The following is a 137960-nucleotide window of genomic DNA, read 5'->3' as shown; positions in this document are numbered from 1 at the left end:
AGACCCCTTCTCCCCATTCATACACATAGCACCTTAGTCAAAAATTGTCTTGATCTTATGGGGAAAAAACTCATTTAGCCGGTATCCTGACTTTTAGGTGAACCCTACTATATGCAGGGGATGAGTATAAACCTACTCTCTTGATATAAATCCATTCAGTTTCTTGAATACTTGCTATATGTTAAGCGTTAAATGGGAAGAGTCATGGGTCCTAACGTTTTGGAGTTAACAGCATAGTAGGATTTTATTTTTCTTGCTATAAACCTGTTTAAGTTTTTACATTTACATCTACGTTCCATCTGGACCTTTCCTCCTGACATCAACGTCCTGAGCTCCGAGCTGGGCCCCAGAAAAACGGGCAGGCTCCTCCAGGGCGGACTGCAGGTGGGGAGGGGACCCCCACAGGCCGCCTTTCCCTGCGCAGATTCGGGGGGCGGGGCAGCGTTTCAGTCTCACGTCCGGTTTCCGGGGGCGGCGGGGCAGGGTCAGGGGCCCGACGCGAGATGCGCGAGCAGGCCGGGGGCGGGGCTCCGCTCAAGCCCTGGGGGATGCCTAGTCAAACTGGAAGTGGCGTCATTGCCGCTGGAAATGATGTCAGACTGCCGTCAGGCTCGTCGGGGCGGCCCCGCTCCCTGGCTGCGGGCGGCGGGAGGGGCACTAGGGAGGCGCCCCTGCCGGGCGGAGACCCGCTCCCCCGGCCCAGCGATCAAAATGGCGGCTGCATGCCGGGCCGGAAGCTTGCGTCCCGGCGCGGGGGGGAGGGGAGGGGGAGGGGCCACCGCCCTCCCGCTCTTCACCCGGGGCCGGGCCGTCCGCAGCCCCGCCCCCGAGGGGGCGGGGCCTCGCTTCTCATTGGCCGGCCGGGCCGGCCCTTAGGTGATCGGGTGACGCACTGGGTAGATTTCTGGGCCCGGAATCCGAGAGACGCGAGTTCGAATTCCCCCTCGGACGCATTTGCTAGGTGGCTCCCTGAGCGCGCCTCTGTCCAGAAAGTCCGACCCGGTTTCGTGAAGGGCGCTAGGTTTAACCACAGGAAACGCGCCCCTTCCGCCCCGTCGGCTCCGCGGAGGTAAACGCCGCCCCCCCGCGCGTACTGCGGCCGGAGAGTCCCCGGGGGGGAGGAGCGAGCGGGAAGGACGGTGCGCAGCCGTCGGGCCCTCCGGGCATGTCCGAGCATGCGCCCTGCGGCCAAGGCCCCTGCTCAAGCGAGGGCTAAGACTGAGGGTCGGGGGAGACCCGGGCCGGCGGAGTGTGCAGATGCCGGGCGTCAGCAAGCCCTGCGACCCGCACCTTCGCGGGTCCCCCGGGGCAGTGCCGGGATGGGGCACAAGGCCGCCTTCTTCCCCGCCGCCCTTGTGCGTGCGCGTGCGCAGACCTCTCCTGAAGCGGGAAGCCGGGCCCCGGACCTCGGGGCCATAGCGTCTGCGCCCGGGGCCGTGGGGACGGAGAGAGCTGGCGTGCATGCCGGGCATCGTGCTGGTCGTTATCGGCAGTGCAGCGAGAAGGGCGACGCAAGCCCTCAAAGGACTAGAAAAATGCCACTTACTCCATTCTCTTTTCCATGTGTAACTTGTCTCTTTCACAGCATAACCTAAGGACGTGTGTTTTCCATGATTACACGCCTGTAGCCCATGTCCAATTGTTTGCCTTCTCAATAGGGGAGGGAGGGGAATCGATGTGCAGAGAAATTGCAACTCAGAATTTGAAAACAAAGTTTTAGTTGTCTTTACATGTAATGAAGGAGAATAAAATTTTAAATGAATGCGAAAAAATTTGAAAAATTGTATTAAAATGTACCTTCACCTATTCCCTTTGCTGATAGAGGCATCTAACCGGTGCTCCCTCAAATTCCCTTTTCCTTTGTTTTCTATCCACTCTGTTCAATCCGTCCAAAGATACTGAAGTGGTTTGCCATTCCTAATCCAGCTCATTTTACAAATGAGGAAACTGAAGTAAACGGGGTTAAAATGACTTGTCTAAGGTCACATAGTTATTGTCTGAGGTAGGATTTGAACTCAGATCTTCCTGCTCTAGACCCTGCACTCTATGTCCTAGCTTCCCCTGTCAGTCCTTAGATTCAGTTTTTTTCTCTGCCCTCAAAGAAATGGGTTACTGTCCTTTCTTCCAGCCATCTTTTTTTTTTTTTGCTTTTTGTGGGTTGAGTGACTTGCCTAAAGTCCCACAGCTAGTAAATAAGTAGCAAGTATCTGAGGCTGAATTTGAACTCAAGTTCTCCTGACTTCAGGACTGGTGCTCTATCCACTCACCGTACCACCTAGTGCTCCAGTGGTTTAACTCCTGAAACCACTTCAGTCATGCTCTCCCTGGTTTACATTGCTAATCTGTTCATTGACTCCATAATTTACCACAGAGCCTACTAACCTGTACAATATCTCCCAATTCCTCCTTAGTATTTTCACCAATCCAACTTCCTATTCCCTCTAGTCCTTTCTCACTCCAGTATATCTTATTCACTGTGTCTAGGTTAATCTTCCTAACATACAACTCTGATTTTGTAACTCCATTCTTAAAAAAAAAACCTTCAGGAGTGGCTAGGTGGCACAGTGTATAGAGCACCGACCCTGAAGTCAGGAGTACCTGAGTTCAAATCCAGCCTCAGACACTTAATAAATACCTAAGCTGTGTGGCCTTAGACAAGCCACTTAACCCTGTTTGCCTTGCAAAAACCTAAAAAAAAAAACCCTTTAATAACTCCCCATTTATTCATGAAGTAAAGTCTGGATGAGGTCAGTGAACTTCATCTTGCTCCCTAACAAGAATTAGGTAAATTCCTACCTCCAGCCCTAGGCAAGCCCCTATCAACAAAACAACAAATCCCTGCCCCAACCAGAAAGATTTAAATCGTTGATTTACCACCTTCTCCTAAGGCTTTGTTCAGGGCTACTAAAACTATTCATCTCCCCTACAGAAACTTTGAAGGCACTAATTTGTTCTCTTTTGTAGTACTCATTCCCTAACTCCTCCCTTACCCTTTCCCAGCACTTAACCCTATGTAAACCCTGACCTTAGCCCTGTTGGACGCTGTTATCAACCCTATTGCAACAACCTTGCAACTGTTTCTAATTTCTCTTTATACCGTCTTTCCCTTTTTGAGTTGATCACCTGGCTGCAATACTCTTACTTTTCTTCTTTACTTTGCTAAATTCCCATTTGCTACTTATAACCTTGCAACTGCCTTTACTTACTCTCTCTTAACTTTTGCTAAGATTTCCCTAAGAAATTTCTCCTGTATTACTGCTTAATTTATTTTAATCTTAAAAGTAATTCATGAATAAACTTTTTTTGTCCATAATACTTCTGGGTCAAGAGTTGGTTTTCCTTTGAATTCATTCACACATTCTCAAACCCTAAACCAGATTACTCAGGTATTTTTTTTATCATCAGTCTAAAGTACTTAATCTGGCATCCATAAACCTATCTAATCAGACTCCTAATCTTAGCTTTTCCACATGGTCTTTATTCCCCTTTTTATGTCCCTTGTTCCATCCAAAAATGGATGAATTACTATTATTCAAGCACATCCATTATTCTTTCATCCCTGTGACCTCATTTATACTGGTCCCTCTACAGGGAAGCCTTAAACCTTGAGACATATATCGGGGGGCAAGTAGGTTGTACAGTGAATAGAGCACTAACCCTGGAGTCAGAAGGACCTGAGTTCAAATTTGAATTTGGATTTTTGATATTACCTGTGTGACTATTATTTTGTTAATAAATCTGCTGGCCTTATTAATAGAATGATTGAATTACCCAGTAATTATGTCTCTTGAACCTTTTTAATTCCAATATTTGTTTCCTCAAGGACATGGAATACCTTATTTAACGTTCACTGGAATATTTGAAAAGCTCTATTAAAACCAAAATGTCAACATATTAAATTTTAATTCCTTTAGATTAATAATTTTTATCAGTTTCACTCTGGTTACCTAAATAAGATCATGAAGGAACCAAGTGTTATTTGAGTAGGATTCTAGAGTGGAGGCAAAAGAATTCAAAATTTTGAGAGAGATGAACAAAGGAAGATGACAAGTTGCCAATTCTTCAACCTCTTAACCATTTTTCTTAAGATCCACAGGAAGTATATATGAATAATTGGGGTGAGAATATGTCAATTATATATTAACATGGTGAAATTATGTTTCCTTTCTTAGATGTATTACTTGGTACATAATGCCTAGAATCTGCCTGAAGCTTTTTAGTACAATTTTAAAAACAGAATTTATCTCCTACTCATAGCTATGAGAGGTTTATGATTTGCTTCTCTATAATTTTTACTATTATATTTAGACTCTATTGTGGAAAGTGTTATAAGGAATTGGTCGTAAGCTTTCCATTTTTCCCAGTTTTTACTTTAAAAATTCTAAGTAATGTATATAACTGATTTATCAACAGTGAGTTGCATTGTTTCTGATTTTCCCTTTGTTAATCTCTCATTAATCTACTTCTCTATTTTTTCCAGTCATTTCCAAATTATTGCTTTATACTATAGCCTATAGTCTAAAACTGTGATTTTGCTCTCATTTCTGTCATTTTAGTTTTGTTTTGTTTTTTACAAGGCAGTGGAGTTAAGTGACTTGCCTAAGGTCACACAGCTAGGTAATTATTAAGTATCTGAGGTCATATTTGAGGTCAAATTTGAACTCAGGTCCTCCTGACTCCAGGGCCAGTGCTCAATCCACTGTGCCACCTAGCTGCCCCCATCTCTATCTTTTAAAAATTTTTCTTGAAGACTGAGTCAAATTTATAAAAAAAAAAGCCATTCCCCAATTGACAAATAGTCGAAGTATATGCAGAGGCAATTTACAGATGAGGAAATCAAAGTGATCCATAGTCATATGAAAAATAGCTCTAAATCATTACTTATTAGACAAATACAAATTAAAGCATCTCTGAGGTACCATCTCACGCCTCTCAGACTGGCCAATATGACCAGAAAGGACAATGATCAATGTTGGAAGGGCTGCGGGAAATCTGGGACATTAATACATTGTTGGTGGAGCTGTGAACTCATCCAGCCTTTCTGTAGGGCAATTTGGAATTATGCCCAAAGGGTAATAAAAATGTACACACCCTCTGACCCAGCAATTCCACTACTGGGTCTATACCATGAAGAGATCATGTAAAAGGGTAAAAACATAACTTGTACAAAAATATTCATAGCAGCTCTGTGGTGGCAAAGAATTGGAAAGTAAATGAATATCCTTCAATTGGGGAATGGCTGAACAAATTGTGGTATATGTACATTATGGAACACTATTGTTCTATTAGAAACCAGGAGAGATGGGAATTCAGAGAAGCCTGGAAAGATTTGCATGAAATGATGCTGAGCAAGATAAGCAGAACTAGAAGAATATTGTACACCATAACAGCAACATGGGTGTGATGATCAACCTTAATGGACTTGCTCATTCCATCAGTGCAACAACCAGGGAAAATTTGGGGCTATCTGTAGTGGAGAATGCCATCTGTATCCAGAGAAAGAATTGTGGAGTTTGAACAAAGATCAAAGACTATTTATTACCTTTAATTAAAAAAAACTATAATCTTACTGTTATTTTGCTATCTCTTATATTTTTTTTCCTTAAGGATATTATTTCTCTCTCATCACATTCAACTTAGATCAATGTATAGCATGGAAACAACATAAAGACTAACAGACTGCCTTTTGTGGGGGGGTGGGGAGAGGGAAGCAACATTAGGGGAAAAATTGTAAAATTCCAAAATAAATTCAAAAGAAAAAATTTTCTTGATATTCTAGTTCAAAATAACTTCCCTATTATGGTTGAGTTCTGTAAAATATCCCTTTGATAGATTGATTAATATAGCATTAAAACAATAAATTACTTCGTGGTATTATCACATATATTACATGACTTAACTTGGAGCACCAAATAGATAGTTAAGTTGCTCTTTGTTTCTTTAAGAATTTTTTTCACAATTGATAGTTTATGTTTCCAAATACATGTTATGAAAGTTTTTCAACATTCATCCACATGCATATGCAAATTTATAAGTTACATAATTTCCTTCCATCTTCCTGCTCCCCTCAACTGAAAATAGGCTAGTGAACATTGTATGTATGTATGCATTTGTGTTTAACATATTTATTTGCTGTATCAGGAATTAGGGCTAAGGGAAAAGAAAGAAAACCATGAGATAGGAAATAAAAATATAAGAGAAATTAAAAAAAAATAAATGTACTGCGCATTCACATTCTGTTGGTTTTTCTTTGTTTTGTTTTGTTTTTCTTCCTCTGAATGTAGATAACATTGTCCATAAAAGGTCTCTCAAGGTTGTCACAGTTCTCTGAACTGCTAAGAGGAACAAGGTTGATCAGCTCACAATTATTATTACAATTATTACACAATTATTACAGTTATTAATATTATTATTACAGTTATTAATGTGTACAGTATTCTCTTGGTTCTGCTCCCTTCCCTCAGCATCATTTCCTGTAATTCGTTCCATCCCTCTCTGGAGACCAACCATTCATGGTTTCTCTGTAACAGTCATATACCATAACTTGTTCAGCCATTTTCCAATTGATAGGCATCCCCTCAATTTTCAATTCTTTGCCATTACAAAAGGCCCTGCTATGAATATTTTGAAACATGTGGAACTTTTCCCATTTTTAATGATATTATATTTCCTTTGACCAACTTTCTGGATATAGGCCTAGAATTGGTATTGCAAGGTCAAAGGATGAGACCAGTTTTATTACTCTTTTTTTTTAGGTTTTTTGCAAGGCAAACGGCATTAAGTGGCTTGCCCAAGGCCACACAGCTAGGTATTTATTAAGTGTCTGAGACCAGATTTGAACCCAGGTACTCCTGACTCCAGGGCCGGTGCTTTATCCACTGCGCCACCTAGCCGCCCCATCAGTTTTATTACTCTTTGGGCATAGTTTCAGATTGCTTTCCAGAATGGTTGGATCAATTCACAACTCCACCAACAATGAACTAATGTCCCAGGCCTCCCACAACCTCTCCAACATTGATCTTCTCCATTTTCTTTTTTCATCTTAGCCAATCTGATAAGTGTGAGGTGGTACCTCATAGTTATTTTAATTTGCATTTCTTTAATCAGTAATGATTTGGAGCATTTTTTCATAAGATTACATAGAGCTTTAATTTCTTCATTTGAAAACTGCCTGTTCAAATTCTTTGACCATTTATCGATAAGTTGAGGAATGTTGATACAATGTTGATGCAATTCTCTATATATTTTAGAGATGAAATTTTTATCAGAACCCCTAACTGTGAAAATTGTTTCCCAACTTTGTTTCCCTTCTAATCCTGGCAGCATTAGTTTTATTAGTACAATTTTAATTTTATACAGTGAAATAATTTTTCATTTTAATATAGTCAAATTATCCATTTTGCAATATATATAGTATACTCTAATTATTGTTTGGTCATAAATTTCTCCCTTTTCCATAGATCTGACAGATGAGTATTTCTTGATCTATTAATTGGTCTGTATTATTGGCCCTTATGTCTAAATCCTGTACTCATTTTGACCTTATTTTGGTATAGGGTATGATATGTAAGTTTATGCCTAGTTTTTGACATACTATTTTTCCAGTTTTCCCAACAATTTTTATCAAATAATGAGTTCTTATCCCAGAGACTACAAGTTGGGTCTACTTGTTGGGTCTACAAGTTGATTACTGTAGTCATTTACTACTGCTTCTTTTGAACTTAAACTAACCCTCTGATCCATTTTTATATTTCTTAACCAGTATCAGGCAGTTTTGATGACCACTGCTTTATAGTAAAATTTTAGATCTGGTAGAGCAAGACCACCTTCCTTATATTTTTTTTTCATCAGTCCTGACTTTTTGTTACTCCATATGAATTTTGTTACTAGCACAGTAAAATAGTTATTTGATAGTTTGATTGGTATGGGACTGAATAAGTAATTTAATTTAAGTAGAATTGTCATTTTTATTATATTAGCTTGACCTAACCATGGGCAATTGACATTTTTCAAATTTAACTTTATTTTTTGTGAAAAGTGCTTCATAATTGTGTTCTTACAGTTTCTGGGTTTGTCTTGGGAGGTACAGTCCTAAATATTTAATGTTGTCTGTAGTTATTTTAAATGGAATTTTGCTCTCTATTATCTCTTGGTCTTGGGCTTTGTTGTTCATACATAAAAAGGCTGATGATTTATGTGGTTTATTTTATATCCTATTTTGCTGAATTTGTTAATTGTTTCAAGTAGGTTTTTGGATGATTTTCTTAGGTTCTCTAAGTATATTATCATATCATCTGCAAAGAGTAAAAGTTTTGCTTCCTCATTGCCAATTCTGATTCCTTCAATTTCTTTTTCATCTCTTCAACTCTACAAGGGAAGATAATACTTGTAACTCTTGAGAATTGTGTTTCTCTTAGGATAGTTAAAGGGCTAAATATAGTTGAAGAGATTGTAACTTGGAAAATATGGGTATGGTTGATTCTTGTCCTTCTATTGAAAAAGACTAAAATGACATCAATATGTTTGAGATAAATTACAGGGCATCCAACTCTGGCTGATCAGACCAATATAAGCTCAGAATGCTCTACCTCATGCATAAATAGTACAGGTGAAAGGCTGGGGTGTTTACTCTAAACTTATTTCATGTTTCCTTTGACCAACTTTAATTCTGTCTTGAGCACTTTCTCTGATGAGGGCATCTTATGCTGGGCAGTCCTATGCCAGTGTCTCCCATACCTCACAATCAATTGTATAGTTAAGGGAGACCTTTGGAGTGTCCCAGTTCTTAGAGACCTGAGTATCTTTATTGTTTAATTAAAGCAGAAGTGACTTTAAGTTAGTAGATATGAGTTGGTTTTATGGGAAAAAAATAAAAAGATAAATTTTTGGTTAATCTGACTAATAAAAAGAAAGAAGAAAACCAAATTACCAATATCAAAAATGAAAAAAGTGAGCTCACCACCAATGATGAGGAAATTAAAGAGCTAAAGAGATAATACCCCAATTGTATGCCAATAAATTTGATAACCTGAGTGAAATGGATGAATATTTACAAAAATGCAAACTTCCCATATTAAAAGAAGAAATAAAATACTTAAATAGACCTATTTCAAAAATAAAAGAAATCAAAGAAACCATCAATAAACTCCCTAAGGAAAAAGTCTCCAGATGGATTTACAAATGAATTCTACCAGCATTTAATTCTACAAAATTCTACAAAATTATTTTAAATCATAGAAGTAGTTCTGCCAAATGCCTTTCATGTCATCAATATGGATTTGATACCTAAATCAGGAAGAACCAAAACAGACAAAGAAAATTATAGACCAATCTCTCTAATGAGCATTGATGCAGAAATCTTAAATAAAATTTTATCAAAAAGATTACAGCAAACTTGGAATACCATGAATTAGGTAGGATATATACTGAGTGAGCAGGGTTGGTTCAATATTAGGAAAACACTTAACATAATTGAACATATCAATAACAAAACCAACAGAAATTTTGTGATTATCTCAGTAGATGCTGAAAAAAGCTTTTTTGTTTGCCCAAGGTCACACAGCTAGGTAATTATTAAGTGTCTGAGGCTGGCTTTGAACTCAGGTCCTGACTCCAGTGCTATCCACTACACCACCTAGTTGCCCCTGAAAAAGCTTTTGACAAGATACAACATTTTTTCCCTTTTAAAAACACTAGAGAGTATAGGAATGGCAGTTTTCCTTAAAATAATAATCAGTATCTATCTAAAACCATCAATAAATACATGTAATGGGGATGAACTACAAGCATTTCCAATAAGATAAGGGGTGAACCAAGGATGATACTGGGGTATCACCATTACTATACAATATAGTTTTAGAAATATAGCTTTAGCAATAACAGGAGAAAAATAATATTTTCTGATTGAATCTGTACAAGTAATTGAATGTGGTTTAGTAGAATGATCCAGTTGGTATTATTTTGAAATGCACGTCTCTTTTGAATATTGCCTTTTGAATTTTATTATTTTATAGAATGCTGTTGATTTGGGGGGGTTCATTTTTCAGCCTACATCTTTGCTAAATCTATTCACTATCTCAATTAATATCTTTGCTTATTCCTTAGGATTTTCTAAATAGATCTCATCATCAACAAATATAGTTTTATCTCCTCTTTGCCTATCATTATGCCTTTGATTTCTCTTTTAACTATTACTCTCATTTCTAAAACAATATCATATAATAGTGGAGAGACTGGACACTTGCCTTATTTTCCTATTTATTGGGAAGCTTTTAATGTATCCTCATTTTACATGATATTTGCTTTTGGTTTTATATTGATACTTTTTATGATATTTTTAAAAATCTCCATAAAAACCTTTATTTTTGTAACATTTTTAGCATAAATGAGTGTTATATATTGTCACAGACTTTTTTTTGCATTTACTGAAATAATGTAGTTTTCAATTCTTGTTGAACATGAGACTTATACCCTTTTGTCAATCTGCCCTCCAGTTTGTAATTCTTCAGAACCATCTTCTACTTCGAGCACCTTTGATTGGAGAATTTCCTCCACAGATTCTGGATCCAAAAATAATCAGGACTCCTCAAAAAATTAGTATTAAATCCATAAATCAAAATTTTGCATTTAGAGTCAGAATAAGGTATTAATCCTTCCCAAAGAGGCTATTTTTCTTTAATTGCTTTTATACTATATGCTTAAGGAATATCCCTAACCATGGTCATTAGCACAAGGACCTCATTCTCTTTCTTAATTTACCCTCCTTTTTCCTCATTGATACTATGGAGTTTTGTCCAACTCTTACTTTCTCTTCAAGAAACATGGCTACTGGCTACTAATCATCTAATTCAAATACTTGAGATCTTTAGTATATATGTGTGTATATATATATATATATATATATATATATATATATATATATATATATATACATCTTTGATCCTTACAATATCCCTAAAAGGACTGAGAGGCCTCATTTGGACCCTTCAGTGATTCCTATGGTATTGAGTATGAATCCCATGCTTTCTTCTCTGATATCTCTAGCCCTGCACTAGGGGTAACACTTTTTACAGGAGTACTTTCCTATAAACTGTGACCTAAAGAAAATTTCCATTTCCTCTTACTGTAGAGAAGTAGAAGAATGTAGTTCTCTCGAAAATTTAGAGTTAATACCTTCAACAACATAGGCAAGGAAGGAGGACATTCCCCTGTGAACACAGAGAGGAAAAAAAAACCTAAAGTCTCCTTCTACTCCCAGAGTAACATGCAGAATGAATGATAAAAACATTTATTAAGTAATTACTATATGCCAGGAAAACTTGCAAACTAGGAAGACATTTTCTGCCTTCAAGGAGCTTATATGTAACAGGGAAAGATAAAAGATAAAGATGAGATAGAGGTAAAAAGCAAGATGGTAGGAAAGGGTTAGGGCCCTACAGTATGGAGAGAAGTATGCAGTATTCAAGATAACTGGACAGAACAGTGGAAGTTCACCAATCTAAAAACAGGGGGGAAGGAGAAAGCAAATATACAGGTTTGGAACTAACCAAGAGATTCTGTGAGCTACAAGAAAAATTCTGGGAGATATTAACTGCCATGGACAGGGCATGTTTGGTACACTTTTATTAATTATATATCTGGTAGTGTCCTGATTTCCCACCCTGAAGTCCTAGTGCTATATTCCCTTTGCATTGTATTGCTATAAAATTTGCAATGTTTGTTTTCTACTGCCTATGACAAAATGGGAAGTAAATGTAAACATGTTCAGATTATCAGATACAATCCAGTGGAAGAGAGAAAACTTAATGGAGATGAAGAAATAGATCCTTTCTAAAATTCTTGATTAGATGATTTTAAATTATTAGTTCTATTGCTAGTCTTGGTTCTACTCATCCACCTATCACCTGAAATATTAAACAAAACATACACTAATATTTCCAGAAAAAAATTTTTGAAAAATAATTGGAGGTGGGACAGCTGGGTGGCATAGTGGATAGAGCACTGTCCCTGCAATCAGGACCTGAGTTCAAAAATAGCATCAGACACTTGATACTTACTAGCTGTGTACTCTTGGGCAAGTCACTTAACCCCATTGTCTTGAAAAAATAAAAAAAATCAGAAGATTGGTGAAACCAAGATGGCAGAGAGAAGCCAGGAACTTTCCTGAACTCTTCCCAATATCCCTCAGAAACAACATTAATGCAGCCTCCAAATGGATTATGGAGTGATAGAATCCACAAAAAGAGAGGAACATTTTCCAGCATATATTTTGGATGGACTTCAGAAATGGTTTGACTCACTTGAATGGAGGGGGAGCATTGCCCAGCACAGATGGGTGCAGAGGAAACCAGCAGGAAGCTCAGCCACAGCAAAGCTCAGCAACGGAGGCCCCTGGGTCAATGGCATAGCAGAATAGTTGTGAGGTCTCCACTACTGGTGCAGATGACATATTGAGAACCTGAGAACCCCTGTGCAACCAGTAGGACTAGGCTAGGCAACCGTAGTGCAGTGAATAAATGGCTAGTATTAATATGGAAAGTCTGTGAGTAGGCCCCTCTCCCAACACAAGCAGCTTGGGATGTTGCCCTCTGTGACACAAGAAAAGAGATCAGATTCAGAAAAGTTGCAGAAAAGTTACCACAGAGATAAGGAAGATCCCAGTACCATATCAGAAGAGGATGGCACAAAAAGCACTTCATGAAAAGCCCTATATTGGGAATATGAATTGATCTTAAGCCTAGAAAGAAGAGCTCAATTTTAAAATCAAGTAGAAAAACTGGAAAAAGAAACACAGGAGAGAGGGGAAAGATGTTTATTATCACACTATTATTCAACATTGTATTAGAAATATTAGCTTTGGGGCAGCTAGGTGGAGATGTAGATAGAGCACCAGCCCTGGAGTCAGGAGGACCTGAGTTAAATCCAGTCTCAAACATTTAAAATTACCTAGCTGTGTGACCTTGGGCAGGTCACTTAACCCTATTAGCTTACTTTAAAAAAAAAGAAATGTAGCTTAGCAATAAGAGAAGAAAAAGAAATTGAAGGAATCTGAATAGGCAGTGAAGAAATAAAACTCATTTTTTGAAGATGATATGATGGTATACTTAGAAAATCTTAGGAAATCAACTTAAAAACTTACTGAAACAATAGCTTTAGCAAAGTTGCAGGATATGAAATCAACTCACATAAATCATTAGCATTTTTAGATATTAACAATGAAGCCCAGCAGCAAGAACTAGAAAGAGAAATTTCATTTAAAATAACTGTAGACAACATAAAATACTTGAGAGTTTACCTGCCAAAAAAAAGAGTCTACCTGCCAAGACAAACCCAGAAACTATAAGAACACAATTATAAAATAGTTTTCACACAAATCAGACCTAAATAATTGTAAAAATGTCAATTGCTCATGAATGGGACAAACTAATATAATAAAAATGACAATTCAACCTAAAATAAAATACGTATTCAATGCCATACCAATCAAAATAGCAACAAAATTCATCTGTAGGGACAAAATGTCAAGAATATTGAGGGAAGTAATTTTTTTTTTTAACAAGGCAATGGGATTAAGTGCCTTGCCCAAGGCCACAGCTGGGTAATTATTGTCTGAGAGTAGATTTGAACTCAGGTACTCCTGACTCCAGGGCCAGTGCTCTATCCACTGCGCCACCTAGTGGCCCTGGAAAATAATTTTTAAAATGCAAAGAAAGGTGGCTTGGTTGAACCAGAACCAAATTTTAAATCAACACTGTCTGGTACTGGCTAAGAAATAGAGTGGTAGATCATAGGTACAAAAGAAACTCAGTAGTAAATGACTATAGTAATCTACTGTTTAATAAACCAAAAGACTCCAGCTTTGGGTTAAGAACTCACTATTTAAGGGGTGGCTAGGTGGCGTAGTGGATAAAGCATTGGCCCTGGAGTCAGGAGTACCTGGGTTCAAATCCGGTCTCAGACACTTAATAATTACCTAGCTGTGTGGCCTTGGGCAAGCCACTTAACCCCATTTGGCTTGCAAAAAAAAAAACCCTAAAAAAAAAAGAAAAGAACTCACTATTTGACAAAAACTTCTGGGAACCTGGAAAATAATATGGCAGAAAATAGGCATAGACCATTATCTCAAAATAAGGTTGAAATAGGTACATGATTTAGATATAAAATGTAATACCATAATCCAGTTAGGAGAACAAGGAATAGTTTATCTGTTAGATCTAGGGAAAGTGATAGAGAACATTATAAAAATGGGCATGGGTGAAATAGCAGCATCAAAGGGCATGTACCATTTTTTAACCAAATTGCTTGAATACTCATCCATAGGTTCATTAAAACAATACATCAATGTGCTTTCTTCCCATTGCCTCTCTAGCATTTATCATTTCCCATATTTATCATCTTTGCCATTTAAATGTGAGATGAACTCTCAGAATTACTTTGATTTGCATTTCCTTAATTAGTAGTGATTTGGAACATTTTTTCTCAAATAACTATTAACTAATCTAGGTTTCTTCCCTTGAGAATTATCTGTTCCTATTACTGAATTATTTAAGAATTGGGAATGGCTCTTTTTCTTATAAATGTGAATGTTTATTACATATCTTGAGAATCAAATATTTATCAGAGAAACTTGCTTCAAGGATTTTTTCTAATTTTTTTCCCTTCTATTCAAAACTTTTATTAGATTGGTTTGGGCAAAATCTTTAATTTCATGTACAGAATTATCCACTTTATCATTTGTGATCCTCTCTATTCATTGTTTGGTTATGAAATTTTCCTCCTATCCAATTTATACAATAACAACACTTGTAAAACAACTTTGAAAGCTGAAAGAACCATCAGCAAATACAGCTATCACTCGTGATTCCAGAAAACTAATGGCAAAACATGCTACCCATTAGAGGTTATATATAGTTTTCTAAATAGGAATCAAGGGAATTTGTTTTGCCAGACTATTTTTTACAAGAATTTTTAATAATTTTTCAATGTGATGGAAGCTTGGAGAGATCTTTTAATTTTTCTTTTTAATAGACTAGAGAGGTGGGAGAGTGCACCATGAAAAATGTTGCATGCACTTTCCGATGAGATCGTTGTGTTATTTTTATTTAACTGTTTTATTTGCTACACAGACCTCCCCAAAATGGCAGTGGTCTGTAAATTTTAGTAAATACAAAAACACCTCAATAAAAATGAGAAGCACAAGATTGCCCGGGGCCTCAAAGGGCTTACATAACGGAATGTGTCAGACATGGCCACAAACAAGACAAGTATATCAAAGTGTACAATCGATAACATTGGTGGGCGCGGAGACCCAAGAGTCCCCCTCCAAGTGTTTGGGTCCGGGGGTAGGGATCTCAGTCTACGCAGCCCCTCCTCCGCCCCCTCCCCCCACCGTGATCCTTTCTTTTATCCTTTTTCCTTAAAACCTAAACCGGGAGCAGAAAGCGAGATTGAAAGCAGTGTTCCAGTAACCAAGATCTCGGAGACATAACACTGGAAAACCCGGAGCCCCCAGACTACGAAAGGAAAGCGAGTTCCCTTAGGAATCCCTCCTTCATTGCCCAAAGCGGCAGGGACTACATCTCCCATAAGGCCCCGCGCTGCAGGCTCCCTTTCCCTCCTGGGCCAATAGTCTGAGACAACGTCTTTCCGTCCTCCAATCCAATCCGGAGAAATCGAAGGATTTCTTCATCTCTTCTGCATCCGAACCAATAAACTCGAAGAATTTCTCCCCGCCCCCGAGCCGAGATTGTCCAATAAGGAGAAGACCTTCTTATCTCGGCTGTGCTGTTGGCCCGCTGAGCTGACAGGATTCGCAGCTGGGCGGGACTGTAGCCTTCGTAGAGTCACAAATGCAGAGTTGCCAGGGCCTTCGGAGATCTGAGGCTCCAAGGTGGCGAGGTTTTAGGCCCTTATAGATGAGGACATTGAGGCAAAGATAAAGTGATTTTCCCAAGTTCCATGCAGTCAAGTGAAGAGGAAGGATTTAAAGCCAGGCAGCACTTGACAGCGCTATGAGCTAGGTGTATTATTTCCATTTTACAGATGAGAAAAACGGAAGCAAACAGTTTAAATGACCCTCCTCGGGTCCCGCTGGTGTGTCTGAACTCGTGTCTTCCTGACTTCGTGCCCACCTAAGTCACCCGATCTGACTCAGCCCTGAATTCAGAGCAGGAATCTGAGGCCCCGTCAAGAATGACTTGGCAAAAGGTTTCCCGGGACGCGGTCGGGCCGGGGTTCTAACTGGCTTCTGGCGCCAAGAGCAGCAACAGCACCCTCACTGGGAGGGCGAGGGCGAGGGCGGCTTCTGGGAAGAGGTGCCATCTGAGATGGGTTTTAAAGGACATTCTGGGCACAGCGCGCCCCAAGCGAGAGCAAAGAGGCTAGTTTGGAAAGTGGGGGGCAGGGCGTGAGGCTCCTCCTTCAAGGACCCCTGCTCCGGGAGGCAGGAGGAGGAAGAGGGGTTAAAGAGCGCGGGAGGTGGAGACCAGAGCCCAGGCAGGGGGTGTGGCTGATGTTAGTGGGAACAGAAAATAGGGGACAGATAGAGATGTGGAGGACTTGCTAATAGATTATATGTGATAGGTAATAGCTAATAACAATAACAGATTGTAAAGAAAGGTAAAGAACAGTCAAAAGTAACCCTATTTTTTAAAAAAGGTTATCTTATGTATTATGTTGCCATCTCTTATATTTTATTTTTTCCCTTAAGGATATGATATTTCTCTCAACTCATTTAATTTTGATCAATGTATAGCATGGAAACAACGTAAAGACTATCAGACTGTCTTCTGTGGGGGGTGGGGGGAGGGAGGCGAGGTTGGGCCAAAGTTATGAATATTAGAGATTGACCTGTAGGTGGTGCCATAAAATAAAATAATAAAGCCAGAAGGAGAAGGAGCATGTTAATTTTAGCTTGAGATATGTTGGCAAGATCCACACAGGGATAGTCTTTAGAAAACTGTAGATGTGGGTCTAGAACACTCGAGAAAGATCAGATTTGAAATTTAGATTTGGGGATCATCTCCGTCGAGATGGTGATAGAAGCCTTGGGAGGAAATGAAATTGTGGAGGCAAAGTGAAGAGAGATAGGAGGGCTTAACCAGGAGTAGGGACTGGACAGAGAACAAGTCCAGAGAAGCTGGAAGCTGCCAGGTGTCCCCCCAGGTGTCTAGCATTAGTGTATGGCTGGGTATGCATAGTTTAATGACTTTTTTGGGTAGAGCATAGCTCAGAATTACTTTCCAAAATGTTACACAGCTCCATCCACAGTGGTTTGGTGTGATGGATTTTCCTTCAGCCCCCTAGCATTGTCATTTTCCATTTTTATCTTTGACAGTCTGATGGGTGTGAGGTATGTGAGCAATGAATTTTTCCCTTTTAAAATACATCTTTTAAACTTATATTTCTGTAACATAACTGGTTGGAAATGCACCTTTTATATAATGTCTCCTTTTTAATCAGATCGAATTAGAGAACAGAGTGGTGGGCAAGGTCTAACTTTCATTTAGTTACCAAAGCAGGTCACTTTTATTCAATTCAATTTAGTTAGTGAAAAATACTTAGAGCTCCCCTCAATTGTGAACAGAACAAAACCTTGCCTTTTTAATCCCATCAAGAGGGCCCTCCAGCTATACTTTGCTCTGAAGGTCTTTTAGACTCTCCTTTTACTGGAATGTTCCCCCAGCCTCTTTCTACCTGGCACAGACCTTACCCCACCCCATCCTACAGTTGGTGGGGGTCATATCCTTATTTGATTAGGCAAGCTATACACGAAGATGGACAAGACTATTTAAGGATAACAGCAGGTCTCCACTTTGGGGGGATCTGGTTCTCTAGCTAGATCTCCCAATACATGTTGGCAAAGTCCTCCATTTAGAGAAATATATCAATAAATAGGCTAGTTAATCTAAAACTGTTTTGCTTTTTCTTAAGGTCAAAATTTCTGGTTGTCCCTGATTAGAACAAAGTCTGGAAAGTTTTCACAAATTTATTTCCAACAGGTCAAAACTCAGTGAAGACTTCTCATTTGGGGGAGATTTTCAAGTAGAAGGGCAGAATTGCTTTAATTTGTATGTCAATTTATGATTTGCAATTTTTCATGATTGTTGATATCTTTGGATATGAAACTATCATTTAAAAAAATAACTCCCCCCCAGGTAATCATTTCCTTTCTAATTTTAATGGAATTAGATGTTTGCACCAAAATTTTAAATGTTTTAAGTAATAAAAACTGTTTTGTCACCTATGACCTACCCCCTCAAAGTTTTTTGTTTGTTTTTGTTTATCATGAACATCCTTCTCCATCTATATCCCTGGTATTTGTTTTTTTTTCTAATTTTTTGTAACCAAGTGACCTCTTAATTCTAAATTATATATCCGTTTGAAACTAATCTTGTTATATGGTGTGCCTATATATACCTAATTTATGCCAGACAGTTCTCCAAGTTTCCCAGCAATTTTTGTTCATAAGATATGCCTTCGTATAGCCGACACGATTTGGGGTCATCAATTATAGAAACTGAGGGTTACTGAAAGACAAAAGAATTGGTGTGCTCCCTGGGGTTCCAAAACTGCTGAGAATTTAATTACTAATTATTACAAAGTAAACAGGTTAAAACTCCTAGAAAAACAGTAAAAAAAAAAACAACTGAGGATAGGCTAGGTGAATGAGAGAAAGAGAGACAGACCAAGAGACAGCCCAGGCCATGTGGCATGGGGGGCACCCAAGGTAAACCAGGGTCTAGCAGGGAAGCATATGGCCCAGGAAGGAGAGATACAAGCATCCTACAAAGTAGAAAACAGAGTCAAGAAACAAGAAGAGGCAGTGCTTCCTCTTAAATATACCTCTTTTCTTTTTTAAAGGTTTTTGCAAGGGAAATGGAGTTAAGCAGTTTGCCCAAGGCCACACAGCTAGGTTATTAAGTGTCTGAGACAGAATTTGAACCCAGGTATTCCTGACTCCAGGGCTGGTGCTTTATCCACTGCACCACCTAGCCATCCCTTAAATTGTACTTCTGTGGTAGGTTGGACAAGGGGTGGTGCTTGAGGAGTGGTTTAGCACCTGGGTCAGGTATTCTCCAATGGGAAACAACTTACTGGTTCTTCCTGTCCTAAAGTGAGTGACCTCTATATTCCACAAGCCAGCTTCTGTCAAGCTAGCATCAATGGGCAAGGTCAAGTAACTGGGAACCAGAAGCTGGGAGAAGGAGCAATAGGGAGACAGGATACAAACAAAAGGGGTCAAGGGGAGAACAGAATACAATCAACAGGGGTAAGTTTACATCTCTGGAGCAAACAGCCTTCCACCATTAACAAAATTTAACAGATAAATTTTCTACATTCATAATTCTCTGCATCATTAGGAGTTGGGGTCTTTGGCATCAAACATCATGTCACTGTATTTTTTTACTTCTGTAATATGGATCTCATTCTATTATGCCAGTTGATCTATTTTCACTAATACGAAAAGTTTTGATGATTACTGTTGTGTAGTACAGTTTGGGATCTGGTAATACTACCTTCCCTGATTTCCCATTTTAAATTTTTCCTAGAGATTCTTGATTTTTTACTCATTAAGGCATTGTAGACTGCATAAGTATCTCAACTCGGAGTAAGACTGCCTCTTGGAGTCACTTTGGGCTCTGACAAGCCTCCTTTGGGATCAGCACTTGGCCTCTACCACATCCTCAGGACATCTACAGCTAAAGCCAGAGAGTATAAATGCCTACATCCTATTCCAGTTGCCTTTTATGAACTGTTTTCCCTCATTAGGATGTAAGATCCTTGAAGGCAAGAACCAGCCTGTTTTTATTTATTTATATTCCAAGTACTTAAAACAGGGCCTGAAATATGGTTAAGTACTTAATAAATGCTTTTATTAAACCTATTTATGCTATGTGTGAATTTCATCATTTTCCCACCTATACAATATAATCTGTTGGGAGCTTGATTTGGTATGATTCAGAATGAATGGAATATAAAGATTTAATAGAGTGAACTAGGCAGTATTATAATTTTATTATACTAACGACATGGCCTACCCAAGAGATGTTACTATTTCTCTATTTAGGTCTATGTTTCTGGGAGTTTCTCTTCTATCTTTTCTGCTTTGGGGGGATGTTTGGCATTTTTTGCTTTTTTTTTTTACACTGTTCAGAAATTATAATTTATAGAAGATTTTATATCCTACAACTTTTTCAAATTAGCTTTAATTTTTATAGCTGACTCTTTTGGGTACTCTAAGAGAGATCATATCAACTGCAAAAATGAGCTTTCTCTTTTCTAATGCTTCATCTCTTAACTTCTTTTTCTTGTCTTAATTCTATAGTTTGCATTTCTAGGAATATATTCAATGACAGTGATGATAATGGAGAACTTTGTCTTGCCCCTGATTTTATTGGAATTGCTCTAGCTTTACTTCATTGTATATAATTTTAGCTTGTGGTTTCATATAGATACTACTCACTATATTGAGAAAAATTCCCTTTATTCCACTCCCATCTAGTATTTTTTTAACAGAAATATGTGTTAAATTTTGTCAAAAGCTTTTTCAGGATCTACTGAATTAATATGGTTTTTATTAATCTTGTGGTTAATATAAAATTTTGATTTGATCTTTTCAGTATTTTGTCTATAATCCTTGAAGACAATAAGTTCTGAGAGTATACTTTTTCCTCCTAGAAAGTAAATATCATCATTATGTAGTCCTTTCCATTTGAAGAAACACATATTTACCTTTCTAAAGATTCTCATTGTTTGCATTTCAAAGTTTCTATTCAATTCTTGAACTTTCGGGGCAATCTAGCTTCTGAACATGACCTAATAATCAGAAATCACTTTCTTCAATATTACCACTATCTCAATTGCTAAATCCGGTGGCCTTTCCTTAGTCCTCATTCTACTAGACTTTTGAAGCTTTTGATACTATCAACTACTGCTTCTGTCTTGGTAGTCTTTCTTTTTTTCCCCTTTTTTTGTTTATTTTTAATTAATTTTTATTAAAGATATTATTTGAGTTTTACAATTTTCCCCCCAATCTTACTTCCCTCTCCCCACCCCACCCCCATGGAAAGCAATCTGTCTTTACTTTCTTTCCATGTTGTACCTTGATCCAAATTGGGTGTGATGAGAGAGAAATCATATCCTTAGAGGAGAGACAAGAATTCTAAGAGGTAACACGATCAGACAATAAGATATCTGTTTTTTTCCTAAATTAAAGGGAATAGTCCTTGAACTTTGTTCAAACTCCACAGCTCCTTAACTGGATACAGATGGCACTCTCCTTTGCAGACAGCCCAGAATTGCTCCCGATTGTTGCACTGATGGAATGAGCAAGTCCTTCAAAGTTGATGGTAGTCTTTCCTTCATTTCCCTTCCATAGCAGTATTCTCTTTTTGGTTCTCCTATTTGTCTGCCTATCCCTTCTCAGTCTCCTTTGCTGCATAATCATCTTCCTACTACCCAATAGTGATGTCCCACAAGGTACTTTTCTCTTTTCTTACTTTCTCTTTTATATCTCTATGCAGATAACTCCCAAATCCACACCTAATCCTTCTCCAGAACTTTAGGCTCCCATTATCAACTACCTGCTAGCAGAATATCTTCATCTGCATGCCCAGTAGGCAAATTAAACAACATATCCAAAAGGGAATTGTTTTCAAAAGGGAATTTTTTATCCCAAAAAATACCTATCCCTAATCCAAATCTACTGATACTCCATGCTTCTAATCATCACTCTTCTTCAGCTTCTACCCGTATATTCAATTAGATTAGATTGCAAGCTTCTTATGGGTAGGAACTATTGCCTTTTTTTTTATTCTCAGTGCTTAGCACAATATCTGAAACATAGATGTTTCTGAAACATAGTAAATGTTCATTGCCTAGATATCTTTTCAAAAATGTATTCATGATATTTTGTATCTTTCCTCTTCTCCATACACCAGGACCCTGGTTCAGGGCTTCATTTCTTGCCTAGACTACTTACAGTAGGTTTTTTTTAATAGGTCTCTCTGTCTCTCCTCTCCTCTCCAACTCATCCTCCAAACAACTGCCAAATTGTTAATACACATATCAAGTAATGCTCTGCTGAAAAATCTTTAATAGCATAAAATAGAAACTCCTTAGCTTGGCATTTAAAGTCCTTTACAAATCTGGCTCCTATATCTCTTCCTAATTATTTTACTCACCTTCACACATTGTCTGTTCTTAGCAAAATGGCCCACTATCCATTCCCTCCTACACAACATTACGTATGTCTTCTGACCCCACATCTCTGTATAAGAGATTCTACTTATTTGGAATGTTCTCACTTCTGCCTCCTTAAATTCTTTCAAAGGACTACTCAAATTCCATCTCCAATATGAGGCCTTCCTGATTCTTTCCAATTATTAGCATTCTTGATTCCTGAAATTACTTAGTATTTATTATACCATCTTCTTCCCAACAGTATGCAAGCTGCTACAGGACCATTGGCAAGAAGGCATCCTTCTTAACCTCTCAGTGTCCTTAAGACAACTCTGTAAGAACATAAATTGCAGAGAAAATAACAAAGTACAGGTGGAAAGACTCCTCTTATTGGAAGCACCTTACACAGGTCCACTGCCCTGCTATTCTTTAAAGGGAAATGACAATGTCTATCCGAAAGTATTCATTGAAGCCTCAGCAACAGTTGCACTTAGCTCACAAATAATTTTTTTTTTTTTTAGTTTTCACTAGGCAATGGGGTTATGTGGCTTGCCCAAGGCCACACAGCTAGGTAATTATTAAGTGTCTGAGACCGGATTTGAACTCAGGGACTCCTGACTCCAGGGCCGGTGCTCTATCCACTGCACCACCTAGCCGCCCCTACCTCACAAATAATTAAAAAAAAACTATAAAGTACATTATGATGCTGAGAAAATTTAATAAGTATTTCAAACTATATTCTTGGTAAAAAGTCTGATTTCTTTCTGTTGAAAGAAATGGAATGGGGGACAGCAAGGTGGTACTAGGTGACCAGCCCTGGAGTCAGGAGGACCTGAGTCACATTTGGTCTCAGACACTTATTTAGCTGTGTGACCTTGGGCAAGTCACATAACCTCCTTGCCTTGCAAAACAAAAAGAAAAAAGAAGAAATGGAATGTTGTCTCCCCCTATTAGCAGGGGAAAAAATGATTAGAAAAGCTGGAAAACTTGTCCTGTCCTTATTTTATTCATCAGGTAGAGTAGTATAAGGATGATATTCTCTGAAGAGCAATGGTTAGAATTTAATATACTAATATTTGTCCTTCATTTTCAGGGAGGCTATGTCAAGACAAGCACAAATTGGTTTGAGTGACCGGGGTGCTGTGCCAAGTCACCAGCCTCACTTTCTCCTCCAGAGCCGTCTGGGTTCAGTGACCAGCTATGAACCAGGACTGGAGATGGGCCTGGATGTAAATGACATGCCCAAGGTCACACAGTAAGAATCATGGGTTCAAACTCCAGTCCTCCTGAATCCAAGACCTCTATGCACTGCACCTCCCGGCTGCCCCCGTAAAAATTTAATCTTGTGCAGGTCTGCAAGGAAGTGATGATCTCCCTTATCCTTCCTTTATGGATAAACGCGCTCTCTCTGTCGCTGTCCCTGGGGAGTGGCCATGATCACAACGGCCTCCACCTACGGGACTGTGATAAGTCTGAGAGAATACGACTTTATGTCAAACCTGTGTTTTCTCTCTTCACTCTAACCCTAAATTACGGTGGCTGTGGGGGACTCCGGGGAGTCTGTGTCTTCGCCCCGGGCCGCCCGCCCGCAGGCCAGCGGAGAGGGCCGCGTCTTTCCCCGGTGAGCGCAGGGCCTGGGTTCAGGATGGGCCGGGCTGCTTTCCTGCGCTGCGGCCCTGGCTGCCGGCGGCCGGCCCGCACCCATGCCCGGCCCAGACGCTGCCACCGCCTCCGGCCTCAGCCCTCTCCTCCCCGGGCCCATGGGCGGCCGGAATCCGGCGCTAGCCGTCTCCGAGCGGCCTCGGAACCCCGAGGCTCCCCAACATCTCCTCTGATTGGTCCGACCCAAGCCCGCCGCTCCCATTGGCCGCCGAAGCTGACCGTAGTCACGTGATTTAAAACGCGTCGACCCGGTCGCCGCCGGCGCCTTCGGGAAATGTAGTTCTGGACGCTGATCCGGAACATGCGCCGTTGGGAGCTGAGGCGCTGCTGAGTGTCTTGGCTGGATTTCCGGCCAGGGAGCTGAGTGGGAGTCCGGCCAACAGAGGGGCTTCTCGGACCCGGCCCGAGGAGGTGAGTCCCTAAGGGCTGGCGATGGCGCCCTTGCCTCCTGCGGATCGTGGGCCCGGAGGTGCAGGGGCACGGCGGGGCGGAGGACGTGGAGGCAGGCCCGGTCTCCTCCCCAGGGCCCCGGTGGAGAAGGGGAAAGGGAGGCTGGGGTGGGAGGGGCAGCTCCCTGCTGGAGGGGGGGTGCGGGGCGGGGAGGCACCCCGCATGGGGGGAGGCCGGGCAGCATGGGGGGCACGCGATGGGCATGAGGGGGTTATCACCGATGGGGACTGGGGAGGCCGGAGGGGGCACCACTGTGGGGGAGGGGCCGGGGGTTGGGGAGCCTGGAGAGTCCGGGTCACCACTAATGGGGGGAAGCCACTGAGGGCATACCTGAGTGGGGGTGGGAAGGCCACCACTGATGGGGCTGTTGGGGAGGCTAGAGAGGGCACCATTGATGGGGGAAGCTGGGGCGGGCATCACTGATGGAAGTGGGGAGGCCACCGCTGTTGAAGACAGGCCATACTGATTGGGGACAGGAAGGCCACCACTGAAGGGGGCTGGAGAGCCTACTCCACACGGGAGGTTGGGTGGGCTGGAGAAGCTGAGGAAGCCACCACTGTCGGAGGAAAGTCAGGGAGACATCACTGATGGGGGTGGGGAGGCCAGGTAGGCCCCCATCCACTTGGGGGGAGTATCTCTGGGACTGCTGTACGATGGGTTTCTTCAACCTGTCTCCCACACCCAGTGCCCCGAAGGAAACTTTTTTTTTTTTTTGCTGGGAGAGGAAGACCCTGTTAAAGCACTCTTTAATAACAATAGCAACCCATTTAAACTTCAGTCTTAGCAAGCTTTTTTTTTCTCTAAAGTTTCCCCAGTCCCAGCATAGGAGCACCGAGTTAAAAAAAACTTTTGGGAGAGCTGAAAGTAGAATAAGCACTGACCCTGGTCTGCAACCCTGAGCACTTGAGTTAAAGACTGGTGTCTTCTCCACAGTACAGGAAAGGATAACTTATTAAGGGGCTGGATTGACAGTCTACCCAGCTAGAGCTATGACTTGGAATTTGGTGACTGAGATGGGATAAAAGGAAATGGGGAGAGTTCTTACAGTTTTTAACTCTCTCTCTTTAAGGTGCCTGGGGAGAAGCAAAGCTTTGAACAGTTCTGTCCAGAAGCTGATCTGAAGAGAACAGGCAGGAAACTTTGAGTAGGGGCTGAATGATGACTTCAGCTGTGGGCTGCCAGGCTTCAGCTCCTCAGGAGCAGGAGGGCCTCCTGATAGTCAAACTAGAGGAAGACTGTGCTTGGGGGCAGGAAATCTCTGTACAAGAGCATGGAACAAGTCCTGAGACCTCCCACCAGTGCTTCAGGCATTTCCGATACCAACAGGCAGCTGGACCTCGACAGGCTTTTATCCAACTCCAGGAGCTTTGTCATAGTTGGCTCAGGCCAGAAATACACTCCAAGGAGCAGATCCTAGAGCTGCTGGTGCTGGAGCAGTTTCTAACTATCCTTCCTGGTGACATCCAGACCAGGGTCCGGGAGCAACATCCAGAGAGTGGGGAAGAGGCAGTGGCTCTTGTGGAGGAATTGCAAAGAGAACATGGAAGATGCAGGCAGGAGGTGAGTGAGCTCTTTTATGATATTTGATGGGGTATAAGAGATTGGGCCATAAGGTAGTTTTATTTCCCCAGTAAAGTCATAGTAGAGAGAACACTGTATAGTGGAATGAGCACTGGACTTGGGAGTCAGGAAACCTGGAGTCAGTTCCTAGTTCTGGGGCTCATTAGGTTGTGTCACAGTGGGCAAGTTGAAGATCTCTGAACTTTCTTCAGCTGTAAAATATGTTGTGAGTAGGGGGTGGGGAGATATTTTTGTTATCTTCCTTGTAGAGTGGTTGAATTTTAAAAAAGTATTATGTAAATGTGAGATTTTTATTAATTGCAGTTAGCGTTTGGGATGTTGGTAACTTTTAGCAGACAGACCTAGAAAAGCAAAAAAAATTACTATTCAGCAGTTACTGATATTTACATATGCTTGTTAGGGTTTCTTGGGAAGTAGCTGATTTTGTTTTTATAATTCCTGTTTAGAAGCACATCTGAAGAGAACAGTGGGAAATCATGAGTGGGGCTCCTCCTGGACTGAGGCTTAAGTCCTTAGCTGATGATGACATTAGTGGTGGGTGGGCTGCAAACCTTCCTCTGGAGCAAGGAGGGACTCCTGGGAGTCTCACGGGGGAAGTGCTTGGAATAGCAAATCTCTGTGCAAGACTTGGAGGTTTTAAAGCACCTTCCTTCCAACAGTCCTGGGGTGTAGATCCCATAAATAGTTCCATTTTACAAATGAGGAACTTGGAAGTTCAGAGAGGATTAACTGACTCTGGCTTGACCGTCATTGCTCAGCTAGCGTGTAGCAGAACTGGAACTCATACCTCATTCTTTTGACTTAAGATCATCACTCTTTCCACTATGTCAAGCATCAATACTCTGGTCTCTCTCTTTTGCAAAACTCATTCCTGGTTGGTCTGTTAACTTAGAAAGCAAGTTTGGAACTTCAAGCTCACTAGGTTGACTTACTGAGGATGATAGAATGGGAGCAGTCAGTAAAGTTGTAAAGGGTTTGAATGAGAATGGTGTAGAGGAACATGACACAATACCTCTTTGAACTGGACGAGGTCTATTTTAGTCTCAGCATTTCTTTCAGTATCTTCTGTGTGGTTTTCCACTATGCTTTGGAATCAGAAAAGCCTTCAATTCATCCTTCTTTCATTCATGGGATATGCCCTGTAGTTTACTCTTAAGGATTTTTCCTCAGAATCCAGTAGTGATACCACCTGCCATTGGGCCCTGTTGTGGTGATGAATGATCTGGGCTGGTTCCCAGGTCACAATCCATGGGCGGGGACAGGCAGTGCCTTTGGAGGAGACCTCACCCCTGGGAGCAGCACAGGAACCACCGAACTTCAAGCTGGAGCCGTCGGAGACTGAGCAGAGCCCTTGCCTTGGACTACAAGACCTGCTGGGCCCTAGCCCTAAAGGGGGGCCCCAACCCCTAAAGGAGAGGGGTGAGGAGCAGAGATTCATCTGGGGAGAGAACTCCCTTGAGGGGAGGGATGTTAGAAAAAGTAACTCCAAAGGGCTTATGGTTTCCTGTTGGAGGGGAGGACATTGATAATGTCTCTTTTGGATTAGGAGGGGGAATGGACTGTAGAAAAGAACAAATTCTTAATAGTCAGTATTATCTCAAGCAGGAGTTGAGAGTTTTCAGTCTCTACCTGAGTGACCTCAGCTGCAGTATTTTTGGGTTTTTATTTCTAGTGGCTTGGGAAGGCTTGGGAATTGCTCTAGGATCTATTTTTCTATGAAAAAAAGGGAAACTGTTTTAGGGAAAGTTGTAGGCTGAGTTAATGGAGAGAAAGGGAGTAACTGGACCTGTAGGAAATGCTGGAAATATTCTTCCACTTTTTGTAACCAATTGGAACACAATTTGGAACCAATACCACTACTTAAAACCAATTTATTATGTATATGCCTTTGTTTCTCTTCTTTGTCGAATGTCAGCTCAGCAGGAACTGAGCTGGGGGAGAAATCAGCTCTTTGTAGAGAATAGCATAGCATCAAAATAGGAACAAGAATGCTATTCTAATTCTTTTGATTTGTCTCCTTTAGCATCATCCACTCCCTGGGTTTCTCTCCTTCCTTCAAAGGCAGAAGGCACAGAAGATAAAGAGAAAACAGGGTCCCAGGTGATATGGCAGCTCCCATTGTTCTTCACTCCTACTACCTAAATGTTTTATCATTTCAGAATCTCCATTTCAAGTCATGTGCAGAAATTCTATGTTAGGGCATCACTTCTCTGTTTGATTTGTTGCCTCTACAGAATAATCATAGATCTTACATGATTCCTATTATGGATCCTGCCCTCAATGTCCTTAGTTTTTCTTTTACATATTAATATGTGCTCTTAGAGCAGTAGGTATTGAGAAGGAATCTTTGTGCTCTTTCAGTTGCCTGTGACCTTTGAGGATGTGGCAGTATACCTTTCCCAGGAGGAATGGGGGCATCAGGAATCCAGTAAGAAAGCCCTTTCCAGGGAAGCCTTGCAGGAGAACTATGAGAATGTGGTTGCATTAGGTAAGAATTTCTTACCCATTGATAAAAACCGTTGTATATCTCAGAGTAGTATTTGGAAAATCATTGAGAGAACTAAGGGAGAACTCTTGGAGAACCATGTGGTACAGGAGGGTTCAGATGGAGGAACCAGCCTCATGTGTGGAGTCACTTTGACTTAGGTCCTCAGTGCCATAGGTTCCAACACTAGACCGTTTTGTAGTCCTGGAATGTAGGGACTGTCTAATCCAAAGGATTATAAAACCAAATGGACTTGTAACTCTGGCTATTGTGGGATAGTGGAAAGAGTACCAACTTTAGGGATAGGACTGAGATTAGAATATTGGTTCTTCTACTTGCTATCTCTCTGACCTTAGACAAATATGATAATTATATTAGCTCCATTTATAGCGAATGTTTTAAGATTTTTAGAGTGCTTTACAAATATTTCATTTGTTCCTCCCAACAACAACAACCATTCTATAGATGAAGAAATTGAGTAATACAAGTTAAATGACATGCCCAGGCTCACACAGCTAGTAAAGTCTGAGGCCAGAATTAAACTTGAATCTACCATACAATTAGTATCAGAGATAGGATTTTGATTCAGATCTTATGATTTCAGAGCCATTGCTCTGGACCAGAATTATTGCCCTCATTTTTCAGCTGAAACCTGAATGGGTAAGAGGCAGTTAGCTAGTAAATGTCAAAATTTGTACCTAGGTTTTTCCTGATTCCAAATTCAGCTCTCTTCATTATGCCAGCCAACCTTTCAAAATTGTTTCTACATTCTTCTACATAATGCGTAATTGCTAGGGAAATCTTTCCTGACTTAAGACAGGAAACCAATGTTGTTCTTCAGAACTGGGGATAAAATCTGAGATTAGAAAAACTGTCATTGAGCAAAGTGTAGAGCAAAATGGAGTGGCAGTAGAGAAGACTTAGGTGCCTAGATTGTGAGACTGTCTTTGTTCATTCCAATTTTCATAACATCCCAGTTGGCTTTGGGGAAGAGTATCACAATTATATTCCTGCCCCTGTTGCAACAGAAGTTGTTGGGATGTTGTGGATTTCACCCCTGGTCTTTCCTTTACTATGTAAATGTGCTTATAGGGAACAAGGGAAGCTGAAATTGATTGAATAAATTATTTCATTAACTATCTAGATTTAAAGAAATAAAAATGTCTTCTCTGCATCTTTTCCCAGCCATTCCAGTCAGATTAAATGCAGGTGTACTTTATGTTATATATTACTAAGTTTCTATGGCTTATCTATACTTGAAGGTGCTGGTGGTGATTTTTTTTTAAGAAAGATTTTATTTATTTTGAGTTTTACAATTTTTCCCCCATTCTTGCTTCCCTCCCCCCACCCCCCAAAGAAGGCATTCTGTTAGTCTTTTACATTGTTTCCATGGTACACATTGATCCAGAGAAATCATATCCTTAAGGAAGAAAAATAAAGTATAAGAGATAACAAAATTACATAAGATAACTCTTTTTTTCCTCCCTAAATTGAAGGTAATAGTCTTTGGTCTTTGTTCAAAGTCCACAATTCTTTCTCTGGATACAGATGGTATTGGTGGTGAATTTTTTAAAAAGAATTTTATGATGACTTCTTTAGTAAAGAGAAGTATCACCCCTTAATTTATTTTAATGTATCAGATTTTTTACAAATGTGCTACATCTTTAGATGAATATTTCTTTGGAGTACCTGTTGTAAGCTTTTCTGATTGTTTTGCTTTGCACCTCCTTTATTTCAGTGTGGAGTTCAACACTGAACACAACAATCCAAAAAAAGGCCTGGAAAGTGATGAAAATTGAAGGGATTCATTCTATATTACTTTTTAGCAATATTTTTTGCAAGGCAGTGGGGTCAAGTGACTTGCCCAATGTCACACAGCTAAATGATTATTAAATGTCTGAGGGTGGATTTGAACTCAGGTCCTCCTGACTTCAGGACTGGTGCTCTATCCACTGTACTACCTAGCTGCCCCTATATTTTTTTTAAAGGAAAACTTTTAAATTTTTTTCCTCAGTTACATGTAAAAAATGAAAAAAAACAATTTTTTTAACTTTTTTTTTATTTAAGGCAGCGGGGTCAAATGACTTGCCCATAGTACACAGCTAGGCAATTATTAAGTGTCTGAGGCCAGATTTGAACTCAGATACTCCTGACTCCATGACTGGTGTTTTATCCATTATGCCACCTAGCTGCCCCAAAAACAATTTTTAACATTCATTTTTTAAAATTTTGAATTCCCAATTCTCTCCCTACCTTTTCCCCCTCTTTATGACAGGCAGTTTGATGTAGATTAAACATGTGTTGTCATACAAAACATTTCCATATTACCCATGTTACCATTAGAAAACGGATTCCCCCTCCTCCCCAAAAAAACCCTCGATAAAAATAGTTTAAAAAGTATGCTTCAGGGGCGGCTAGGTGGTGTAGTGGATAAAGCACTGGCCTTAGAGTCAGGAGTACCTGGGTTCAAATCCAGTCTCAGACACTTAATAATTACCTTAGCTGTGTGGTCTCGGGCAAGCCACTTAACCCCATTTGCCTTGCAAAAACCTAAAAAAATAAAAAAATAAAAAAACTAAAAAGTATGCTTCAATCTGCATTCAGACTCTATCAGTTCTTTGGAGATGGATGGCATTTTTCATCATAAATTCTTCAGTATTGGCTAGAGTCTTTGCACTGCTGAGAATAGCTAAATTATTCACAGTTTTGCATCAAACAATATTGCTGTTACAGTATTCTTCTGGCTCTCACTTCATTTTGCATCAGGTCATGTAAGTCTTTCCAGGGTTTTCTGAAAGTATCTTCCATGTCATTTCTTACAGTACAAATAGAATGCCACATTCTGTATTTCTGCCTATTATAATCCAATTTTTATGTGGCAGCTTAACTTCAAGTGTTCTTTTTTATTTATTTTTGGGATTAGTTTTTTTTTTTTTTTTTTGGGCAAGGCAATGGATTAACTTGCCCAAGGTCACACAGCTAGGTAATAATTGTCTGAGGCCGAATTTGAATTCAGGTCCTGCAGGGCCTGTGCTCTACCCACTGTGCCACTTAGCTACCCCATTTCATGTGATTTTTTAGTCATCATTCCTTTCATAATTCTATTTCACCTTGTCTGCTGTGAGCCCCAGATAATTTTGGGGGGTTCATCCTTGGGACAAAATCAATCTCCCCACATTTTTACAGGGAGTTTTTTCCTGAACTGTCTCCTTTGCATATTTATTCTACTTTTAATTTATGCTCCTATCAATGTTATTTTATATATTTTAATCTAGTTTTTAAAGATACTGGGTCATCATACTATTGTAATGAGTAAGTGAAAATATTCTAGTCTGTCAACTAAATGTCATATCATGGTAAGACTCTTCCTTTTTTGTCTCAATAACTGTTTCAACATTGTCTCCATGTGCTTTTATTGTCACTTCCTTTACTTTGTCATTTAATTTTACACATAGTGTTTTGAAAGCCTTGAAATTCAACAAAGAAGAGATTGTAGTATATATAATGGGGAATTTCAGTCAGTATTTTAGTCAACCAAATTTCTGCTTACCTTGTAGTAATTCTGAGTTTAGAGCAAAGAACTGATTTTGCATTTTGTTTCATTAGAATCTCAGATTTCCAATCAGGACCCAGTCACTCAAGTAGAGCAAGAAGAAAAGTCATGGGATCCCAATCTACAGAGTGCCAAGGAGCAAGGGAACTCCAGAGATCCTTATACAGGTGAGAAATCAAAAAGAATAGGTTTAAAAACAGAAGTTTTCTTGAGCATAATTCCTTGGACACTAAGATAGTAAGGCCATTCTGCTGCTACTAAAAAGAAGGTGTTACCTGACAGAACATAATTCTATTTACTTTGTCCACTTATCCAGAAGGGCAGAGGAACACAGATTAAGAGCCTGGCAAGGAGAATTTATCTCTTTAAAATTAAATGTGAGGCTGGCCTGGGAGCTAATTGGCTTAATGTCATTCTCCATATATGTTTGTTAGCACTTAATTTGTTCTTAGATATAGTGACTATCAAGAGTCTTTCTTTCCTGGATTTTTTTTAAGTTTTTGCAAGTCAAGTAGGGTTAAGTGGCTTGCCCAAGGCCACAGCTAGGTAATTATTAAGTGTCTGAGGCCAGATTTAAGCTCAGGTACTCCTGACTCCAGGGCTGGTGCTCTATCCACTGCACCACCTAGCCGCCCCTTTCCTGAAATTTTTAATGGGAACTCTTTATGAAAGTTGAAATAGAATTAGCCTCTTCTGGACATCTAATGGCTGATGTATATATTATTCAGGATATTTCCAATGGATACCATTCACTGACTTTCTTACTCTGTGGTCCAGAAATGAAACTCTATTTACTTTTTTCCCTTTATCATAGTAGAAGAGAAGAAAGAAAACAAGATATTTAGTTTTTTTCCTTTATCACAGTAGAAGAGAAGAAAGAAAACAAGGAAGTGAATTCTCCTCCTGAACACTTTGAGGAAGAGCAGACTCAAGAAATACCCTCTGGACATTCAGAAATAGAGGTTCCTTGGAGTCCTGAGCAGGGCAAATCAGGACAGTGGAATTCTTCTCCAGAGGAGAGATTGGGAAAACCTACAGCTTGGGTATTGGGTTGCAATGAATTGATAAGACCAAAGAAATCTCAGCCAGGAGAAAAACTATATAAATGTCCTGTGTGTGACAAAAATTTCTCCAACAACTCAAATCTTATCAGGCACCAGAGAACCCATACATCAGAGAGAGTCTGTATGGGTTTAGAGTGTGGGGAAATTTTCAGTGGGAACCCACATTTTATTCCACCTCATAGAGTTCATCTGGGAGAAGAAGCCCACAAGTGCCTTGAGTGTGGAAAAAGCTTCAGTCAGAACACACACTTGACTCGACATCAGCGTACTCATACAGGTGAGAAGCCCTATCAATGTAATGTTTGTGGGAAAAGCTTCTCTTGCAACTCAAACCTTCACAGGCATCAGAGAACCCATACTGGTGAGAAACCGTACAAGTGCCCTGAATGTGGAGAAATTTTTTCTCATAGTTCTAACCTCATTAGACACCAGAGAATTCACACAGGAGAGAGACCTTATAAATGTTCTGAATGTGGGAAAGGTTTTTCTCGAAGTTCACATCTTGTCATACATGAGAGAACCCACGAGAGAGAGAGATTTTTCCCTTTCTCAGAATGTGGGGGAACAGTAAGTAACAGTACAACATTTATCACAAATCATGGAACCCAGAGAGGAGAGAAGAAACTCTTTAAATGTTTGACATGTGGGAAAAGCTTCAGGCAGGGTATGCATCTCACCAGACACCAAAGGATACACACAGGAGAAAAACCTTATAAATGTCCTCTGTGTGGGGAAAACTTCTCTCACAGCTCCAATCTCATTAGGCACCAGAGAATCCACACAGGAGAGAAGCCCTATACCTGTCACGAATGTGGGGACAGTTTTTCTCACAGTTCTAATCGGATTCGACATCTGAGAACCCACACTGGAGAGAGGCCCTATAAATGTTCTCAATGCGGAGAAAGTTTTTCTCGAAGTTCTCGTCTTATGAGTCACCAGAGAACTCACACAGGCTAGAAATGGTTTGCAATTTTGAAATAGCCAGATTAGCAAAAGAGCTTTACTTTGAAGTGAAGCTGAGAAAGACCTCTACTTTGAAGAAATTGCTTCAGAGAATTACTTTGTGGGTAGGGAGAATTTTGTCCAGACAAGATGAGTTAGCCTCAAGCTGTGAAAAGACATTCCTCCATCTTCTCCAGAGTCTGGGGGCAACAGGGAAAACAGCAGGTGCACTCTGTAGTGACCCCTTCAGAGAAGAATTCTATGGTAAGTCTTCCCTGTTTTTAAGGTAAACAGTCCTAGGCATGTGTACCCAATTTTTGTTTTGTCTCCCTTGCTGTACCTATTATCTCTAGTCAAATAGGTTGAAGTGGGAGAAGTTTATATTCTATATTTGTCATCCTTCTCCGGAGGGATACAGCAGGAGTATTTAGGCCACTTGAGGTTCTGGAAACAAACCTGAAGCTTTTCTGGAAGGCATTGACTCTAATTTGAGATTGAAAAAAGCATGGACAACCCAAGATAATGATAACATCATTTCATCTAATAAGAGTGACCACTGGAAGGGGAATTTGGTGAACTGCTTCAAAAGAGAGAGCTTAGCAGTCCAGAAACCAAAGGGAAAAAAGCATCATGGAATTTTCAGGTCAGTGAGAGGAAAAGGAGAGGATGCAAAAGTCTGGATCAGCTTACTCCTTGCAAATTTTTAGGCTATTTTTGTTTTTGTTGTTGTGTTACAACATAATGGTAGAAGAAGAGCCATGCAGGAGATAAACCCTCGACTTTTTAAGAGTTCCTGAATTTATTTGGCAATTTTCCTGGATAGGATGATGGAAAGTTTGTAAGGGAAGATGAATGTAGGTTCACCAAGACAAGAAGATTTGAATAACCTGGGTATAGAGAGGGTTATGGTGGGATAAGGAACAGAAGTCATGGACTGACTCATTCCCACTTCTCTGAAGTCCAGATTAAGTCACAAAGCATTCTGTCCTCTATTGAAGGTGCATTAGAATAATCAACATGTCTTAACAATGAACCTACATGGCTTATCAGTAATACCCTAGTTTTGATCTGTTTCCTTTGCCTTGCCTTGTTTGGTTGATGGCCCACTCTCTGTATCCTCTTTCTGGACTGATCTGGAAAGTTCTGGTAAAAATCATAGCAATTGAATTAATTCTGTGTCCATGATTAGCATCTACTGAGGCTAGACCAATTATGAGGCTCCTTGTGTAAGCCCAATCCCTGTTTTGCTCACAATGGACTTATCACAAGCCTTTAAAAGGAATGTTTTTACCTTCTATAAACTTGGTGTAATAAAGTCAAATTTTTTCCTGTCTGACTCCTTCTTTTAAGTCTTAATTATATTAAATCTTTTGTGAGGAAACTGAGATAACTCTTATGTTTAAATGAGGCCATTTTGGTTGTCTTTAAATAATTTTCAAGAAGAAAATTTGAATATTCCTGACCATAAGCCATGAATTTGTTTAAATTCCCTAAAATCATGAAAATGAGAGTTTGGGTGAAGAGTGTTTGTCAATGTCCTGCGAGAGAACATGCCTTGGAAGGGATCAGGGATATATGTTCCTTTGATGGGGGTGGATGTTCCCATCTTTTCATGGAAGGGGTGGAATACATGTAGGATTTTTCCCCCAATCCAGGAATGTATCTCCTGAAGCTATCCTGAGGAATTAATCCCCAAGCAATTTATATTAGGAGCCTATTATGTTTGAAGTTATATACTAGGGACTTCAGGACCCAAAATGAAAATCCTTGCCCTTAAGGGAAGTATATTTAATCAGGGTAGATCTTGTGTAAAGGCCTTTCAGGGGAAGAAAGCAGTGTCAAATTCCTTGGTGATGGGCAATCCAAATATAGGAATTCTGATGTTAGACTTTTACTTGCCTTTGCTCATAAGTATTCTCATTGCTGCAGTTTTCTTGTCAGTCTTCTCTAGATTTCTATATTAGCCAGTTCCTCTTACTGTTTTCATATTTCTTTCCCTGCCCCTTCCTTCTTTCTTTTAGTTTTATCTTATTTCTTAATGGTTTATTTTTCTTCCCCCATTGATTTCAGTTTCAGTATGCATTTAAGTTCTTACTTTGTATAGGATGTTAGAGATACAAAGAAAAAAATCCTCCCAAGGAATTTGCATTCTATCTTTCTGTGGGCCTTGATTTCCCCATTAGGATTTTTCCCCGTCGATTTTTCTCCATAATTCCCTTTGATAAACTGAATTGACTGATTATCTCTTTCTGGCTGAATGTGGGCTCTTCTACTTGTTACACAATGATATCAAAAGTGGTTCCATGATGCTTACTAATAAATGGATCCCCAGAAATCCTGACAACTATGATAAAGTGTTTTATTCCACTTGGATATAATTTGTGCTTCAGACCTGACATGCAGTCAATGAAGGGATGGCATGGAACTTTAGTATTGTTTTTGTCTTATTCCAAGTTGCCTTTGAGTCCTCCTGTCTTTTATTTGCCTCCTAAAAACCATTTTCAGAAAATTGGACCTTGGCACATCCCATCCCAGGGATTTTGGAAACTCAAGAGGAACCACAATAAATGAAATGGGATTGATATGCATAAGAAAGTGAAACTGAGTTGATGTTTCCGTCAAAGTCATGTCTATATTCTAAACAAAGTCTGTTGTCCCACACATACTTTCCTCTTCTTTATGTATTGGTTAAATCAGTAAATATTTCATATATCCTTTGTCACACACCTTCATAGGCTGGTTGTGAGGAAAGTACTTGACAAACTTTAATAAATGTGACAGATTATGATGTGCTCAGCATGCAGTCATATCCTGGACTTTATAATCTAACCTAATTTGTAATGTAATCTAATCTAATTGTAATCTAACATGGAGCAGTTAGAGCAATAAAGGCTAAACAATAATGCTGAATGTACATCCCCCCCACCCCCCCACTTGAAGGCAGGATAAACCACATTGGGGTAGTTGGATCACATGGACATAGTAGAACTTAAAATCATAGATTTAGAGCTGGAAGAGCCCTGAGAAGTCTTGTAATCCAGCACCTTCATTTTTTTTAGACAGTCTTAATTACCTAGCCAGAAAAGTTAAGGACTTCGCTAAGTCTTCCAGGTGATAAGTGATATAGCTGTTGTTTATACCCATGTCCTCAGTCTCCAAATTGAATGCCAACTTTGAGAGAAGAATCTTTAAAGATGGGGATACAAATAGAAGGCAGAATAAAGGAAGCATGATTTGACTGATGAAGGATGAGTGTATGTCTTCCAGTTTGGCATTCGATCAAGTCTGACTCTTTGTGACCCAGTGAATTATGCTGTTCATGAGGTTTCCTTTTTTTTTTTATGTTGAAGCTGTCGTGTACTTTATTCTTTTTTATAAAGATTTTATTTATTTTGAGTTTTGCAATTTTCCCCCGATCTTACTTCCCTCCCCCCACCCCCCACAGAAGGCAATTTGCCAACCTTTTCATTGTTTCCATGGTATACATTGATCTAAATTGAATGTGGTGAGAGAGAAATCATATCCTTAAAGGAGAAACATAAAGTATAAGAGATAGCAAGATCAGACAATAAGATATCAGGTTTTTTTTCCTAAATTAAAGGTAATAGTCCTTGGTCTTTGTTCAAACTCCACAGTTGTTTCTCTGGATACAGATGGTATTCTCCATTGCAGACAGTCCCAAATTGTCCCTGGTTGTTGCCCTATTGCTATGAACAAGTCCATCAAGGTTGATCATCACCCCCATGTTGCTGTTAGAGTGTACACTGTTCTTCTGGTTTCTGCTTATCTCACTCAGCATCAGTTCATGCAAATCCTTCCAGGCTTCCCTGAATTCCCATCCCTCCTGGTTTCTAATTCATGAGGTTTTCTTGACAAAATAGAGTGGTTTAACATTTCCTTTTCCAGTGGAATAAAACAAACAGATTAAGTGACTTGCCCTGGATCACACAGCTAATATGTGTCTGAGGTCACATTTGAACTCGGGTCTTCTTACTCCAGGCCCAGTGCTGTCTCAGATAGTATGACAATGTTCATTATAGTTCAGGTGAAATCAGATTATGGAGACTCTTGAAAAATCAAGGTGGAGGATTTTTACTGATGGGTTAGGGAATTATTCACTTGTATATACTTCAGCAGAAGAGTAACATGATGAAAGTTAAGTTTAATGAAGTTTATTCTGATAGAAGGTGTGTAGGAAGGATACAAGCTGGGTGAAATAGGAATCTGGGAGACCAGAGGAAGGTAACATAGTAACTTGAGCATAGAGTAATGACATATTGAACAAAGATAGTGGCAGTAGGAATAGAGAGGAAGGAAGGTGTGGATATCAACATTTTGAAGGAAATCAAAGATAATAGGTTGAACCTGATGACTAACATAGATGAAAAAGGAGTATATGTATCATGACAATTTTAGGCATGGATGATTGGGAGAATCATGGTTCCCTTGACTTTCCAAAGTTGAAGAAGGCAATCTAGAGTTTTAGAGGTAGCCAAGAGGAAAGGGAAATGATGAGTTTGCTTTGGAACATTTTAAATTGACTGGAGGCATTGAAGTAGAAATCTCTGATAGATGATTGTAATTATGCTAAAGGACAGATCTGGAAGTTACAGATAACTGAGTCAATTATTCCACATGCATTTATTAAGCTTCTATTATCAAGCACTGTGTTAGGAGCTGTGCAACAACTACAAGAAACGAAACAATCCCTAGAGTGTATAAGTATAAAGGACTGTAAATCACACATAGAGAGATAGTAGAAAAAGAAAAAACTCAATTAAAGAAGCAAAAAAATTGGAAAGCCAGAGATGTAAACTAGTTATAGAAGCCAAGGGAGTAGGGAAATTTGAGGACACAATAAGTGAAGTAAGAACTGAGTGAGAAAAGGACTTGTTGACTAATCTAATTATCTCTTCTAGGTAAGCTACTCTCAACCTAAACATTAAATTCCTTGGGGGCAGGTAGGTGGCGCAGTGGACAGAGCACCTACCCTGGAGTCAGGAGGACCTGAGTTCAAATTTGACCTCAGACACTTAATCACCTCGTTATTCAACCTTGGGCAAGTCACTTAACGCCATTGCTTTGCAAAAACACACAAAGACATTAAATTCCGTGTCCTTTTGAGTGAGGGTCAGTTTCTAGGTTACTGGAGCATTTCTCTGATGGTTTGACTTTTAACTTTTTTTTTTTTTTTTTTTTTTAGGTTTTTGCAAGGCAAATGGGGTTAAGTGGCTTGCCCAAGGCCACACAGCTAGGTAATTATTAAATGTCTGAGACTGGATTTGAACCCAGGTACTCCTGACTCCAGGGCCGGTGCTTTATCCACTACACCACCTAGCCGCCCCTTGACTTTAACTTATCAGAAACAACTCTCAAGTTATATCATGCCTGGTACCCTTGGGCTTTTGTGTCCTCCAGTTTATTTGTGGTTAATAAAGTATCTACTGGATAATGACTTATGAAAAATTTAAAAATAATTATATGAAGAAATATGAGTTTCTTTTATTCTAGGGTAAAAGAACTTCTAGGGACACTCCTCAATTTTAACCTATAAATAGGACCTTGCAGAATATTGAGGCATTTCAAGACAAAGGATAAAATATAAATTTATTGTCCCAATGAGGTAGTGATGCACTTAGGTTTTGGTAATTTTAATAATCCCATTAAACTTTACCAGCTCAGTTGCTGTAGTGGGTTGTGACCTTGAGATGTTTAATTTGCTTCCACAAATACCCCATTCATTAGGACAGGAAATATGATCATTAAGATGGGAAATTTGAGATCTGTCTCCAGCAAAGATACAGATGATAAGATCTCTGAAGGGAAATCCAGTTGTAGAGGACTTTTATCAAAGTGTCATCTATTGAATAGTTCTTTTTTGAATTAATGGGAAGCAAAACTTATTGTTTATCCAAACCCCCACATACATATTTACATTATATAGCATATATATAGTTAAAAATGTTGGGAAAGACAGGAGATCTAAATTCTAGACCTGGGTTTTTATACATAGTTAAAGGAGATCTCATTTAATCTTTCTGGGGGGGGTCATCTTTTAAATGAGATGGGTGCACTAAATGATTTCTAAGGTCCCCTCCAGCTGTGAAATTTTATCATTCCCTTTGAACCAGGTAAGCAACCTTGCAAAATAGGGACAATGGATGCAGTGAGCTTTGACCTAGCACCTCCTCCCTTCTATCAGTAGTAAACACAAATGTGGATCTTTGGATAAATTTTCACCAAATCTTGGCCAGGAAAATGATGTTTAATAACCTTGACAATATTTTCTTACACCCAGGTATATGGCAATGGGGATATCATGGGCTGTTCAAAGCCTTGGTTGAAATTATAGACAATAGCTTCACCAGCTGTCCTCTTTATGATAACTATAGTCTAGAAATGAGTGTTTAGAGTCCTACAAACTGCTCCTTTAAGGTCCATGTTATGGTTGGTTTTTCTACTTCACTATTGAAGATCAAAATAACATCACTATGTTAGAGACATTGGATAATAGTTTCTTGACCATTTTCCTAATCAACTTCTAGTGACAGATATGCTCACCTTTACTGGAGCACTTATTCCTAGTTATGCTGTCCCTTCCATTTCATTGTCTACTTCTGCTTTGGGGTTGTCAAAGTCTTTCTTGAATAGCTAAGTATTTCTTGATGTTATAAGCTCTTCCTTTCCCCTGGTTACTGGTGTCAGATAATTTCTTCCTAAGTGATGAAGTTGAAGCCAGGATGGGATTCTACAGCCATGTTTTCCAGCCTCACCATTTTCATACCATTCAAATCTTCCCCCTAAGAGTTAAGTCTGTTTAATTAAAATTTAAATTCATAAACAAATGTTCAAAAGACACTCTGTCCTATAAAGCAAGGTATCTTCCCTACTATTTGGCCTACCATTAGATGATCCATATAGAACAATTGAGCCCAGATACACTGCTAAGACCTCTATTTCTTCTAATCTCCCAGAAGGGAGATACCTATTTCTCGTAATATCACACCCACTCCCATCTGTAGTTCTTAGACACTACTTTCTCTTCCTTCTCAGATATTAAGGTCTGAATTAAATGAAGACCTCAAATGGAGTGAAAGTCTGTGGTCTATTTTCAGATTAAATCAATATGGAATGGTTTAGGACCTTGGAAACTTTCTAACTAACTTAACATTTATGGCTATCCTATTTGAGTATTATGAAGTAATTGTTGAGTACCTATTATGTACCTAGCTCTTTACTAATTCATGACAGCCAAAATGATTCAGTGTCTCCTCCTCTCTCCTACCCTGTCCTTGAAGATGCCAGCTGGACTATAGTGATTTTTGTGCAGCTAGCTAATTTGCTTAGGAGTCTTAACAAAGGACATTAATCTGTATCCCGTATTTTCCATGATTGTTGTTTATCCTTCATTCTTGAAGAGGATCAATGACATCAGGAAAGTGATATCTTGACCTTCAAGTGAATTAGAATTAGGCACAGTTACGCAATCATCAGCCTTCTGCTCTCTCTTCCGAGTCATCTGAGACCAGTGGCAAGACTGCCAATGGCCTGGAATAATGCAGTAGGAGACTTTGGCCTTTTTAAATTAAGAGCTTTCCCAGGTCTGTTTGTCTTGAGGCAGCTACTTTTAAATGATCCTTATGGAGCAACTGAGCCCAGACACTACTTCTACTTCCATTTCTTATACTCTTTCAGAAGGGAGACATGTATCCTTTCAGCCTTATTCTCTCCTCTGGATCTACTGGATCAAAGTCCAGTAGCAAGACTGGTAAAGGCTAGGTAAAACTCAAGACAAAAGATGGCCTACTTTGATTTCACAGAAGGATCAATTTGAGAGGGGATGACCCTCAGAGTGTTGGCTGGAACAGAAACAATTGCTATTTCCACTCACTTTGAGCCATCAAGACCCCCAAAATGAGTAAGTGAACCTTGATTGGAACCTATTGTTGGATAATCATTGAGAGCCAGAATGATAGCATTTATTCTTCATTCTTGAAGACCATGACATCAAGGAGGTGATGCCATGTTAAGTGAATTGGATTGGAGGCGGAGGTGGGGGGGATGCTGTGCTTAGTCACCAATCTCACTTTCTTTTCCAGAGCTATCTGGGTTCAGTGGCCAGATATGAACCAGGATGACCGAAGATGACTCTGGATATGAGACAACCAGTTTTAAGTGATTGCCCAAGATCATACAGCTAGTTAGTGTCTAGATTTGAACTCAGGTGCTCTAGGACTGATGTTCTATCTACTATACCATCTAGTTGCCCCAGAGGATCAGGGTGATTGGGATTTAAATTTGAATTCCATTGGGCTGTATCAAACCTTGGTTTACCTGAACTTATTTTAAGAAATCATAAATGAGAAAACTACATGAGACAAAAACTTGTTTGTAAAAATATACAAAACTTCAGAAGCAGATTTTTTTTTAATAGAAAAGGGGATGTTGGAGAGTGGGGAGGATCAAATGACTTACTTGAAAAACGTTCTGCTCTTTTTTTTTCTGGTTTGGAGAAAAGCTCCAAGAACTTTTTCTGTTCCTCTGAAAATGGGCTTGGAATGAGTTCAAAGAAGTTCATACTCCAAGTCAATTGGGAGTTAAAATAAAAACACCACTTTTTCTCATTGATTCTTTCAAAGTCTTGGGAGGCCTTTGCTATTCCTGTTTAACCAGGAGTTTGAAGACCCCCAGCCCCCCAGCAAAAGTAGTATAGTAAGAGCCCTGAGGAAAAAATATTTCTCTATCCTTGTATTGGGTAGGTATGGAGCTTGCCATATGCTCAACATTTCTTTTTTTTTTTTCAACATTTCTTAAAACTAAATCCATCATCATGATCTCCATGAGTTTGGTTATTTGGTAGAGAATTAAACATGTCCCTTATCAGGGACAAATGTTAGCCTCTAGAGCTTAATCTCAAGAAAGAATAAACAGAATTAGATTAATTTTTTTCCTCAATTGCATGTAAAAACTATTCATTTTTAAAAATTTTGAGTTTCAAAGTCTTTTCCAAATTTCTCTAAGTTTGCTGACTATGTAGGTATACATGGGGGGCCCAATTAGAAAACGACCCCAAAAATGTAGTTTTGGAGAGGTTTTTTTTTGTTTTTTTTTTCAGGTTTTTGCAAGGCAAACAGGGTTAAGTGGCTTGCCCAAGGCCACACAGCTAGGTAATTATTAAGTGTCTGAGGCCGGATTTGAACTCAGGTACTCTGACTCCAGGGCTGGTGCTCTATCCACTACACCACCTAGCTGCCCCTGGAGAGAAATTCTTATACAATTCCACTATCAGGCAGGATCTGAAAAAACTGCCTCTAGGTGGTCTATAAAAAGAGCTGCCTTCAAATTAGGATGGAGTGAAAAGGCTCAATATCAGACATTTCTGTAAAAGTTGTGCCTTATCAGTTCTGTAAAAGTCCTTCACATAGCATGTGAATCTTCTTGGTGCCACTCAGTAACTGTTGAAACAATGGGGAGATTCATATTTGTTATTAAGAGGTCAACATTTCCCCCATTTAGTTAAGATGATACCATGATATCACCTGTAGACCAATAAAGGAAGGTGTGGGTATGTGAGACATAATAGACCTAAAGCATAGCTTGAAGTACAACACATCCAAACCTAGGGGCTACCAAGAGATATGGGCAGGCAGTATAGAGCCTATAAGGGGAAACAATGTAAGAGGGAAAGGGAAAGATGGAGAGTGCATTGACAAAAATCAATAGGGGATAGTTCCTTTTGATAAGTGGACTACACAAGAGGTGCAAAAAGGGGAGACAGTGAAGCATAATTCAGATTTATTCCCCTGGAAACATCCAGTGCAGTCTTGTGATTTAGGTGTAGTTTCAGAGCTGGTTTTCTCCAGCTTTGGTCGCTTGAAGAGATTTTCTTCTCTACTAAAAAGAACATCCTACAACATGGGTCTTTACTTTGCTAATACTTTGCTAATACTTTGCTAATAATAACCAGGTCAAACATTAGGTCCTTATAAGAAAAAAATCGGAACCTTTTAGACCAGGAAATTTACAATTTTAGGTAGGGCAATTTTTATGCTGTTATATAGAGAAAATAAATAGAAAATTAGTACCCAGTTTTTATACTTGGTATTAATTTTATACTTGGCATTATTCATTCCCCCATTAGGAGGGTGAGATTCCACTAAGAAAATAATATTTTTATAAGAATATGGATACTCGAGTAAAAAAAAATGAATTCATTGAAAAGTTGCCAGATAAACTTAAGTTGTAACAAAAGTTTCAGGGATGGTATATATAAATACATTGGATAATCAGTTTCATAATAGTGCATATCAAATTATTTGTAATAAAACATTTTCAATTTCTGGTCATGTTTAAATGAATAACCCTTTCTACAAGTAAAACTAGGGGCAGCTAGGTGGTGCAGTGGATAGAGCACCAGCCCTGGAGTCAGGAGGACCTGAGTTCAAATCTGACCTCAGACACTTAATAATTACCTAGCTGTGTGGCCTTGGACAAGCCACTTAACCCCATTGCCTTGCAAAAAATAAAGCAAACAAACAAAAACAAAACTCTAAGGCATTTACAAGATAAACCACAAGTCATTCCTCTTCTACTAATTTTGCTGGTATTCCTTTAAAACAGAACTGAAATACTTATGATATTCTCTAGATTACAGAATCATATTCTGGTTTCAGAAATCTTTGTATCATTTGCCCAATTATCCCTGTAGCATTGTGAGAAATGAAAAGGATCTTAACACAGGAATATCTAGCTGATAACAGATGCCAAAGTTAAGCACTTTGATTAGCTAATTGTTTTGAACATTGTAAACCAAATGGCTCAAATCTTATAACCTACATTTTATAATAATTCAGATGTGCTTCAATATTAGCCTATAAGAATTTAATATATTTTTACTGATTAACATGATTATAAAAATTTGTCATAAAATAGGGACATAAGGAAAAGTGTTCCTTCATTTTGATAATTCCAGGCAAAGTTTATGTAGCTGGCCAATTCCATTTTCATAGGCTTAACGTTAACCAGGTGGAATATCATTAGTGCCTTGTTAGGGGCAATTAAGTCAGGAGAATCCTACCTCAGCTCATGCTGATGGTCCTTCTCCCAGCCTGAGGATTCCACCTACATGTAAAAACCATCATGGATCATTGTTCCAATAGCATTCCTTGATGATCATACCTGAAGTCGGACTCAGAATAATCTCAGTTAAAAGTTCCATAAGGGGGGGGGGGGCAGCTAGGTGGTGCAGTGATAGAGCACTGATTCTGGAGTCAGGAGTACTTGAGTTCAAATCCGGCCTCAGAGACTTAATAATTGCCTAGCTGTGTCACCTTGGGCAAATCAATTAACCCCATTGCCTTAAATAATAATTTAAAAAAAGTTCCATAAGGTCTTAAAAAGCAAGTTACAATTAGAGCTTCAGGTGAGTTAGGCTCACCAAGAATCAGATATCCTAGGTAAAAATACCAGCAAGACATTCACAGATTTGCATGAAGTGATAGAGTGAAGTGGATAGAACTAGGAGAACAATTAAGATAAACTTGTAACTTTGACGGAATTAGGAACTCAGCTCAGCATAATGTCCAACCATGATTGCAGGTGAGTAATGACAAAACATAAACACTGGATCTTGTCTGCTGCCAAAGGATGGTGCCAAAATCCTGGAGAAAGATTCCCATGCTTTATGGAAGTCTTTAGCGTAACTGATAATGCACAAAAATCCTGAGTCAGGAAGGGATTGAAATTCCTGATAGTGCCTCTCCTCCCCAATATTACATGAAGCAACATCCTGAGTGGGGGGCACTACCTTGATGGATAAGTGTGGAGATAGCTTTATCCACACTGATCCCACCTTCTGATTTATGCAATTCTATGACTTTGTTTCTCTAAACTCCTCCTTGGGTCTGGTTTCCAGATCTCTGTGCATGTAAGACCACAAGTCTAGAGAACTAATAAACATGTATGTTAACCTAAATCTGTTTGTTCTTTCCCAAGACCAAACTGAAGGTTAACACATCTTAGCTTGTTTTAAGACCAAATTTTTTAAGGTAGGTAATTTTTTTTTTTATAAATTGAAGGTTTGTGGAAACAAATCTATCATTATTTTTCCATTTGCATGTGTTCACAGCAAGTCTCTGTGACACATTTTGGTAATTCTAGCAATATTTCAAACATCCGTTATGGTGATCCTTTGATATTACTATTGTAATTGTTTTGGGGTCTATGAACTATGCCCATATAAGATAACAAGCTTAATAAATATTCAGTGTTCTGACTGCTCCATCAACTGCCTTTCTCATGTCTGTCCCTCTTCTCAGACTTCTCTAGTCCCTGAGACACAACAATATTGGAGTTAGACCAGTTAATAACCCTACAATGGCTTCTGAGTATTCAAGTTAGAGTTAAGGAGGCAAACTTCATTGTCTAATTTTAAGAAATTGCCACAGCTCCCACCCACACACTTAAGCACCCATCACTCAAATCAGGTAGACAACATCAAGGCAAAAATAAGATTTGCTGAAGGCTGAGATGGTTAGTATTTTTTTAGCATTAAGTATTTTAAATTAAATTATGTTTTTTGTACATATTAGTATAAACCTAAGTTTTATATGCACTGGAAAACTTAAAAATTCATGTGGCTCATTTTGTGATAATCACTTTATTGGGGTGGTCTGAAACCAAATTACAATATTTCTGAGACATGCCTGTATAAGAAGGGGAAAAAAAAACAGGCTACCAGAAATTAATTTTACATAAGAACATATCTTTAAAGTCAAACATTGCAAGGCATTGAATGGAAAATTCATGGCACACCAGATGCTACTGTATAGCTTCTTTGTTGACAAAGCATTTGATTTAGTAGAGCAAGACAAAGCCTTGAAGACCCTCCTCTAATAAAGCACTTTCTGGTGTCTCTTAAGCTGGTAAAAAGTTTTGATGTTTGTTTGAAATGTATATAACAGAAGGCACAATCCTCTTATAATCAAGCAGGACACAAGAAAGATACATGCTTGCCAAAAATGTGCCCTACTATGTAGATTGTTCCCTTTAGAATGGAGGCTAAAAAGTAGAAAAATTCTCCATTAGATATTCTTCATCTTTTTTTTGTATAAATACATAGAAATCGTTATCAAAATATTTTAACATAATTTTTATTAAAATTGTTATATTGAAATATCAAAATATTTTTTAAAAACAAGCTCACAAGCCACACATTAAGAACAGTTGTTACAAATGGTGAGGTCTTCCAAATACTCCCATTTGTGGGTGACATTTTGTTGACTGCATCAATGTGAGTTCATTCAACTCTAAGGAAAAAACAAGATAAATGATTATCATCTGTACCATGATCTACAGTTGTGGGTAACTATCCATTAGCACATCTCTTGGGCAGCCACTGTTGAGTCTGCAGAATTTGGATACATAATTGAAGAGGAAGAAGACAGTGGACTGAACTGCATTTGGGAAAAATGCACCAGGCCAAGCACTTTCCTAAGACAAAACCCCATAATTTTAATACTGCTATTGCTTTAGAGCTGCTGAGGATCATAGTACATATTGTGGAGAAGTTAACTAGGGAGATAAAAGGATTGCCATATAGCCCTGAACCAATTTACATAACAAATTTATAACCCTGTTTATTATATAACTTCCTCAAACATTATTCCACAGGAGGGAGGAGCAAAAGACAGTTATGCATAAAATTTAAGAACCTGACCTTGCATGAGGGTGGATAGTGGGATTAACTTTATTTTAAATTTTTATTTTTTTCATTCATATGCATATGTATATTTTTAAGTTGAAAAATTTCCTTTCACCCTCCCTTCCCACCCTGCCCTCATATGTTGAGCAGTCAGGTTAACATTGTTTATACAGATTATTCATTTTCAGTATAAGGAATTAGGATTAAGGGAAAGAGATACAGTAGAGATTCTGAAGGGTTGTTCCTTTGTTTCATTTTGTTTATCTTCCTCTGGATTGGGATAACTTTGTCCTAAACTGCTCTCCCAGGGTTGTCCTATCTTTCTGGACTGCTAAGAGAAGCTGCCTCCATTAAGGTTGATTACCTCACAGTTTTGTTCATGTATGCATTGTTCTCTTGGTTCTGCCCCCTTTGCTGGGCATCAGATCCTGTAGGTATTCCATGCTTTTCTAGGGTCTGACATTTGATTTCTTAACAATAATGTTCCTTAGTATTCATATACCACAACTTGTTTAGCCATTCCCCAACCGATGGGCATCGGGTGAGGTTAACCTTCAAAGGCTTGAGCAGCTGTAAGTAATGGGTTTAAGAGAAGACAATATGTAGTTGAACTATGGCAGTGGTCTCTAAAATGATCCTTTGGGGTATGTAGAATCCCACTTCCTGGACTCTTTCAAATCTTCCCCAGGCAAACATTGGAGGGGGTGGAGACAAGTACCCCATCAAGATCTCCAAGACCTCTATTTACCAGAACAAAAGTGCCTAAATACCTTTCCAGTCTCTATCCACTCCCACTCCTGTGGTACTTAACCAAACAAGATTCTGATGCTCAAAGGCATCAGGTGATAATTCACAGTATTCCCAATACAGAATGGTTCCCAACATATCCCCCTTCTTGTTTTTGAAACAATTATTACATAATGAATGCCACATAAGTTGTAAACAAAAGTCCAAAAATAGTACAAATGTCAAACAATAGTAAAACCAACATCCCCAAATTCCTTGAAATACTTTTTATCCCCAATTTACAAAGATTATGAAGTTTTCTCTCTTGCCAACAAAAAAACCTTTCAAAATTCAAACTAAAAGGAGTAACATTTAACTTTACCTATTTCAGAGTTTAGACACTAATACACTCTCAACACAGAAAACAACTCTTTGGTATTCCAAACATCAAAGTGAGATTCTTGGACACCCTGACCGACAACAAAATCTCAAAACATAGAAACATTTTCCTACCTCTCCAAGCCAGTAGAGAGATGAAACAACATCCTATTGATGATTAGATATACATATAACCAATTAATACCAGTCAACAGAAATATAAATCATATGCACAGGCTCCAAAATTTCTCAATCCCAGGGAAAAAAGTCTTCTTCCTATTTTCTCTTTTCTTTAAGGTTTTTTTGGCAAGGCAATGGGGTTAAGTGGCTTGGCCAAGGCTACACAGCAAGGTAATCATTAAGTGTCTGAGACTGGATTTGAACCCAGGTACTCCTGACTCCAGGTCTGGTGCTCTATCCACTGTACCACCAAGCTGCCCCATTCCTTGATTTCTAAAATAAGTTTTTTGAGACATGGGTTCGAGTTTCAAAGTTCCAAAAAGAAAGATTTCCCTTCTCCCTCCCTCTGCAGAGAATGAGAGAAAGCCTTGGAAATTACTTGGAATGTTGACAGTACAATTTGGAGTTGTTGCATTTTTTTATTATTTTATTTATTTTGCATTTTACAATTTTTCCCCTAATCTTACTTCCCTCCCCCACCCCCCACCCCCACAGAAGGCAGTTTGTCAGTCTTTACATTGTTTCCATGGAAAACATTGTTCCAAATTGAGTGTGATGAGAAATGATATCCTTAAGGAAGAAACATAAAGTATAAGATATAGCAAGATCAGACAATAAGATATCAGGGTTTTTTTTTTCTAAATTTAAGGTAATAGTCCTTGGTCTTTGTTCAAACTCCACAGTCCTTTCTCTGGATACAGATAGTATTCTCCATTGCAGACAGCCCTAATTTTACCCTGATTGTTGCACTAATGGAATGAGTGAGTCCATCAAGGTTGATCATCACTCCCACAAAGCTGTTAGGGTGTACAATGTTTTTCTGGTTCTGCTCATCTCACTCAGCATCAGTTCATGCAAATCTCTCCAGGCTTCCCTGAATTCCCATCCCTCTTGGTTTCTAATAGAACAATAGTGTTCCACGACATACATATACCACAGTTTGCTAATCCATTCCCCAATTGAAGGACATTTACTTGATTTCCAATTCTTTGCCACCACAAACAGGGCTGCTATGAATATTTTTGTACAAGTGAGGTTTTTACCCTTTTTCATCATCTCTTCAGTATAGACCGAGGAATGGTATGCTGGATCAAAGGGTATGCACTTTTTTTTACAAATAATGTTTTTTATACATTTATAAAATATTCTTGTTTAAGAGTAAACAAAATACCCTCTCCCCCAAAAATATAGACTCACTTAAGTGATAAAGGGGAGAGAAAAAAATTAAAATTAAAAAAAATAATAGTAATAATTGTAGGTATGGCCAGGTGGTGCAATGGATGGAGTACCAGCCCTGGAGCCACGAGCACCGGAGCCCACATCTGGCCCCATACACCCAACAATCACCCAGCCATGTAACATGCAAGCCACCCCAACCTCACTGCCCTGCAAAAACCAAAAGAAAAAAGAAAAAAAAGACCCCAAATAAAATAGTAATAGTAGGGGTGGCTGGGTGGCAGACAGAGCATTGGCCCTTGAGTCAGTAGCACCCAGGTCCAAATCCAGCCTCAGACACCCAATGATCACCCTGCTATGCAACCCTAGGCAGACCACCCAGCCCCATTTGCCCTGCATCCCCCCCAAATAATAAGAATAAAAATTGTGCTTAAGTCTTTGTTCCAACACCAACAACTCTGTTGCAGGTGGATAACATTCTTTATGATAAGTCCATCACAAAAGTTACTTCCATATTTTTCCACAGTTACCATTGTTGATCGCAACTCCCTCCTTTCTTATTTCTCCACTACCATGTACTATATTTTCTCTCTCCTTTCACTCTGACTCTGCTGTAGGGCCGCTGAGTGGTGCAGCAGACAGACCCCTGGTCCTGGGGCCAAGAGGCCCCGAGCCCCCCTACCACCCCTTAGGCCCAGCATTCACCTGGCCCTATGGTCCTGGACAGGCCTTCCAGTCCCAGCCCCTTGCAAGAAGTAAAGAAGAAAATGTGTTATATCTGACCACTCTCCCCCCATAGTCCATCCGCTCCTTCATCACTCACATCCCCCCCTTCCCCTGTCCCCCCTCTCTCCTTCTTACTCTAGATGTTTATACCCCATTGAGTATATATATATATATGTATGTTGTTTCCTCTCTTAGCTACCTCTGATGAGAGCAAAGATTTCCTCATTCCCGCTTGTCTTCCTCCTTCCATATCTTTGCAATAGCTCTTTGTAATAAAGAAAAATCTTATTATATGAAATATCTTGGCCTATTCCCCCTCTCCTTTTTCTTTCTCCCATTACATTTCCCTTTTTTCTATTGACTCCATTTTTACACCATATTTTATCTTCAAATTCAGCTTTCTCCTGTGCTTCAACTATAAAAGCTCCTTCTACCTGATCAATTAACTGAGAAGGTTCATATGAGTATTATCAGTGTCATTTTTCTATGCAATGCTCACTCTGGCAGAGGTCCCCCATCTGTTGCCCCAATTTGTTCCCGGTCCCTGGGCAGTAGCTCAGGAAACTCCCCCGTTGCTGTGAGCCGTGGCTCCCAGTGCCCTGGGGCTGCCTCTGGAGGCTGAAGTTCTTTCACTCTGGTGGGCCACCCCTCTGGTGGGCTGCCCCTCCAACCCGGGGGAGCAGAGCCTTTCTGCTCTTTTCCAGGTTACCTTGAGTAGGAGAACTGCCTCATTGGGTCCCTCTGTGGGTCCTGTCTCTCGAAAATTTAGAGTCCTTAGTTTCGAAGATTTCTGAGAGAGCGCCTAAGACTCAATCCGCTCTTGTTGCCATCTTGGCTCCTCCCTGAGTTGTTGCATTTTGTAAATAGTAGTCAACACCATTATGGAGAGTGAAATTCTTGTCAGTGTCAAGGTCTGCATCAGAGTCCGCTTCGAGGTCTGTCTTGGGGTCTGTCTCAGCATCTAGAGGTCCCTGCAGCCCATCCCAGGTTCAGGGGCCTGGGTCAGGCCCAGAGTGTGCAGTGGGGTCAGGTAGGCAGCCAAGGCCAAAAAGAACAGCAAGAAGGTTCTCTGCATACAGTTCCTGGTGCTTACCGACTCCTGCGGAACAAGAAGCTTCAAAACCTGGGGCACTGCCTTGGAGACTCTTCCCACTGATTCCTTAAGTTAACTACTTGTTTTCTCACTTTTACTGACTGCGGCTAGGTGGCTAGTGGATAAAGCACCGGCCTCGGAGTCAGGAGTACCTGGGTTCAAATCCAGTCTCAGACACTTACTGATTTCCTAGCTGTGTGTCCTTGGGCAAGCCACTTAACCACATTTGCCTTGCGAAAAAAAAAAACCCTAAAAAAATAAAATCAGCCCCTTAAGTAACAAATCAACTTGTTATTTTCTCCAGAGTCCTCCACTCTGGGATGCTGCCCAGGTTCTCTTGCTTATATCTGCTACCTCCTTCTTCCAGACTTTATCAGATAGCAGGCATATGCTTATGCTTAGTCCCACTTCCTGGACTCTTTCAATCCTCCCCAGGCAGGAGACAAGTACTCCAACAACAACTCCAAGTGCTTCATTTATTTTCTAGAACAAAAGTGCTTAAATACCTTTCTAGTCTCTAATCCACTCCCACTCCCATGGTACTTAACCAAACAAGGTCCTGGTGATCAAATGCATCCAGTGACAATAATTTACAGTACTCCCAAAAGACAAAGGTTCTCAACAGGGGTATAGGAAGAAAATATTTTTATTTTTATGTTTAAAAAATGAAGCTTTACAGGAAATCAGTTAAGAAGCATTTATTAAGAATACCCTATAGGAGTAGGGGATAAGAGGCAACATGAAAGTCCTTGACCCCAAGTATATATCCTATCAATTTTATTCTAATAGATACAATATTTGTATACACTATGCAAACTAAATACTTAATTTTGAGAGGAAGAGTTCTTGGAGCTAGGGGATCAGGGACAAATTCATGTAATAAGTGGTCGACAGAGGGCTTAAAAGAGTCATCAGATATCAACTGTGTTACCCATTATTTTTTGTTTTGTTTTTAGGGTTTTTTTGCAAGGCAATGGGGTAAAGTGACTTGCCCCCAGGTCACACAGCTAGGTAATTATTAAATGTCCAAGGCTGGATTTGAACTCAGGTCCTCCTGACTCCAGCACCGGTGCTCCATTCACTGCCACCTAGCTTCCCTCTACCCATTATTCTTTTACAGAAAGACTAATGTTCCATATTTACCTCCATTTTCTGTGATAATAAGCAGCTGCCAGTAGTATATTACCTAGTAGAGACTTTTTAAAAAACAACACACATTTGTACTATCCCTTCAAAGTAAGGGTAATGGTTTAACAATGAGAAAGAACTGCTCTTTGTTTTTTGTTTTTTAAGAAAGATTTTATTTATTTTGAGTTTTACAATTTTTTCCCCTAATCTTGCTTCCCTTCCCCCCACCCCCACAGAAGGCAGTCTATTAGTCTTTACATTGTTTCCATGGTATACATTGATCTAAATCGAATGTGAGGAGAGAGAAATCATATCCTTAAGGAAAAAAAATGTAAGAGATAGCAGAATTACATAATAAGATAATGGTTTTTTTTTAAATTAAAGGGTCAAATTCCACAATTCTTTCTCTGGATGCAGATGGTATTCTCCATTGCAGATATTCCAAAATTGTGACTGATTGTTGCACTGATGAAATGAGCAAGTCCATTAAGGTTGATCATCAATCATCCCCATGTTGTTGTTAGGGTGTACAATGTTTTTCTGGTTTTGCTCATCTCACTCAGCATCAAAGAACTGCTCTTTGAAAGAAATTTAGGATGATGTTTGAAAAATTTCCATTGCTTTGTGATTTGTACTGCCAAAATATGTTTCATGCCTGTACGTGTGAAAAAAGCTGAAAAAAAAAAGGATATTCCAATTTGCTTTAAAATTTTTGAATTAGATATTTTAGGTTTTGAATCTATTTGTTAAAAATACCAATTTTTAGTTCCTTCCAATTAATTCATATGAAAAACTAATTATCATCAGAAAACATAGAAATTTATTAACTGAATTTAAGCAAAAATTTTTATATGACCAGTGTATGGATTAAAGAATGAGTATCATGATTTTGGAATCACAGTCAGTGATACACTTGTTGCATTTGAATTTGAAGTATATTTTTCAGCTGTGACAGCCATTAAAACCAAATATTAAACTGAACTTAGAATCAGACTTTTGAATCTCCATATCATGAAAAGTTAAACTAAGATTTTTTCAAAAATATTGAGGTACATTTAATCATATTTCTCACACTAAAAATGCTAAGTAATAATTTAATAAAAAGAATTTTTGCACAATTAATAAAATTTAAAATTACTTAATATATATTATATAATAAATATATAAATAGAATATACAAAATTGATGTATAATATAAGCAATGCACTTATTTGTAATATAAAAGTTTTTGTTATATAATATATAAACATTTCTGTATAATGTAAAATATAAAATTTATGTCTAATACATTTATATAGCTAGTATATTTATAAATTACAAATATATAAATTTTATATAAAATATAATTAAGATAATTATATTTTAATATATAACATAAATATAATTTCTTTTAAAGGTTGCAGAATGATGATGGCAGAGTGTATCTGTATGTGGCAGTGATGAGCAAGAAGCCTCCTCATCTTCCTCCTTGTCATGTCCCAATGACAGCAGACATGAAAGAAATGTCTAGTTCTGGATATGATGGCTAGGGATATAGTATCTCCTAGGAAGAACAAGGTTTCCATGAATGTAAAAAGATAGGAAGGGTGTGAAAGGAAGAGGTCTTGAGTTTAAGGGAAATTTGTTACTTTGATAGATAGTCGTAGCTATAGAGGTCAAAGTAGTAGGGAAAGGAAGACAAAATAGTACTTAAATAAGACTATAATAGAATTAGAATAGGACTATAATAGAACTATAATAGGTCTATAATAGAACTAATGAATTAAAATAGAGGCAGAGGAAGGAAGTTTGTGTCCAAAGAACCATAGCTCTACATTACAGACTAGGAAAGTATATAGGCATTTGCTAACTAAAAGATATTGATATTGAACTGTTTAAAGATTCTACGACAGCAGAGGATCCTCCTATGATTCTTTCACAAGAGGTTGGAATGAGGTGGGGAAGAGAAAGGAGTCAGGGACAGAATGTGTTGGTTCCACTGAGAGTAAAGATAATTTTCTTCCCGTTCACATTGTGCTTTTCCAGTTGCATACAATGGTAAAAATGCAAGATTTCTTAAGCTCTTCTATTATTATCCCTATTTTACAATTGAGGAAACTGAGGTAAATAGCAGTGACTTGCCCAGGATTATGCAGCTAATAAATGTGTAAAGTCATTTTTGAAATCAGACCTAAGTCCAGGCCCTGTGCTCTATCCACTGCACCATCTCATTGTCAGAATATCTTGCCAAGAGGAGAGAACAATCTGAAAAAAAGGTTGATATTTGTAAGAATTAAGGGATCAGGGGTGGCTAGGTGGTGGAGTGGATAAAGCATCAGCCCTGGAGTCAGGAGTACCTGGGTTTAAATCCAGTCTCAGACACTTAATAATTACCTAGTGGTGTGGCCTTGGGCAAGCCACTTAAACCCTATTTGCCTTGCAAAAACCTAAAAAAAACCCCCAAAAAACAAAAACAAAGAATTAAGGGATCAAAGGGAGTGGGGATTTAAGGATGGTTTTTCTGACTTCTGCTTGAACACAAAGCTATAATGAAATTGTTTGAAAGATCATGTTGCTCATTCTCCAGACCCAGACTTCCCTATATCAATATCTGTCTCCAAGGAAACAGCAAAGGGTGTTTTCAATGTTATTCTCCCAGGCAGAGGACGAGATGAACAGATGGTAAGGGGTGGCACAACAGTACCTCTCTGGGAATCATTGCACTAATGCATTAGATCCCTAGAAAGACTTTCACAGTTTATCTGATCAAACCTTTTTCAGAGAGTAGGAAGGATCCTGGCAAGGCAGAATGTATGCATGGACTGCAGGGAAAAAGAGTAGAATTAAAAGGGAAGTAATGACGGAAGGGCAAATTCCATATCCCTAGGTTTGGGGGGAAGAAATGGATATGGGAATATCTTTAGCATGGTGGGAAATCATGTTCAGTCCTCCCTCCTTGCCAAATATTCAGGGTCCATTACCCATGGAGAACATGAGATTGTGGATATTTAAATTTGTACATTACTCCCAAAAGGAAGAAAGTAGAGTTGGTCCTATGAGAAGTTCCCCATTAGTGTTCAGCTTAAGTACATTTAATACAACCAGATGGACCTGAGGTTGTTTTCTCATTCCTATCTACATAGAGGATCTTCAAATCCTGCTAGGGATCTACATAGATCTAAAGAGAACTTGATTCTTCTTTAAGCTAGAGAGCATGGTTGAAAATCATTCTCTACTGAAATCAACAGCACACTGGTCCCTAGTGGATCATGTCAAGTCTGGTCTCCATAAGTGAAGACACTTATCTTAACTTGACTCTGTGATGTAGAGGAAGTCACCCTATCTCCTGCTTCAGAAGTAGGTCAAAACTCAATTCTGGAGTTAGAAAATTAAACAGCAGGGTTCGTTTGAATGCTCCTTATGTGAGACTACACTTACATGATTTTTTTTCTCTCATTGTGGGATCTTTGAGGCTGGAGCATATCTGAATATCCACAGAATTCACCTTCCATGTGCTGCTGACTAGAAGGCTTCTTTCTGTGTGGGTTCTCTGGTGGCAAAGACTAGAGCTGTAGCTAAAATTTTCCTATACTAAGCATATTTGTAGGGCTTCTTATCCCTGTGAATTCTGTGATGTGAGCAAAGAGCTTATGTCTAAGAAAATCTCCCACAATCTGGACATTTAAAGAGTTTCTCCCCTCTCTGGGTCTTCTGATGTTTCATCAGGTCAGAGCTAGGACTCATATTTGCCACATTTGTTACACTGAGGAACTTCTCTCTAGTGTGACTTTGAGGAAGTATAAGGTATCTCCAGGGGAAGCTCTGTCTGTATTCAAGGTCCTTTGTGGATCTTCCTGAGCTTCTCCAGTGAGAAGAAGTGACTTAAAGGGACTCGCACTGAAAGGGTTTTTTTTACCTGTGTGTGTGAGACCAAGAACTCAGGAGATCTGAACTCCAAGTGAAATTTTCCCATAGTTCCCACACTCATAATAAGCATATGTTTATCAAGAGTGTCTGAACCTTTGTTCACAAAAAATACAACTGTAGGGTCTCAGTCTCAGGTGGCCAGTGGGATGGCAATAAGAGCAATTGATTAAAACAATATGTGGTTTCTCTCTCATAGGTATTCTCAAATGGATAACAAGTCTTGATTTCTGATGGCAGTTCTTAGTGTACTCAGGACATCAGTTTACCTGAAGAATTCATCAAATTACTTTTGTGGAGGATGTCTGTGATGGATTTCTTTATTTTTCTCTAGAGTCTCTAGATTCAAGGTTCCTGCAGGCATGCCCTAGCTTTGGTCCCTGAGGATCTTGATCTTGAATCTTCCTCAAGAATATCACTTCCACAGGATCTTCCTTCTGAAGTTTCTGCTCCTTGATCTCAACTTCAAGTCCCAGGAAGAAAAAGACAAAATGAGGTCACAGGTTCTCCCTGATATTATAGGGAAAAACTGGTGGGTTATTGGGAAGTGGAGGTGGGTAAGGGGGTTAATTCCTCTGCAGAGGTCATAGGTAGAACAGGAAGCTCCCCAAGAAGCTCAAGTTTTTTCTTTGGGCATATATGATAAACACATTGTGCAGAAATGGTGCTCTTTAGGGTGAACCAGTAAGGTGACCTGGTTATGTCAGCATTTCCCATTCCTCCTATAGAGTACTGTCAAGGTGGACTTTCAATGAGCTATTTTGATGATATATTTTCAGAGCTTCCATGGCATCAAAATGGGAAAATCTGGCTTTCACTGGTACAGAGAACTTATGGATGGGGAAACTCCCTTTACCAATTCAGATCTACATCTCTTAGTCTTGGAAAGAGCACTGAGAAGCAAAGGGACTTGCCCAGGATCCTAGAATCATTATGTATAAGAGATGAGACATAACTCTCCATTTTCTGACAGAGGCCAGTTCTCTGTATGCTCTGTCAGGATCCTATTTAGATGTAAATAGATTGAAATGCTGATCAACAAAATATTACTGGACCAGCTCAGTTAAAAACTGTGTCTTAGATGGCAAATAGTTGTGATCAGGAAGATCACAGGGCTAGGCAGAGTTAGCTATCTAGTATGTAAATGAAGCAATGGTGGAAGGACATTGAACCATGGATCCTTAACCCCAATTGTTCCCAATTCTGAGTCCTCATGACTAAGTGTTCATGACTCCTTCCCATCATTCATGTGTCTTCAATTGCCCTGTACCTCTCTAGTCTTCAGTGCCAGAGGGAGCCCAGTTTTTCCCCTCCTTCCTCAACCTCTTAAAGGAGCTAAAACTCCATTTTAGAATAAAAATTCAGCAGTCCTTATGGTCTCCTTAACTTCTTCCACTTAGGTATTTTGCTGAGTCTAAGAAGAAAAATCACTTCTCATGTTCTGTTCTCATGGGTGCCAACTCATCTAAGAGCACTTCCTTTTCCTTTTTGTGTCCTGGAAATAAGCCCCATTTTCAATAACCACAGGATTTGGATGGATAGATAGTAGGATTCATATAAGAATCAGGGAAGAGCCCTCAAGACACAGCAAAAGGTTTAGGAAAAAAGGAATCAACCACAGATTATAACCTCTACAAGCAAGAACTGTACCTTATTCCCTCTGCATTCTCAAAATACATTTAAGTTACTTATATTGATTTCATGGTTTACTTATTTAAAGAAAATACTGTCTTTTACAGTTGATATCTTTTTTTTTGCAAGGCAAATGGGGTTAAGTGGCTTGTCCAAGGCCACACAGCTAGGTAATTATTAAGCTTCTGAGGTTGGATTTGAACTCAGGTACTCCTGACTTGGGGGCTGGTACCACCTAGCTGCCCCAATGTTGGTATTTTTGACAAATCTATATCAGGGTTTTCCTATCTTTCCAGTTTTATATGTATCCCTCTTCACATATTCTGTGATGTAGCTACACTGGTTTGCTTGCCGCTTCTTGCAGAAGACACCTCATTACCAAACGCTCTGCCTTTTCACTGACAGTTCCCCTTCCCTGGAATGTTTCCCTCCTCATCTCCACCTCCTGGAAAACTCAGCTAAAATTCCATGCTAATGCCTTCCCTCTGGTCTTTATCCTGGTCTTTATTAGAAATTTTGTCAGTAGAACTATAAAAATGAACAATTATCATGGCATTTGAGGGGGCAGCTAGGTGGTGCAGTGGATAAAGCACTAGCCCTGGAATCAGGAGTACCTGGGTTCAAATCTGGTCTCAGATAGTTAATAATTATCTAGCTGTGTGGCCTTGAGCAAGCCACTTAACCCCATTTGCTTTGCAAAAAAAAAACTAAAAAAACAATCATGCATTTGAAGCATGGAACTTCTTGGTGGTATTTTTTGGGAAACTTGTGGATTCCTTCAATTGGCACTTTGTTTTCTGAGCAGTTTTCTTGTATTATTTTTTTGCTTTATATGTTCAATTCTTTTGACTTGATATTTCCTTAAGTTGTCTTTTACAAATATTATCTTTGAGAATAATATATTTTGCTTGTATGGAGATCATGTTTTCTTTCAACATTTTTGTTTTTTGTTTCTCTTCTTTCAGACTGTCCTTCACTTCTATTAATTTGCATTCCCAATCAATTACTCTCTTTTATTTCTTTAGTGAGAAGTTCAACGATGGATTCAGGTTTCATATTCTGCCATTTTTTCTTCTATTCAGGTCATATGTTTTATTTTTAACAATTCTTATTTCATTTTAAAACTGTTTAGGAACATTCTGCTCTAGGAATCCACAGGGTCCTTTGCATCATCATCTGTTGATTTACTTTCCTTTGTCTTACAATATTTGTTCATAGATGTGTGGACTCATTTACCTCATCTGAAGGTTATATTCCTTCTCTTATTATTATTAGCTTTCTAGTTGTTTGATCTGTTTATGCAAAAAGGACTTTTTTCTTCTTCTTGAGATCTTTAGTAATTTTAGTCTTCTCCCTATCTGTATTTTCTCCCTTTATTGACTCCCTCACCATTGATGGAATTTTCCTCAGGATTGGGGAAGGGGAGGGATTATCTAGCACATACTAAGCATTTAATAAACGTTTACTGAATGACTGACTAACAACACCCTATCAGCTTACTCCCATGATAAGCAATTCATTTTTCCCAAAATTTAGTCTCTTTCCCAAGTGAGTTCTGGGAGGACAGAACTGACCTCAAGCTAGATGCTGGCCTCCTTCCCTCAGGCTTAATGGAGTATTGCTCCACCACACACACCTTTCACCTCAGTTCCCTCTATTCTTCAGTTCTCTTGCTGAGTTCTGTTACAGCACAGAGCACAACTGTGTTGCCATCTCAGCCTAAGCAAGGTTCTACTTTATGGTTTTTCCTAGAACTGGGAGGAGTGGGGAGAAGGAGGAGTTTGCTGCCAATGTGGTAGCCAATGGGAGAGGCCATGTTGAGAGTCAATATTAAGAGCTTGGGATCAGCTTTCTCTGCTGGTAGTTCATTGAATTGTTACCTCTAGGGTTCTTGGTGTGCTAGACCAAGAGATAAAAAAAAAGTTATTTTATCTCTTGTGCATAATTACTGTTTTTCTTTTTTAGGTTTTTTTTTTTGCAAGGCAAATGGGGTTAAGTGGCTTGCCCAAGGTCACACAGCTAGGTAATTATTAAGTGTCTGAGGCCAGATTTGAACTCAGGTTGTCCTGACTTCAGGGCTGGTGCTCTATCCACTGCACCACCTAGCCACCTCCATAATTACTGTTTTGAGAAATTATATGGATTAGAGAAAATGTCTAGTTCTTCCAAGTTATGGGACCAACCAGTTGAGGACTAGACATTTTCTTCAGTCCCCATTAATTCTCAAATTTATCCCAAAAGAGGAATTATGAGTCAGAGGTAATTATAGATATTTCTAGAGGACAAGAAAAACAAGTAATCTAAGAAAACCCAACAGAGTGATAACTTTATAAATTAACAGTGGAAAATATTAATCCATCAGACACTCAGGACACCTCCTTCACAAGCCTTCATATTCTGGCAAGGCACACAAATGAACCCACAGGCTTTGGGAACCACTCATTCATATTCCTGTTATTGTAGATGGTGTAGGTACACCTCAATACTGCCCTTGCCCCAGTGTCCTGCTTCAACAAATAGCAGATCTCAATTCTAATGTAAAAGGGTGAGGCAATTAGAAGGGTGGAACAACTATCCTTTCACCTGGAGCAGCCCTTAAATCAACCTAGGGAACCCCAAGGTTACAAAGGCTTTTTTGGGAACACCTACCCTACCCTCTCCTAAGCCTGAAAGAAGAAATAGACACATTGATCCTAGTCATAGAACTAAGGAACTGGGATACAGGTCAGCTGCACTGGATCTGAAGAAAAGGAAGCTGGAATCCATCTGGGACCAGTTGTTGTCCCCCCCACCCAAAACTACTTTGACAGGTACCAAGACTGGTTAAAAGGAAATTACACAATTAAGAAGAGCTGGAGACAACTTTGAGGACCAACTCCAGGAATAAACCCACTATAAAAGGGGAAGAAGAAAATGAGCAATAGAGTATGATAATCGAATGGCCTTAAAGGACTTGTTAAGGAAATAAGATACTCCTTAATTGTACAAGGTTAGGCAAAGATGGACAATATACTTTGGCGATGATAATAAATTAAATTGCAACTTTAAACTAACTCAGAGAAAGAGCTTCATTTCTATGCTTAACTCAGGGATGGAGAAATTTGACTTCAGCAATTATATAGAATAAGGAAGCAATACTGATTAGGGTCAATAACAATATAATCTTTAGTTAAATGATACAGAATAATTTTAATTTCCTCAGCAGATAAACACAAGAGCCCTGGGAATAGTAGCACTCTCGGGCCATTTGTTTTGCTTCCATTCCAGCCCTTCACAGCTGTCATCTGCGAAAGCAATTCCTAGGGAGAAGCAACCAGTCATTTCTACCAACTTCCAATGCACTGCAATATACAGCACCAAGAAGTGAGCCTAGCTGAAGCAGCAAGGCACCCTGAGAGGCAGGAGGCAAGCACAGACAACCAAACTATGACCACCATCTTAACCACCATTCCCTCTTAAATCCTGATGAGGACAGCCTAGGAGTCTGAACCCAAGAAGCTTGTGTACAGCAAATGTTCTAACCCAGGGCTTCTGCCAAGACATAATCCTAGGAAGCAATCCTGTAAAGATGCAGCTTGGCAGGTGCTCCTACAGATGCTGTAACCATAGCAACTGAAGATCAGAAAAAAAATTCTTGTCACAAAAATCCTTGGTCCTATCAAATGGTTAAACATCAGGAAACTATGATTTTACCCTAGGAAGTGACATTAAAGAAGAGGAATTACATTCTCGGTTGTCATTCTACTGATTTCCATGACTTGAAAATAAAACGTTCAATATTTGCTTTTTCAGCCATTAGAATGGGCTCCCTGAGATCAGAGATAGTCATACTTTCCTCTATGTCTCCTGAGGGAAGCTAGGTGGCTGGTCTAGGTACTGGTCTTAGAATCAGAAGAATGGGAGTTTGAATCCTGCCTCAGATTTTTTTATTTAAGCTATTTTTTTTTTTAGGTTTTTGTAAGGCAAATGGGGTTAAGTGGCTTGCCCAAGGCCACACAGCTAGATAATTATTAAGTGTCTGAGACTGGATTTGAACCCAGGTACTCCTGACTCCAGGGCTGGTGCTTTATCCACAGCGCCACCTAGCCTCCCCAACTTGAAGTCAATTTGAATACCTGAACCTATATATACCCTTGAGCTTGGTCTAGTCACCCCTGAAAGTGCCTTTCTGATGAATGGATTTACCTGGGATATACCCTGAGTTTGGTGGCCACTTAGAGCTGACCTCTTGAGGTATATGGAATTTTGAGGGGTACATGGAATTTTGAGGGGTACAACAGGTGCAAGAAGAAAAACAATACTGAGCATAGAACAATCTTTGTTTAAGACAACAACTAATGAACCCACATAGTGTTCACACTCAAGCCTATAAACAATCACCATGTAATGTAATGTAAAGATTATCAGACTGCCTTCTGTGGGGGGATGGGGGGAGGCAAGGGAAGGTGGGTCAAAATTTTAAAATTCAAAAACCTTACAAAAAACTACTATTGTATATAATTGGAAGACAAAATACTAATAAATAATCACCAAAGTACTCCCATCTTTGGTGAATTCTGTTTCCTCAGGAACCTTTACAGTACTTAGACTTGGTAGAGCTCTCCCCAAATTAGAAAGGTACATGAAGATCAGTAGAAAGTAGTCTTCTATCTGCTCACTGTACCTATGAAAGATGAAGATGGGGTCTATTCCTCCACATCATAGCTCATTCCTTTGCTACCCCAAAGATAAAAGTTTCTTTTGGTTTTGTATTTCCTCTTAAAAGAGTCCAGGAACACCTCATTGTTCTACTGTTTCCTTCTGTCCAGTGCCATGATTCCTCATATCACATGGTTCTACAAAATGCATAAGTTATACGACTAGGCCTATTGGTCTTGAGACCAATGATATGGTCTTGAGACCAATGACCATGACAGTCTTCCCTTAAGGAAGGTTGTAGCTTATAAGAATCTGTTCATGAAAGATGACAATAATATCTTTTAAGGTTGTATAGTATATTCAAAAATACTATCTTTCCAGCAGTTAATTTATTTTTCTTCTTGTACTTGTGTACCCCCTCAAAATTCCACTCATTGTCTAAGGTCTTCACACAAATTCTGATGTTCTCAGAAGAAACCATAGGTTAAGGTGTAAAGACCTTAGACAATGAGTGGTCTATATGAGTATGACTGAGACAATGACAGACTCAGCCTTTTCTTCATTTATTTTCTCCATTGATTCATTTACATAAGTAAATAGGACAGTTTCCTTTTTAATTTATGAAATTTTGAACTTAGATAAAAGCATTTCCATAAATTTTATGGTGTTTGATTCTTTGTGACACATTTGGACTTTTCTTGGCAAAGATACTCTAACTCATTTTACATATGAAGAAGTGAGACAAACAGGGTTAAGTGACTTGTCCAAGGTCATGCAACTAATAAGTTCCTGGGGTTAGATTTCCATCTTCCTGACTTCAGGCCTACTCTATCCACTGTGTCACCTAGGAGCACATTTCCATAAATACAAAACACAAAAAGGTGAATCTCCATTTTATATGGATTGCTTTTTAAAAAGTTTATGATAAATTTAATGAGTTACTTTTAAAATTCCTATTTTCCTATGCTTCTTTCAGAATCTTTTGTTTTTAAAATGTTCTAATGGCCTTCATTTTTGGTGTTACTATTGTTATCTCTCCTTCCATTTCCTTCTTTCACCAATTAAAAACAGAAGGGGTGGGGGTGGGGTACCCTTACAGCAAATAAGCAAAGTCAAACTAAATAAATTAGAAATAGCTATATCCAAAAATGTGTATCTCACATTTTATCATAGATCTTGAGAAGAAGTGATTAGTCGTTGAACTGATCTGAGTTTCTACATTTTTCAAAGTTACTTTTTATTTCAATGTTATAGACATCTAAGTAGTGCAAAAGATAGAGCACCAGGCCTGGTCAAGAAGATCTGAGGTTGAGTTTCGTCTTAGACACTGACCAGCTGTATAACCCTGGTAAATCATTTAACCTCTATTTGCCTCAGTTTTGTCATCTATAAAATGGAGATATCACCTATTTTGTTGTAACAGTCAAATAAAAATCATCATTGTAAAGTGTTTAGTATGGAGCCCAGCAGCCTACAAAGTGCCACATAAATAAATTGTATAATTTATTCTCTTAGTTCTGCCTACTTCCTTCAAACTTTCCAAGGTTCTCCACAATTATTTCTATGATTATTTCTCATGACACAATATTATTAGATTACTTTTATATACTACATTTTGTTCAGCTATTCCATAATTGATGGACATCCCTTAGTTTCCAATTCTTTTCTTTTTAATATCCTCTTCAGGATCAGATTTGTTTTGCTTATGACCATTCCTTCTCTGGTATTATTCTTACTCTTGATACCTCTCCTTTTCTCCACCTGTTTCTCTGTAGAGTTCTCTACATAAAACTCTTTATATGTATGTATGTATGTATGTATGTTTGTTTTCAACTCTCCTTTGTACAATTCAGATGAGTGAAGTATATTTGATGTCCAATGTCCCCTCTCCTTCCTCCACGTTTGTATATTCTCATATACCCATTATGAGAAATAGTAAATTTCACCTTCTTTCTCCTTTCTACATTTATATATTACTTTTACTCTTCCTCCTTCTTCCTCTTAAAAAACTTCAGAACATAATCAGCATAAAGTCAATTCCTTTATTTTTTCTTATTTAACTCCCTCAATGCCATTTGAGACATTAGGATTCTGAAGAGACAATTATTTCTTATTTTAGAATGTTAGTACTGCATCATATAGCCAATTACTCAAATACATTTCTATCTAGGTTTCTCTTAATTCTTGTGTTTGCATTTCCAAGTTCCTACTCAGCTATGTTTTTCTTCTCCTCAGGAAAAAACTTTCTATTCTATTAAAGATTCTAATTTGTAGGATGGATTATTCTTAGTGGTAAACTCAGATGTTTTGCCTTTGGGGATATTATATTCCAAAATCTTCTTTCATTTTCAGTGGAAATGCCATTTTGAGTGATTCTTTTTTTTAGGTTTTTTTTTTTGCAAGGCAAACAGGGTTAAGTGGCTTGCCCAAGGCCACACAGCTAGGTAATTATTAAGTGTCTGGGACCGGATTTGAACCCAGGTACTCCTGACTCCAAGGCCGGTGCTTTATCCACTACGCCACCTAGCCACCCCTTGAGTGTGATTCCAACAGTGGTTACTCTGTATTTGAACTTTCTGGATATCTGAAATCTGGTATATGGATTTTTTTCTTTGACATGGAAGGAGTGGAGTTTTGGTTATGACTTTCTTGGGACTTTTCCTTTGGTCGTTTATTTCAGGAGCTGATCTGTATATTTTTTAAAAATTTTATTTCTTTAAGGCAATGGGATTAACTTGCTCAAGGTCACACAGCTAGGCAATTATTGTCTGAGGTAGAATTTGAACTCAGGTCCTCATTATTTCAAGGTCAGTACTCTATATACTGTGCCACCTAGCTGCCCTTTGGTCTGCATTTTTAAATAAGTTTTTTAATTAATATTTTCTGTATCTAGGTGTCCCTTCCTTTCCCCCCTTCCCAAGAGCCATCCCAAAAGACAAATAGCATTTTTTAAAAAAGAAAAAAGTCAATACAACTGATTGATACACTAGAAAAGTTCAAAAATGTGGAATGTATAAAAATACCTGTGGGCTTCCCATCTCTATAAAGGGATAGGTTGGAGGCACTTTATCATATCTCTTCATTTTCAATTCTTTTATCTTTATAATTTTGTTACATTAACTTTTCATACTTTTTGGTGTGTAAGTTGTTCTACTTACATTTTTGGTGTTACTGTTTTCTTGGCTCTACTTCATTTTGCTTTCAGAGATTATTTCCATTCATTATACTCAATTCTTACAGTGGTATTCTGTCACATTCATGTACCTTGGTTTGTTTCCCAAATTATGCGCATCTACTTATTTCTAATTCTTAGCTATCACAAAAAAGTGCTGCCATAAATCTTTTGGAATATATGGAAACTTCAATGGCTTACTTAGGGTTTAAGTTCAGAAAGTCTCTGAGTCCTTTTGGCCATTTTGTCACTTTATTTGCAACTTTCAAATTGCTTTCCAAAATGGTTTATAGCTTCATCAACAATGTATTAGTATGCCTGTTTTCCCACAAGCCCTTTACCAATTGCTACCATTGTTTTTCACTTTTGCCAATTTTCAGGGTAGGAGGTAAAACTTCAGAATTGTTTTATTATTTCTCTTATTTTGTGGTTTGGAGAAATTTTTTATGTAGTAAATACTTTGCAGTTTTTTTGAGTATTTATTCATATCTTTAACTATTTTTTATTAGTCATATTATTTAGAATCTTAGAAATTAAACCCTAAATCTTTATATCTTCATTTTGCCCTTTAGTCTTGATATGAGCAATTTTCATTTGTGATTTTTAAAAATATCCAAGTTTTGTTTCAAGGTTTTTAGTTGATTCTTCAATGATCTTCCTAATATTATATTCTAAGTTGTTTTTTTATATCAGATATTTTTTCCTGTTTTTTCAATCTTGCTTTTTTGCTCGTCTCAGAGTCATGGATTTCTGTTTTGGTTAATTCTGGTTTTCAGAGAATTCATTCCTTAGGTAAAGCTTCCACTTTCTCATATATAAATATTCCCCCCCCTCCACCCCAATTCTTTTCTCCAGTTTTTATTTAATAGGAGGGGAAAAATACTAGAGTGGTAGATGAGGAGTCCCCAATTAAGGACTAGACATAGGAAATTTCAATCAATATTTATTAATTACCTGTGTACCAGATACAGTGCTAAGCAACTAGGGATATAAACAGACCGTTTCTATCTTCAAGGAGCTTACAATCTAATGGAGAAACAACATGCAAACAAATTTATACAAACAAGTTATACAGAGATAGTAAACTACGATCAGAGGGAAGCCACAAGAGTTGCATTCTTTATAGGGCAAGCTGGACGTAGTCTGGTATAGTCAGCTCTTGAGGACTTGCTTTTTTTATATTTGCCTTGTACCCTGAAGCAAATTATAGGGGAAGGGGCATTCTCTCCCTTTCTTCCCCTCGAGGAGCAGCAATGGCAAGTTACTCATGCTGTAGGCAGTTCAGTTACAATATTACCTCTGCATTGATGCTCATGCCTTCTAAGATCATTGCTATTTATCTTCTATATATTTTTATTTGAACATAGTTGTGAGTTTGTTTCTATTAGACTGTAAGCTCCTTGAGAGCACAGGCTGTTTTTTGCCTTTCTTTGTATTCCCCAGCATTTAAAAGTGTCTGGCATATAGTTAAGTGGTTAACAAATATTTATTGACTTGACATTGATACTAGACTCATCTTCATTATACAAAAATCTGGTCATATCACTCCTCTGCTCAAAACTCTTATTACTCTACTTCTACTTAAAGAACCACTCTTCAAGCCTGGCACTCTGATTCAGGGCTCTCCATGACCATCTTATCTTTCCAACTTTTGCTCATATTTTTCCGTTCCTAAAGCTTTATATATTTTAACCAAACTTGGCTACTTGCCGTCCTCATACATGACCTCTGCATTCACATCCCTGTGCCTTTTCTCATGTTGTTCCCAATGCCTGAGAGAAATTGCCTCTGCCATCTGGATGCACCTTCCATCTGTTGAATTATCTAGTCTTAAGTCCAATTTAAAATGACATCTCTTTCATGAAGTCTTTCCTTCTCATAATGACCCTTCCACTTTTGAATCTCATGATTACATAATCATTTTATATTAGTTATTTGTATGTCTTATTTTCTTACCACACTGTTCCACGAGGGTAACATTGTCCTATATAAACTTGTATCTCCCCCAGTGCCCAGGACAGTGATATACATGTAACAGATACTTTAAGTCTCAAAATGAAAAAAAAATGCTCAATGGCATACCTTTATATCATATTTACTTGCTAATGTTTCTATCTCCTGCTCTTTGTGCATTATTTTGATAGGAAATGATGTTGGGATTTGGATTAAAGAATTTCTGACATTATGTAACTCAATACATTGTTCCCCTAACATTACAAAACCTCCACTATATGAAACAGTAAATGTCCACATTGAAGAATATTTTTAAAGAAATGTAAATTTATTACTTTCAAGTACTATACACAATATAAAATCACAGTATAAATGGGCACTCATAAGTAATGAGAATTTAGTTAATGAAAAAAATTACAATTCACACCAAGTCTGTTGTATTAAACACTTATCAAATGCAAGTTTTTTGACATAGATTCAATTACCACACCTAGAAGTTGAAGGCAAATTAAAGGAATCCTTAATATTATGAACCCTTGGTTTTAAAAAGTTACCAATTTTAGGGTAGATTCTTCTCTGGGATTGTTTTTTGATTAATTCTTGTTGCATCTCTTTCAGTGTGAAATAGAATCTTTGAAACTCTGGAGTGGCATCAACAAAGTCAAGAAGACAGTCTAAATTTTCTCGAATACTAGATAACTTAAACTTTGTTGAATGCTGTTCTACCTCCTCTTCAACAATCCCTTCTTCTTGGGTAACTTCCCTAGTGACATCTTTCATTTTGGTGGGGCAATGTGCTTCATTATCTCCAGATAACCACACCCTGACATCATCTAAACTGGTCTCCAGGTCACCACATCTCTCAAGAATTTCTCTGTAATCACCATCTTCTAAGCCTTGAATATTAAATTCTGGTTCTTTTTTGTAAAGGAGATTTTCCCATGCATTTGCTATTGTTATTTGCTTTACTTCATCCCAACTCTTTGCCCAGTTGGAAATTGCACTTTTTATGCTATAAGGTTTGATTTTTGCAACTGTTTTTTCTTCTTTTGTTTCCTGTTCTTCATCACTCTCTTCAAAAATTACCAGACTTTCTTCAAGCTGCTTCCACCTGTAAAGTTGTTTGCAGCTCAAGATCACACCCTGATTCATTGGCTGTATCAATGATGTAGTATTTGGGGGGAAGAAGATACATTTGATTCTCCCATCATTACTCATTAGAGATTCAGCTGAAGGATGGGCTGGAGTGCTGTCGAGAAGTAACACTGCTTTTACATCCTTTTCATCTAACCTCAGGGCATTAAGTTGAAAATCTCTAACCTCAGGAATAAAGTTTTGAAAGAACCATTCTGAAAATGATTCTTTGGTGAACCAGACATCTTTACTGGATTTGTATATCACTGATGAAGCATTTATGTCATCCTTAATAGATCTAGGCTGTTTTGATTTTCCAATAATAACTGATTTCAACTTGTGGGTCCCATCTGCATTTGCACACAGAAGAGCTGACAATCGTTCTTTGTTTATTTTCTGCCCTGGCATACACATATCTTTGTTTGTCTGAATACTTTCTGGCACTGATTTCCAAAAGAGATCTGTCTCATCACCATTGTACACCTGAGCCAGACATAGCTTCTCCTCTCTGAGGACCATGGATAGGTTTTGTCTAAATGGTTCAACATTTTCTGAAACAGAACTCAGCACTTGTTCCCCATATACTTTTCGATTCCCTATAGCATGCCTATTTCTAAATCTGAAAAGCCAGCCAGTGCTGGCTTTGAAGTCTGTTCGACCAAAACACTGTGCAAATCTCTCAGCAGCAGCCTGAAGTTCCACGCCTCTAACAGGAACACCAGCTGAACGCTTTTGTTGGTACCACATGTATACAGCATCGTCAACATCACCATATTTGGCACCTGTTGTTCTTTTTCTTTTCTCTGCTCCAACTAATGGCATATCTTGCTTTAACACAAAGTCCAAAATCAATTTCTTATTTTTTTTAATGTCATAAAATGTTGATTTACTGATTCCAAATTCATCCATTACACTTTTAAGAGAGTGTCCACATTCAATTCTACTCAAGACCTTCATTTTTTCCTCTAAATTCAATGTTGTATATTTTCCTCTCTTATTCATATTGAATGTTTTTCAATATACAAAAACAGGACAAGTTGGGAGAGAAACAGCAATATTGGATGACAAGTTAAAAAGTTGAAAAGCACAGGGGGCACAGATATTAGTACTGAAATCCTGATAGAATGACAATTGCAGGTGGAAGAGATTGGTGGGAAGGTAATGACTTAACATGACCATCTGGTATAGTCTTCAGAGACTGCCACTACTGGGGCTCCTTCTCTTCTTCCTTCCTATTATAGCATTATAATAGTGAACACTTTTAGGAATGTTTCATGACCCTCTCATTGTCATCCTCGAGTATCGATGATCAGTCCATAATGCATGCTATAACCCTCCATGAAAGACGTTGTACAGGATAACAGAGAGCACAGAAAAGGAAGGGAGATCCAGCAAAGAAAAAAAAAATCAAAAGATGCCTACTCTCTAAAAAAAAGGAGCAGAAAGGAGGGTAAGAGAGGAAACTAGTCAACAGACTGAAACCTAATCTTTCTTTCCCAATGCTATGGCTTCACCTCACTGCCAAGAAAAAAAAAAAAGATACAATTCAGTAAGTTCAGCTAATGAGGCAACATGCTAGGAACCCTTGACAGGTCTTTAGGCTTCCAGGATATGCCATCTTTGCTATTTTGAAGTTCTGAGAACTTGAGATAGAAGACATTTTACTGAACAGTGAAGTCAATAAAGTAGCTAGTTATCAAAATATATGTAATTTTCTTATTAAATAATATCTTGACAAATCTCAACATTTATTACTTTAGTTGTAACTTATTTCTGTTCTGATTGAAGCTTTTCCCACATTCAGGTCACAGGGTTTAGAGGTTGGAAGAATTTTTGAGACTATCTAATTCAACCTCTCATTTTTACAGATGAGGAAAATAAGTACTAGAGATATTTAGTTGCCTAATGTCATATGTTATGATCAGAACCACTTGACCCTAAATATGGTGCTTTTTTCTGTTATGCCATAGTCTTTGGTTTTTTTCTTTTCTAGTATGCAGTCTCTAATGAATAATTACTCTTAAGGATAGTTTTCTTCCCCGCACTTTGAATGTTTATAATGCTTCAGAAATATGGTAATATTGGGCTAAGTCTGAAAATTTGAAGACTTTCCCAAAGATTTCTTCTCTGACTTGACTTTCTTGAGTTTAATCAATGCAGAGTTCTAAGAAAAATTCTTATATTTGGGATACTTATAATTTCTCTTTAGTCTAGACTGATGAGTTTGAGAGTTAAGATTACAGAATTTTTTTTAGCAGACTGAAGGCACTTTTGAGGGTTTAACTTGGAATTTTTGGCCTATTCTTTTCTGAAAATCCTCTTGTGGAATGGGTTCATGCAGTCTCTTAACTAGGGTATTTTTCCACAAATGTTTCATTCTTACTGACTTTCCTCCATTTTAGCACAATTCTTGAAGTCTTTCTGGTAACAGTCGCTGTGTGATTTCAGCTTCTTAGAAATCTTCTGCTTGTGCTCATTCCTGATCCACAAATACATAAGAGGGTATAAAAACTTTAGCTGTCTTCCATTCCATGTACTAGGAAGAAAGAAAAGTGAGTCAGGGAATGACTGTAAGATTGACATATCAGTTATTTTATTTTCCTTAAGGATAATAACTGACTGACTTGAATTCACTTTCTAGTTGTGTGAAGTTCCCTCATGTGGGAACTTAAGGTCTTATGATTTATCCCTCACATTAGCAGTAAGAGATTGTTTACCTTAGTTTCTGAGTAATGGAGATCACATGGGACACGACAATGTATGATAATAGTTTAACTAGAACCAATGTATGATAATTTTTGCAAAGTCAAGCACATAGATTTGACAGTCAAGCATCATTTATCATTGAATAGAAAGAGGTAAAAAAAAAAATTCTGCTACTCAGTAAACGATTACTCTGGTTAGCAAACTACCATATGCATGCCATATGATGTAAGGCATAAAGGTAAAATCAGTATAAACACACATTGAATGCATATGTCTTGATCCCATCAAAGCAATTCAAAAATTCATAGGATGTTAGAGCTGGAAGGGATCCTAAGAGATCCTACTCCTACCTGAGATCTGTGAATTTGTGTAATAGTTTGATAGTTGTATTTCAAAACAATTGGTTTTTCCTGTAATCCCATGCATTTTATTTTATACATTTAAAGCAATATTTTGAAAAAGGCTTCGGTAGATTGTCAAAGGGATCCAAAATACAAGCCTTTTTTCTTATTTTTAAAGAGTACTGAGACCCCCAAAACATGGTCACTCCCAAACGAATTTCCACTAGGAGGAACTTCAGTAGAAAACTTTGGAAACTGAGAGCACAAGCAGGCAACAAGAACTACTAACTCGGAGACAGTGGTTTCAAGTTTCTCTCTCCCGTCTATGTTTTTTCCCTCCTCTACACTTTGCCAAGAGCCCGTGCCTCGGCCATTTTTTAAAGGGCAACAACCACTCTCCTGAATTCAGCCTGTTACCAGGGTGCACGGTTTCATCTTCCAGGGCAGGCTGCGGCCCGACGCTCCCTTCGGGGGCCTCTTGGTCCCCGGGGCCCAGGCGGCTCCCGGGGCCTCAGGGCCCCCACGGCGCCGCTCCGCGGCTTGACGTCAATCCCTTACCCAGGCAGGTGCCCCGGGCGGCGGGGAGGCGGGGCGGAAGCGGCCGTCACTGGCTGCTCCGCGGCTTGGGCGTTCCCCGGCTTCCGCCCTCAAACACACGCTCTTGCCAGGCCTCCGGGAGGGGCTCGACGCGGGGGAACGCGGGCTTTCTCCGGTCAAGCCGCGGGGCGTCGGGGCCTCACTGAGCGCCGGGCCGGGGCAACGCACGGACTGGGGTGCAGGCCTCGAGCCCGAGACGCGCTCCGCGCCCCAAAGGTCGGTAGCAATCCTTCCGATCGGCTTCTAGACCCCGCCACCCCCGCCAAGGAAGGGAATCCGGGGAGCCCACGGCGGAGCGCCGAGGAGACGGGACGCCCGGAAGCAGTCGTCCGCGCGCGCCACGTGACGAGGCACTTCCGGGGCCCCTCTGGGATCCGGGCGGGGCCCGGTAACCGGTGGCCTTTCCGCCTTCCCCCGCCCCGCGGCCCGGACCCTGCCACCCCGGAGGTCCCGCGCCCAGGCACGGGGGGAGGGGACGGCAGGCGTCGGCGCACGTCACTTCCGGGTCCGGTCAGGGCCTAGTCAACCGGACAGCGCCCTGCGAAGGGGTAAGAAACGGCGGGCGGGCGGGAGACCCGCGGGGGGGGGCGGCGCGGAGCGGGGCGGGCGGGAGTGCCGGCCCCGGCCCCGGCGGGCCTCGGGGTGCCGCGGCGGGCCTGCGGCGGTGGCGGGCTTCCTCCTTCGGCCCCGCTCCGGTACGACCCTCCCCCGAAGGGACGTGACGCACACTGAGACGCCATCACCCAGGGTGACGTCGCCGCGCGGGGTCCTGGGGGCTGGGAGCGGGAGGAGGGCAGCCGGGCCCTGCGCGCGGGGGCCCCGCGGGCCCGTGCCGCCACGCGCCGCCCCAACCGGCCCCGGCCCCGGCCCCGCGTGTGGACGGATCCGACGCACGGAACCCCGAGCCCCGCGACCCCGGGCGGGCCCGCCGGGACGCTGCGAGACTGAGTAACCCGCAGCGCCAGGCCCGCAGCGCCCCCCAGCAAGGGGCGCGGCAGCCGTGGCACGGCGGCCCCCACAGCCGCGTCATGCACCAGGCCTGGGGGCGCCATGCCAGGTGTGACCCAGCTGTGAATGCACCCTGGGTGGGCTTCTCCCCGAAGTGCAAGCGGGCTGTCAGCCCACCTGCCCCCGAGATGAGCTCTGGGAGAGCCGCACGGACAGGCCAGCCGGTTCTTTCCAAGCACCAGACCAAGCCAGGAGGACTGAAGCAATCGTAAAGGGGCAGGGCCTGCTTTGAAGGCCTCTGGTTTTCTTTCTTCATAGTCTGTTCTTGGCTTTATTTTTTCAGAGGAAATATTCTCAATATAGTGAAAAAAATAATGGTAAAATAAGCCATATTTATATAATATTTACTATCATCTCCATTTTACAGATACAGAAACCCAAAATTTGTAAGATAACCTTATTTTTTGGGTAAGGCAATGGGGTCAAGCAACTTGCCCAAGATCACACAGCTAGGTGTCTGAGGCTACATTTGAACTCAAGTCATCCTGAATCCAAGACTTGTTCATCTACCCACTGTGCCACCTAGTTGTCTCTAGACTATAAAATATATATATATATATATTTTTTTATTTTAGGTTTTTTTTTTTTTTTGCAAGGCAAATGGGGTTAAGTGGCTTGCCCAAGGCCACACAGCTAGGTTAATTATTAAGTGCCTGAGGCCAAATTTGAACTCAGGTACTCCTGCCTCCAGTTTCAGTGCTCTATCCACTGGGCCACCTAGCCACCCCCTTAGACTATAAATATTAAGACTCACACCTAGGTTTTCTGATTCTAGATCCACAATTCATTACTGTAGCTGATGGCCTCTTCAGATAACAAGGAATAAACTTCCACATACACTGGATCTCATCTTTACAACAGTTAAAAAAGATCAAGGTGAGAGGATCCAACATTCTCTCCAGGGATAATTATTTGTGAAAACTTTGTAAGCATCAGTGTTTGATTTTCTATCTTCTTTGTGGGGGTCATTGTTAGTAGGCAAAGGGATAAATGAAATCTTTGTCTAATCCCCAAACCTTTTTTAATTCAGTATGCTAGTGAATACTGTAAGTTAAATGATCTTCTGCTTTTCTAGATGTTATAAGTTTAGGTGAACAGAAATGTAACCAGAAGGGGGATATTTGGAAATTGGAGGGTGGGGTAGGGGGGAAAAACTGCATCAGTCTTATAGTGTCAGAATGGAGACTGTGCAGGGCTACAGGGTAACACCGATGAATAATGCATGCTTCTGAGGCTTCCTTGTTGACATTCATATTTTTCCATCTGCCCTCAGGAAGAAGTTTATCCTAGTTTTTATACAAGAACAGAAGAAGAGATTACTAGCACCAGAAGTGTGAGCACCAGCAGGGCCACTGAAATCAAAACTTTTTGTACAGGATGATGGCCATAGAGCTAATGGTAGCAGCAGATCTAAATCCCCAGATCCAGGCTTTATGGGAGAAAGAAGGGCCTCTAGGAAAAAACCTTAAAGAGAATACAACCCAAAACCAGGAGCCTGTCCTGCAGAATGATAAATGTGCTCCTGAGAGCTACCGTCAGTGCTTTAGGAACTTCCAGTACCAGGAGTCAGCTGGTCCCCAGGAGACCCTTAGACAACTTAGGGAGCTTTGCCATCAGTGGTTGCAGCCACAGATCCACACAAAGGAGCAAATCTTAGACCTGTTGCTTCTGGAGCAGTTCATGAATATTCTTCCTGAGGAGACAAAGACCAGGGTTCAAAAACATTCCCCAAGGAGCCTCAAGGAGGCAGTGACAATGGTAGAAGATTTGCAGAGCAAATCCCTAAGACAGAGCAAAGGAGGCAGAAAGAAGATTCCTGAGTTGGACAATGAGGTATGAGAAAAGTGGAGACATGGAGGGTGAAATTGAAAATTTTTTCACTTTTGTTCCTTTAGAACGTTCCAAATTCATAATCTTATGGCAAAAGACTTTGTTATGAGTGAAAGTCAGTGCTGGGCCCATCAGTCCATGCTACTGAAATCTCAGAAGTTTTTTCCCTTCCTTAGTTAAGAAAAAGGAACTCCTATCCTCTTTCAGTGCCAAAACCATGACCTTGACTTTATGTTGGTCCTAATTTCAAGTGTTTTTATTCATTACAGTCTTTTCAGTCACTTTTTATTTACTATTAGAAATTCCAAGTTTTGGATTACTAGTATCTTTGACCAAGATCAGTCCAGTATGGGATCAGTAAGGTTAGTATAAGGTGAAACAGAGAGATATTTATAAGTGATTTGTTGCCACAACCTTTATCTTCCACATTAGGCTCTTTGATGTCTTAGAATTACAGATTTTCTGTTTCAGAAAGTAATACTTCATTTTATTTAATTAATTTGTGTTTGTAGCATCATAGGATAATAAGAGACTGGGATTGTTGATAGAATTTGTATGCCCAGGAGAAATCCAATAAAAAAAATTGGTGGTGTGAACTCATATGGATAGTAGGGACATTGAAGGAATATGGATGAGATAGAGGAGTTGATTGGGCCTGGATAAATTGAGAATAAATTAATGGGACAATCTAGGTTGATCAAGAAGGCAAGACTTGAATTCCTTCAGGCCCAGTAGAGAAAAATACAAAAAACCAAGAAAGGAATGAAAATAAGGGGGGAGAAACAATGTAAAAAAAGAAAGAAAAGGAAAGGAAAAAGCAAACAACTCCAGAAAAGCATCAAAGAAAAGGAGAAAGAAAAAAGGGAAATGGAAAGATAAGAAAACAGGAAAAATCCAATGAAAGGAAAGAAAAAAAAATATATCTCTACTCCACACCAGGCAACTCATTTCCTGGGCACAGAAAAAGTTTGTCTTCCTCTTCTAGTAGTCTGCATAGAAAAATGAGCCCTTGCCCTCAGGAACATGATGGCAAACAGCAGAATCCCTAATTCCCATCTGGGTCCCATTCTGGAGAACATCAGGCACAGTCTACTCAGGTCTAGAACTATGCTTTACACCATGAATAGTTCAACAGAACCACATGGAAAAGGAACCAGTTCTTCCTCCCTTCCAACACCAACCCCCCCCAACCCCCCCCCCAAAATGGAAACTTGGTGGTTATTTAAGTAGGGAGCAGGAGCCAGAAAGAAGGATATGGCTTGATGGGAAACCAAGAGCAAAAAAATTTAGGAAAACAGTAGTACTTCAAAGGATCTGTGATTTCATCATGTATAGGTACTACTGTAAATTTCACCAGCATGTACAAATTCTATTTTGGGAAAGGAACTTTATGAGTTACTGTGTTAAAAAAAAATATTACCTAGTGATAAATGTTATTATTCTGGTGACAAGTTTCTCCAGATGTAGCTGAGCTTCTCTTCAGACAATGGATTATATGCCTGTCACCAGGTTATTACCAAATCTTTTGTAATTTGTAGGATCTGCCAGAAGTTGTATTCTACTGTTAAATCTTTTTAAGGGTCCAACAGTACCTCTGCATCTCAATGAGGCAATTGTACCTCCTAACTTTTCACAGAATCTTTTAGAAGGATTGAACCCTTAACTACTCCTCTTTCTCCAAAATAAGTGTTGCTCTCCAGCCCAAGATGGGTGGTAATAGAGGATGGGGGTTAATTTCCAGGTTACAGTCCATGAGCAGGGACATGAAGTTCTCTCGAAGAAGGCAGCACCTTTGGAAGGAGCATCGGAAGCACTAAGTTTCTCTCTGGAGTCAGCAGAACCCCACTGTATGGGGGTGTTCCCGGAAGAGGAATTGTGGAGTACCCACCCAAGACTACAGGAACCACTGAACTGTGACCCTGAAAAAGAGCTCCAGCCTGTGCAGGATAGGGGTGAGGAGCTTCATCAATAATTTCCTCCTCTTAGGGGTGGTGAGATTCAGTCAACAAGCCTTTATTGAACACTTCCTTGGTACCCAGAGCTGTACTAGACACTGGAGTGGATACAAAAACAGAAAACAAACCTTCCCCTGGAGGAGACTACAGTTCATCATCAGGGAAGAGGGACTCTGCAGTGAAGGATGTACAGGTCTCACATATAGCCACAGATTGGAAAGCTGTTTCTTGGGGGGCGGGGGGGCAAAGAGCCTGAGGTCAGAGTGGGAGATAGAAATGATCAATGTTGCAGATTTTGCTATCATAAAAGATTTTTTAAAAGGGAGGAACTTGGGCAGGGAAAAAGGAGTCTGTAGGTAAGTCTTGGTTCTCTACGGGGAGCAGAACAAAGGTTCTCGGTCTTAAGATGGTAAATAGTAGAACTGCCAGAAAAAATGCAAAAGAAAACTCCTAAATTTCATACTAAATACTGGGGTATCTAGCTAATTGAAATATTCTGTCGATCTGTGAATTTCATTCCAAAACCCTCCTATATAGTAGTTTTTAAAACTGCCACTTTTTGAGAAAAAATGAGAGTGTATGCAAGGAGAGGGAGTAAGGAATATTTTCCACCTTTCTGTTCATTTTTCTTTTGGACTGATGGAGTATGTTTTCATTTGCAGTGCTTTCCCATGCCCAAATGAAGTAATCAAGGGATCTCTTACATTTCAGAAATAAATCTAAGGTGTCCCCTAAACACAAAAGATGGAAACCTAATTCCCTGGTTTTCTTCTTCCTCAGCTCTTCCTGCTCATCAGATTCCTGTCTTTCCTGAAGAGAAACCTACCAGAGACTGGGAGGCAGCATCTGTATTCTTCAATACACCTGAGTCCCGGGTGAGTTGCAGTTCTCAAGGTTTCTCTTGAAATCACAATATTCCTAACTGAATGTGACCTTTTCAGCATCTTTCTTTGCTACCCAGGAACCTTTCTGTTCAGTAATTTCACTAGGAAATTTCACCTGTTATCTTCTGGGAAACTGGATTTAATGAACCAGAGGATCTGGGAGATTTATGAGTTGCTAATTTATTCCTTGAGTTGCCTCCTCCATACCTCTTCCTTTCTGCCCTCCCTGACTTTTACTCAGTATTTACAAATGAGACACAAACAACATATTCATCCACATTTCCTTGAGTCTTATTCATTATTCTGAGATTAAATTGTTAGGTTGTGGCAAGCTGTGAGCAGGTGCCTGTTCTCTTTTCAGAGTTCTGTGACATTTGAGGATGTGGCCATGTATTTCTCTCAGGAAGAATGGCAATTATTGGGCCCCATTCAGAAGGACCTGTACAAGGATGTCATGCAAGAGACTTACAGGAATATGATTTCAGTAGGTAAGAACTCTCATCTTAAAGCTGAAGTGAGGGAGGTTCTCTGACATGCTCACCTTTTAAAAAATATTTTGTTTTAATCAGCAAAAATCTACCTTCTCTCTCCCATCTCACAAGAACACAAGAAACACAAAACCCATTACAAACACGTATAGTCAGTCAAATCAAATTTTCACATTGGCCATGTCCTAAAAAACATTTGTCTCATTCTTCCTTCTGAATTCTTCACTTTTCTCACTATTGGGAAATGGGTAGCATGTTTCATCATTTGTCCTCTAGGATCCTGATTGGTTATCATACTGATATGATAAGGTTCAAAAACAATAGTTCCTGTACATATATATTAATTCCTGTATTTCCAGTTTATGTGTTCCCTTTCAAATTCTTGTTCTTTGCTGTCTCAAAGAGTTATGAATATTTTTGAACATCTTTAGAATTTTTGTTTGGAACTAATCCTTTAATCTGCTTTCCCTCTAATTTTTCCTCATTTCTTCTTTCCCTCCTCTTTTTCCCTATTTAGTGAACTATAGTTCTGTACCCAATGCTGTCTTTTGACCAGTTTAGATGAAAGTGAGAGATCAAGTGTCATGTTCTCCCTATTCTCTCCTTATTTTTATGTATATTTGTGCACCCTATTTATGTTGGATAATCTTTTTTTAGGTTTTTGTAAGGCAAATGGGGTTAAGTGGCTTGCCCAAGGCCACACAGCTAGGTAATTATTAAGTATCTGAGACCGGATTTGAACCCAGGTACTCCTGACTCGAGGGCTGGTGCTTTATCCACTACGCCACCTAGCTGCCCATATGTTGGATAATTTCTATCAACCTTTTCCTTGCCTCCACTTCCCTGCTTTTTCTCTTAATATTCTTTAAAGATCACAAGAGGTGGCACAGTCGCTAGAGCACTGACCCTGGAATTAGGAGGACCTAAGTTCAAATTCGACCTCAGACGCTTAATAATTGCCTAGCTGTGTGACCTTGGGCAAGTGGCTTAAGCCTTGCCAAAAAAACAAAAAACAAAAAAAAGAAAAATATCAAGACATAACTGAACCTCATCAATACCTTGACTAATTTTACCCTCTATGAATACTGATGAAGATCAGAGGGGATACAATTATAATCTTCCCATATTTTACTTTTTGAATTTTACAGTTTTCCCCCCATTCTGCTTCCCTCCCCCTACCCCCCCACAAAAGGCAGTCTGATAGTCTTTACATTTGTTTCCATGTTTGTTACACATTGATCAAAATTGAATGTATTGAGAGAAATCATATCCTTAGGAAAAAATAAAATAGGGGCAGCTAGGTGGCGCAGTGGATAGAGTACCAGCCCTGGAGTCAGGAGTACCTGGGTATCCGGCCTCAGACAATAATTACCTAGCTGTGTGGCCTTGGGCAAGCCACTTAACCCCACTGCCTTGCAAAAACTAAAAATAAAATATAAGAGATGGCAAAATTATATAATGTTACCTTTTTTTTTTTAATTAAAGGCAATAGTCTGGTCTTTGTTTAAACTCCACAATTCTTTATTTGGTATTCTCCATCACAGATACCCTAAAATTGTCCCTTATTGTTACACTAAGGAAATGAGCAAGTCCATTAAGGTTGATCATCACCCCCATGTTGCTGTTGGGGTGTACAATGTTCTCCTGGTCCAGCTCATCTCACTTAGCATCAGTTCATGCAAATTTTTCAAGGCTTCTCTGAATTCCCATCCCTCCTGGTTTTTAATGGAACAATAGTGTTCCATAATGTACATATACCACAATGTGTTCAGCCATTCCTTAATTGATGGACATTCACATGATTTCCAATTCTTTGCTACCACAAACAGGACTGCTATGAATATTTTTGTACGTGATGTTTTTACCCTTTTTTCATAAGCTCTTCAGGGTATAGGCCCAGTAGTGGTGGTATTGCTGGATCAAAGGGTATGGCCATTTTTGTTGCCCTTTTGGGAGTAATTCTAGATTGCTCTCCAGAAAGGCTGGATGAGTTCACAGCTTCACCAACAATGTATTAGTGTCCCAGATTTCCCACATTCCCACATTGATCATTGTAATCTCCCTATATTTGAATGTACAGAGTTCATCTTTTAAGTTTTCATTGTCCATTAATGTATCTTTTTATATTTTTCTTCACTCCTATGTTTGACCTTCAAAGTTTTTTTATAACTCTGATCTTTTCAACAGGAATGCTTGAAAGTCTTCTATTTCAATAAAAATATCCCCCCCACCCTCACCTGTAACAGCATTATACTTAGTGTTTTTCTAGGTAAGTTATTCTTGATTTTAAGCCCAGACTCTTTACCTTCATTCCAAATTCTCCACTCCTTTATGGTATTAACTGCTAAATCATGTGTGATCTTGACTGTAGTATCTTGGGATTTGAATTTTTCTTTTTGTTACTAACAGAATTTTCTCTTTGACCTGGAAGTTCTAGATTTTGGAGTATTAATATTCCTGGGAGTTTTCATTTCAGGGGGTGGGGGGATTTCTCTCAGGATGTGACTACTGGTTTTTTTGTTTTTTTAAATTTTTTTGTAATTTCCACTTTACTTTCTAGTTTTAAGACATTTGGGCTGTTTTCTTGAAATAAGATGTCTTGGCTTTTTTTTATTCGGTCAGTGTTCAGATAGTCCAATGATTCTTAAACTTTTTCTACTTGATTTGTTTTCCAGGTCAGTAGCTTTGCTATAAGATACTTTGTACTTCTAATTTTATCTTTTAATTTTGTTTGAATATTTTTTGTTTCATAAGGTTACTGGTTTCTTTTGGATCTATTTCTAATTTTCAGGGAGACTTTTACTTTGGCAAGAATTTGTATGTCTTATGCTAAGATTTGTACTTGTTCCCAATTCTTTCTTTCAGAGCTCCCATTTCTTTTCCAATTTATTCCTCAAGCATTTTCATTTCCATTTACTAATTTTTTTAACTGTTATCTTAAACTCTTACTTTGTTTCTTATTTTTAGTTGATTTTATGTCTAAGCTGTATTTTTCTCTTGAGGCATAGCTTGTAGATATTTTGGAGTAATTCTCTTCTGTTTCTGTCTTGAAACACCCTGCCAACAAAATAGCTCATGATGGTGTGCTTCATCCCCCTCAGCCCCCCAATTCTTTCAGTCTACTTCTAGACTTTAAACTAAATGTTAGGGTTGAGCTATGTCAGAAAGAAAAAAATCTGTCTGGGCTGGTCCTGCTGCTTATCTCTCAGGGTATTTAGTGTTGTGCTATTCTAGAATCTCAGGAACAGGCTAGGGACTTAAGAGCTTTTACTGTTCCAAAATAGTGTGATTCAGGGTAAAGTCTGACTGCTACCTCTCCTGATCTGAGCTCTGCAAGCTGCCCAGCTCAGTTTGGGTCTGAGCAGTAGATTACTACTACTACTACACTCTGTCTTTATCAATCACCTGGAAAGCTCTTTTGGTTTGTATAGGTAGAACTCTAGGCTGTTTTCCTGCTGAGATTATTCCTCTCCAGGCTGGGCTATTATTGAAACAGACCTTGCTCTGAGTCATACCACTGTTGCTACTGGCTTCTGATCTTTCTCCATACACATCCTAGGGCCTCTTTACCTGAGAATGTCAAATCCCCTAGCTAGGTCCCTTCTTAGTTCACCTTAGTTCTGGACCAGGAACTGGGGAGTAGGCAACAAAGTTGCCACTATGCACTTGTCCCTCTGCCCTGCTATAGGTCAAAGATCCCCATTTCCAATGTTCACAAGCCTTCCTGCTGACCTGAAACAATCAGAAGATTCACTGTGCCATTTTTTTTTTATTTCCTCAATGGTGGTGTGCTTTTTTCTAGATCTGTGTATTGGAATTTGTGGAGGGAAGCTGACAGTATTGCTTCCCAAAACTCCACCATCTTAGCTTCCATGCTCACCTTTCTTAGACTACACCCAAAGGATTGAAACCTCTTTTGAATATAGCCAATGCAATAATATGTTTAACTTGACTATGCAACAATGTTAAACTTAACTATATTTTTTATAAGAGGTTTTGTGCTTGTTTTTTAATGGAGGGAGATAAGAGGAAGAGATAATTTTTCTTAATTAAAAACAATTTAAATTTAAAGAAAAAAATGTACACACATCAAATGAAAGATTTGTGTACCATGGAACTCTTCTCATAGTACAGGAAGCTTTAAATTCTAATTACTTTCTTCTTTCAAACTTGAAATAGAAGGTTTGGGGCATTTAACCTTTCATTTAAAAGTCTGTGTTGGAGGGGCAGCTAGGTGGCGTAGTGGATAAAGCACCGGCCCTGGAGTCAGGAGTACCTGGGTTGAAATCCAGTCTCAGACACTTAATAATTACCTAGCTGTGTGGCCTTGGGCAAGCCACTTAACCCTGTTTGCCTTGGAAAAACCAACCTAAAAAAAAGAAGTCTGTGTTGGGGCACCTAGGTGGTGTAGTGGATAGAGCACAGACTCTGGAGTCAGGAGTAGCTGAGTTCAAATGTGACCTCTGACACTTAAAAAAAATTATGTAGCTGTGTGACCCTGGTCAAGTCACTTATCCCCATTGCCTTGTAAAAACAAAAGCAAAACAAAAAAAAAACCCCATAACAGTTTGTATTGTTTCTTTTGGATCATATATTTTCCAAGGGAGCATGTCCTCAACAAATTAAATTCCTTATGACTAAATCATTATTTTATTCTAATGATCTTGCAAAAAGCTTATTGATATTTTACTTGCAGGATTCTCAAGGGTGGTGAATTTCCATCTAAGTCTTTTCAGTAGCCCAAATGTTGGGAGCCAGTCCTGGGCAATTTCTGCTTCCCAAAGTTTCAGGTCACCATTTCATGGAACCAGTTTTTGAAATGGAACAAATTGGATAATAATTCTATTTCTGTATTTATTCTGCATTATTTCCATGATAACTCTGGAAATCCTATACTTTTTTCTATATTTCTACCTAAATCAGTTTAAGTACATTAGTACTTAGTACATTAGACCATGAAACTTCCACTGAATGTCTCCATTTATTACAGAATTCACTATACTATCATTATTTAAAAGGCTGAAACACATTAAAAACCAGTTTGAGGGTAAGCAAACAAAAAAAAATTTGAGATACATATACCAGATATTATCTAGGGTTTAATTGCTGTCCTTTTTCCTCCTTAACAAATACACCAAGTTAGATTGAGCATTTGGAGGGGAAAGTATGCTATATGCTCATCATTTAAATATTAGCATTATTCAGAAGATGTGGGTTCAAAACCTGTTTCTGACACCAGTTATGATTTCTGACAATATACATAATTATGTTGATTTTTTTTTCATTTGTAAAATGAAAAGAAAAACCTAACTACTTAACAGAATTACTGTGAGAAAAATAGTGTGTTAATTTTTTTGGTTTTTTTGCAAGGCAATGGGGTTAAGTGACTTGTCCAAGGTCACACAGTTAAGTAATGATAAAGTGTCTGAGGCCAAATTTGAACTCAGGTCCTCCTGACTCCAGGGACAGGTGCTCTGTCCACTGTGCCACCTAGCTCCCTTGTGTTAATTCCTATAGAAATGTGAGTTAATATATCCATATAATTTGTTTTTCAGTCCCTTTGCCTTACATTAAAACCCATACGAGATACTGGATCTGTGATCCTGCACGTTCAAAATTAAGGTCAGCAGTGAGGCTGAATAAGGCATCATATTTCCTTAAAAAACATATAACACTTTTTCTAAAGAGTCATTGGGTCACATTTGAAATATGCCCCTAAGTTAGTAACAAACTGTCAAGGTGACTGCTGCTTGTTTCTTCTCCTCAGCATTGTTTTTGATTCCGAAACCTGAACTGATAACCTGTTTGGAGAAAGAGGAAGAGCCATGTGTTACAAATGCTAAGGAATCCAAAGAGATCCCAAAAGATTCTAATACAGGTAAGCAATGAATGTGAACTACACCAGAAATAAATATTCTGGTTTTCAGTTCTTTCAGGCTCTTAGCAATTTTAGAAATCCTATTCTTTTATTTATTTTTATTAACTATCATTAATTTTTTTACTTTCTGTGATTTCTTTTCCCCACAAAATAGAAATGACTGATTCTTCTATTTATCCTAATGAGGTTAAGGCTGTGAGTGAGAATGAAAAGCCTAAGGTAGAACATCATATTCCCTTAAAAGTACAAGCACCAGAGAGTACTTTAACTGTATCTAAAAAGACTGATCAGAAAGTTGTCCGGAGGACAGAATTGAAAGAAGTTCATGAAAAACAGCGTGGAGAAGGAAAGCAGCAAAATTTACCTGTAGGAAAATGGAAGAAATTTGCTTCCTGGAAAAAAAGCCTACGAAAACTCATGGAGGTCCACAAGAAAGCCTGCACTGGAGAAAAACCTTTCAAATGTCAAATATGTGGGAAAAGCTTCAAAGTTAGTTCTGACCTTATTAAGCACCAGAGAGTCCACACTGAAGAAAGACCCTATAAATGTCAAGAATGTGATAAAAGGTTCCGATGGAGTTCAGATCTTAATAAACATTTGATGACACATCGAGGAATTAAGCCACATAGATGCTCCTGGTGTGGGAAAAGCTTCAGTCAAAACACAAACCTTCTTACTCACCAAAGAACACACACAGGAGAGAAACCCTTTAAGTGTCATGAATGTGGAAAAAGATTCAGTCAGAACTCCCATCTCATTAAACACCAAAGAACTCATACGGGTGAGCAACCCTATACATGTAGCATGTGTGGCAGGAACTTCAGTAGGCGTTCAAGCCTTTTAAGACACCAGAAACTCCATAGAGAAAAGGAAAAAGTCAGTGTCCTTGTTCTGAAGGAAAGTTCCAAGTGGAGTTGAAACATTAAAAGAACATAGATTTATTTGATTTATTAATATTTAAAAAATGTTAAAAGCGTAAACCCCATTTTTCTCTAAAGAGAATTTACATAGACTATGCAGGAGGGAATGGCAATATTTCTGGTTTATAATGACTTGTTTATGACAAGAAAATTCTTTATAGGACAAGTTATACTAGGCTTTCATCTGACAAAGTAACAAGTATACCATACCAAAACCCATCTTCAAATAGCAGATATCTCAAACCAAAGAATAATCTTCATGTACATGCATTGTGGAAAGGAATGTTAATCATGTATTAGTCTTTTCTGCCACTCTCAAAAATACAAGTTAAAATTACTATAAAAAAATGACATTTCCTAAAACATAGCATGGAAGACACATACACACACAATCATTATCTTCACTGTTGCAAGTACAATAGTTTTCTAATCCAAAATTCTTATTCCAAATTCGATGTACAAAGATCCTAAATTATGATTTTTCCAAATATTTTCATGATATTTTCTCTTGGGCCTCTTGCTTATAAATAACATTTACAAGACTGTCTACTTCTTGCCTCCACCTCTTAACCTTTAATCCTATTGGTTCATTTTTTTTTTTTTTGCTAGGCTAAACTATGCTTATTTAATTTGCAAAGAAAGCTGTGGATTAAAAAAATGTCAGCTCTTCACCGATGAAACAAAATTGCATGAGAATTTACCTCAGGAAGAAGTGGGATTTAGATGTGAGGAGTAATTTTCCAGAAAACATAACCAGATTTTACGAGTTCACAAAGGAATATAGAATTTCTTTACCTAGTAAAGTGAAAAAAAGGATAGAGCAGTCTTGTAAAAGAGTACTTGTTCTTCAGATAGCCCAAAAGAAAAGGGATCAATTCCAAGTCTGTTACCTTTTAGTTAAGATTCCATGGGAAACTGGAAAAATTATTATAGATAGGATCTTGTCATCTCTTAGCTTCATACTTTTTGATACAAAGGGGATATTTTAGCAACTGATATTGTTAAAAATAGTGGTAAGATCAAGAAAACATGTCTGTATTAACCCTCTTACATTCATAAGCTCTTAATAGACAGGAACTATCTGATTTTTTTTTACATGACACACAAATGTACACATAATAAAAGCTTCCTGATAATAAGTTCATTAGGTTGATTAGTTTTTATGGGTTTGTAAATTTCTTTCTGGGGAACCCACCTGTCAATCTGTCAATCAACAAGCATTTTAAAAGTGCCTACCTTGGGGCAGCTAGGTGGCATGGGCCCAGGAGTCAGGGGGATCTGAGTTCAAATCCGATCTCAGACACTTAATATTAATTACCTAGCTGTGTGACCTTGGGCAAGTCACTTAACTCCATTGCCTTGCAAAAGCCAAAAAAAAATGCCAGGGACTGGGCTGGTTTCTGGGAATACAAGTAAAGAACTTTCAGGAAGCTGAATTGTGTACATTCCTGACTAAGCCAAATCTCTTCATTTTAGATGAGAAAATCCAGAGATTGTTTAGAGAAAGAACTAAATCTGATTTATAGCCACTTAATCCCAGGGCTGTAAAATGGTCTTTTCTGAACCCTGGTTTTTCCATGGCAGCTCTAGTTTTGCCTCCATTGTTTGGTCCATGCCCCTTCCTCTCTATCTCTGGAGCTCCATCTCATTTCACGATCAGAAAGAGCCAAGCCAAGCAGAGAAGTAGCAGAAGTGTTAGCTAACCTGTTATGTGATGCTGTGACCTTCTAGGTCTTCTGTCCCACAGTATCTCCTTCTTAAGGCCATGTTTAAGATTTAGCTCCCTCAATACTTTATTACTACCTCTCCTTCCCCTTCCTCATCTCCTTGGTTTAAGCAGAATATCTCTGTTTCTTAGTTTTGTCACTTTCAGGTTTCAGCCTCTGTCCCAATGAAAAGTTAGGCATGAAGGTGAAAATGAGTCTTTTCAAGGTGCTTTAGGTTCTGAAAGAAGCCATGGGGCAGCTAGGTGGTGTTCAAATACAGCCTCAGACCCCCAAGTACTTAGCTGTGTGACCCTGGGTAAGTCACTTAATCTCATTGCCTTGCAAAAATTTTTAAAAAGGTCTTAGCCAAGTACTCCAAATGAAATCACTTACTGATTTGGGACTAGTGCTCCCACATCTTTGGTGTTTATTTACTACTCACCAACAGGGTAGAGATGGAATGCTAAGTTTAGAAAACTAGTAGGTCAGCTAGCATGCCTGAGGAGAACAATATGCATTAAGTGTAGAAAGGTAGGCTGGAACCAAACTGAAATGTTTTAAATGTTAACAAATTTGTATTTTATCCTGAAGGCAATAAAGAACTGATTGAAAATTTCAAACAGCAGATTGACATTATCTGAACTGTGCTTTAGTAAGATCATTTGGTCAGCTATATTGGAATAATAAATGGGGAGACATTAAAGCAGAAAAACTAATCTTAGTGGTCCAAGCATGTGGTAGAACTAGGACGGGATATAGGGGGATGGAGGGAAGAATGGTTAATATGTGCTACAGAAATAAGGGAGTTTGGAGTAAGATCAGGTTTGAGTAAAAGCAGGAGAAAATCAATTACTTTGTTGTCTTTTGCAAGGCAATGGGGTTAAGTGACTTGCCCAAGGTCATACAGCTAAGTAAGCATTAAGTGTCCGAGGCCAAATTTGAATTCAGGCCCTCCTGACTCCAGGGCCAGTGCTCTATCCATTGTGCCATCTAATTGCCCCATTCGATTACATTTTAAGCATGGTAAATTTGAGATAATGGGACTTTAAGACTGAGATAACCAGCAGGCAAGCTGAATTGGAATTCTAAAAAGATCTTAGATGTGGATATATACTGAGCTGAAAGTTATCTACATAGAAATACTAACTGAATCAACTGGAGATCATCAAAGTAAAACAAGAAAAGGGAAAGACTCAGGCCAGAGCTATGGGCAGGACATATGTGATTATCCAGCAAGGATTACTGAAGAGTGGTCAAGAAGGTAGGAAAACCAGGAAAAATTAATGACATGGAAAACAAGAAAAAAAAGTACCCAAAAGAGTTATAAAACAGTATCAAAAAGTGTAATGAGGGAGCAGCTAGGTGGCACAGTGGATAGAGCACCTGGAACCTGGAGGACCTGGGTTCAAATGTGCCCATAAACAATAATTACCTAGCTGTATGACCTTGGGCAAGTCATTTAACCCCATTGTCTTGCAAAAAAAAAAGTGTAAAGAGGAAGCATAGGATAAGTACAGAGAAAAAACTTGAATTTAGCAAATAGATTGTTGGTAACTTTGTAAAGTTCAGTTTCAGACTAGTAGTGGCTGGGAAATCAGATTACCAGGCTTTAAGAAATAAGAAATGATGATGAAATAGAGATAAAGAGTTTGGATGATTCTTTCTAGGAATTTGCCAGTGAAAAGAATAGAAGAACCAACCACAGCTTGAGGGCATGTCATTTAATCTCCCTTGTTTAGTCTATAAAATGATGACAATCTATTGTACTTAACTCACAAAGATATGGTGAGGCTCAAATGAAATATGTCAACTATTTTGTAAGTTTTTAATCACTATATGAATGGGATTGATTTAGAATTTGATAACTTCTTTCACATGAAAGCGGGGGAAAAAATTCTCCAAGTTCACCTAAGATCAGATTCTTAGAAAAGAAGTAGTAGTGGGCCTTCTTCCACAAAACTTTTCATTTAAACAAATCATTGATTTATTGGCATGCTTAATTACTAACCTAAACTTCCAGAAACTACAATCTGTTGTACTTTCACGTCCTCTGAAAGTTATTCAACCACTAGAAAGGAATAATTGTTTTTTCCCCCTTCTGTTTTTTTTTTAATAGCAGCTCATAAAACAACAAAGGGATGTAGGGAAATTGAGACTGATACATTGCTGGAGGAGTTGTGAAATGATTCAACAATTCTATAGAGCAATTCGGAACAATGTTCAAAGGGCTTTAACACCATGCCAACTCTTTGGCCTAGGTCTATATTCCAGAAAAGATGAAATGCAGCAAGAAAGGATTCTATATGTATAAGGGATATTCATAGCAGCTCTCTTCTGGTGACGGGGAATGGAGATTAAGGGGTTGCCCAACAGCTGGGGAATGGCTGAACAAAGTGTGATATATTATGTGATTGGGATGAAATGCTGTTCTGTTACGAGAAATGACAAACAGGTTGCTCTCAGTAAAAATCTTACACAAGCAGATACAATGGGAATTGTACTTTATATAAAGTAAAAGCAACACTGCAGGATGATCAACTGAATGATCTACCTTCTCTCAGTAATGTTGTGACTCAAGAAATCTCTGAAGGACTTCTAATAAAAGAATGCTATCCAATTAAATAGCAGCTCGTGAAAGTCTTCCTTCTTAGCATTTTTCATAATTATTTCTCACACACAATAGTTTTTATTATATTCATATACTATAATTTAAGAATTCCCCAGTTGATATGCATCTACTTTGTTTCCAGTTCTTACCTACTGCAAAAAGTACTGCTATGAATATTTTGTTGTGTAATAGATCTTTACTTCTATCCCTGATCTTTATCCCATCAATGGTCAAAGAATAAAAATATTTTCTTATCCTCTGAGCACAATTCCAAATTATTTTGAAGAGTTGGACTAGTTCATAGATCTACCAACAGGTTGGTATAGATACCTTTCCACAGCCCCATTATATAATACTGACTGTCCCCATCTATGCCATATTTCTGGGGATGAAATAAAACGTCAGTCATTTTGATTTATATTATTAATGATTTGGAGCAATCTTTCATAAGGTTAATTGTTGTTAGTTTGCAATTCTTTAGAGAACTGTTTGTATCCTTTGACCACTAACCTTTAGACAACTTTAGACAACTTCTAGGAATTATTTCTCATTTACAATGGGCTTCCATAATTCTATTCCAAGCATTTCTGTCCTGTTCAATTGAGACATACTGATTTAGGGATAAGTTCCTCTCTTAAAATAGATGTCCCTTTCTCACCTGTCATCTGTAGAGTTTTTGTCTCTTCTTTAGGACTAAGCTACCATTGCTTTTGTAATCTTAGCTGAGGCTCTGTAGACACTACTGGCTCCAGAGGAGACTGTGGGCCTCCTGTCCTGTTTTCAGTGATGTCATCCCCTATGAAAACAGTTACTGGCCCGGAACTGTGTCTGTGACCTGAAAACAAGCACTGTGGAGTTCTAATGAAGTTGGGATTGCTCAAAGATAAAATTGGACACAGGAAAAAATCACATTGAGAGAAGAAACTCCCCTGGGTATCTCACTCTTTTTTCATTTTAGAAGTAGCAAGTGAAGTCCATTTCACAGTCTCTCCCATTATGCAAGACTTGTATATAACATGGCTACCATAGTTGGAAGAATTTTGGCCCAAAACTATGATTTTATTGGCTTATGGTACACCTTCCAAAAAAGACCCCTCTTCAAGTATTTGTAGTACCATAACGAATGAATGAATGTTCTTCTTTAGGGTATTTTTTTTATTTTGCAAGGCAAATGTGTTTGCCCAAGGCCACACAGCTAGGTAATTATGAAGTGTCTGAGGTAGGATTTGAACTCGGGTGCTCCTGACTCCAGGGCTCTATCCACTGCGCCACCCAGCTGCCCCAATGAATGCATAGTCTTAAAACCGTTACTGCAATGTCCCAAATTCAAAGTCCTCTTCCTGGTTTTCTTGGCTCTTTATATTCTGACCCCAACTTCCTTTGTGTTGTTTTGGTTGTGTCCGACTTTTCGTGACCCCATTTGCGGTTTTCTTGGCAAAGACACCGGGATGGTTTACCATTTCCTTTTACAGATGAGAAAACAGGATTAAGCCCCCAACTAGTATGTATCTGAAGCAGGATTTGCACTCAAGATAAGTCTTCCTGACTCTGGGAGGGGCGCTCTATCCACTGTGCCACCTAGTTGCCCAACCTCTCTTTAATATATTAAACCTTATCTTTCTTGCAACATAGGTCTCTAGCTGGATAGGGTTCCTTTGCTCAAGCCCTTCCCATCAACGAGACTGCTGTCAAGTCCCATTTCCTCTCTTTAGGCCCAACCACCCTTTTCTGAATTTGTATAGTCACAGTTTATATACCTCACGAGTGACAGCTGTCATTGTCTCTTGGGGGGTGTGCGTGGGAAATAACGGATCATTTTTCTAGTCCAACTCACCTCATCTTAGATCCGGAGAAGGTAAGTGCCCTGCTCAGGGGCACTGCCAAACCCTGAGGCCAGCGCGCTTTCACGGGCCTGGCCCCGTTACAGCGCCTGCCCCAAGCTGCGGGGTCTGAAGTTCATGCCGCCTCTGCCTCGGGAGGTCAATGCCAAGTGTGGGCCGAGGCACGTGGGGAAGGGCCTCCCGCGGCGCGGGGCAGAAGGGGCAGAGGTGGCGCTCCGGCCCGTGGTCACGTTCAGAGTGTACAGCCGCCCGCCCGGGCAGGGCCGGGGCCCTTCTCCCCTCCGCCTGTCTCCGGGCAGCCACGCCCGGCGGGGGCGGGGCGGGCCCGGAGCGGCCAAGCGCGAGGACTGCTGGGAGGCGTGCGCGGCCCCGGGGAGTGACGGCCCGACGGCCGCCAATCGGCCCCCGGCGCCCGCGGGGGGCGGGACCTCGAGGCCCCTTCCTCCCGGGACCCGTACCTCTGCCGCGAGACCTCGTCGCACAGCCCGCTGGGAGTTGTAGTTCCCGAACACTAGAGATTCCCCTCCGAGGCTGAGCTCTTCAGGCGGACACCCGGCCCTCTCTTAAGCTTATCCTCTGTTGAGGCCTGGGGGGCGGCGGGCCAAGCCCACGGGCTCAGACTGCGATTTTAATCTCTTTTTTCAAAGGTTCAGTGACTTGCCCAAGGTCACACAGCTAGGTAATTACCTATTAATTAATTCATTACCTAATTACCTAACACCTATTAAGTGTCTGAGGTAGCATTTGAACTCCGGTCCTGCCGGCTCGCGCCCCACTTCCTTTACGGCTCCTGGTCTTGCCTGCCCTGCATTCCGCTGTTAGCTCCCGGTGCCCCAGGCTTTACCCGCCTTCACCCCTAAAAGGCCAACGGCCGCCTTTTTCCTGGACTCGGCTCCCCGCCCTGCCCCCACCCCCCCATCCGGACGCCTCTGCTGTTGCCCCCCTTGCCACGGCCGCCCCCGTGCCAGAGCGCTTCCCCTGCGCCCCTGGCGGGGGCGCCCTCAGCTCCCACTCGGAGCTCTGGGCCGCGGGGCCGTTCCCGGCCGGCTCGTGGCCTGGCACCGAGGCAGGTGGAAGGCGCTGTGCCAGCCTCCGCCCAGGAGGCGGCGCCCGGGGAGAGGCGGGGGGCGGGCGGAGCTGGCGCGCGACTCGGAGGCCAATGCCGCTGCCCAGGGCGCGCCCAGCCTCCCAGGGGCCCGAGCAGCCGAGGTGGCAGGAGCGCAGCCTCCGGAGGCTCTGCCCGCACTGCCCCGGCCGCCGGGCCATTGTCCTGAGCAGGCATGCCCTGGCAGCGGGCTGGCTCGGGCGCGCCCTCTCTGCCTCCCTCTGTCTCTCTGTCTCTCTGTCTCTCACTCTCTCTGTCTCTCTGTCTCACTCTCTCTGTCTCTCTCTGTCTCTGCCTCTCTCTGTCTCTCTCTTGTCTCTCTGTCTCTCACTCTCTCTGTCTCTGTCTGTCTCTCTCTCTGTCTTACTCTCTTTGTCTCTCTCTCTGTCTCTGTCTCTCGCTCTCTCTCTCACTCTCTCTGTTTCTCTCTGTCTCTCTCTCTCACTCTCTCTGTCTTTCTCTCCTGTCTCTCTCTCTCTCTGTCTCTCGCTCTCTCTCACTCACTCTCTCTCTCTCTTTCTCTCTCTGTGTCTCTCGCTCTCTCTGTCGCTCTCTCTGTCTCTCTCACTCTGTCTCTCTGTCTCTCTCTCTCTCTCTCTCTCTCACTCTCTGTCTCTGTCTCTAGCTCTCTCTCGCTCTCTCAATCCAATTTTAGAGCCTATTTATATCAATTGTACAGTTGTCTTATCTCCTTTGGTCAGAATGAATTTTTTTTTCTTTTTAAGTGTATGTTCTCAATATTGAATATTCATATATATAAAAATTAGATAAACTTTTAGACTAATGCCTTTACTATACCTCTAATTCTGTTATTAAAAAAAACCAAATTGTTCCTTAGGTCAGAATGAATTTTTTTTTCCTTTTTAACTATATGTTCTCAGTATTAAATTAATATTCATGTGTATATAAAAAATAAGAATATGCCTAGCATCACCACAGGCATTCAACGACAAACAGCCAGTCCTTTAAGAACTGCAATATGCTTTACGTATAGATATTGCCACCTAAAGGTGCCCTCTCTTATTATATGCTTGGTCAAGCACATGAACCTTGAGTGAGACTATAACTGAGTGAAGCCTCCCTCATAGGTTTTTTTTTGTTTGTTTTTTTAGTTTTTGCAAGGCAATGGGGTTAAGTAGCTTGCCCAAAGCCACAGAGCTAGGTCATTATTAAGTGTCTGAGGCTGGATTTGAACTCAGGTACTCCTGACTACAAGGTCAGTACTCTGTCCACTGTGCCGCCACCTAGCCACCCCCTCCCTTATAGTTTTGATGAACCAACCCTCCTTTTCCCCAAGGCCAAGTCAGCAGGAATTGTTTTCTACTTCCCCAGGGTCAGGTGGTAACAAAGGTTATACAGCACCGTGCTGATTGAACCCAATTTGGAAAGATACAGAATTATCTCTCTGATAGAGTAAAACTGGATCTGAATAATTATGCATCTAGGCTTGAAATACTTTACTTTGATTAACTAGATACTCACAGAAAGATTGTGAGCCCAGCTATCTAGTGGATAGGACCAGAGGGTTGGGACTGCATTAGGGACTAGGATAAATGGGGCTTGCATGTCTCCATACTTTAGGTCATGTCCTCTTCTTGAAGAGCAAATAAACTTCTTTTTTGTTCCCTGGTCTCAATCTTCTGATTATTCTGTTTAAGGAGAACCAATGCTGTGCCACGGTTCTGATCCCACACAACCTCTTCTCAGTTTTATTGCATAGATCACAAATAATCATTTTAGCATAAAGACATTATTATTGTTACAATATCCTTGTGTATCTGCATCTTGTTTAAGCTGTTTCAGTTGAGGCTCTTTGTGATCCCATTTGAGGTTTTCTTGGCAGAGATACTAAAGTGGTTTGCCATTTCTTTCTCCAAATCATTTTTACATTCTGAGATGAGGAGACTGAGACAAACAGGGTTAAGCAACTTGCCCAGACACACACTGCTAGCTAGTTAATTGTATGAGACCATACTTGAACTCAGAAAGATGAGTCTTCTTGTCCTCCAGTTCCAGAACTTTAGCCACTTAGAAACTTAGCATTCTCCCCTCAATAGCAGGGACAAAATTTTTGCAAGGCAATGGGGCTAAGTGGCTTTGCCCAAAGCCACACAGCTAGGTAATTAGTGCCTGAGGTCGAATTTGAACTCAGGTACTCCTGACTCCAGGGCTGGTGCTCTATCCACTGCTCCACCTAGCCACCCCTATATTATCTTTTTTCTAGATAAAAATTTATTAGTTTTTTCCCCACTTACATGTAAAAACAATTTTTAACAATTGTTTGTAAAACTTTGAGTTCCAAATTCTCTCCCTCCCTCCCTAACCCATCATTGAGAAGGCAATTTTATATAGGTTATATATGTACAGTCATACAAAACATTTATTTCCAAATTATAAAAAAAACCCTCAAGAAATTAAGTAAAAAAGTATGCTTCAGTCTGTATCCAGATGTCATTAGTTCTTTGTCTGGAGATGGATAGCTTTAGATAGCATTTTTTTTTATCATAAATCCTTTAGAATTATCTTGGATGTAGTGCTGAAAATAGCTAATCATTCACAGCTGATCATCTTACAATGTTTCTGTTGCTTTGTACACTGTACATTTATTTCACTTTGCATCAGCTCATTAAGTCTTTACAGGTTTTTCTGAGAGCATCCTGCTCATCATTTCTTCTAACATAACAGTAATCCATCATAATTACATAGCACAATTTGTCCCCCCCCCATTGATAGGTAGGTAGGTAGGTATCCTCCCATTTTCCAACTTCCTACCACCATAAAAGAGCTTCTATAAATATTTTCTATATTATATAATATTGATGAAAAGTCTTTTGATTTTTGGACCAGAACTCAGAGTATACTAAAAGGGAGGATCAATCCTGCAGTCATTTGGAATTCCATCTAGAAGACTTGGGTTTAGGAGCATGAATAGCAGAAGCCTTATCTATACCCTGTTTGATAGAGTGGTGAGTATATGTCTTATCTTGGCAAGCCTATGTTTGACTTGGGGTAGCTTTTTCTTATTTACTTCCCAGCTGCGTGACTGAGCTGCAACCTAGGCATGGAAGTGTTCCAAGAGACCTTATGAATTTCAAAAAAGTCATGAGATCCTGAGAGGCTATCGTGGCAGAGATACAGGATCCACCAAATCTATTAATTGTGGTTGCTACAATCAGCAGATATGAACTAGCACCAAGGGAAGGATCTACATCAAAGAAAAGAGATCATGGGAAAAGACTTTTGGCTAAAATAGCTAATTACCAGAATTGTCAAACCATATTATGTCTTGATGAGCCCAACAACTTCTTACTGGATTGTACCCTGCCTAGAAGTTTTTGAATCCTGGTTAAATCATTGCTAGTACATGCTTGTGCTTATTGTTTTCTGACTGGGAATAAAATCTTTTCTATCCCTTCACCTCATTTTGGGGAAAGCCTGGAGCCCTAAATAGAATTGTCCCCAGAGTAATCCTGAGGAGAGTGATGAGCCATTGATTATTGGAATTGAGAATTCAACTTCCCCTATTGAGAAGGAAGGATTTCCCCAGAATTGAATTCTGAGTAAACTGGGGTGGCATGTAATGGATAGGGATTAGTGCCAATCTATGTACCCTCAACCAAGTGGTGTCTTAGCTAGCTATTATGTCAGTATATAAATTACATTCAAACTTCACAGCAACCCAATGAGAAGGACACTGCAAGAGAACGGAATAGTGGATACAAAGCTATACTTGGAATCAGGAGAGCTGGGTTGATTTCCAACTCGTACTTATTTGTAAAATGGAGATGATATCAATAAAATGTATCTTACTGACTTGTGAGGGACAAAGAAAGCATGTAAGACTCTTCACAAAAACTTGAAAGTGCTATAGAGGGGTGGAGCCAAGATGGCGCTCTCTCATAAAACTTCTAAACTAAGGACTCTTAACTAAATTTTCCAGAGACAGAACCCACAGAGGGACCCAGGGAGGCAGTTCTCCTACTCAAGGTAACCTGGAAAAGAGTAGAAAAGCTCTGCTCCCCAGGGTTGGAGGGGCGGCCCGTCAGAGGGGTGGCCCCCCAGAGTGAAAGAACTTCAGCCTCCTGGAGGCAGCCCCAGGGTGCTGGGAGCCACGTCTCACAGCAGCAGGGGAGTTTCCTGAGCTGCACCCTGAGGAGCACCGGGCACAAATTGGGGGAACAGCTGGGGACCTCTGCCAGAGCGAGCACGTGAAGTCCAGCCCTCAGGGTACAAAGTGAGTGGCATGGTCATTGCATTCCAGATCCAGGAAACAAGCAGGTGGAGCCGGTAAGCAGGAGGCCCCAGGGCATGAGCCCATTGAGCTGAGGGAGGGGAGTGAAGAGAGACTGCAGAGCTCTGTCCTCTGCCCCTGGAACAGGACTTTGGGGCTCTGACCACATTCAGATCCTGATCGCAGTCTAGGCCCCCCTCATAGAACAGCAGGCCCCCCCACCTCAGCCCTGTGGCAGAGGGGGGCACTTATGGTCATTCACAGACCAGAAGAAAGGACAGAGCCTCACACACTGAGACCCTTGTGGGAGTGTCCCAAAAGCTCAGGAAGCACCCCTAAAACAGGCTTAGGCTGGGAAAATGAGCAAGCAGAGAAACAAGAGGAACACCATTGAGAAATATTTTGCATATGAGCCCAAGAAAGATCAAAATACTCAGTCTGAAGACGAGGAAGCACAAGCTCCTGCATCTAAAGACTCCAAGAAAAACAGAAATTGGGCTCAGGCTATGACAGAGCTCAAAAAAGACTGAAAATCAAATGAGGGAGTTAGAAGAAAAACTGGGAAAAGAAATGAGAGAGATGCAGGAAAAACATGAAAATGAAGTCAGCAGCCTAGTCAAGGAAATCCAAAAAAATGCTGAAGAAAATAGCATACTAAAAACCAGCTTAGGTCAAATGGATAAAACAGTTCAAAAAGTTATGGAGGAGAAGAATGCTTTAAAAAGCAAAATTGGCCATATGGAAAAAAGAGATAGGAAAACTCTCTGAGGAAAAAAATCCTTCAGACAAAGAATAGAACTCAGGGAGATTAATGAATTTATGAGAAATCCGGAATTAATACTTCAAAACCAAAAAAATTAAAAATTAGAAGAAAATGTGAAACATCTCATTGAAAAAAACAACTGGAAAACAGATTTAGGAAAGATAATTTAAAAATTATTGGAATACCTGAAAGTCATGATCAGGAAAAGAGCCTTGACATCATTTTCAAAAAATTACTACAGGAAAATTGCCCTGATATCCTAGAAGCAGAGGGCAAAATAGAAATGGAGAGAATCCACAAATCTCCCCAAGAAAGAGATCCCAAAAAAACAACCCCCAGGAATATTATAGCCAAGTTCCAGAACTCCCAAGTCAAAGAGAAAATATTACAAGCAGCCAGAAGGACACAATTCAAATATCGTGGAGCTGCAATCAGGATCACAAGACTTAGCAGCAACTACATTGGAAGCTCGTAGGGCTTGGAATATAATATACTGGAAGGAAAAAGAGCTTAGAATGCAACCAAGAATCAACTACCCAGCAAGGCTGAATGTCCTCTTCCAGGGAAAAGGATGGATTGTCAATGAACCAAGGGAATTTCAAATGTTCCTGTTGGAATGGCCAGAGCTGAACAGAAGGTTTGATCTTCAAATACAGGACTCAGGTGAAGCATAGAAGGGTGGAGGAGAAGGGGAAAATATGAGGGACTTAATGATGATGAACTGCATGTATTCCTGCATAGAAAAATGACACTGATATTACTTATATGGAGCAGGTAGAGGGAGCTTTTATAGTTGAAGCACAGGAGAAAGCTGAATTTGAAGATAAAATATGGTGTAAAAATGGAGTCAATAGAAAAAAAGGGAAATGTAATGGGAGAAAGAAAAAGGAGAGGGGGAATAGGTCAAGATATTTCATATAAGATTTTTCTTTATTACAATGAGCTATTGCAATGAAATGGAAGGGGGGGAAGGCAAGGGGGAATGAGGGAATCTTCACTCTCATCAGAGGTGGCTAGGAGAGGAAACACCATATATACTCAATGGGGTATAGACATCTGGAGTAAGGAGGAGAGAGGGGGGGTCAAGGGGAAGGGGTGGGGATGTGAGTGATGGAGGAGAGGATGGTCCATGGGGGAAGAGTGGTCAGATATAACACATTTTATTTTTTACTTCTTGCAAGGGGCTGGGATTGGATGGCCTGTCTGGGACCATAGGGCCAGGTGGATGCTGGGCCTAAGGGGTGGTATGTGGGCTTGGGGCCTCTTTGCCCCAGGGCCAGGGATCTGTCTGCTGTGCCACTCAGCTACCCTACAGCAGAGTCAGAGTGAAAGGAGAGAGAAAATATAGTACATGGTAGTGGAGAAATACGAAAAGAGGGAGTTGCGATCAGCAATGGCAATGGTGGAAAAATATGGAAGTAACTTTTGCGATGGACTTATCATAAAGAATGTGAGCCACCTGTGACAAAGTTGTTCATGTTGGAATAAAGACTGAAGCACATTTTTCATTATTCTTATTATTTTTGGGGGGATGCAGAGCAAATGGGGCTGGGTGGCCTGCCTGGGGCTGCATAGCAGGGTGATCATTGGGTGTCTGAGGTCTGATTTGGACCTGGGTGCTCTTGGCTGAAGGGCCAATGCTCTGTCCGCCACCCAGCCACCCCTACTATTATTACTATTTTATTATATTTTGGTTCTTTTTTTCCCCTTTTTTTGGTTTTTGCAGGGCAGTGGGGTTGGGGTGGCTTGCGTGTCACACAGCTGGGTGATTGTTGGGTGTATGGGGCTGGATATGGGCTCCGGTGCTCATGGCTCCAGGGCTGGTGCTCCATTCATTGTGCCACCTGGCCATACCTACAATTATTACTATTTTTTTTCTTTTTAATTTCAATTTTTTTCTCTCCCCTTTATCACTCAAGCGAGTCTATATTTTTTGGGGGGAGGGGATATTTAGTTTACTCTTAAACAAGAATATTTTATTAATGTATGAAAAAATTATTTGTACAAAGTGATATTAAATATAAAACAACAAAAAAGAATCATCTTATCACCAAAGACCTTTAATTAAAAAAATTATTATTATGTAAAAAAAAAGTGCTATAGAAATATGAGCTAACATTCCCATTTAACAGATGAAGAAACTGAAACTAGAAGAGGTTACCTCTGGTCACATGGTGTCATAGGTGGAAGACTTGCTGATTTGATTGAATAAGCATTCACAGTGCTACCCTGTTATTTTCCACTTAGGTGCTGTAGATACCTGGAATTCTGTTGAAATCCCACTGATAAGTTCTTTGTAAACAACAAACTCATTAATAGTGAATCAGTAAGTTAAAAATAGATGCCGGGATGGAGTGGTCTAATGATTTTATTTCAACACACATTTTGGGGAAGAGGCTTATTTCTCTCACAGACTAATGGGTCACTCATAATGTAGTCCTGACAAAGTTGTTCATTGACAGGTATGTTCACACATGATAGAATTAAACTCAAACATGACTGTACACATTTTATAGATAGAATAGAATGCCCACCAGTGGTCTTGATCACACTTATTGACAAATCTTTAAATGCATCATGTACTTTGCTGTGGTCTGCCATCATTATCTATGGAGCTAGATTTGGCCAGTTATAATATTTTAGGGTATGTGATTTCAGAGAAGGGTGACAGTTTAGATGGATGTGAAAACATGGTTTTTCCTGGGTAATTTTCTTGTTCATTAGTGCTTGGCTCTGTTGCATTTACAATTTCCCACTGTGCTTCTTGTAAGAAATAATTCCTAGGATACCTAAAGGACAAGAAAGAGATCTAGATGTATTCCTTGGATTAAGGAATTTATACTCCTCCCAACTAATCCTCCTGGGTGCCTCATTTTCTCCTATTTTTGCCACTAACCCCGCCTACCCCCCCCCCCCCAATCCCAGAGCAATTTAGGCTCTCTATCCTCTTCTGAAAAAAGGTCACAAAGAGGCAAATGGGAACCAAGGTCACATAAAAAGAAAGTTTCTTTGTCTGAAAGAGAGCCAAGGTATACTCCTTTGGCCTTCTTCATATTGCTGAGACTTAAGAAGCAGGTATATTTTTTGTCTAGATAAGATAAACTTAAAATTGTCCTAAAAAGCCCTGTTAGTGTATTTCTTTGACCCAGAAGGATCATAGAATGGGAGGGATGGAGAACTTTAGTTTTCTAAGTCCAGAAGGTTGAGTGAAGTGATCTTTCCCCTAAAACTCAGGGTTTAGGGGCAGCTAGGTGGTGCAGTGTATAGAGTACTGACCCTGGAGTCAGGAGTACCTGGGTTCAAATCTGGCCTCAGACACTTAATAATTACCTAGCTGTGTGGCCTTGGGCAAGCCATTTAACCCCATTTGCCTTGCAAAAACCTAAAAAAACCTAAAAAAAAACCACAACCAAACCCCCCCCCCAAAAAAAAAACCCCAGGGTTTACTTACAGGAAGCCAGAAGCAGAATAAAAGCTATCCACAGCATATAAAAAGGCCACAGGACTATGTAGAAAGTGTTACGCGCTGCTTTCGCTTTTTCCAAAACAAACACAATCAGCATTATGACAATGAAGAGACTAGTGCCTATGGTCAGAAATAGAAATAGTATCCCTAAGGAAAACCCAGCTCAGTAATAGGAAAAGGACTGAATTGTCAGAGGGTCCTAGGATCATATATTGGGATACTAAGGAATTTTAAAGGTCGTCTAAGCCAATCCCTTTTTTTATAGGTGAAAATCCAAGTCCCAAAATGAGTAGGTGACCAGTTCAAAGTATCGTTCTCTCCACCTCTGCAGGCCTAGGTTAGTTTCCTTCTATAGCTTTAGCTCCCCAGCTCATGGGCATGTGGCAGCTTCATGGCAGGAGTTTCTAACCTGTCAAGGTGGAAAGGAAAATGCAGATAAAATGGTAGTGTTGCTTCAGTGAAGAAGAAGTGCAGAAAAACCCAAGCAACCATGTGGTAAGCAGGAAGCTACAAATGACAGTGCTAATCATGAAACCTTGAGCAGTCTGGATGGCAGCTGTGGAGAAAAGAAAAGAGGCTAGCTAAGAGGGGTGCAAGCCTTTATAAGCAAGTTTGACAAAGGGAATAAGGAGATTTCATTTCTGTGAAAGCCACAGCTGCAGTTGAGGAAGAGGACACTAACAAAGCTACAAAATGGGTCGTGGCTGGAGAAGCAGCTGAAATGCCAAGGGGAGCAAGAGCCAGAAAGAACAAGGTTGGGAGGAAGAGGTTAGTTATGTCTGGTAAAGGTCTTGGGGATATGGGGAGACAGGACCATCACAAGTTTGGTTAATGGGGTGGTTGATTTAAAATAAGCAAGATGTCCTCACGCCAAAAAGTAATATCTCTCCAGCAGGTTTTTTTAAAGCAGTCTTTCCAGATGTTGATATCTTGCTCCCATGAATGGTTAACTGCTACCAACACTGCCCATCTGTTTGTAGCAAAAGTACATATGACCAAGACCAAGAAGGCAAAAGTGTTGAATATAGTACAGATGGGCATGATTAACCACTGAGGAACAGTACACCGGGGCCGCCGGCAGTATATGGACCAGTTTTTCAACGCCACAGGTGGAGTCCTTGGGGAGATAAGGGATTATAAAGGAACCTTCTCGATCCAGCTCAAATTCCATTGCTAGCCCCAAACTTAGGTTGAGGCATTTTCTATCTCTTTCAAGTCATTTATCCATAAACCTAAAACCAAGAATTTGTCTAATCTAGGTCATCCTGTCAACCTTAATCCAGAATATCTCAGATACTTCCCTTTGTCTCAGATCCCCAAGGTCCCTAATCCAGAACTATACAAATTTGATCCCTCCTCAAAAAAAACCCCACATTTTTAGGGGATATCCTTGACCTTATCCTGAACCCCCTATTAAAAAAAATTCCCCTCAGGAACATGGGTCTGAAAAAAACAGAACATGTCATATGTACAATCACCCAGTTCTTGAGTCCCTTAGAAGTCTCAGTTCCTTAGTCCCTCAAAATTTCTGGCTGCCCCTGTGTTACTATATCACTCTGCCCTGACTCAGATCCTTTTTTTTCCCCTTTACCGATGGTACAATTCGAACATTCTTTTTTCTGTTTTAAGTTTCTTGGACTTTGGCTGTCTCTGGGACGAATTCACTATCTTAGATGTCTGGGAACTTTCTGACTGCTTCGGAACCTTCTTTGCTATTCCCTTCCCCACCCTCATATACACTTCTGCCGTGGAACTTCTGACCTCACAATATCAAAGCTGGGTAGCCCCAACCAGCATTTAGTTAGGTCTCCTGGGAAAAAAGCTGATCATGATGGAAGAGAACAAATGAGGTAGTTGGGGACAGAGTGGAGGGGACCAAACAGGGTCCTTGTTGGGAGAGGGAAGACAGTCTTCCTGATGCTACTGATTACACCAGAGTAACGATGAGACTGCATTGTTTAAACAAAAAGAGGTTTATGTCTGGGACATGTAGGCAAAGGAGGGAGGTTAGCAAGGCGGTACCATAAATATCTGCCCAACTACCTGCAATGAATTCTGCCTGTTTTGATTCAGTCCACTCTTCTGTTGCTCATACAAAAAAAATGTATGGCAGCTCTCTAGAGATCAGCATTGAGAGAAGCAGAGCTGAGGCTAAACAGATATCCCTTGAATCTGAAGCCCCATTACTTTTTTCCTTCTTCTTACATAGTTCCCATGCACTATTCAACTTCTGTGAGACATCAAAGGCTCTAAAGGTGATGTCTCCATCTCTGATTATATTCTCAGTAAGCATTTCCAGAACTGAACTTTTAGACTAGCTCCCATAAACTAGACACTTGACACTTGACCTTTACTAGCTATATGAACTTGGGCAAAACACTTAAACCTTGTTTGTCTCTCCTCCAGGGCTATTTCCAGTTGTCCTGTTTCATATCTGGCCACTGAACCCAGATGACTTTGGAGGAGAAAGTGAAGCAGGTGACTAAGCACAGCCCCCCCCCACTCATGTCCAATTCATGTGCTTGTCATTGCATCACCTCTATGACAAACATCATTATCATCATAAGCCCATTAGACCTTAAATTATGTTTAAACTGATGGGGCAGTCAAATCAAACAAAACTCTTAATTCAACATGACCCCACCAGAGTTGATAGCAGAAAGATTGTTCCTATGGAAGTCTGAGTAAATGACAGCCTGTTGAGGGGATTCTTGGTCATATATAAGTAGATAGATGATCTCTGATGTTCTGAGGCTTACTCTTAGTTTTTGCAAGGCAGTGAGTTTAAGTGATTTGCCCAAGATCACACAGCTAGGTAATTATTAAGTGTCTGAGACTGGATTTGAACTCAGGTCCTTCGGACTCCAGTGCCAGTACTCTATCCACTGTGCCACCTAGCTGCCCCCTCTTCTTTTTTTTAAGATAATCAAATTTAGATTTTCCAAATAGCTAAGTGATCTAAGAATATGAACAAATAATTTTCTTTTTTATTAAAGATTTTATTTTGAGTTTTGCAATTTTTCCCATAATCTTACTTCCCTCCCCCCACCCCTACAGAAGGCAATTTGTCAGTCTTTACATTGTTTCCATGGTGTACATTGATCTAAATTGAATGTGATGAGAGAGAAATCACATCCTTAAGGAAGAAACATAAAGTATAAGAGATAAAAGGATCATACAATAAGATATCAGTTTTTTTTTCCTAAATTTAAGGTAATAGTTCTTGGTCTTTGTTCAAACACCACAGTTGTTTCTCTGGATACAGATGATATTCTCCACTGCAGACAGCCCCAAATTGTTCCTGATCATTGCACTGATAGAACAAGTGAGTCCATCAAGGTTGAACATCACCCCCATGTTGACAGTGTTTTTCTGGTTCTGTTCATCTCACTCAGCATCAGTTCATGCAAATCCCTCCAGGTTTCCCTGAATTCCCATCCCTCCTGGTTTCTAATAGAACAATAGTGTTCCATGACATACATATACCACAGTTTGCTAAGCCATTCCCCAGTTGAAGGACATTTACTTGATTTCCAATTCTTTGCCACCACAAACAGGGCTGCTATGAATATTTTTGTGCAAGTAATGTTTTTACTCTTTTTCATCATCTCTTCAGGGTTATAGACCCAGTAGTGGTATTGCTGGATCAAAGGGTATGCACATTTTTGTTGCCCTTTGGGTGTATGAACAAATAATTTTCAAGAGAATTACATTCAATAACTCTATGAAAGACTGCTTTAAACCACTAATAATAAGATAAATGGAAATTAAAATAAATTTAATTTTACCACCACACCCAGCAAATTGACAAAGATGACAAAAGATGGCAATAGTCAATGTTACAAAAGTCTATAGAAAGACAAGATGCACAAATATACTGTTGATGGAGGTGTCAGTTATATAGCCATTTTGGAAAACAATTAGGAAATACAGGATTGTGCAAAAGTCACTACCTAACTCAAATCATTTGACTCATAAATTCTAATACTAGAGATGGTCATATATACAAAATACACATAGTCATTCCTTTTGTATTAGCAGAAAATTATATACAAAGAATGCCCATTGGTTAGAAAACATTAACTGCAGCATATGAATGCTATAAATTATTATTATACCACAAGAAACAATAACATAAGAAATTCAGAGTACCTCAAGACTGCATACAAATTAATACTGAGGTAAGTATGTAGAACAATATAAACAACAATAATTATAGCATTTACATAGGACTTTGAGGTTCATCCTAACAATTCTGTGAAATAGGTACTATTTATTATATCTTTTATAGATAAGGAGACAGAGGCTCAGAAATATTAAATTACTCAGTTGGTAAATGACTGAGGCAGAATTGAAACAGGTCAATCAATCAATAAGCAATTATTAAGTACCATCTATGACACACCTTAATTTTAGGATCAGAAATTTGAAAAAAATTACATAAAGTTATTGAACTCATTTTATCATAAAATTCATATGACTCAGGCGGCTAGGTGGCGTAGTGGATAAAGCACCAGTCTTGGAGTCAGGAGTACCTGGGTTCAAATCTGGTCTCAGACACTTACTAATTACCTAGCTGTGTGGCCTTGGGCAAGCCACTTAACCCCATTTGCCTTTCAAAAACCTAAAAAAAAAAATTCATATGACTCCTCATCCCTGTCAAAACTCCCATCCATTAGCTCATCCTCATCTGTGTTTGATGATGAATCACCATCTCAGGAGAGCTTCTGGTTGCTCTCCTGCCTGTGCTGTGGTCTGTGGTTGACCACAAGCTCTCACTGGGCAAGTCTGGTGCATGAACACACACTTAGTCCATTCTGTTTCATGAACCTGAAGCACCATTTATGTCCTCCTTTGAAATAGTCACTTCTTTGTCAACAGCAATTCTTCTTGCCTCTTGCTGAACCATTTTTGTGGACACAGGAATTCCACTTGTCCTTTGCTCTTCAGTCCATCTCTGCAATTCCCTCTCTAACTCAGGCCATTTGGCTGACTTGCCTCTCTTGGCCTTCTTCTGTAATGATGTTTTCATTAAGGTTTCTTCTTCCTATAGCCAGTATTTGATTGTTTTCTCAGTTGGAGGAGGACCAAACTTACGTTTAGCAGCATAATTTCCATTCACTTTTGCAAAGTGGATCACTTTGAACTTGAATTCAGCACTGTACAAAAATCTTTTCTGAGCCATCTCTGGGAAGAACGGAGCAGAATGTAACCTAATATACCTGTAACAAATGTGAAACAATGAGTGCAAAGACAAGTGCAAAAAAAAATGGGAAATGCAAGTAAAAAAATCTACAACCATCGTATAAGATGCTCCCAGTTTTTAAGATCTCAAATTTTTTGAAAAAAGTGCATCTTATACATGGGAAATATGGTACCTCTTATAGTGTACCAAGCAGTCCCTGCCCTTGAGAAGCTCACAACTAAATGAGGGAGACAACATGTAAATAATGATGTACAAACAAGCAATATTTGGGATAAATAGAAAGTAACCAACAAAGGAAGGGCACTAGAATTATGATGGAACAGGATAAGCTTCCTGCAGAAGCTGGGACTTGCTGAAAGCAGAAAGGTAGAGATAAAGTGGGAGAGTATTCCATGCTCAGTCAAAGAGATGTAGTGTCTTATCTGAAGAATTGCAATGAGGCCAGTGTCACAGGGATGAGGTGGGGAGGTAATGTAAAAAGGAAGAAGACAGAGAGAGCTTATGAAGGGTTTTGAACACCAGAGGTTTTTATATTCACTCTTAGAAGTGAGAGGAAGCCACTGGAGTTTATTGTGTAGGGGGATAACATGGTTGGGTCAATGCTTAAGGAAAATCACTTTGAAATCTTGATTGGAAGGTGGGCTGAAATGGGGCAGGATTTGTGAGATCATCCGCAGACTATTGCAATAATCCAGGTTTGGAATGATGAAGGTCTGCTCCAGGTGGTAGCAGTGTCAGAGGAGAAAAGAAAAATGTTCAAGGTAGAATTGACAGACCTTGGCTACAGATTGTGTGTGGTGGATGGGAGAGAATTGAGGAGTCAAGGATGATTCCTAGGTTTCAACCCTGGGGGACTGGGAGGATGATGGGAAGATTGGAAGGAGCTGGGGGTGGGGAAGAGTAAGGGATAAAGATTATGAGTTCTTTTCTGGACCACAACTCCAGTAGTGTCCACTGTCTTACTTAGCTGCCTGAACAATATACTTATAAAAACAAATAGATTTTGATATGAAAACAAAAGTCATAAAAAAGGGAAAAATAGAAGAAAGGAAGGAAGAAAGGAGAGAGAAAAGGAGAACTGGAGTTGAAAAAATGAAGAGAGGGAAAGAAGAACGAAGGGAGAGGAGAGAGGTGAAAGGGAAAGAGGAATTCAAAGAATATTTTGGGAACCCCTCCAAAAAAACTAACAACATTAGATTATATTAATAGAAGCAGAATATTCAGAACTAGGAAAGTGATATTAGCACCATATCTGTCCTGGTCAGCTCACATCTGGAGTACTTTATATCATTTTAGGTACTGTATTTTAGGAAGGAAACTGATAAACCTGAGAGCCTCTAGATGAGGGCAACCAAGAGAGTGAAGGGCCTCAAGATCATGAAACATGATGAACACCTAAAGCAAATGGAGAGGTTTAGCCTGGAGAAAAGAAGTCTTAGTAGAGGAATAGGATAACTGTGTTCCATTATTTAAAGGACTGTCATGTGGAATGGAATTTGATTGATTCTTTTTACTCTAAAGGGGAGAGCTAGAAGCAATGGGTGGAAATTGCAAAAAGGTAAACAGATTTGATGTAAGGAAAAACTTTTTAGCAATTAGAACTATCCAAAATCAGAAATATCCTGCCTTATAAGGAAGCTGGTCTTTCTAAGTAGGTGTCTTAAAATAAATGAGTCTGGATGATGGTTTATATTGTAGAGGGGATTCTTATTCAGTGTATAAGCTCTATGGTCCCTTCTTAATCAGGGATCCTGTGAATCTGTGACCTTTCAAATCAGCCTTAAGAGATTAATATATCACAAAAGCCAAATAAGAGAAAGCAAAACTGATTTTTTTCAAGGCAAATGGGGTTAAGTGACTTGCCCAAGGCTAGTAATTATTAAGTGTCTGAGACAGACGGGATTTGAACCCAGGTACTCCTGACTCCAGGGCCCATGCTTTATCCACTATGCCACCTAGCCACCCCTGATTTTTTTTTTAAAAGCACTGTTTTGGTCTACCAGAAATTCTCCCTGGTGATACCCTCTAGGCCTGCCCTGGACCTTCTGATGTCTTGATTCTTGCTGGTTATGGGTTTTTTTCCCATTAAGTCAAGTTTTCAGGAGCTAGAGGCCAGACTTAGAAGGGGATGACAGAGGAAGGATTCAGGCTCACAAAACCACAGAAAAGTAGAGATGGATATGAACTAAACAACCATCTAATCCAACCTCCATGTTTTATGAAGAAAACAGATTTTTGGAAAGGAAGAGACTTCCCCCAGATCACCAAGTTGATCATTAACAGAATTAGGACCAGAATCTAGGTCTCGAAGCCTAATGTTAGTTCCACTGCACACAAACTTAAAAGAGGAATGAATTTCTTACTCCTTCCCCCATCCTCACCTTTTCTTTTTCTTTCTCTCTCTCCCTTCCTCCTCCTCCCTCCACCTCCTCCTCTTTCCTTCTCCTAATTCTTCCTCTTTTTTTTCTCTCTCCCCCCAAAGGAAAACATTTCAAGACTTGAGAAATGATGAATGCGGTGACCAATTACAATTCCCAAGGACTGAAAATGAAGCATTCCACCCTCCTCATGACAGAGATGATAGATCCAAGATGCAGAATGTTTAGTCATTTAGTTGTGTTTGACTCTGTGACCCCATTTGGGGATTTTTTTTTGACAAAGATACTAGAATGGTTTGAACTCAGGAAGATGAGTATTCCCAACTTTAGGCCTAGCACTCTTTTCCACTATACCACCTAGCTTTCCAAGATGCAGATTAGGACCTACATTTTCAGACACAGTTAATATGAAGATTTCTTTGCTTGGCTATACGTTATTTGTTACAAGGACTTTTTTCTTTTCTAATGGAAGAGGGTAGAAGAAGGATGAGAGGCAGTAGGGATAAGATAACAAAAGAAAAGAGTCATCAAGGCTTCTTTTTAAAAAATTCACAGAAGACAACAAACAGAAGGCCAGAAAGAAACAGACAAGCAGGACAATTTTGAAAACTAGTTTAAATTTATTTTCTTAAAAAATAAAAATGAGCTGAACTTAATAGAGATCTACAATTGCATGTATAATACCTCTGCTTATGAAAAGACTCATTTTGTTTGATATTCAGAATAAAAATAAATATGTCTATTTTAAAAGTATTCAAGGGTAGATTTGTAGTTAGAGAGGAAAGTATCTCCCCCCCCCCCCCCCCCCCCAGGCCTTCTCTTTCAGGATTCATTCTCTTGCACAAACATATTTTGATCTATTTATTCCAATTCCTAGTGAGTCTCCTTTTCCAACTTGGTGAGCTATTAGTTCAAAAATACAATATTGGACATACAGGAGTCCATACAGAAGTTAGTGATAACCTAGTAGTAAGGAAGGCAAAGGAAATGGTTTGATTATCAAGTCCACTGGAGAGATAAAGAAATGATTTCCCTACAGGCAGTGAAGCAGTTTCAAATCTGCTGAAAGTGTGGATCTGCATGTTCTCTTGTTATGGTTATTGCTCTTTTAAAAAACTTTGAACAGTGATTTAAAAATTCATTTTCATTTCCCAATGACTGACATCCCAACAGTACCTTGTAACTATAAGTACTGAAACAAGTAAGTATTAAAACAAATCATGTCTTTCTCGGATAAGGTATGCCTGCTTCTACATGTGTATTCTGTCGCCTCTCTGCGAAAAGAAGAAAGTTCTCAAGACAAATAATAGATAAAGTCAGAATCCCACTGGGTTTTACTGAGTTCCTCTTATATGAGTTCCCCCAAAGATCAATGTTCCACATATCCTAGTTTGTGACTTAGTTTAGGAATCAGGGTGGGCTGTTTAAAGTTAACAGCCAGAGTTCTATCCTAGTTTCTCAACCTCAATGCTTTCACAAAGTGTAGCAGCTTAGATTAAGAATCAAAGACAAAATTGCTACTATTTTGCGGGGGTCCAGCCTCTGCGGGGTCCTTGGAACCTGACAGGAGGGATAGAGTCGGCGAAATGAGTTGAGTCAACACAGGGGTAAAGGCAGGAGCAGGTTGACTGACTGTCAGCTGCTTGGATTTATTTTTATAGTCTCAGAATCATGTATGCTTCAAGCAAGCTAAGATCATTTCCTCGGTTACAAAAGTGTACAATTTTCATCATCAATCATATAATTCATGTGGTTGCAAATTTTAATCATGTGATTACAAGTTTAAGTAATAATCATATATTTAATTGATTTTTTTATCCCTACTCGGACCATGATGACCTCAACCTGTCTGTTACCTTATTTATTACTACAATGTATAATTGTTAATTCATTTAAAGTTATTAATTAAACAATTCTTTTAATGGAAAGTTTTTTATATTTTCTGTGTAAGTAATGTTTTTCGATACACTTCCTTAACAATCTATAGCGAGGGTCTTCATGCTTGTCCACCCATTTGTTAACTCTTACAATAACCAATTTTTCTTCAGGCCTTGTTGGTAGAAACCACAGTTTCTGTGACTTTTTTATTCTTTCCCATGAAACTAAGGCTGCTGGAGTTCACATATCGGTCACCTGTACTATTTTCTCACCATCTTTTTCATATATTCCTGTGTATGGTAAGGGGGGCAAAACTATTAATTTCCCTGGAATTCTATCTGACCCATCTTGTATCTGTTTTCCCTGCATATATTCTGACATCTCCTTGGAATTTCCAGTGTTGGGTTTTCCAGAGATTTCATAATGTTGAAGCCTTTTGTATGCCTCAGGGAGAGGTAGTCCTGTTAAATTTGGACAGAGTTTACAATCTGTTTTATTCAAGGAATTTTTCTGAAATCCTTCCTTTATAGTCATTCCACTATTAGGGTGAGTAAATATTGCAATCAATAATAAACCTATAAATATAGGTATGCATGAAATCCCTATATATATTGAAGAAGGAAATGTTGTTGCATCAGGCAGTGTGACTGCCTTGAGTCTTCTTGCTGAGATTGTGTCAAACAGCTTAGAGATCCTAGCTCCCAACACTATTCATCTCCTTTCATTCCTCAGGAAAACTAAGAAGGAACTGAACAAGCAAAGTCTCCATTCAGACCTCCGACACCCCACCTCATTCCTGCCTTCTTTCACATACACTCCACAATCATAGAAAAGTCTACAGTCCTCGAGGGAAACCCTACCCATTTTGGGTAGGTTCAAGGAATATTTTCTTTTTAATCTATGAGTGGCAGTGCCACAACCAGGAACAATTTTGGGCTATCTGCAATGGAGAATACCATCTATATCAGAGAAAGAATTGTGGAGTTTGAACAAAGACCAAAGACTAATACCTTAAATTTAGAAAAAAAAACATTATCTTATTATGTAATTTTGCTATCTCTTATACTTTATTTTTCTTCCTTAAGGATATGATTTCTCTCTTATCACATTCAACTGAGATCAATGTATACCATGGAAACAATACAAAGACTTACAGAATGCCTTCTGTGAGGGGTGGGGGGAGGGAAATAAGAATGGGGGAAAAATTGTATAACTCAAAATAGAATCTTTCTAAAAAGAGAAAAAAATATATGAATGGATTGGTTACTGAAAGTTGGAAATAATATGAAAAATGGCAGGAGTTACATTAAGAATCACCAAAATTGGTTTTTACTAAAATTACAGAGATTTTCGTTCAATCTTTTTGGGCCTTGGGAAAGGCAGAATGGTATCCTGGACTAGATCTGGAATTGAAGGCTCTGACTTCAAATTCTGGCTCTTCCATTTATTATGTGTCCTTAGACAAATCCCTCTAGACCTTAGTTTCTCATCTATAAAATAAGGATGATAATTTTTCCAACTCTATGACTGCTATAATCAATTAAGACAGATAATATGCCTTTCTTCATTGTCAGTTACAGGATTATATATTTTAAATTGCAAAAGAAGAAAAGGGCACCATAGAAGTGGTGGAAAGGCAGCACAATATTGTAAAAAGAATACTAGACTTGGGAATCATAGTTATGGTTCTATGCAATTATTATTTTTTTGATTATGGGCAAATTACTGACCTGATTTCCTTATCTGCAAAATGGGTCTAATAATCCTTGTACTATCCATGTCACTGGAGTATTGTGAGGAAAATACTTTGTAAGCTATAAACTATAAATATTTATCCTCCTATAACTTTTGCCTATTTTTCCCCACTTCTGTCCTTTGGCTACAAATGTGAACCATTAAAATTGTATTATTATATTTATGTAACATGGTATTGGCACCATAGCACCCAATTCTAAATCATAAAATCTTGGTTAGTATCTCAAAGAGTAACCATAGCATAAGTGGTATGAAATGGTAGAAACAATTTTAAAATTATTCATATTTGACTTGGGAATATATTTTTAAGCTTATATCTGAATATGGTCTCTGAATTTTGAAAATTCACAATATTCAAACTAAATAATGAAACTAACATCTAAAGATCTAACTCAAAAGGAACTGGAAATTCATTACTCAGAAGTTCTCAGAATGATGCCAACCTAAACAATTATCCTAAAATTGCAAGAAACTTTAGCATTTCTATTCTCATCTTTTCCCCCTTTCCCCCCTTCCCCCCTTCCCCCACCTTGGACTTTGCCCCTGGGTTGCCTGCCTCTCATAGGTTAGTGTTTACTTTTCCTTCTTATTAATCTGGCCATCAAACCTGGTCACCTCTTTTTCATACCATTAGTGTGATATCAGTCTAGCTCCTGGTCTAACCTCTGACCCTTCCCACCTCACCCAATCTTTCCAGTTTTCCTTTTTTGTGTTATTCTGCCTTTAGAAGATAATTCCTTAAAGGAAAGTTTTTGCTTGCATTTATTTCTGTACTCAGTGCTTAGCACAGTGCTTAACACAGTTAATTCTTTATAAGTCTTTTATTTATCTAATCTAAAATCTCATGTAAAGTATGGCATAGAAAGTTTAGGTATAATGACTCTTTTAAGTTGGCAGCTTAGATAGAGGTATAACAAGTCATATTAAGGGGTACAAGGTGGTACCAGAATACACAAAGCATTGGGTTTAGAGTCAGAAAGATCTGAATTCAAATTTGACTTCAGCCATTTATTGTGATCCTGAACAAGCCCCTTAACCTCTATCTGCTTTTGTTTACTCACTTGTAGAATATGGGTAATAATAGCACCTACTTCCTAGGGTTGTTGTGAGGATCAAATGAGATACTAAAAATCCTTTGTGCCCATGTTACCTTTCTTCCCCCTCTGTCTCCCCTCCAATATATAATGATCATCTAGACTCTATTTGAATACATTTAGTAATTGAGAGTCAACTAGTTCCTGGATAAACCCAAACATATGTTTCTATCTGGAGCTGCTGGTTTTCATAATAGGTTAATATTTATCCTCCAATAACTTTTAGCCACATTTCCTACTTCTGCCATTTGGAACAATAAAAAAAATCTATTTTCTTCTTCTATATGACATTTCAAATATTTGAAGATAGTATGTCTCTCCTTTGGGATTTTTTTCTTTATTCAATCTAGATGTCCTCTATTAATTCAACCATCCCCCCATGACATGGTTCTCAAATTGTCCTTGTCTCTAGCTCCTGGACAAATTTCAGTTTATCAATAGCCTTCCTAAATTGTGGTGTCCAAAACTAAACGCATTATACTATTTTTTTAAAAATATTTTTCAAGGCAATGGGGTTAAGTGGCTTGCCCAAGGCCACACAGCTAGGTAATTATTAAGTGTCTGAGGTCGGATTTGAACCCAGGTACTCCTGACTGCAAGGCCAGTGCCCTATCAAATGCGCCACCTAGCTGCCCCCCACATTATACTATTGATTCAATTTTACCAAAGGAGTGTGTTTATTACTCTCTGTAGTCTACACAACTTAATATTAATTCAACCTAACAACATAGCTACCTTTCCTCAGATTGTGAGGTAAATTTGTATTTACATTTTTTCATTTTTTGTTCTAAGTGTTAATGGTTTAAAAGTTTATGCCACAATGGTTTCTACCCTCACCTGAAATGATAAATATAAAAGGGCTGTTGTTTTTTGCTTTATTAAAAAATAGACTTAAAGAATATTGCAGATTTCAAACTGCATTCAAAAGCAATCATGGAATTTTAGAAAGGAAAGGAATTTTAGACATAATTTTAACAAACTCTTTCATTTTATAAGACTATTATATAGAAAGTTTAAGATATTTTGTCTTCTACAAAATACCTTTATAAGGCATTACATAGATATAAACTATTATTATTGTTGTTATAGATGAAGATATTAAAGCCCAGAGAGGTTTAAGTGATTCAGCCAAGGACACACACAAATGTTTTGAAAATAGATTTATCATTTACTAAGTTATCAAGATTGGGATCAAAATAGGTTTTTTTTTTTTGCAAGCAGGCAAGAAGGAGTAAGTGGAGTTGATTTTCAATTTGAACAAAACAGTTGTCCTATATACAAGGCATTCTGGTGGATGCTAGTCCTTTTGTTCTGCGAAAGTGGGGTCCAAAATTGAATAATCTGAGGACCACTGGCTGACTAAAGCACCTGTCAATGTCAATAAAAAAAGAATTTCATTAAATAGAGTAGTGATGATGAATACACAATACAGGTATATCTTTAAGGAAATCCAATATATAGACATTTAGATTTATTATTTTTTTTTAAGTTAAATGGCAGGGATTGAGGGGGGATAATTCAAATCAAAGGAAAAAAAATGTATACACACAGAACCTTTCTTTTTTCTTTTATATGGTAAACTCTACTAGCCCAGTTAGAAAGTAATTTAACTTTACATGAGGTCTTTGAGAAACACACACCACCATATAAAGAGGGAACTATTAAATTGCATCTGAAGGAAAAAATCTATATAATTTTAAGTTGAGGTCAATCCCTGTGTGATTAGGCCAGAAATGGTTATATTCCTTTACTTCTCCATTGACTGCTCTTCAAGACAAGACCTTTCAAAGCAGACTTCTGAGTTGCTCCATTCTCAACCAAGAAAAGGGGGATAAGAGAAGTCATTACAGTGATAAGGAATTGAAGGAATTAATTTATGAAAAAAAGACCAAAATAGCTGAAAAGAATGTGAGTCCTAAAGTAAGAAGACTAATTTAAGAAATACTCCACAATTTTATACTTATAAAAACACCTCTCTTAAAGTACTTAATAGTTTATATGTCTGTTTCCTTGCAACAGTCCTGCAAGGTAGCAATCAAATACTATTCCCATTTTACAGTGAGAGGAAAGCAAAGTTCAGAGGGTAAGATTACTTGACCACAGACAACATGTAAGTCCTGAACCAGGTTTTGAACCCTAAATTTTCTGATTCCAGTGCTTCTTCCACTATACTGTACTGCTCTAATCCTCTAACAGGAGCATTGTCTTCAAAGCAGTCCCTTTAGAAGCCATATCTTTATTCCAAAGATGCTACTCTACACTTTAGCAAATCCTCTTTGGGAATGCCATTCAAAGTACACACAGAGAAAGTCTTATTACTTCCTATTAACACCTTAATTTTTTGAACCCAAATAGTCACAACCTGATTGTTGACTAGAATAACTTTTGACTGTTTTCAAAAGCCAAATCCATATTCAAAAGATGATTGAGATATTTAAAGAAATATGTCAAGCTTTAAACCCATTTCCCAAAGAGGAGTTTCTACATGTCTTGAACAATAGTAGTATCGATGAAATATGTTTGTAGCTTTCAAATACTTTGAAAGTTCAGCACTCACTGAGATCTCAGTTGTAGCCTGTTTGTTTTAAAAATAAATGAATTACATTTCTTCATAGTCATATATCTCACTTAGTTTTTGACTAAGGTGGTAATGATGTTTGTTAATATTTGAAAAATCTAAACAATGATATTATGGAATTGAAGTTAGGTAGGCTAGAGAATGACATATTCACTACCTGGGGATCTAACCCCAGAATGTAACCTGAAGAAACAAAATGATATTAAAAAACAATGGAACAATTTTTAATTAGGGGGATCAATGACAAAACTTAGTCTCTAGTTTTACTCATTAAACTAGTTTCATTTAAATTGAGGAATCTTTCTGTTGTTTACTCAACCAACACATATAAAATTTGTTCATAAATCTGAACTTTAAAATTGCCCAAACTACTTAGTCTTTTCATTCTAATCTTGTTCACCAAGGTTCTATTTCCAATTAAATTGGTATTCTCAACCAACTTAAAAAATGTATTCTTTATTTATTCGGTCCCAGTGCTTCTTTACCTACACATCTGGCAAGACTACCATAGCATGGTATTAAAAGGAGAGAAATAGAACAAGTTTGTGGGAATTAATAAAGAAAGGCAGTTATTTCAACTTTTCAGATTTATGTCGTTAGTCTTGAACAATTCATCTTTTATCTAACCAACACATGTAAAATATTTCTGTTTATACAACTGAACATTAAGCTTCATCTTCTCATTTCCAAAACCATTCAGTCATCAGCTTCAACTTTTGTTCACTGAATTTCTAGTTACATTCATCCTAGCAACTTCTTCCAACTTCAAGAACAGTCTTCATTTCTTTAGTCTTAATGCATGTGAATTTTTTGATGGTACCCAAAGTATGATTTATCACTGAAACATTTCCCACATTTGACACATTTGAAGGGTTTCTCTCCTGTGTGGATTCTCTGGTGAGTTATCAAGTGGGAACTTCGACTGAAGCTTTTCTTACATATAGAACACTTAAATGGCTTTATTCCTGTGTGAGTTCTCTCATGATTAACAAGGTCTGAACTGCGACTAAAACTTTTCTCACACGTTGTGCATTTATATGGTTTTTCTCCTGTATGTATTCTCTGATGTGTAATAAGGTTTGAACTGCAGTTGAACTTCTTCTCACACATGAGACATTTATAAGGTTTTTCTCCAGTATGAATCCTCTGGTGTGTAAGAAGATGAGAACTCCGACTGAAGCTCTTTTCACAATTATTACATTTATGGGCCCTCTCTCCTGTATGAATTTTTTGATGAGCAGCAAGATTTGAATTCTTAGTGAATCTTTTCTTACATATGAGACATTTGTAAGGTTTTTCTTCAGTGTGAATTTTCTGATGGTATATCAGATCTGAATTCCAAATAAATTTTTTGCCACACTGATTACATCTGTGTGGTTTCTCTCCTGTGTGAATTTTCCGATGTGTAAGAAGGTGTGACAGTCTACCAAAACTTTTCCCACAGTCAATGCACTTAAAGGGTTTCTGTCCTGAATGTGTTTTCTTATGCCTAGCAAGATTTGTTTTCTGAGTGAAGCTTTTGCCACACTCAGTACATTTATGAGGTTTCTCTCCAGTATGAATTATCTGATGAATTAAAACATCTGATTTCTGACTAAATCTTTTATCACATATTGAACACTTATAGGGTCTTTCCCCTGTGTGGGTTCTCTGATGCTGTATAAGTTTTGATTTACAAATGAAGCTTTTCCCACATTTATCACATTTATTAGTATTGTCTACCAGGTGGATAGTTTCATGATGGGTGAGATGTGTTCTTTGACTGAAGTGTTTTCCCCAACTGGCACATTCATACGTTTGAGATTTCTTGTGTATTCTTTCATGTGCAACAAGATTGGATCTCTGAGCAAAGTTTTTCCCACAAGTATCACATTTATACGGTTTTTCTCCTGTATGGACTCTCTCATGGGCACTGAGATTTGACTTCTTATTGAAGTTTTTCTCACAGACAGTGCATTTATAGGGTTTGGTTCTTGTATGACTTCTCTGGTGTGAAATAAGGTGTGATCTTTTGATGAAGGATTTATCACAAAGGAGACATTTAAAGGATGTTGGTAGTTCCTGTTCTTGGAGACAAGAGATTCTGGTTTCTATAAAGTGGGAAAGTTCTTCAAACTGAGTGGAATTTTCAATAGTAATCAAAAGACTTATAAATCTCTTTTCTTGGGGTACGGACATACCTACCCTTTTCTGATCAGGGAATCTTGGTTCATTCTCACAGTCCCTCCCCAATTTAGAATGCTGAGAAATGTCTCTTTTGTACCATTCTGAAGACACTGCTTCTAGTTCTCCATATTCTGAATTTTCTTGTTGAAAATTTTCCTCTTCCTTTTCACTGTTGTCTCCTGTTGACACAAAGAAAAAATCCAAATACCATCCTCACCCTCTGTGATGACTAATGTGGAGACAAAAAAGTCTGCAAGTGAGTTCTAATTATGTTGAATCCTGACTATACTAGGATAGAGTTAGAGGACAATATTTAAAAAGGACAAAATTCAGCCAACTATAAAATCCCATCTGGTTAGGACTGGAATTTGGTGCTCTCATAAAGGAAACTATTCCTTTATCTTTATCCACCATTCTTTTATCCAAAATTCATCACTCAATTCGAAGACCTGGCAGATTATATATATATATATATATATATATATATATATATATAAATAATTGATTGTAGTCTAATCAAGCTAGAAATGGCTCCACCACTACATAACACACCTACCCTCCAGATATAAAAACTAGTAAAGGAACTGAGTGGAATCTGTATTACAAAAATTCCCCTAGGGAAAGTTTAATTGGAGAGTACAGAGTATTTGTCTTAACTACTTTTGGCTTCACTCTTTGCTCTATTTTATTCTTACTTCTTTCCCTCTAGTCTCAGAGGAATAGTTGTCTGTCTGTCATCTTCTCTAGAGCCAACCTTTCCCCTAGCCCCCATCTATGCTTCAGATATCATCTCTTTCCCTTTAAGGGACTTTTCTCATGCTTTTCCACCTTCTCCAATATTGTCAGTTTCCCCTCTTTGTTGACCCTTTTTTATTTAGTTTTCCAACATGTATAGGTTTTTCTTTCCTTTCAAATAAAACTAAACTTCTTGAACAACTGGACTATTCATCATTCCCTATTTCTTTATTATCTATTCTTCCCTAAAAGAGTAACATTTTTAAAAAGTTTTCATTCTTCTGAATTAGCCCTTTTGAAGGTGACCATGACCACTTTCAGATAATCACCCTTTCTCCTTGAGTTCTCTGTGATAATTAATACTATTGGCTATCCTTTGTTCCTTAAAACTTTCTTTTTCCTTAATTTCTCTGATACTATACTATCTTCTTTTAATTCTTACATTTTCAGTAAGCTAGAAGAGTTCTCAGAGATCATTTAGTTCATTCCTTTTATTTTACAGATAAGGAAACCAAAGTAAAGGTTGGTGGTGATGAAATGACTTACATATGGGCACACAGCAAATAATAGGTTTGGATGTCATGAGTCATCATTTTGGGTTGACCTATACTGGTGTGTATCCCTAAGATAGCTCTATGCCTCTAATTATCCACCATTGCTAGGTCTTGAACTGACCCCAAGAACAGAGCTCTTTTAATTATACCCTGCTACCAGCATTTTCATCCTACTCCCTACATTCTACATATCCAAAACTCATTTTTTGGTCTTTTTTTGTCTTTTTTTACTTCCTTGGACAATTTTTTTCTCATAGTTTCAATTCTCACTTGAATGCTAATGGCTCCAAAAACACTAGTCTATCCTCTGACAAAAGCATCAGTTTCCAAGTGACTATGGGATAACATTGACTTGAATGCCTCACCTATTTCAAAATCAATTTATCTAAGTACTTTATTCCATTCTGATTTTTTTGAGTCTTTCTAACAAAACTAAAAGCAACTTGTCATATATTTCCTTTTTATTTCCCATTATAAACAATAGATACTTAATAAATATGAAATGAATTAAATTCATTGCCATTGTTTCATATTTTTGTTGCTTTGTGTTTTAAACACAAAGTATTTATAACTTGAGAACATTTTGAGTAGGATGCAATATAGCAATATTAAATAACTATTATAACCAACTTTAAGAAAACTCAGTTTTAAAAAATCTGAATTTATTTTTAAAAGCTTATTATTCATATTACAAAAAAATTTTTGTAATATAGTATGTAGAGTTGGCTTAGATTGCCAGTACCAATAATGTTTTAGGCTTGAGGTGGCTGGGGAACAAAAACAGAAACTCCTCATAAATAAACATTCAAAATGTCTGGGTTTTTTAAAAAATGGTCCAGGAAAGTACTGTTGTAATAAATAACTAATTATAATAAAGGTAAAGCCTGTACCAATGTGGAACAGAACATCATAGAGATCCCTGGGTACTTGGTCAAGAGAATTTGGAAACAAGAATACCTGTAGAAGAGAGAGGCATAGAGCTATCTTAGGGATACACACCAGTATAGGTCAACCCAAAATGATGACTCACGACATCCAAACCTAAAGAAGATTCTGCAGTTAGGGCCCAGTTTTTACTGGTCCTACTTTTCACTTTTTTTTTTTAATAGTTTTTGCAGGGCAAATGCGGTGAAGTGGCTTGCCCAAGGCTACACAGCTAGGTAATTATTAAGTGTCTGAGGCCAGATTTGAACTCAGGTACTCCTGACTCCAGGGCTGGTGCTCTATCCACTGTGCCACCTAGCCACCCCAACTTTTTACTTTTTAATATATTAATGTGATATCCCATCTCTGTCATATTACTTGCAGTGTGACCCTGGGCAAGTCACTTAATTTAGAATTATGTCAAATTACCCTCTAATACTATAAATTGCAGAACAACTGAGAATCTGCATTGGTGGATGGGATTTTCTCATCGGGGTTCCTTATACTACTGAAATATCAGGTCAAAACAAAAAAAAATCATGATTTTTCTTATACCATATTCATAGAAATGGCCCAATGCTCTGGAATTTTCTCTCTAAAAATGTACTCAGTTTTCTACTAATTTATAAAAATAATCAAAACACAAATAAAAAATCTCTCTAATTACAATCTCAGGGGGAGAATAAGGTATATAAAAACTGCTTTCTCTTCTGAACCAAGAATGAGTTCAGTGCTCTTCAGGAAAAAGGTTAATAAGTTGATTAGGAATGATGCCTTCTTCCAAAACTATCAAAATTCAGATCACAAATTGCCCTGCAATTTCTGATGTACCAGGACTATTCAATACAGAAGGCCTTACCAAATGGGATTAGGTCCTTGCAATTCTTTGGCACAGGTTCCCAGCAAAGAGTGTTCTGAGAAGGGTCCAGACTCACACATTCCTCTCTGGAGAAATAGACAGCTAAATCCTCGAACATCAAAGAAGCCTGAAACAACATGAGACACCCCACCCAACCCCTACCCCACTCAGTACAGAAGGGAAATCCAAAGTTATTAATATCTTTTTTATTATCTTTATTTATGAATACACCTCCCCCCTCCCCAACTTGCCATCCCTTGTTGCAAGGGACTTTTTTTTTTTTAAAGAGATACAAAACAGTTTGGCAAAACCAATATAGCTACCATATCTGGCAGCATATTCAGTATCCATATCCTTAGTCTCCCCCCTTCCCCATCTCCCCCATCCAAAAAAAAGGAGTTACATTTTCTTAACTCTTAATTAGGTCCAAGATTGATTATTATAATTATAATTATTATAATTTTTTTCTTTTTGTTGCAGTCACAGATTTGCAATTAAGTGAGTTCCAAAGGTCACATAGCCAGTAAGTATATGTTTGACTCCAGATATATTCATTAAGCCATGCTGCTTTTCAAATATTTGAAAAATAGTAATCATGCTCCTGCAAATCTTTTCTCCAAGCTAACAACATAAAGTTAACTCAACCAGTTCTGAAATAGCAAATGCCTCATGCCCACTTTCATCATTTGCAAAATAAGGAATCTGGACGAGATAACCTCTAAAATTCCTTCCAGCTCTATTTTCTCATAATATACATGACTATATACATGACAAAATCATAATAATCAGTTCAAATGACACTAATAAAAGTCACTCCCCTGTGCCTAATAGTATCAAAATTATTCAATAGTACTACTGTACATTTGTTGTGGTATAATTAATGTCACAGTTCATAATTTCATAAAAATAGAGCTGGAAGGGACTTAAAGGTCATCTACTGCAAATGCAATAAGAACAAAGAGAGGGTTGCAAATTAGTAAGCAAAAGAAATTAGTTTTGGATGTCATAGGGTAAATACATTTCACATTTAATATTAGATTTATTGTTTGGATAAATCTGAATTTCACAACAAAAACACTAACAAGGGAGAGTTTGCTAAGAAATTTTGGCAGTGTCTCTAGTACAAGGTAAGGGAGAGTTTTTGAGGTGACATCTGGTCAAGGTTTTCCCTCTAGGTCCTTTTGTCATCAGTCCTGATTCCTCATCAGCAAGCAACATTCAGATATTAATTTCTTAAGAGTAAATGTTATGGAATAGAGAAACTCTAACTCAAACCTTGTAGTTTTTCCTATTCATCAAGTTACCTCTCATTCCAGAATGGGAAAGGGAGAGAAAGAGAAAAGGTACAAAGAACAAGGAATTAAATTAATGCTAATGCCCCAACCTCTTCCTGAGCATAGAATTCTGCACAAATGTAATAACTTTGATCATAAAAAGACAACATTAATTTTAGTGTTCCTTTGGAGCAGACTTTCAGAAGGAAGCATAAACGAAACATTACCTGGGACCCAGAGGCATGAATAGAAGCCATTTATTTTCTGATCTCAGGTGTTTCCCCTCTTCAGGAAGAACTGGAATCTGGAGAGCAGAGAGGGCTAAAGAAGAAGAAAGAATTCACCTTAGAGACACACTTTATACCCCCTCCTCATCAATATACAAGGTTCTATCTATACTTACTTAGATTACTCCAATCATAATATACCAGACACTGTAGGAGGAGCTGCAATTGGGAGAGATGGAGGGCTGAAGGGACCTCCAAAGCCTGAAAGCTACAGTTCCCTCTTGAGGAAAAAAGAAATCTGAGACAACACACGATTGAAGATGTTGTTAAGTGAGATGAGGAAGTGAAAATTCTATCTTTAACTCAATCAGGAAGCAAAACTAAGCAGAAGCAAGGCTATAGCAGCAGACCTACAGTGATACCTCCAGTTTGTGCCCCAGTCCTAGTACAATGACTCCAGGATCAGTTTCAATGAGTGAGTCCACTGAGTGATATTTCTAAGCAATTTTCTAACCATTTCTCACCACCAGCCCTGGCTCCAGAGACCTCAGTTTGCTGTTTTATGAATAACACAGAAAAGAGAATGGATTTAGGGCTTTATGGTACCTGTTGTAAAAAAAAGAAATTTTTATTTGGATGTGAGCAATCAAGAATGATTACAATGACACTTTAAGGTTATTATGGAACCAGGGGAAAATACCATTGTGACAAAAGTAAAGGGCAACCTGTTGAAAATTTCCCTGGCTCACCCTGGACAAAGTCTGCTTTGCCAAACAGGTTGCAGTTAAAATCAATGGACTGCACAGAAAACTTGGCCTTACAAGAAGGGCGGGCACAGGAGGTAGAGCAAAGGAGGGGAGGGTGAGCAGAGGCTGTTGGTGGAATGACCTCTAGTCCCCTGCCCAGAGGCAGAAGGAGCCCCCAGCCTCAGGGTGAGAGCCTACCCTTGGGGGTTAGGGGGCAATCCTGGCCACAGCCCCAGACCTGGGAGGTGCCCTGCTGATGAATAGGCAGCGCTCAGGCCTTCTCCCAGGGAGCTAATGTTCGCCTCCCAAAGCTGCCCCGTCTCTGACCTGGACCCCCTTCTCCCTTCTTCCACTCCCCCCACCCCCTCACGCGCTCTCCTGCCCGGAGAGCCATCCTCACCCACATCTGGCCACTCGGGCCTGCCGCTCTGGAGGTGGGGGGAGGTGCCCCAATCAGGGGTTGAGATGCTTCTTGCTTGTCGCCATCTTGCTCTTTTTTTCCCCCTTTCCCTTAAAAAAAAACCCACAAGCCACAACCAATCATCGTCCTCAACTCGGACGCCCCACAGCCCATCCAGTCTGGGATGCAGAGTCTGTCTCTAGGGAACCGACAAAAGGGTACCAAAGCCGCGTGGCTTCATGGGAAATGTAGTTCTCAGAAGTCCCTAAAATCTTAGACGCAGACAATCGATTGCAGCCTCTGAGGCTAGGGCTTGGGGAGAGAAAACCGAGGAAAAGAAATCCTTTCCGATAATTATGGTTTATTTTACGGATCCTGGGAATGGGAGACCGTGCATCTTCCCCCACAGAATTCATGAACCTGAACTAAGAGTGCAGATTATAGTGGCAGAGTTTTGTTTTTTTTTTTCCCCAGGATTAGAGGAATATTTGGAGTGAATTTGGTGCAGGGGTACCAGGATGACAGAGACTATCACATACACCCGCCTAAACTAAATTTTTAAAAAAAGATATATTTTTTTAAATTACATTTTTGAGTTCTGAGCTGTCTCCCTTCCAACCCTGCCTTAGAAAAGGCCACCATTTGATATAGATGTATGAGTGGAACCATGCAACCATATTTCTATATAACAGGTATTCTCCTCTGGAGCTGGGTAACATTTTCCTTCCATCAGTCTTTCCTTAGCTAATTTCCACAGATGACTAGCTTAATCAGTCACAGCCATTCTTCAAATAACATTGTTACTTGTAAACAATCATTCCCTTGGTCATGGCTCATTTCATTCTACATTATTTCATGCAAGTCTTTCCATGTTTCCTAAAGTCAACCTGCTCATCATTTCTTACAACACAGTAGTATTCCATCACAATCATATTTCAAAATTTACTCAGTCATTCCCCATTTGATGGGCATCCAAGTTGTCAGCTTCTTCAGATCAGGAACAGGTAACTTGTCTAAACTTTATATCCCCACCATTTCCCTTTTATTAAGCACTTACTATGTGTTAGTGTTAGAAGTGTTGGAGATTTAAAAAAAAAAGCAAGACTGTAAAGGGGAAGACACATAAAAGAGGAGCAGAAAAGTAAAAGGATGGCTGCAGCAGGACTTCCTAACTCCAAGTCCAGTATTCTATCCACTAAATCTCTTTGTCAGAATACATATTTTTTTTTTGCAAGGCAAATGGGGTTAAGTGGCTTGCCCAAGGCCACACAGCTAGGTAATTATTAAGTGTCTGAGAGCGGATTCGAACCCAGGTACTCCTGACTCCAAGGCCGGTGCTTTATCCACTATGCCACCTAGCCACCCGTCAGAATACATATGATAAAAATAATGAATATTTCTTTCAGGGAGATGCAGAGCATGATTAAAGGAAATTTGTAGTTTCCCATGAGCAATCCAGCCAACTTTTGTCCCTCTGATCAATTCTAGGCCCTACTCACTGTCCAATCACAGTTTAAGTTGAAGACATTTATATTGATGGACCAACTCTATTGGTTATGGATCCAATTAATCTGAACAAGAAGCATTACTGATCTGCTTGGTTTTGTTTCTGGGGAAAGTTAGGCCAGACTCTTTTGAGTGATTATAGATTTTGTTTAAGAAGTTCTACAGTATTCCAGGACTTCAGGCAATTAATACAATGCCATTCACAAACAGGAATAGTTGGATGAGTTCACCATTGATAGGGGAGATTATTTTCATTTAATGTAATACAGAATATCTTTCATGAAAGTGATAAAAAGAAAACGTGGGGAATACACAGCTCCCTGTTTTATGCTTCAGAATACTAATAATCAAAGGGTTGTCAAAGTTATTTCTTGTGTAATTCTGATGTATGAGAAGAAACATTGTATTGGATAATCTTTTTGCTCTACTTAATCAACTGTTTTTTTGTTTTTGTTTATTTGTTTTTAGTCAACAAATCCCTTAAGAAGAGAGAGTAAAAGTAGCAAAAAAGAAAAGATGTCATTGAAATATTACTTTCTTTGAAATACATAGAAGAGAATAGAAAGTCCAGAAAGAATAACAGAAAAATAGGATACTTTGGAAAGTTATATGTAGATTTATGTATTTAAATAAAAAGCAAGATATACATATATATATATATGTATATATATATATATATATGAGATGTTCAATTTCATGTATACTGTCTTCTGTCATACTATGTATGCAAAAATTCCCATTTTATTTGGTACATTGTTAGGTTCAGAATAAACATTGATTTTTAAAAAGAAAATGGGACTTATGGCAACTTAAGTTAAGACTTGATTTTTATTTTTATTTATTTATTTTTTTGTTTTTGCAAGGACATAGGGTTAAATAAGAAGGTCACACAGCTAGATGATTAAGAGTCTGAGGATGGATTTGAATTCAGGTCTTCCTGACTCTAGGGCTGGTGCTCTATCTACTGCTTGACCTAATTGCCTCTTAAGAGTTAATTTTTTAAAAAATAAATTTGAGTGTTTGCTTCAATTCTCTATGAGAGAGACCTGAAGCTTATGTGACTGAAAGTTAAGGTTTTGCCTGCCAGAACTCTTCCAAGAGAGAGCTCAAGGCCAGTTCAATATTAAAGTTGTTTTAATTTTCATCTTTCCTTGAGAGCAAAGACTGTTTAACTTTTTCTATTTCTCTGCAATTTGTATAGTGCTTGTCATATAGTAAGCACTTAGTAAACGATTATTCATCTTTTCATTTATGAGGATAGGCATTTTAAGATCTACTTTGTTTCTTCCATATGAATTATTAAGATGTATGAATTATTAAGTCAATACCTTCAATAAGCACTGAGTAGTCCCTGTAACATCTGGTAAATGTAAGTTTTGATGAAATCAGTAGACTCATCTTCAAATGAGCATCTGAAGACCTTTGCCTTCAGTAGGGGATTCCACTTACACTTGGTCCTTGGTACTTTACAGAATCAATGAAAAACAACTTTTATAAAATATTCTATACCTCACTTGATGTTACAAATAATTGAACAGTTATATCTATGGTTGTATTTACCAAGGAATCTTGTATGATTTTAATATAATATGAGAAATGGCTTTGTGGAAGAAAATTTTGAAGGCTGTGTTTTGCTCTACTGAATCAAATTTTTTTGTTTTTATTTTTGTCATCAGCAAACAATAAACACAATAGGATATTGACTTGCTGTATTTTTGGTAAAGAGCATTTTTTCATATTAGTGTTCTTTTGAGAACTACCTGTTCATCTTTGATCATTTATCAACTGGGGAATGACTCTTGTTCTTTTATATTTGATCTTTTTTTATATAGTCTATATATTAGACCTATATCTGAGAAACTTGCTGTAAAAATTTTGCCTAGTTAATTTATTCCTTGAAATTTTTAGCTCCATTTATTTGTACAAAATTTTTAAAATTTTGTTATCAAAATCATCCATTTTATCTTCTAAAATCTTCTTAATCCTACATTCTTTTCTTATAATTACAAAAGATATTTTTTCTTTTTCCTTTAACTTGTTTAGGATGTGACCTTTTATATCTAAGTCCTGTATCCATTTTTAGCATATTATAGTATATAGTGTGAGATGCTGGCCTAAATCTAATTTCTACAAACTGTTTTACAGTTTTTTTGTTGTTTTTATTTTTAGACTTTTAAAAAGTGTTTTATTGATGCCTATTATTTTTATATCAGTTATTTCTAGGTCCATTCCACTGTCCTGCCCTCTGTCCTATAGAATCCTTCATTGTAACAAAGAAAAAACAATTAAACAAAACTACCTGATAATCACCATATTTCACTACATTCTCCTTTAGTATGTCTCCACTCCCCACCTTGATCCCCAGTCCTCTGCTTCTGTCAAAGGGAACATAAAAGTATGTTCCTGGATCTGTTCCCTAGGACCATTTCTTTTTTGTTTTCCCAGTCACTCACAACTGAGGTTCCTTCTTGTGATTTTTCTCCCTTCTATTGTCACAGTGATTATTACATTTATATACCAGCTTCTTTTTACCCCATCCAGTAGGCACCCAATTTGTTATTATTAGCACAGAGTCCTGCTGCTTATTTTTTTGTTGTTGTCTTTGAATTTATTGGGGTATGTGTCTTAACAGAAGGATTTATTGTGTCAAAAGTATGAACAGTAATGCCATATTTTTGCAAAATTCCATATAATCAAAATGGATGGATCAATTCACTGTTTTACCAACAGTGTATGAATGCTCCTTTCTAACCACAACTCCAACACTGACTATCCTCATCTTTATTTTCTTGATCAATTTTCAGGGTGAGAGTGAAAACTCAGAATTGTTTTAATTTACATTTCTCATTATTATTGACTTGGAGCAAGTTTCCAAATGTCAATGCAATTTATAATTTGCAATTCTTTCAAAAAACCATTCATATCTTTTGACCACTTATCTATTGAGGATTGGCTCTTGTTGGTTCTTTTTTTGTTTCCTTGCATGTCAAGGTAGTACTGGGAAGACAACTGGCACTTCATAAATTCTTCCTGTTGATTCATTTCAGAAAATGTTTTTGAAAATAATTGTGATGGGGTGACTAGGTGGTGCAGTGGATAGAGCACTGGCCTTGGAGTCAGGAGTACCTGAGTTCAAATCTGGCCTCAGACACTTAATAATTACCTAGCTGTGTGGCCTTGGGCAAGCCACTTAACCCCCTTGCCTTGCAAAAACTAAAAAAAAAAAAAAAAAAAAGGAAAGTAATTGTGATATTCATTTATATAGAGAGAAATCTATCAGGGCCTGTGAAACTAGGTATGAAAGTACTATTATCCTCACTGAAATTGAATATTCTCTCTTTTGCTCCCCTTTAAAAAGCAAGTTGAATCTTATTTCAAGACAATTCTCTTTCCTTAATTTAGGAAACTGGTAGAGTTTGATAGTCTTGCACATGGAGTCCCAAATTTCATGCCTGTGGGTACTTGGATTCATCAGGTGTTATCTTTCTGAGTTTATCCACACAAAGCAAAATGAGTGTGAGAAACCAGAGACTCCAACTGATAGCAGCTGCAATCCAACCATCTTCATTCATTTCATGCTTACAGCACTGGGCAGCCTTAGAACAGAAATCCAGATTGGAGCACTGTGCTATGAATGCTGAGTCTGACAGAGAAGAAGTAACGGATGAGGAGTTGTGTGTTTCTGCTAAGCAAGTTGTGAGGAAGGAGGCAGATAGGAGGACGAGGCTGATGGGACTGTAGATTGCAGAGGGCAGCTGCTTCATGGTGGACATGGGAGGCACCTGTCTAGACTGCCCTTGTAAAGCTTGTCCTTTGGAAACCTTGAAAATGACTCTCTGCTTTCCAGTTTTTCTAGAAATTTTTGTAAAATAGTGAGTTTCAATTCTATAGTAAGGGTCTGTGGTTTTACTGAATATTTGTATTCTTTGACTTATGTATGTTGTGTTCCTAATGTGTGACATTTTAATTTTTTAGCAAGTACCAAATTTGATAATTACTATTTTGTAGTATAGTTGGAAATCTGGTATTACTAAGCACCTTGAAAATCCCCTTTAACCTACTCTCTTAACTGTGAATTTTATCCATATTTCTACTTTATACTATATTTAAATATTTAAAATTTTAAATAGTGATTAAAATTGCTGATATATAATGTGTTTTTCCTATTTTCTCTCTTTTGATTAAATCTATTTTAGCTTTAACTTTGTCATTGAAATCCAATAACAAGGACAAAAGTCAAGATAATTAGCAATGGCCTGGGATACAGTGGATGAACTTGGCATTTTCCATGTCTGACCAAACTTGAAATGTTCCACACCATCTGCTTCAGCCACCTTTATGGCTGTTGTAATAAATTGTCCCTATATGCCCATTCTGCCAGGAGAAGTCTTCACATACTTTTACTAGATAACCCTTAACTCATTGACAGATTTGAGACCTGTTGATACCCTCAACCTGGTTTGGTCCATCTGCTATCTTTCCAAGATTGTTTACTGGGGTATGTTTTCTGACTGGTTCTAGTTGAATATTATTATTTTTTTCAAGCTCTTTAGAACAATCATTTGGTTTGATTAGTATATCACTAAATAATTAAATTAATTTAGGCATGATGACATTTTTCATATTGGCACCACTTAGTTGTGAGTAATTAATATCTCCATTTATTTAGATATTTTTAGATCTATTTATTAGATCTGTATTTCTGTAAAGAATGTTTTATATCTTTCACATGATTAATATAGATCTATTTTTAGAATGTTTTTTATACACACACACACACACACACACACACACATATATATATATATATATATAGCTTATATTAGATTGCTTTTTGTCAGAATTGGGGGGGGTAGGGAAGGGAGAGGGGAGATAAATGTAAAACTCAAAACCTTGCAAAAAAACTATGTTGAAAACTACCATTGCATGTTCTTTGGAAAAAGTAAACAAACAAACAAATAAATGCTTTTATTTTTTTTAAAGCATGTTTTATAATTCAAATCTGACCTGCAGCAAGTCACTCAACTTCTGTTTGCCTCAATGCCCTCATCTGTAAGATGGGGATAAAAATAGCACCTAACTTTCAGGGTTGTTGTGAAGATCAATGAGATAATAATTGTAGAACACTAGCTCAGTACCTGGCATATGATGAGTGTTATGTAAATATTATCATTATTATTATTATTATCATTATCATCATCATCACATTTCCTATGTTTATCTTGTTATATGGACTTCTAAATATACTATACATTTTGTGGTTATTTTTGAATAGAATTTCACTTTTTCTCTGGATTTTATAGAAATACACAGAAAATGTGCATAATTTTGTGGCTTTATTTCTTCCTATTTTGGTTAAGTTAATTTTTCAGTTCATTTTTTAGTTGATTTACTAGGTTTTTCCTATATAGCATATCATATTGGTGTAAAGTGATGATTTTGTACCCTTTTGCTTCTGCTAATTCCCTCAATTAAATTTTCCTATCTTATTTCTATAACTAGTCTTTCTATCATTATTTCAATTAATACAGGTGATAATTAGGGTCATTTCTGTTTTACTCCTTATCTTTCTGTATAGGCCTATAGTTTATTCCTCTTATAAAAACAGGGCATCTTGTTCAAATTCCAAAAGTACATTTGCCTAAAAGATATTTTACAGGGAAGCTAGGTGGTGGAGTAGATAGAACACCAGCCCTGGAGTCAGGAGGACCTGAGTTCAAATCTAGCCTCAGACACTTAATAATTGCCTAGCTGTGTGACCTTGGGCAAGTCATTCTTAACCCCATTGCCTTAAATAAATTTAAAAAAGACTATTTTACACATAAGCTAAGAGGTCAGAAGAAGCAATACAAGGATACTCTCTCTCTGAAGAATTTTGGTATTGATTATGAGACATGAGACACATGACATAGGACCATCCAACATGGGATGCCCACTTCAAAGAAGATGCTGTGTTTTATGAGCCAAGCAGAATTGCAGTAGCTCAAAAGAAACATGAGATGTGCAAATTTAAAGACATCTCTACTCCAAAAGTTCATATGGACTATTTGTGCTCAACATATTATAAGAGCCTTCTGAGTTCGTATTGGTCACATTGGGACACTATACCTTGACTCCAATACAGTTATGTTATTTTGGTCCTCTTTGACAACAAAGGACAACAACCAACCAACCAGTTACACAAAATTCTGGCTCTGAATTTTAGAGATAATTCTTAAGGCAAATACCATTTATTCCTATCTTTTTTAGTATCCTGAATTCCTGTTTGGGATGCAAACAACAAATTATGTCAGTGGTGGAGGTGGCTTAGTCCTTGACACATTCAGGGTCTATTGTATGCCCTAGGTTCAGTGTTTCTGGAAATTACGACAACTCAAAAAGTCAAGATCAGGGGACCCCTTAACAATGCTAACAGTAAAAAGACATCACTTCCTAGATACATTCCATGCCAATTACTAACTCATGATTATGATCATCTGTTGGGTGTGCATTGACTACCAGTAGGGTTCTGACAGTGATTGGATCTATGGTTGCTAATCCAGTTTAACTCCAGGTATGCAATGGGATGTAGTGAAATACATAGGAGCAATTTATTATTAGAAGTTATGACACAGGTCTTTGGGTACACATATGACTCCATAGGGAGCACATGGCCAAGACAATTTCAAACTTTCTCAGTCTAAAACTATTATCTAATTATGGTTCAAAATTCATTTTAACTCCTATCATATTTTGGGATCATTAGCCTAGGTACCCTAAATGAACTTAGTAAAACTGTAAAGGAACTAAGTGCAACTGGAGAAGAAGATATTTTTGAAACCCTATAATTTGCCATGCAAATTATTTTGGAACAAGACTGAAAAGGACTTGGTGAAGGTGACAGTGGTCCTATTTCCCTTAGACACTAATATCCTTGTGCTCCCCATTTGCCATAACATAATATTAGTTGGGGAGTTCATTAGAGTGTTATATGAAATAAGAGAGAGAAATGACATGAGGTATTGCAGAGTGAAGTAAAAGGTAGATCTGTCCAATTCATGCCCTGGTAGGCAATATTGTATGTCTTTTATTTTTGGCAAAGAAAAATCTAACCAGAGCAGTGAAGCTTAGAAGAAGAAGTAATGCTATGCTGCTAGGCAACACAGAAATTAGAGAAGAAAGAGTAGAGAGAAGAAAATAGAAATAGCCTAAGTCTATGTCTAAGAAAAGTCTCAAAGGGGGGGGGGGAGAGAGAGAGAGAGAGAGAGAGAGAGAGAGAGAGAGAGAGAGAGAGAGAGAGAGAGAGAGTGTCCCAAGTTGGTTAACTATTATTGATAGGGAGTTTACTTTCCTCTTCTAGGAAGTCTACCATTAATGCAATTTGGATTAAATGATGATACAGATTATAGCTCACAATTACTCAGAGAGAATAATGATCCTGGGCCCTCACTGAATGTCTAACATCAAGTCTGTAGTGAGAATGTCAAATAATGTCTAACATCAGGTCTGTAGTGAGAATGTTAAATTGCATGGCAATCCTTTTTTCTCTACTCTTTCTTTGAGGAAATATTTCCTTCCTCCCATAGGAAGTGATGAACTAGACAGGTAAGCAGAAGGGTTCTATTGTTTCCTAAAGTATTGTCTACTTTAATTTGTCTTCACAATTCCTTAAAGTTGGGTTTGTTAAAGAACTCTTGAGACCATCAAATAAAGTTTAGTTCACAGTCCCCAGAGCCTCATTAAGAGTGTTGACCTAGAGGGGAAGGCAGAGATGTCTCATTATCTCTCAAGTAATTAAAAACTTTTAAATAATGCAGATCAATAGTAGCACTTGTAATAAGCCCCACAGAGGTGGCTTCAATTAGAGCTTGAGAGTAACAGATTGTCATGGGCTTCCTAGAAGCCACTAAATGACAACAGGGGAAATGATACTAATAATAATAATTCCATCATGTTGGATTAATTTAGTGCATTTCCCTATGGTGCTCAAATGCTTTTGGGTAATTAACAAATTTTTTTTTCTCAGAAGATTGGTCTTAAAAAGTTTTTTGGAGGTCCATCTTGAATGGGTTGTTTAGAGTGAACATTAATTTCATTATTTTGAAAAGTCAAAATTCAATCTAGTCACATTATTTCTGCATGAACTTTTTTAGTCAGATTTTGACCCATTATATTTTAATGTGTGTTAAAATTAAAGTGAGTTTGTAAATGGATATTGAGAAGAAGCAACATGACATAATGAAAGAAGTGCTAGATCTGTTATAGGATAACTACGGGACTTGATAACTATGTGTCCTTGACCAAATTACTTACCCTCTCTAAGTTTCTCTCATTAAAAAGCAAACAAACAAAAAACCTGGGTTAATGATATTTGGATAGTTCTTGTACAACTTTTATCAGATTGTTTGCCATCAGGAGGAGGGGGGAGGGAATGAAGGTTGGTAGAAAAATATAGAATTCATTATGAGGAATATGGGGGTTAGTTTACATTACAAAGACTGGGGTCTGCCTGTTTTGTTGCCTATGGGCAGGTATATAAATTAAGACAAATGACTTAGCCTAAATCTTAACAAAATTTGGGATTAGGTCAGGTTTGCCCCACTTAGTTCTAAATTAACCTAGGGTCTGTGACATTCTCCTTTGAGCATACTCAAGGAGGTAGCTGTGTACTATACTCATTAGTATAATAAGTAGGGTGGGAAAAATGTATGGGGAGGAATGTAACAAATAAATTTGTGACCCCAGCTAACGATTGACACAAAGAGGAAGGAACCAAGTCTTTCAAAGTACATGTAAGATTCCTTGCCCCCCTCCCCTTAAAAGAGAGATATGCTGTTTATTAACATATCTTGAGAAAAACATTTTTTTTAATTGCTCTGGACTAAGTATTCACAAGCCATTTATAAAAATTTGGGCGCTCACCCTCAATATTATGTAAATCTCTTTTTCTGGTATTTTCCTGGAAGAATACAAGAAAATAATGTGTGCAGATGGCTTGATTTCAAGTCCACTTTCTTGGTGTTCTCTGCAGGAGGAAATATCTCTGGGTGGTGGGGTGGTGGCCAGAGTTGCCCTGCCTGGCTGAGAAATCTTCCAGGCAGAGATCTAATCCAAAGGACTGGTCAGAGGATTAGAGGATAATAGGGTGCTCCGAAGGGAGGGAGGGGGATTTGGGGTCCCTCACCAGGAATTTTGCCAAAGATACTTAAAAGCCTACCATGGGGAAGATTGCTAGCAGACTTGGGGGACAAGGGAGCATTGTGGTCAGTAGCTGGAAGCCAAGGAAGCCAGAGACTGGAAATTGGAAGGAAGAAAGCAAGCTGATTGGATCCAGTCTGGTGTATGAGTGAGTTTGAATGTTCCTGGGGTATGTGTGTGTTTCATGTGTTCTGTGCTCCAAACTGTCTAGGGGAGGCCTGGTCTTGGGGTATGTCTGGGTCTGGGGGGAAGAGCTGGAAGTTGGACTGAGGAGTTTTGAAAGGTGCGGGGAGGAGGAAATAGGTCTGCAGCATCCCCCCTTGTGGATCTCAGTCCCTCCCTCGATGGGCCAGCTTGGTGCTGGTGTGTGGAGTTAAAGAGAGAAGAGGGGGGACTCTTAAAGAGAAAAAGTGGTTCAAGGAGAGTTTAAGAGAACGTTTAGGGGAAAGATTGAGAAGTTATAGGAGGGAATATTTCTTATTCTTACGAATGTCTTGGAAAGACCCCATGTTTTCTCCCTGGGTTGGGGGGAGGGGGTGGTGGGTTGAACACGTGGTGGTCTTGAGCCCATCTGCCATCTTGTTAAGACTTGAACTCTGAGTTCAGCTGAAGAGTGCTCTGCCCATGGGTGGGTGGGGGGACTTAAAGTGCTTAAGCCTTAAAGGAAAGAGACTCCATCACAGGTATGATTTGTGATTGGGAAAGGAAGAAAATATAAAATCCTTAAGAGACACATTTATTGCAAGGAAATCATGTTTAATGAATGTCTCTGCTCTGACCACATGGCCAAAAAGTGATGACTCTAACTCTGTTTTTAAGGTTGACCCCTTTCTGAACTAGAGTTTTGGGAAGCACTCTGAGGATTTTTAAAGAGGGTTATTAATTTTGTTACATTCTGACAAAATTTGTGCAGAATGAGAGGAATTAAATAATCTAGATTATTAAAGTGGTTTAGGATTTTTAAATTCTATCATAACACCTTTGAGTTAAAGGAAAGTGGTATTGTGTTACTAAGAAGAAAAATACATAATTATGTTATCAAGGATATTTATTGATTTCTTTTAGGAAAAAGTTCTAATTCATTTTAATGTTAAGTCTAATAATGATAATAATTGTATTTTTATGGTGGATGGAGTTTTTGGAATGTGAGTGCTGGATTCTCTGTATAAGGTTCTCTAAAGCTTTTATCAAACTAAACTGTTGGGAAGTTTGGATGTATAGTTGATAGCAAACTAGATGAATTGAGGCATCATCTAATAATTTAGTCCTTTGCCATCAAATTAATCATGGCATAAATAAGAATTGCATTGGGGTTTTAAATGTATCATATATATGAGATTAGATTCTTGGAGGACCTGGGTACAACTGATGTGGGGGGGCTCTGTCTGATGACTGAACAAATAGCAATTGTGTAGTTCCACTGTAAGGTAACTTATTGATGAGTAATATGTATTTATCAATTATGTAATAGTCTTTTGTAATTACAGTGATTTTATATTCTTTCTTGTGAACATATGAGCTATTTGGATACTATAATGTTAAAGCCTGGAGTTAATATGTGATTGCTTTGAAGGGGTAATAAAGGGTTCATATATAATGCAGTAATGGAAAGATATCTAGCAATTTGTGTGGTATTTTTATTTTTTTGGTTTATGCAAGATAATGGGGTTAAGTAACTTGCCCAAGGGCACACAGCTAGGTAATTATTAAGTGACTGAGGCCAAATTTGAACTCAGGACCTCCTGACTCCAGTCCTGAGTTGCCCCTGTTTGCTTTTGTGTTTTTTTTAAATTTTTTTGTGTGTGATATTCTTACTGCTGTTTTGTTAAACTGGAATTAAAAATACATGTTGGGAAATTTAAAGTCATCTTGGTCTAATGGTTTGACAGAACTCTGAAAGTAATGATTTGTATAATAAGGATGGCTAGTAATTAAACAAGTTTATGTAAAGAAGTTTACATTTACATATACAAACTGGGACTATTTGGAATATACATATATACATATATGTATGTGTATTCCAAAGCTATGGTTGATTGCTTTGAAGTAAAAACACCTATGTAATATGAGAAAGATAAACACAAGAAAGATAATTTGAGATTTTTCTGTGTAGCTTAACAGTGAGAATTTAGGAAATGATAGGTCAAAGGAGGTATTTATTTGTTGTAAAATACAACAGGCTAGAAGGAGGCTTCTCTAGGCAAGGAGAATCTGATATATCATCTTTATATAGAGATAGAGTAGATATTATTTCAGACAAAGGGATGTGGGTCTGGAGATCAGAAGCCTTGAGTAAGAGGTAGGACATGAGGCCTATAGGGCCAGTCATAGTATTCCTCATAGCTTTAAGTAGGGGATTCATTAATTGGGACCCCATTAAGACTATTATTGGAATTTAATGAGTTAGACTCACTTGAAATTCTAGTTAGGTAAAACAACTATTTTAGATCATGAGACTTTTAATCATTTTTCTCTTTTATATCAGATACCAGGATGGTCAGCAAAAAGGAAGTGTTACCAGGTCAATGTGTTCTTGGAGCCAAGGAAGCCAATGGGCTGAAGATTTCAGGTGACAGAGATATACAATTGAAGGGGCAGCTTTTCAGTGGAGCCTGAGTTTGGAGTCTTTTGACTTGACTTCCCCAAAATGATATTTGAGGGGCAGCTAGGTGGCACAGTAGATAGAGCACTGGTCCTGGAATCAGGAGGACCTGAG

At 38.8% G+C, this 137960-nt stretch overlaps 4 protein-coding genes across 10 annotated transcripts; 1 reads left to right on the top strand and 3 right to left on the bottom strand.

Annotated features, from left to right (window-relative positions):
* The first annotated feature begins 24144 nt into the window (after window positions 1-24144).
* Window positions 24145-86088, top strand: ZNF263 (zinc finger protein 263). Its single transcript, XM_074198982.1, has 15 exons — window positions 24145-24255; window positions 25364-25854; window positions 27114-27392; window positions 27856-27975; window positions 28237-28363; window positions 31967-32080; window positions 32778-33929; window positions 72950-73609; window positions 73888-74320; window positions 75471-75945; window positions 77684-77894; window positions 78678-78772; window positions 79143-79269; window positions 85037-85147; window positions 85302-86088. The coding sequence occupies exons 2-15, from the start codon at window positions 25450-25452 to the stop codon at window positions 86063-86065; spliced, it is 5073 nt and encodes a 1690-aa protein (XP_074055083.1). The 5' UTR covers window positions 24145-24255; window positions 25364-25449; the 3' UTR covers window positions 86066-86088.
* TIGD7 (tigger transposable element derived 7) lies at window positions 67099-92573 on the bottom strand. 2 transcript variants are annotated; one of them, XM_074196893.1, is made up of 2 exons: window positions 92216-92573; window positions 67099-71996 (listed from the first exon to the last, which is right to left on the bottom strand). In XM_074196893.1, exon 2 carries the CDS (start codon window positions 70460-70462, stop codon window positions 68804-68806), a length of 1659 nt encoding a protein of 552 aa, XP_074052994.1. In that variant the 5' UTR covers window positions 70463-71996; window positions 92216-92573; the 3' UTR covers window positions 67099-68803. The 2 variants fall into 2 exon arrangements, with proteins under 2 accessions (XP_074052994.1, XP_074052993.1); XM_074196892.1 differs by lacking the exon at window positions 92216-92573 and adding an exon at window positions 73066-73613.
* Window positions 92574-100671: 8098 nt separating this feature from the next.
* On the bottom strand, window positions 100672-103708 carry LOC141494794 (uncharacterized). Of its 5 annotated transcripts, none has more exons than XM_074195984.1 (5): window positions 103379-103708; window positions 102657-102904; window positions 102197-102343; window positions 101773-101856; window positions 100672-101110 (listed from the first exon to the last, which is right to left on the bottom strand). In XM_074195984.1, the coding sequence occupies exons 1-5, from the start codon at window positions 103519-103521 to the stop codon at window positions 101064-101066; spliced, it is 669 nt and encodes a 222-aa protein (XP_074052085.1). In that variant the 5' UTR covers window positions 103522-103708; the 3' UTR covers window positions 100672-101063. The 5 variants fall into 5 exon arrangements, with proteins under 5 accessions (XP_074052085.1, XP_074052084.1, XP_074052083.1 ...); XM_074195983.1 differs by having other exon boundaries at window positions 101773-101907; window positions 103397-103565; XM_074195982.1 differs by having other exon boundaries at window positions 101773-101907; window positions 103379-103544.
* An 11766-nt stretch (window positions 103709-115474) lies between these two features.
* LOC141495498 (uncharacterized) lies at window positions 115475-124758 on the bottom strand. Of its 2 annotated transcripts, none has more exons than XM_074196883.1 (4): window positions 124562-124758; window positions 123416-123509; window positions 121915-122041; window positions 115475-119021 (listed from the first exon to the last, which is right to left on the bottom strand). In XM_074196883.1, exons 2-4 carry the CDS (start codon window positions 123443-123445, stop codon window positions 117469-117471), a joined length of 1710 nt encoding a protein of 569 aa, XP_074052984.1. In that variant the 5' UTR covers window positions 123446-123509; window positions 124562-124758; the 3' UTR covers window positions 115475-117468. The 2 variants fall into 2 exon arrangements, with proteins under 2 accessions (XP_074052984.1, XP_074052985.1); XM_074196884.1 differs by lacking the exon at window positions 124562-124758 and adding an exon at window positions 123592-123675.
* Window positions 124759-137960: the final 13202 nt, after the last annotated feature.

Source organism: Macrotis lagotis, chromosome 8 (genome assembly GCF_037893015.1).
Source record: "Macrotis lagotis isolate mMagLag1 chromosome 8, bilby.v1.9.chrom.fasta, whole genome shotgun sequence".
Taxonomy (NCBI): Eukaryota; Metazoa; Chordata; class Mammalia; order Peramelemorphia; family Peramelidae; genus Macrotis; species Macrotis lagotis.
The sequence above is the reverse complement of the archived record's forward strand: the minus strand, read 5'-3'. Positions and strand labels throughout refer to the sequence as shown.

Coding starts and splice junctions, on each gene's coding strand:
- ZNF263 (XM_074198982.1), top strand. CDS start 25,450: ATGATGACTTCAGCTGTGGGCTGCCAGGCTTCAGCTCCTCAGGAGCAG. Junction 27,393..27,855: donor TGGTTTCCTGTTGGAGGGGA/GGACATTGATAA, acceptor GCATCAAAATAG/GAACAAGAATGCTATTCTAA. Junction 75,946..77,683: donor TTCCTGAGTTGGACAATGAG/GTATGAGAAAAG, acceptor GTTAATTTCCAG/GTTACAGTCCATGAGCAGGG.
- TIGD7 (XM_074196893.1), bottom strand. CDS start 70,462: ATGAATAAGAGAGGAAAATATACAACATTGAATTTAGAGGAAAAAATG.
- LOC141494794 (XM_074195982.1), bottom strand. CDS start 103,521: ATGAGGGTGGGGAAGGGAATAGCAAAGAAGGTTCCGAAGCAGTCAGAA. Junction 101,908..102,196: donor TTTCCTTTCCACCTTGACAG/GTTAGAAACTCC, acceptor TTCTGACCATAG/GCACTAGTCTCTTCATTGTC. Junction 101,111..101,772: donor TATTCTGCTTCTGGCTTCCT/GTAAGTAAACCC, acceptor CTTGTCCTTTAG/GTATCCTAGGAATTATTTCT.
- LOC141495498 (XM_074196883.1), bottom strand. CDS start 123,445: ATGGCTTCTATTCATGCCTCTGGGTCCCAG. Junction 122,042..123,415: donor TTCATGCCTCTGGGTCCCAG/GTAATGTTTCGT, acceptor ATGTTGTTTCAG/GCTTCTTTGATGTTCGAGGA. Junction 119,022..121,914: donor CAAGGACCTAATCCCATTTG/GTAAGGCCTTCT, acceptor TTGTGTCAACAG/GAGACAACAGTGAAAAGGAA.